Genomic DNA, 144,179 nt, shown 5'->3' with positions numbered 1-144,179 from the left:
CACGTTTATAACACTGCCTATGAGCCTTAAAGGGGTACTTCGCCCCTAGACATTTGGATAGGGGATAAGATGTATGATCTTATTTAGTTCAGAACATGGGCGGCCGTGGTATTGACATCATGCCACGCCCCCTGCATTCATGTTTATGGGAGGGGGCATATTGCTTGACCACTGCCGCTATGCCCCCTCGCATGGACATGAATGGAGGAGGCGTGGCGGCTGTTGTCGCCCTTAATCAATTCCCCCCCCGTGATCAAACATCTTGTCATTTGGAAAGGGGATAAGAAGTCTTAGGGGGTGAGTATAATTTTAAAGCCCTGTATAACGCTACCAGGAATGCATTCAAGTAGTTTTAAGTGGTTTTAACCCCTTAAGGACCGGGGGGGTTTCCGTTTTTGCATTTTCGTTTTTTGCTCCTTGCCTTTAAAAAAACACAACTCTTTCAATTTTGCACCTAAAAATCCATATGATGGCTTATTTTTTGCGCCACCAATTCTACTTTGTAATGACATCAGTCATTTTGCCCAAAAATCTACAGTGAAACGGAAAAAAAAATCATTGTGCGACAAAATAAAAAAAAAATGCTGTTTTGTAACTTTTGGGGGCTTCCGTTTCTACGTAGTACATTTTTCGGTAAAAATGACACCTTATCTTTATTCTGTAGGTCCATACGATTAAAATGATACCCTACTTATATAGGTTTGATTTTGTCGGACTTCTGGGAAAAATCATAACTACATGCAGGAAAATTAATATGTTTAAAATTGTCATCTTCTGACCCCTATAACTTTTTTATTTTTCCGTGTGTGGGGCGGTATGAGGGCTCATTTTTTGTGCCGTGATCTGAAGTTTTTAACGGTACCATTTTTGCATTGATAGGACTTATTGATCACTTTTTATTCATTTTTAAATTATATAAAAAGTGACCAAAAATGCACTATTTTGGACTTTGGAATTTTTTTGCGCGCACGCCATTGACCGAGCGGTTTAATTAATGATATATTTTTATAATTCGGACATTTCCGCATGCAGTGATACCATATATATTTATTTTTATTTTTATTTACACTGTGTTTTTTTTTTATTGGAAAATGGGGGTGATTCAAACTTTTAATAGGGGAGGAGTTAAATGATCTTTATTCACTTTTTTTTTTCACTTTTTTTTTGCAGTGTTATAGGTCCCATAGGAACCTATAACACTGCACACACTGATCTTCATCATTGATCACTGATTTCTCATAAGAAACCAGTGATCAACAATTCTGCCGCATGACTGCTCATGCCTGGATCTCAGGCACTGAGCAGTCATTCGGCAATCGGACAGCAAGGAGGCATGTCCTGTCAGCTGTTCGGGATGCCGCGATTAGCCGCAGCTATCCCGAACAGCCCGACTGAGCTAGCCGGCCACTTTCGGTTTCGCTTTTAGCCGCGCAGCTCAGCTCTGAGCATGCGGTTAAAGGGTTAATAGCGCGCGGCGCAGCGATCGGCGCTGCACGCTATTAGAGGCGGGTCCTGGCGTCACTATGACGCCGGGCCCGCCGTGATATGATGCGGGGTTACTGTGTAACCCCGCGTTATATCAGGAGAGCAGGACCAAGGGCGTACCTGTACGCCCTTGGTCCTTAAGGGGTTAAAGGGGTACTCCCGTGGCAAACTTTTTTTTTTTTTTTATCCACTGGCGTCAGAAAGTTGAACAGATTTGCAAATAACTTCTATTAAAAAATCTGAATATTTCCAGTACTTTTTAGGGTCTGTATACTACAGAGGAAATGGTTTTCTTTTTGGAACACAGTGCTCTCTACTGACATCTCTTTCCCTTTTAGGAACTGTCCAGAGCAGCATATGATTTCTATGGGGATTTTCTCCTACTCTGGACAGTTCTTAAAATGGACAGAGATGTCAGCAGAGAGCTCAGTGTTTCAAAAAGAAAATAATTTCCTCTGTAGTATTCATCAGCTAATAAGTACTGGAAGGATTAAGATTTTTTTAATAGAAGTCATTTACAAATCTGTTTAACTTTCTTGCACCAGTTGATTTAAAAAAAAAAGTTTTCCACAGGAGTACCCCTTTAAGGCTCAGTTATGGCAACATGCGGTAATCCACTTACAGATTTTTTTTTATCTTTTTCACACTAAAATAAAGCTGCATAAAGTATCCCTGGTTATTGGTAGAGGGCTGCTTGTATTAAAATGCACATGTCCTATGTTCACGAAATTTGCATATTCGCTATGGTCATTCCCTTTTTTTCCATGCCAAAATTCGTAGTGAAATTCGAATGAGCGATTATATCTTTCACCTAAAAGAAGGGAGGGATCAGTGTCCTCTGAAAGTTCCTATATTCATGAGTATTTGCATATTCGCATAAATGAAATATTTGCACTCCACACTGACTCCCACAGTAAATAATATTGGAGCCTTCTTTGAACCACAGCTTTTTTTTGTGATTGTACTGTGAAGTAAAAAAAAAAAAACAATATTCGTCATTACGAATATATATTGCTATATTCTAAATATTTGCAAAATAGCAAAGTGCCGATATTTGTGATAAAAATTTGCAGTTCAAATATTCGCGCTCAACACTAATCGGAAGACATAGTGGACTTTACCAAGGGTGCCAAAAATTATCCCTTTTTAGGAGTTGAAACAGGATTGGCGCCCCAATAGTGAAGAAGAATTAGCTTATTTATAGAAAGCTGGAAAAAAATATTTTTTTTTTGGGGGGATCATGGGTTGTGTATGTGTAGGCCTGGCTGGAAGTAGCAGCAGCAGCAATGGTGATGGGAGACTGGTGGGAGGGTAGTAGCCAGTGTACAGCAGGAGGTGGTGGACTGGTAGGAGTTGTAGTATGCAATGTACAGCAGAAGGTGGTAGACTCTTGGGGTGTAGTTTCCAGGGTACAGCAGGAGGTTTCGGACTGGTGGCAGTTATAGTACCAGTGTACAGCAGGAGGTAGCGGACTGGTGGGAGGCTAGTATCCAGCGTACAGTAGGATGTGGCGGACGTTGTTTCCTTATTTGCTTGCTGCACTGAATGCTCTCTCTAATGCTGTACTGAAAAAACAGAAATGTATTTAATACATTTTTAAAAATTGAGGTTTATCAAAATTTTCCAGGTCTAGATGGAAGTAGCAGCAGCAAGGGTGATGGCATACTAGAGGTGAAATTAATTGCCAGTATACAGCAGGAGGAGGCAATATAGTAGTAACCAGCATACAACAGGAGGTGGACTGGTAAGGCCAGTTTACAGCAGAAGGTTTAAAAAAAATTTGCTTTTTCCAATCTCTCAAAAATTAAGTTTCAAAATGATCAAGGCAAAGCTGAAGGTATCAGCAACAAGGCTGATGGTGGACTTGATGGTCTTGTAGTAGCCAGCATACAGCAGAGGGTAAAATGAAGTTTTTCAAAATTTGCATTGCATACACTGTACTGCACACTGATAACTACATGGAGTGGCCCACCCTCTATGCCACATTATTGTGCACAGCAGGGACTAGTGGTAGCTGTAGCCAGTGGATAGTAGGCAGTGGTGAAGTAGTGGTAGCTTTAGCCACTAGACAGCAGGCATTGGTGGAATAGGAATACTTGTAGCTACACCTTGTGATGCCTCTCCATGTGTTGACGTAGAGGTCTAATTTCTAAAGTCGGACCCTGGCTGTGCCTTACTTTTTCTCTGCAGATACGACACTTTGCTTGGTTTCCTGCCTTTGATAAGTAAAGAATTTCCACATGGCAGGGTACTGTAAAGAACTAGGTACATCACCACCCAATCGTGCCTCTCTTCTAGAAGATTTTATTCTCAAGCCTGCAAATCCAGCATCAACATCCCCATCACCTTCTCCTAAGCTGCTTAGACCAACGAGCCTGGCATCCTCCTCTTTAAACTCCTCTTCATCATCCCCACCACTCTTAGCAAGAACTTTGTATGTCTGATCGTGGCACATCCACTATGATGTCTTACAGCATCCCCACCATGCCTACAACCACCAGTCCCACTATTGCTATACTCGTCCACTGCATCCCCCTCCACCCCCTCAGCAACACGCACCAAAGGCTCACCATGACACAACTCCTCCTCCTGGCTAATACTATCCTTTTGCTTAGCAGTAAAGATTTTAAGGTCATTTTGATCTTTTTAGGATAATTTTTCACTCACTTACTAGTTAACTTTAATGTTTTCAATGTTTTTAACTACATTGTTATATTACAACCAGGTAGGTATACTTTGTGTTCGTTAAAACAAGAATATATATGTACATGCACTTTAGAAGGCTAATGCATGTTCAATGTACACACTTTTTATTGGGTTGTTATCTAATATCCAGGTAAATATAATGTATGTTTGATTAATCCAAGAATATATATGTACAGGCATTTTACATGGATAATGCATGTGTAATGTACATGCTTTTTATTGCCCTGGTAGTATACAACTGGTAGTATACTGTGCGCATGTTTAAACCATGAAAGTGTTGTTAAAGATGCTTTTGATAGCTAAAGCGTGTTCAATTGCGCAGATATCTTTCAACTGATAGGTATACTGTGTGCGCGAGTAAACCCTGTAAATGTTTACAGTGAATTAAATACAAACAGGTCAGCATAATACATGTCAGCCCACAGCTCAGTTGTACATATATTTGTATGTGCCTGGAACAATGCCTACTGGGATTTGTAGTGCTCAGTGAGGCTTTTGCAGGAATGGACAGGAGGTCCCCAAGAAAATCCCACAGACCAAGGCTGTGCTTACTGTGGAATTGTATAGATTACTAATATGTCTTACACAACCCTTAATATGGGCAGCTAACACATATGCGTATTCCTTATCGACAGTTTTTATACTTTCAATAAGTTCCATACTGCCCTATTCCATACCTTGCTGTTCCCTATTATTCAATGTCCTTAGCTTTGGGAGACTCTTAAGGTTCCTGAGGATATAATCTTTAAAGTCTGGTCACCTGAAAATGACAAGTTCCAGACGTGTGATGGTAAATGCAAAACAAAAATGTCACAAATATAGAATTTTGTGTTACTAAACCACTGAAATCCTGAAATATAAAGCTAAAGAAACAAAGAGATCCGGAGATGGTGAAGGTCCCTTGGCAGACACCTGAAGACTCCCCGACCCCATCAAACTGCAGAGTCTGTCTACAGCAACAGGGAAAAATCAAAACCGAATGACCAGGGAGTCAGGAGTTTGTCTGGCGCAGAGAGGAACCATCAGGCAGCCAAGTAAAATCAATGGATTTATTAGATGCAACGCGTTTCGCTGCGCATGCGCAGCTTCATCAGGCATGACAAGGGAAGGCTGGTAACAGATATATATACCTCCAGGGATTAACCATTAGAGTACTTTTTGAAAGAGTTGTTACATAGAATTACATATCCACATATAAATGTGACAATGTATGAAAAATATATAAATAGATATAAATAAATATAAATAGGCAAAAAAAATAATAACAAAACAACAGTATAAAAGCACAATGCAATCTTATAAACATATATATATATAATATAATTATCGCATGTGATGTAAATATAACACCACAAGCGACTCAAGGAATCACATCGCTTAGTCACCGGTGCGGCATTCAACAACGCAAGTTGGATATTATTTCAAAAAATGTATATAATATAAAATAAAGAGATATGGACCTATAAGGTGTCATGTATATTAATTGAAAGGATAAAAATTTTTTAATTATATATCGCTGTCTTATTAAATAAAAAATAAACAGTGCGGTAAACAAAATCGCAACTGACCAGAAGGGGATGTATGGACACTACTTGAAGAAAACTGAAAAAGATGAACTAGAATAACTAGTGCGGTATTGAATATAGCACCCAGCGGAAACGCAGGGTGTGAATATTCGTAAAGAGATCCAAAATTACAAACATTAAATAATTAAATAAAAAATACAGAGGTTTCTATATGCAGAAAGGAAGGGAAGAACAAAGAACGGAACTTGGATAATAAAACATAAGGCAATTATCCAAGTTCTGTTCTTTGTTCTTCCCTTCCTTTCTGCATATAGAAACCTCTGTATTTTTTATTTAATTATTTAATGTTTGTAATTTTGGATCTCTTTACGAATATTCACACCCTGCGTTTCCGCCGGGTGCTATATTCAATACCGCACTAGTTATTCTAGTTCCTCTTTTTCCGTTTTCTTCAAGTAGTGTCCATACATCCCCTTCTGGTCAGTTGCGATTTTGTTTACCGCACTGTTTCTTTTTTATTTAATAAGACAGCGATATATAATTAAAAATGTTTTATCCTTTCAATTAATATACATGACACCTTATAGGTCCATATCTCTTTATTTTATATTATATACATTTTTTGAAATAATATCCAACTTGCGTTGTTGAATGCCGCACCGGTGACTAAGCGATGTGATTCCTTGAGTCGCTTGTGGTGTTATATTTACACCACATGCAATAATTATATTATATATATATATGTTTATAAGATTGCATTGTGCTTTTATACTGTTGTTTTATTATAATTTTTTTGCCTATTTATATTTATTTATATCTACCGTATATACTCGAGTATAAGCCGACCCGAGTATAAGCCGAGACCCCTAATTTCAACCCAAAATCCCAGGAAAAGTTATTGACTCGAGTATAAGCCTAGGGTGGGAAATACCTCATCCCCCCCTGTCATCATCCAGACCCGTCATTAACATCCTCATCATCATCCCCTTGTCATCATCCCACACATCCCCCCTTCATCATCCCCTTATCATCCCACACATCCCCCTTCATCATCCCCTTGTCATCATCCCACACATCCCCCCCTTCATCATCCCCTTGTCATCATCCCACACATCCCCCTTCATCATCCCCTTATCATCCCGCACATCCCCCCTTCATCATCCCCTTATCATCCCACACATCCCCCCTTCATCATCCCCTTATCATCCCGCACATCCCCCCTTCATCATCCCCTTATCATCCCACACATCCCCCCTTCATCATCCCCCCCCCCCTTCATCATCCCCACCCCCCTTCATCATCCCCACACCCCCCCTTCATCATCCTCTTCTCATCATTCACCCTCAGTGGTCTTCAACCTGCGGACCTCCGGAGGTTTCAAAACTACAACTCCCAGCAAGCCCGGGCAGCCATCGGCTGTCCGGGCTTGCTGGGAGTTGTAGTTTTGAAACCTCCGGAGGTCCGCAGGTTGAAGACCACTGCGGCCTTCAACATCATCCAGCCCCCCTCTCACCCCCTTTAGTTCTGAGTACTCACCTCCGCTCGGCGCTGGTCCGGTCCTGCAGGGCTGTCCGGTGAGGAGGTGGTCCGGTGAGGAGGTGGTCCGGGCTGCTATCTTCACTGGGGGCGCCTCTTCTCCGCTTCCGGCCCGGAATAGATGCGTTGCCTTGACAATGACGCAAATGACGCACCTCTGCGTCGTTGTCACGGCAACGTGACTATTCTGAGGCCGGGCCCGAAGCGCTTAGAAGAGGCCTCCCCGGTGAAGATAGCAGCCCGGAACCACTATCCCACCGGACCACCTCCTCACCGGACAGTCCTGCAGGACCAGCACCGAGCGGAGGTGAGTAGTCAGAACTAAAGGGGGTGAGAGGGGGCTGGATGATGTTGAAGGCCGCAGTGGTCTTCAACCTGCGGACCTCCGGAGGTTTCAAAACTACAACTCCCAGCAAGCCCGGACAGCCGATGGCTGCCCGGGCTTGCTGGGAGTTGTAGTTTTGAAACCTCTGGAGGTCCGCAGGTTGAAGACCACTGCGGGTGGGGGAGTTCACTCGAGTATAAGCCGAGGGGGGTGTTTTCAGCACGAAAAATCGTGCTGAAAAACTCGGCTTATACTCGAGTATATACGGTATTTATATATTTTTCATACATTGTCACATTTATATGTGGATATGTAATTCTATGTAACAACTCTTTCAAAAAGTACTCTAATGGTTAATCCCTGGAGGTATATATATCTGTTACCAGCCTTCCCTTGTCATGCCTGATGAAGCTGCGCATGCGCAGCGAAACGCGTTGCATCTAATAAATCCATTGATTTTACTTGGCTGCCTGATGGTTCCTCTCTGCGCCAGACAAACTCCTGACTCCCTGGTCATTCGGTTTTGATTTTACTCTTACCCAGGAGGGCTGCAGTGGACCTTCTTCTATATCTCTTCTGCGCTTAACCTTGTTGCGTGTGGGCGCACAACCAACTTTGGTAAGCGGCTTGGGAATCATCGTCCCCTACCCCCACCTGCAAAATCTACTGATCCCGCACATGAGGCGCCTTCCTCCCTCTCTCTAGATTACAGCAACAGGGAGACATGGGAGAGAGGAGAGCTACTGAAAATGTTAGGTATATACTATAATATAGATAGATAGATAGATAGATAGATAGATATGAGATAGATAGATAGATATATAGCAACAGAAGAATACAGCAGCACACTGCTAGCACAAAGATATAGATAAAACATGAGTATATAGATACAACATGAAAAGCTATACAGCTATGGTGCAATAAATGGAAATATAAAATTATGAAGTTATGAAACAGTGAGGTACTTAGCTTGCAAATTGGCGGCCAAATAGCTTGGACCGTCCCACCACGTTAAGATGACCTCATTGGAACGGACCCTACACTATGAATATGCCTCTGTGTGATCAGTTCAGCAGGTATTGCAGGATCTGAAACATCCATGACACCTTATATACACCTGATAGAGGTTGGTGGGGTGCAAGAGCCAACATGGAGGTAGCCACTCCCCCATATGTGCAATACAGACAAAGGATAAGTTAGCCAGAACTATGAGGATAGCTATATAGCAAAGCAAATTTGTAGAGCAGCGCCCAATCAAGTTGCAGGTGGTGCAAGCAGCAGCAAAGTCCCCGGTCAAGGCAGGTTACACATCCAAGAAAGAGCTGCAGCACTCAGGATTCTGAACGTAACAAAAGGTGTTTATTCCATATTAATACAGCAAGCAACGTTTCTGCTGCCAATGCATTGCTTGAAAAAGGATGCATTGGCAGCAGAAACTTTGCTTGCTGTATTGATATGGAATAAACACCTTTTGTTACGTTCATGATCCTGAGTGCTGCAGCTCTTTCTTAGATAGCTATATAGATAGATATGAGATAGATAGATATTAGATAGATAGATACACAGAAAATCCGCAACACTCCAGGACCAGTTCAAAGGTGGTTTATTGTCCCATGCAAAAAAAATAGTGATAGATATAAGATAGATAGAGCTCGAGAATGGCGACGAGAACGTTGCTTCTGTAACACTGTAATGATGCAATACATTTTTACTTTTTTTTTTGCACCAAGTTCTGTGAGCTGCTGGTGTCTGGCATTGATATTACACTGTGGATCTCTCACCAAGGTCCCTAACCAGTGTGCACAACCTATGTTTGAACTATTTTAGTTGTGCAGCACTCCTGGTATATATATATATTTTTTTTTTAGATAGATAGATAGATGTAGAAAACTATTTAAGGGGAGCACTGTTGTGTTAAGACATCCTTTGAAGGATAGGATAGAATCCACAATCTATTCCCCATTAAGGGGTTTCAATACATGTAGTACTTAATCTTTCCCTGCAATGTCCAATCTACAGGGTGCAGACAATTTGAGGTGCACCCTATTCAGCTACTTGGATGATTAGGCTCTGCCTGTAGCCCTCAGGGCCCTAGATTAGCAATGTGGTTCCTGTACAACTTAAAGGGGTATTCCAGGCAAATACTTTTTTTTATATATATCAACTGGCTCCGGAAAGTTAAACAGATTTTTAAATTACTTCTATTAAAAAATCTTAATCCTTCCAATAGTTATTAGCTTCTGAAGTTTTCTGTCTAACTGCTCAATGATGATGTCACGTCCCGGGAGCTGTGCATGATGGGAGAATATCCCCATAGGAACTGCACAGCTCCCAGGACGTGAGTCATCAGAGAGCTGTTAGACAGAAAAAAACAACTCAACTTCAGAAGCTAATAACTATTGCAAGGATTAAGATTTTCTAATCAAAGTAATTTACAAATCTGTTTAACTTTCCGAAGCCAGTTGATATATAAAAAAAAGTTTTGGCCTGGAATACCCCTTTAACCCCATTGACTAGAAGACATTTCAGTCATCATCTCTTCCTTCTCAGTATTCCCTTAGTATTTGATGCTAACCAGAGTAATTCTTATGGCCTCATAGGGGCTTCAGGGGTCTTAAGAAAGGGAGAACAAGGCTGCACCACATACCCCCTTACTCTTTACAAGCTTGGCCTAAGCTTTTAGGATTTTTTCTCTCAGGGTTGAGAGAGAATGGGTTTGAGAAAATGACCTTTTGTAAGTGACTAGTCATGGAAAAGCGGGGACCCCAAGCTCTATTACAGGGGCGGACATATCGCCTGTGCAGCCGGTTCAGCTGCACAGGGGCCCAGCGTGGGAGGGGGCCCGCCCGGGAGGGGGCCCGCCCTCACACGCTGGGCCGGTCCTACCATCGGACCCAGTGCACAGGGCCGCCATCAGGGGGTAAACCCATACACTTGTATGGGGCCCGGAGCTTCAGGGAGGCCCTCAGTACTTTTTTTTTTCCGGCTAGTCAGTGAGCGACTGCGACTGTCACTCACTGACTCCTGGCTGGGTACCCGTCAGAACTATGACCGGGCCTCATAGTCTGGGGGGCCCGCAGGACTATGAGGCCCGCTCTTTCTAGGGCGCGGGCCCCTTAAGAAGTACGGCAGGGCCGGACAGGCCAGGGGCTGATGGGAGTCGACGTGCCCCGCGCAGGCACGCACGTCTACTCCAGTCACCTGACCTGTCCCGGCGCGATCTCCAGTCCATCATCTTCCCGACGGATCCTCCCCGTGCAGTGACACTCTGACAGGAGCAGCAGCTGCACCGAACCCCGGCAGGGTGAGTGAACGGGGGGGGGGGGGGGGGTTGGATGGGGGCTATGTTGTTTGCAGACTACAATGGTGATGAGAGGTGCAGGGGAACTGGTGCTTGGGGTGTTATAGGGGTGATGAGAGGGGTGGGGGGGGGGTTATGGGGGTAATGAGAGGTGCAGGGGGTGTTATGGGGGGATGAGAGGTGCAGGGGGGTGTTATGGGGGGATGAAAGGTGCATGGGGTAGTTATGGGGGTGATGAGAGGTGCAGGGGGTTATCGGGGTAATGAGAGGTGCAGGGGGTATTATGGGGGTAATGAGATGTGCAGGTGGGTGTTATGGGGGGATGAGAGGTGCAGGGGGGTGTTATGGGGGGGATGAGAGGTGCAGGGGGTGTTATGGGGGATGAAAGGTGCATGGGGAGGTTATGGGGGTGATGAGAGGTGCAGGGGGGTTATGGGGGTGATGAGAGATGCAGGGGGGGTTATGGGGGTGATGAGAGATGCAGGGGGTGTTATGGGGGTGATGAGAGATGCAGGGGGTGTTATGGGGGTGATGAGAAATGCAGGGGGTGTTATGGGAGTGATGAGAGATGCAGGGGGTGTTATGGGGGTGATGAGAGATGCAGGGGGTGTTATGGGAGTGATGAGAGATGCAGGGGGTGTTATGGGGGTGATGAGAGATGCAGGGGGTGTTATGGGAGTGATGAGAGATGCAGGGGGTGTTATGGGGGTGATGAGGGGGGGGGTGTTATGGGGTGATGAGAGGTGCAGGGGGGGTTATTGGGGTGATAAGAGGTGCAGGAGGGTGTTATGGGGGTGAAGAGAGGTGCAGGGGGGTGTTATGGGGGTGGTGAGAGATGCAGGGGGCATTATAATAGTGATGAGGAGAGGTGCGGGGGTTATAGTAGTGATGAGGAGAGGTGCGGGGGTTATAGTAGTGATAAGGAGAGGTGCGGGGGTTATAGTAGTGATGAGGAGAGGTGCGGGGGTTATAGTAGTGATGAGGAGAGGTGCGGGGGTTATAGTAGTGATGAGGAGAGGTGTGTGGGGGGGTTATAGTAGTGATGAGGAGAGGTGCGGGGGGGTTATAGCAGTGATGAGGAGAGGTGCAGGGGTTATAGTAGTGATGAGGAGAGGTGTGGGGGGGGGGTTAGAGTAGTGATGAGGAGAGGTGTGGGGGGGTTATAGTAGTGATGAGGAGAGGTGCGGGGGTGGTTATAGTAGTGTTGAGGAGAGGTTTGGCAGGGGTTATGGGGGTGATGAGGAATGATGAGGACACAGAGGATAAGAGGTATTATATTTAGTGGGTATAGTGTGTGGCAGGATTATATTTAGTGGGTACAGTGTATAGCAGTATTATATTCAGGGTAAAGTGTGTGGCAGAATTATATTTAGTGGGTACAGTGTATAGCAGTATTATACTCAGGTTACAGTGTATAGCATTATTATATTCAGGGTACGGTGTGTGGCAGGATTATATTTAGTGGGCACAGTGTGTAGCAGTATTATATTCAGGGTACAGTGTATAGTATTATTATATTCAGGGTACAGTGTATGAGCAGTATTATATTCAGGATACAGTGTGTGGCAGTATTATATTTAGTGGGTACAATGTGTGGCAGTATTATATTCGGAGTACAGTGTGTGGCAGTATTATATTCAGGTTACAGTGTGTAGCAGGATTATATTTAGTGGATACAGTGTATAGCAGTATTATATTTAGTGGGTACAGTGTACAGCAGTATTGTATTCAGGTTACAGTGTCTGGCAATATTATATTTAGGGTACAGTGTGGGGCAGTATTTTATTTAGGGTACAGTGTGTGACAGTATTTTATTTAGGGTACTGTGTGGGGCAGTATTATATTTAGTGGGTACAGTGAATAGCAGTATTATATTTAGTGGGTACAGTGTATGGCAGTATGCTATTCATGGTACAGTGTGTGGCAGTATTATATTCAGGGTACAGTGTGTGGCAGGATTATATTCAGGGTACAGTGTGTGGCAGTATTATATTTAGTGGGTACAGTGTATAGCAGTATTATATTCAGGGTACAGTGTGGGGCAGTATTTTATTTAGGTTACACTTTCTGGCAAGGTTATAATGATTACTGTCTTCATGCAGAGGATGAGGATCTGCTGACAGTGAGGAGCCAATGATGTCTGCATGTCAGACTCTGCAGAGAAGATGGAGCTGGGGGAAGACCTGGTCTCTGGACGAGATGAAGAAGAAAAGAAGACGTCACTCAGGTCACTGACATCATTGTGTGTTCTTATGACTGTCCCATCAGAGCTGTAGTCACTTGTAAGTTCTGCAGTGATGATGGGTAAAACTGTGTCCAATCTGTGTCTCTTCAGCTGTTACAAAACTACAACTCCCATTGCCTGAGGCTCTCCAGACATGATGGGAGTTTTAGCTTTCCAACAGCTGGAGAACCACTTCAACCGAGGTGATCGGTGGGGGTCTCAGGCCTTGAGTTGTGTAAGAGGCCCCGAAATTTCTGATGGCAGCCCTGCCAGTGCACATATGACAGGGAAACCAGTCTTGCCCAGTCACTAAACTGCTACTTACATCTGCCCATGGGGACTTCCTGGCTGAGGTGCGTGCAGTGAGTGACGTCATCGCAAGCACCTGGACGCTGACGTCCAGCGCAGAGCGTGTGATGATGTCACTTATAGCGCGCACCTCTGCCAGGAAGTCCCCATGGGCAAATGTAAGTAGTGCAGGCAAGGTAAGAGTGTGTGGGTGAGTGAGAGTGTGTGTGTGTTTGTTTGTTGGGGTTATGCTACGCTACCTTATGTGGGGAATCTATGCTACCTAATGTGGGGAATATATGCTATGCTACCTAATGTGGGGAATCTATGCTACCTAATGTGGGGAATATATGCTATGCTACCTAATGTGGGGAATCTTTGCTACACTACCTAATGTGGGGAATATATGCTACGCTACCTAATGTGGGGAATCTATGCCATGCTACCTAATGTGGGGAATATATGCTATGCTACGCTACCTAATGTAGGGAATCTATGCTACGCTACCTAATGTGGGGAATATATGCTGCGCTACCTAATGTGGGGAATATATGCTACGCTACCTAATGTGGGGAAATTATGCTACGTTACCTAATGTGGGGAAACTATACAATGCTACCTAATGTGGGGAATATATGCTACATAATGTGGGGAAACTATGCTACCTAATGTGGGGAATCTATGCTACCTAATGTGGGGGAACTGCTGCCTATCTAATGCAGATTAATGTGAGTTGCAGTGCAATTTTATGGCATATTACTTTTTTTTTTTTTGGGGGGGGGGGGGGGCCCAGGCACATTCTTTGCACACGGGCCCTCTGTTGTCTGTGTCCGCCCCTGCTCTATTATTATTATTATTATTATTTATTTATTTATTTACAAAAAAAAAAACACATACACACCAAGCAGCAGCAGCTTAGTATTACTAGGTGAGAAGGGCCATTTATTTAAAGAGGTACACCGCCCCTAGACATCTTATCCACTATCCAAAGGATAGTGGATAAGATGTCTGATCATGGGGGACCCGCCGATGCACCCGGCATTCACTTAGAGCGTCACGTGTATTGTCGGAGGCTTGTGATGTCATCACCGCGCCCCGCTCGTGACGTCCGTGACGTCACGAGCGGGGCGCGGTGATGACATCACAAGCCTCCGACGATACACGTCACTCTCTAAGTGAATGCCGGGTGCAGCAGGGAAATCGAGGGGGTCCCCAGCGGTGGGACCCCCATGATCGGACATCTTCTCCCCTATCCTTTGGATAGACGATAAAATGTCTAGGGGCAGAGTACCCCTTTAAGCCCTTCCTTGCCTATCAATAGCAGCCTGACACCACCCAGGCCCAGGACCTCATTAAGCACCTGATTGATACCTTGCTCTCCCTGGTACCATCTATGGGGACCCCAGTTCTGAAGGCAGGCGGGGGTCCCAGGGGTAGAGGTAGGATATGTGGTCCATCCAGTGAATGCACTATAGATATCTGATATGATAATACCCCTTTCATTTTTCATATGATGAACTTGAAAATGCCGCAGATTCAGCCGCTGTAAAATGACAGATAAACCATTGTAATGAGTTGCACCAAACAACACACTCAGCTAAACTACATCTGCACAGCAGCACCTCGCGCACACATCAGTCTGTATTGTAGAATATTGTCACCAGACCAGCATTATCCTGATAACCTGCTTAACTAGAAGATAATGATGTTTGCTTGGCACGCTCATCTAGTATCAGCGCCACGCTGCTTCCTCTCATGCACGCCATTCGTCTTCAGGTATTTACTGTAACAAGACGCTACTTACGGCTGCCGGATGAGCACAGTAGGATCACCGCCTGCAACCAGTGAGTAATGGAGGAAGCGGCGGTACTGCAGCGCCGCTGTGATCTATGAGGATTGTCACATACATCATCCCGTCTGCTGTTCCATGAGAACTTTCTCCATATATAGTTTCCCAACCGTGCATGCTGGGAGTTGTAGTTTGGCAACAGCTGGAGGGACCCTCTTTGGGAAGCACTGATCTAGTGAGACTCCTTGATGCCTTAACCACTATAATGTATCTGGTGTACCGTATATACCCAGTGGCGTTGCTAGGGTTGGTGTCACCCGGTGCGGTAGAAAATGGTGTCACCCCCATACCTCCCCCCCTCAGTAAGTTTTTAGCCTGTTGTGACAGACACCACTGTTGAAGCGCATTGTGAGAAATTCCAGTATAATAATCAGATATACCAGTTGCCACAGAATGGGAAAGTGTTAAAGAAGTTTTCACCATTTAAATATACAGCTCCCAGAATTACTTAAAGGGGTACTCCACTGGAAAACATTTACTTTTATATCAACTGGTGCCAGAAAGTTAAACAGATTTTTAAATTACTTCTATTATAAGCTGGTGTATGCTCCACAGGAAGTTGTGTAGTTCTTTCCAGTCTGACCACAGTGCTCTCTGCTGACACCTCTGTCCATGTCAGGAACTGTCCAGAGCAGGATAGGTTTGCTATGGGGATTTGCTCCTACTATGGACAGTTCTTGACATGGACAGAGGTGTCAGCACAGAGCACTGTGGTCAGACAGAAAATAAATTAAAAAAGAAAAGAACTTCCTGTGAATCACTTATACAGCAGCTAATAAGTACTGGAAGGATTAAGATGTTTAAATAGAAGTCATTTACAAATCTGTTTAACTTTGTAGCACCAGTTGATTAAAAAAAATGTTTTCCAGTAGAGTACCCCTTTAAGCAGTGGTGAGGTTATGCTGGGAGTTGTAGTTTCACTGACCTAACTGTAGAACTGACAAGCAACTACAGCTCTTATAGGACATAGAGAGGAGAATGTACAATGATATCAGTGACTACAGGTGACGTCTTCTCTATAGTGAGGAGAATACACAATGATATCAGTGACTACAGGTGACATCTTCCCTATAGAGAGGAGAATACACAATGATATTGGTGACTACAGGTGACGTCTTCTCTATAGTGAGGAGAATACACAATGATATCAGTGATTACAGGTGACGTCTTCTCTATAGTGTGGAGAATACACAATGATATCAGTGACTACAGGTGACTTCTTCCCTATAGAGAGGAGAATACACAATGATATCAGTGACTACAGGTGACGTCTTCTCTATAGTGAGGAGAATACACAATGATATCAGTGATTACAGATGACGTCTTCTCTATAGTGAGGAGAATACACAATGATATCAGTGACTACAGGTGACGTCTTCTCTATAGTGAGGAGAATACACAATGATCTCAGTGACTACAGGTGACGTCTTCTCTATAGTGAGGAGAATGTACAATGATATCAGTGATTACAGGTGACGTCTTCTCTATAGTGAGGAGAATACACAATGATATCAGTGACTACAAGTGACGTCTTCTCTATAGTGAGGAGAATACACAATGATATCAGTGATTACAGGTGACGTCTTCTCTATAGTGAGGAGAATACACAATGATATCAGTGACTACAGGTGACGTCTTCTCTATAGTGAGGAGAATACACAATGATATCAGTGACTACAGGTGACATCTTCTCTATAGTGAGGAGAATACACAATGATATCAGTGGCTACAGGTGAAGCCTTCTCTATAGTGAGGAGAATACACAATGATATCAGTGATTACAGGTGACGTCTTCTCTATAGTGAGGAGAATACACAATGATATCAGTGACTACAGGTGACGTCTTCTCTATAGTCTTCCCTTATCTAATTCAGATGGTACATACCGCCAGGACTTTTTCCAGCTAAAACTTCTGTCTTTAGAATGTGATGCCCAGACGTCTCCTCACTATGTCAGTGCATTCTCATCCTCTATATGAAAACAATTATTATTATAAACCTGACAGACACTGTATCCTCTAAATACAATACTACAATACACTATACTCTTTGATTATAAACCTTCCATACACCGTACCCACTGAATATAATACTACCACACACTGTACCCTCTGAATATAATACCAACATATACTGTACACTCTGAATATAAATCTGCCACATACTGTTCCCCTGAATATAAATCTGCCACATACTGTACCCCTGAATATAAATCTGCCACATACTGTACCCCTGAATATAATACCGCCACACACTGTACCCACTGAATATAATACTACCACATACTGTACCCTCTGAATATAATATTACCACCCACTGCACCCTCTGAATATAATACTACCACAAACTGCGCCCTCTGAATATAAATCTGCCACATACTGTACCCTCTGAATATAAATCTGCCACATACTGAACCCCTGAATATAATACCGCCACATACTGTACCCTCTGAATATAATACTACCACCCACTGCGCCCTCTGAATATAATACTTAGAGATGAGCAAACTACAGTAAATTCAACTCATCACAAACTTCTCGGCTGGGCAGTTGATTACTTTTCCTGCATAAATGAGTTCAGCTTTCAGGCGCTCCCGTGGGCTGGAAAAGGTGGATACATTCCTAGGAGACTCTTTCCTAGAACTGTATCCACCTTTTCCAGCCCACCGGAGCACCTGAAGGCTGAACTAATTTACGCAGGATAAGTCATCAACTGCCGAGCCGAGAAGCTTGTGACGAATCGAATTTACTGTAAGTTCGCTCATCTCTAATAATACTACCACAAACTGCGCCCTCTGAATATAATACTACCACAAACTGCGCCCTCTGAATATAATACTCCCACAAGCTGCGCCCTCTGAATATAACGTTGCCATACAGTGCACCCTCTGAATATAATACCAAAACCGCAGTAACACCCCTCAACATCCGTTAGCTGATGCTATTACCACGGGAGGGGGGTATTGGTGGTGTTGCTAGTGGATGATGGGGGTGCTACTACTGGGGGGGTGTTGCTGGAGGATGATGAGGGTGCTACTGGCCATCCCCCCTGGCAGTATAACCCCCATTATCCATCGGCAGGATCATCCTCCTGGCAGGAGCACCGCCATCATCCACCATCAGGATCTGCTGGTGGAGGTGCTGCTGGGGGGGGGGGGGTTGCTGGTGGATGATGAGGGTGCTACTGCCAGGGGGAGCATTAGGTAGGCAGCAGTTCCCCCACATTAGGTAGGCAGCAGTTTCCCCACATTCGGTAGCATCTTTTCCCCACATTAGGCAGCATAGATTCCCCACATTTGGTACCAATTACCCCACATTAGGTAGGTACCAGTTACCCCGCATTAGGTAGCAATTTCCCCACATTAGGTAGCAATTTCCCCACATTAGGTAGCACAGATTCCCCACATTAGGTAGCACAGATTCCCCACATAAGGTAGCATAGACTCCCCACATAAGGTAGCATAGACTCCCCACATTTGGTAGCACAGATTCCCCACATTAGGTAGCGTAGACTCCCCACATTAGGTAGCATAGACCGCACATATGGTAGCAGTTTCCCCACATTAGGCCACAGGTTCCCTTGCAGGTTCCCCGCAATGGGTCAAAGTCTGCCCACATTAGATCGCTGGTTCAAGACTAGACTAGACTATACTATAGTAGACTATACTAGACTAGACTGTGGTGTCCCAGCACCAAAGGCGGACCTGCGGCACAGGTGTCGGACTCACCGAGGGACTGATTACTGTGTCTATTGTCTTCCAGCGCTTTACTAAAAGTTTAATATATTTTCATAATTATCATGTCTTATGTTATTTTTATGTGTATTCATGTGTGTTTTGTACCTTTAAGAGAGGAGCTGTCTAAACCCATGTGACCCTGCCTGCCAATGGGAACACCTACTTTCTTGGCCAGTGTAGTGGGGGAGGAGTTCACTGCTGAGCAGCAGTGTGGTAAAGGTGTGAGGTGTGAGTATCCTCAAGGGAAGGCCCAGATCAAATCTACTTCATCCAGTCATTATTGCCCGTATGGTGGAAGTTCATGTCCTGGTGGAGGAAGCTACAAGACCTTGACAGAACCAGGATCAATCTTTAATCCTCTCTCAAGTCAATATCAATCTACTGGGTGAAAGCACCACAAGTCCCAGCAAGGCAATAGAGCTCCTAAGGGGTTACGCTGCATCCTCTCCACTCTGCACCAGACTGTCTGTATATCACAGTTATCCGTAACCTGATGTTACTGTGTTCATTTACTCCCTGTGTCTGGCCCAGGAGAAGCTGTCTCCAACCTTGGACCATGTATAGGATAACGGTTCCCTGGCGTTACAAAAGTGATATTTCTCCTAACACCCCGTGGAACCACAAGACTATACTAAAATAAACTATACTAAAATAAACTAAAAAGTAAACTATACTAAAATAAATTATACTAGACTATACTATAGTAGACTACACTTTTGTATGTCTTTTATATGTTTATATAGAAGCATATGTTGGAGCTTTACATTGAAATTATACGGTTTATACCAGGAAAGTCTCCCATTATCCTGTAAACCAAGTGTTATCATCCTGTACCCCCAAGTGATATCATACTGTACCCCAAGTGTTATCATCCTGTACCCCAAGTGTTATCATCCTGTACCCCAAGTGTTATCATCCTGTACCCCAAGTGTTTTCATCCTGTACCCCAAGTGATATCATACTGTACCCCAAGTGATATCATACTGTACCCCAAGTGTTATCATCCTGTACCCCAAGTGTTTTCATCCTGTACCCCAAGTGTTATCATCCTGTACCCCAAGTGTTTTCATCCTGTACCCCAAGTGATATCATACTGTACCCCAAGTGATATCATACTGTACCCCAAGTGTTGTCATCCTGTACCCCAAGTGTTTTCATCCTGTACCCCAAGTGTTATCATCATGTACCCCAAGTGTTATCATCCTGTACCCCAAGTGTTATCATCCTGTACCCCAAGTGTTCTCATCCTGTACCTCAAGTGTTATCATCCTGTACCCCAAGTGTTATCATCCTGTACCCCAAGTGTTATTATCCTGTACCTCAAGTGTTATCATCCTGTACCCCAAGTGTTTTCATCCTGTACCCCAAGTGTTATTATCCTGTACCCCAAAGTATTATCATCTTGTACCCCAAGTGTTATCATCATGTACCCCAATGTCATTATCCTGTACCCCAAGTGTTATCATCCTGCACCTCAAGTGTTATCATCCTGTACCCCTAGTGTTATTATCTTGTACCCCAAGTGTCATTATCCTGTACCCCAAGTGTCATTATCCTGTACCCCAAGTGTTATCATCCTGTACCCCAAGTGTCATTATCCTGTACCCAAGTGTTATCATCCTGTACCCCAAGTGTTATCATCCTGTACCCCAAGTGTTATTATACTGCACCTCAAGTGTTATCATCCTGTACCCCAAGTGTTATCATCCTTTACACCAAGTGTTATCATCCTGTACACCAAGTGTTATCATCCTGTACCCCAAGTGTTATTATCCTGTACCCCAAGTGTTATCATCCTTTACACCAAGTGTTATCATCCTGTACCCCAAGTGTTATCATCCTGTACTCCAAGTGTCATTATCCTGTACCCCAAGTGTTATTATCCTGTACCCCAAGTGTCATCATCCTGTACCCCAAGTGTTATCATCCTGTACCCCAAGTGTTATCATCCTGTACCCCAAGTGTCATCATCCTGTACCCCAAGTGTTCTTATCCTGTACCCCAAGTGTTATTATCCAGTACCCCAAGTGTCATTATCCTTTACCCCAAGTGTCATTATCCTGTACCCCAAGTGTTATTATCCTGTACCCCAAGTGTTATCATCCTGTACTCCAAGTGTTATTATCCTGTATCCCAAGTGTTATTATCCTGTACCCCAAGTGTTATCATCCTGTACCCCGTGTCATTATCCTGTACCACAAATGTTATCATCCTGTATCCCAAGTGTCATTTTCCTGTACCCCAAGTGTTATCATCCTGTACCCCAAGTGTTATCATCCTGTACCCCAAGTGTTATCATCCTGTAGCCCAAGTGTTATTATCCTGTACCCCAAGTGTTATCATCCTGTACCCCAAGTGTTATCATCCTGTACCCCAAGTGTCATTATCTGTACCCCAAGTGTTATCATCCTGTACCCCAAGTGTTATCATCCTGTACCCCAAGTGTTATCATCCTGTACCCCAAGTGTTATTATCCTGTACCCCAAGTGTTATCATCCTGTACCCCAAGTGTTATCATCCTGTACCCCAAGTGTTATCATCCTGTACCCCAAGTGTTATCATCCTGTACTGTACTGATGTTTCTTTATTCTGGACCCCAAGTGTTGTCATCCTGTACACCAAGTGTTATCATCCTGTACCCCAAGTGTTATTATCCTGTACCCCAAGTGTTATCATCCTGTACCCCAAGTGTTATCATCCTGTACTGTACTGATGTTTCTTTATTCTGGACCCCAAGTGTTATCATATTAGTGTCCTATAACATAGAGAATAAAATAAACCCTAATCTTCAATCCCTTTGTACACAACGTTTTCCATGTATCTCTATAACAGTAATAACTTCTTTCTCCTCCTTTTTGTTTTCCGTATCCAGATTCCCTGTAGGTTTTTTATTCGTTTTGCCATTTGCCGCGGAGCTGTCACCATCTTGTCTCCTTCTTCTAATCGAGAACAGTTCCCCCTCACAGGCAAACACTTACCGTAAATTCTTCTGTGTAAGAATCTATGTAAGTGCATTGGTACCGAGGATTTTAGGTTGCCAGGAAACCATATCTGTATATTTTCCACATCTCGCTGCCCAGAGATATATGCACAGCCCGGCGGTGTGAATAATAACCTCATTGCCTCCAGTGCAGAATATACGTTTATACTGAAGGCAATCTGAAGAATGTGTCTGACAAGTGTATTTCTTGGGAGATGAAATAGTAACAAGGATCTTCTGACATTTTCTGTAAGATACTTGAGAAGAGGGAAATCGCTCTCACAGAATCTATGTTTATTGCATGAAACTATTACGGTCTCTTTAAGAGTCTTAAAGGCCTATTATCATTCACGACAAGTGGGCCCCCGCTGGTATTTGTTCACTCAGATTCCGGTACAGAAATGCTACACTCCTTCTTAGTTATAGGAAAATCTACTTAGCATATTATTTGTTTTTCAATTTCAGAGGCCCGCAGCAATGTTTTTTTTTTTTTTTCCTCTCTGACTGTCTTTTCTATTAGAAACATAACCGTTTACATTGTTTAGTGCTTATGGAATGAATAAGAGGAGACAGTGTAGGGAGAGGGGAAAAAAACTGAGAACAGTTTTAGCAATCTCTATACTGGCTATACATTTCTCATTTAGAAGGAGAGACCAGGAGGCAGTACTGACTGTACCTACATAATTTACATGGAGAGACAGGGAGGCAGAACTATCTGTACCTACATATTTTACATGGAAAGACAGGGAGGAAGTACTATCTGTACCTACATCATATACATGGAGAGACAGGGAGGCAGTACTATCTATACCTACATAATTTACCTGGAGAGACAGAGAGGCAGTACTATCTGTACCTACATCATATACATGGAGAGACAGGGAGGCAGTACTATCTGTACCTACATAATTTACCTGGAGAGACAGGGAGTCAGTATTATCTGTACCTACATCATAGACATGGAGAGACAGGGAGGCAGTACTATCTGTACCTACATAATTTACCTGGAGAGACAGGGAGTCAGTATTATCTGTACCTGCATCATTTACATGGAGAGAAAGGGAGGCAGGACTATCTGTACCTACATCATTTACATGGAGAGACCAGGAGGCAGTACTATCTGTACTGTAAGGATTCCTCCTTGGGGATAGCTCTGGGATCGTCCTGGACACTGCCACGGGACATGTTTCCTCTCAATAAATCGGCAGGCAACTATTATTCATGCAAGTCTAGCACCTTGCCAGCTTTATTTAGACAGTTTGCAGGTAAAAACAAACATAACGCAGGAACAAAATAAAATTCTAGGCCGTCTGGTCACTGACTACACATATCAGCATGCCCTGACTACTAACTGGTGAGCTACCCTCGGCAAGTAAAATACGTGCCTCCTGCAACCTGCTACTAAGAGCTCCGGCTGTGTGTCTCCCCCTTACAGCCAGCCTGCAGTTTCCTAGGGAGAGCCCAGATTAGGCTGGGTCCACACTACGTTTTGTCCCATACGGGAGCGCATACGGCAGGAGGGAGCTAAAACCTCGCGTGACCGTATGTGACCGTATGCGCTCCCGTATGCCATTCACTTCAATGAGCCGACCGGAGTGAAACGTTCGGTCCGGTCGGCTCATTTTTGCGCCGTATGCGCTTTTACAACCGGACCTAAAACCGTGGTCCGCGAGGTTTTAGCTCCCTCCTGCCGTATGCGCTCCCGTATGGGACAAAACGTAGTGTGGACCCAGCCTTACACTGAGTCTCTTCCTTATAAAGATCTCCCCTCTCTGCTGACTCATTAATTAGGCCCCAGGTGAAGGTTTCTCCAAAGTGAGCCAAGGAAATACACCCTTTCCTTATCACTTTATCACAGTACCTACATAATTTACATGGTGAGACAGGGAGGCAGTACTTTCTATATCTACATCATTTACATGGTGAGACAGGGAGGCAGTATTATCTGTACCTACATCCTTTACAGTTGTGGCCGTAAATGTTTGCACCCCTGAAATTTTTCTAGAAAATGAAGTATTTCTCACAGAAAAGGATTGCAGTAACACATATTTTGCTATACACATGTTTATTCCCTTTGTGTGTATTGGAACTAAACCAAAAAAGGGAAGAAAAAAAGCTAATTGGACATAATGTCACCAAACTCCAAAAATGGTCTGGACAAAATTATTTTGCACCCTTAACTTAATATTTGGTTGCACACCCTTTGGAAAAAAAATACTGAAATCAGTCTCTTCCTATAACCATCAATAAGCTTCTTATGTTGGACCACTCTTCCTTTTCCCAACAGTAATTATAAGATCTCTCCACAGGTGATCAGTGGGATTTGGATCTGGATTCATTGCTGCCACTTCAGAACTCTCCAGCGCTTTGTTGTCATCCATTTCTGGGTGCTTTTTGACGTATGTTTGTGGTCATTGTCCTGCTGGAAGACCCAAGATCTCGGATGCAAACCCAGCTTTCTGACACTGGGCTGTACAGTGCGACCCAAAATCCATTGGTAATCCTCAGATTTCATGATGTCTTGTACACATTCAAGGCCCCCAGTGCCAGAGGAAGCAAAACAACCCAAAACATCATTGACCTCCACCATATGTCACTGTAGGTACTGTGTTCTTTTCTTTGTAGGCCTCATTCCATTTTCGGTAAACAGTAGAATGATGGGCTTTACCAAAAAGCTCTATCTTGGTCTCATCTGTCCACAAGACGTTTTCCCAGAAGGATTTTGGCTTACTCAAGTTCATTTTGGTAAAATTTAGTCTTGCTTTTTTATGTCTCTGTCTCAGCAGTGGGGTCCTCCTGGGTCTCCTGCCATAGAGTTCCATTTCATTTAAATGTCGACGGATAGTTCACGCTGGCAGTGATGCTCCCAGAGCCTGCAGGACAGCTTGAATATCTTTGGAACTTGTTTGGGGCTGCTTATCCACCATCTGGACTATCCTGCGTTGACACCTTTCATTAATTTTTCTCTTCTGTCCACGCCCAGGGAGATTAGCTACAGTGCCATGGGTTGTAAACTTCTTGATAATGTTGCACACTGTGGACCAAGGCAAATCTAGATCTCTGGAGATGGGTTTGTAACCTTGAGACTATTGATAGTTTTCCACAATTTGGGTTCTAAAGTCCTCAGACAGTTCTCTTCTCCTATTTCTGTTGTCCATGCTTACCGTAGCACACACAGACACACAATGCAAAGACCTAAGTGAACTTCTCTCCTTTTTATCTGTTTTCAGGTATGATATATTGTATTGCCCACACCTGTTACTTGTCCCAGGTGAGTTTAAAGGAGCATCACATGCTGGAAACAATCTTATTTTTCCACATTTTTGAAAGGGTGCCAATAAGCTCAGTTTTGGAGTTTGGTGACATTATGTCCAATTTGCTTTTTTTTTTCCTCCATTTTTTTGGTTTTGTTACAATACACACAAAGGGAATAAACATGTGTAACTGCAATCCTTTTCTGTGAGAAATACTTAATTTTCTAGAAAAATTTCAGGGGTTCCAACATTTACGGCCATGACTGTACATTGTGAGACACAGGAGGGAGTACTATCTGTACCTACATCATTCACATGGTGAGACAGGGAGGCAGTACTATCTGTACCTACATCATTTACATGTAGAATCTGATATGAGAAAAATAGAGCAGAGCTTCCTCTAAGGACAGTATGCCTGTATATTGTACACAGAAAAAGTGAATACACACCAAACGGATGTGTACTAACCTGAGGGGGTTGTGTGCCAGACACAACCACCACGAAGTGTAGTTCAGTAATTATGACGGAGCTGCCTTCCGGGAGTTCGGCTGGGATCACCCCCTGCCGACTTTTAGACGTCTCTGTAGTAATGAAAAAGGGTCCGGGATCTTCGGCGCGTAACGTGCAAGGATGACAGGAGCGTATTGCAAAGGTTTCTTTATTGCCCAATACACTTAAACGCGTTTCGAGGCTTCTTGCCTCTTTTTCAATAAGACATAGCCTATGTATTATTGAAAAAGAGGCAAGAAGCCTCGAAACGCGTTTAAGTGTATTGGGCAATAAAGAAACCTTTGCAATACGCTCCTGTCATCCTTGCACGGTACGCGCCGAAGATCCCGGACCCTTTTTTAATTACTCCAGATACATCATTTACATGGAGAGACAGGGAGGCAGGACTATCTGTACCAAAATCATTTACATGGTGAGACAGAGAGGGAGTACTATCTGTACCTACATAATTTACATGATGAGACAGGGAGGCATTACTATCTGTACCTACATCATTTACATGGTGAGACAGGGAGGCATTACTATCTGTACCTACATCATTTACATGGTGAGACAGAGAGGGAGTACTATCTGTACCTACATAATTTACATGATGAGACAGGGAGGCATTACTATCTGTACCTACATCATTTACATGGTGAGACAGGGAGGCATTACTATCTGTACCTACATCATTTACATGGTGAGACAGAGAGGGAGTACTATCTGTACCTACATAATTTACATGATGAGACAGGGAGGCATTACTATCTGTACCTACATCATTTACATGGTGAGACAGGGAGGCATTACTATCTGTACCTACATCATTTACATGGTGAGACAGAGAGGGAGTACTATCTGTACCTACATAATTTACATGATGAGACAGGGAGGCATTACTATCTGTACCTACATCATTTACATGGTGAGACACGGAGGCAGTACTATCTTTATTTACATGATTTGCATGGTGAGACAGGGAGGCAGTATTATCTGTAGTGTTGAGCGGCATAGGCCATATTCGAATTCGCGATATTTTGCGAATATATGGACGAATATTCGTCATATATTCGCTAAATTCGCATATTCGTAATATTCGTGTTTTATTTTTGTATATGTGAAAATTTGCGTATGTGAAAACTAGCATATGCGAAAATTAGCATATACAAAAATTTGCATAAGTGAAAATTCGCACACCTGTCTCACACAGTAGTATTAGAGCCTTCTTTACACCACACAAGCTGGAAGTAGAGAGGGATGATCACTGTGATGTGTATTGTGAAAAAAACAAAACAAAAAAAACCCGAATATTCGTAATTACGAATATTTAGTGCTATATTGGCGAATATTCGCGAGCAACACTAATTATCTGTACCTACATCATTTACATGGAGAGGCAGGGTGGCAGTATTATCTGTACCTACATAATTTAGAAGGAGAGACAGGGAGGCAGTATTATCTGTACCTCGGTCATTTAAATGGATAGACAGGGAGGCAGTATTATCTGTACCTACATCATTTACATAGTGAGACAGAGAGGGAGTACTATCTGTACCAGCATAAATTTACATGGTGAGACAGGGAGGCAGTGCTATCTGTACCTACATAATTTACATGGAGAGATAGGGAAGCAGTACTATCCGTACCTACATAATTCACAAGGAGAGACAGGGAGGCCTTATTATCTGTACCTCGGTCATTTACATGGAGAGACCGGGGGCCATATTATCTGTAACTACATCATTTACATGGTGAGACAGGGAGGCAGTAATATCTGTACCTACATCATTTACATGGAGAGACAGAGTACTATCTGTACCTTAATCATCTACATGGAGAGAGAGGGAGGCAGTACTATCTGTACCTTAAATATTTACAGGGAGAGACAGGGAGGCAGAACTATCTATACCTACATTATTTACAGGGCAAAGCAGGATAACAGTACTATCTGTACCTTTGTCATCTACAAAAAGAGACAGGAAGGCAGTAATATCTGTACCCCTACCTATATCATTCACAGGGAGACACATGAAGGCAGGAAGAGACAAAGAAGAATAAATCTGTACCTTAACCATTCATAGGGAGAGACAGGGAGGCAGTACTATCTCTACCTACATCATTTACAAAGTAAGACAGGGAGGCAGTACTATCTCTACCTACATCATTTACAAAGTAAGACAGGGAGGCAGTACTATCTGTACCCACTGTACATAATTTACAGGAAGCAACAGGGAGACAGAACCAAATATGCCTACAGTATTTATTGGGAGAGATAGAGAATAGAATAATGTTTGTGAATTCAGTCCATATAGAACAAAGTAGATTGACACTGCTGCAGTCTCCCGTCTGGATATAATTATGCACTGCTGCAATCCTCAACTCACTGCCCCTTTTTCAGGAATGTACAAGTCCAAATCCATTTGTAGAAATAAAGATGGCACTCACTTGTCTGCAGAATAATCAATTTATTAACCAAAATTATACCATTAATAATTTGATTATTCTGCGGACAAGTGAGTGCCATCTTTATTTCTACAAAAATTAACAATAATATCTGAGACACTGACGTAAAACTATCTGTACCATCCCCATTTACAGGCATCTAATAAATCCATTGATTTTACTTGGCTGCCTGATGGTTCCTCTCTGCGCCAGACAAACTCCTGACTCCCTGGTCATTCCGTTTTGATTTTACTCTCACCCAGGAGGGCTGCAGTGGACCTTCTTCTATATCTCTTCTGCTCTTAACCTTGTTGTGTGTGGGCGCACAACCAACTTTGGTAAGCGGCTTGGGAATCACCGTCCCCTACCCCCACCTGCAAGATCTACTGATCCCGCACATGAGGCGCCTTCCTTTCTTTCTCTACATTTACAGGGAGAGACAGAGAGATGGCACTATCCGTACCTAATTCATTTACAGAAAGAGACAAAAAGAGAATATTATTTGGACCTACCTCATTTACAGCGAGAGACAAGAGTGGGCATAAAGGCAGTACTATCTGTGCCTAATAATTCACAAAGAAAGAGGGTGAGCTGTACTATTGAAACCTGTCTGTGCAGTGGGATGTATCTGAATAATTTTTGACAGTATATCTATGTATGCCCACGTCTTACAGTAAAGCAGGATTGGAACCCCCCTTCTTAAATGGGTACTATGCCCCTAGACATCTTATCTCCTATCCTAAGGATAGGGGGATAAGATGTCTGATCACTGGGGTCACGCATCTGTGCAGCACCCGGCGGTCATTTAGAACACTGGGTGCAAGCGGCGAGGGTTGTGACATCACGGCCATGCCCCCTCATTGCAAGTCTAAGGGAGGGGGCGTGTGGCCATCACGCCACCTCCATTAGACTTGCATTGAGGGGGCATGACATCACGACCCCCACCGCTTGCTCCAAGTGTTCGGAACAAAATGTTCTGAACACTGGGGCAGTGGAGTACCCCTCTAAGTTGTGAGTGGTCATCTGGGCATGGAGAATGTGTTCAGTATCTTACATGCATTCTATCCTTTCACTAAATAATCCAGTGGAATCTGACATGAGACATCAGGTCTTTGTGGTGAGTGGCGGCATTGTATTTAAGTGCATGTTGTGTTCTCTTGGCATTGAGCATGGAAAACCTCTCAATGGATATTATATTACCATATATTGTGTCCCCAATAGTGATGAGCATCAGGGGCCATATTCAAATTCACGATATTTCATGAATATATGGACGAATATTCGTCCTATGTTCGCTAAATTCGCATATTCGCTATGTTCATTCTGGGTTTTTTTCATGCCAAAATTCATAATGAAATTTGCATAGTGCGCATGCCCAATTACATCTTTCACCTAAAAGAAGGGATGGATCAGTGTCCTCTGACTGGAAGTGCCGATATTCGGAAATATTTGCATATTCGCATATTAGCATTTACACATATTAGCATTTTCTCAAAAAAGAAAAAAATAATATTCGGCATTACAAATATATATCACTATTTTCCAAATATTCTCGGAATCGCACAGTGCCGATATTCGCGGTAAAAATTAGCATTTCGAATATTCGCACTCAACAATAGTCCCCAACACAAAACACCTGTTAGCCATTGCACATCTGGATAACACCATGAAACGCATTATAAACAAATGCCTTTCCTACACGTAACACTGTGACATGAAGATTCCACTTGCTTAACCTTAAAGGTACTCCGGCCCTGAGACATCTTATCCCCTATCCGCTGGGGACCCCCGCAATCTTGTATTTGCCACCCACCTGTTTGAGCTGCACGCCGCAGTGCCAGCTCACAAACAGCTGGGTGGCGACCACTGAGCCGGAGTATTGTATAATCACGACTCCACCCCTGTGTGAGGTCACCCCCACTATGCAAGTCTATGGGAGGGGGCGTGACGGCGTGATAAGATGTCTCAGGGCCGGAGTACCCCTTTAATGTGCTCTGAGGATTTTCCCTATTATGTATATCATCTTCTCATGTAAAAAGGAGCATTTAGAATGCCAGGCTGGAAAGCATCACATGGCATTGAGCTGATCACATGGCTTCTTCACAAACTGAAATATTGGTAAGAAAAATCATTGACACAAACTATAACATATAAGCCTTCCCAAAGGGCGTCCGTATTAGATCTCTTTGGCCTTGTTTTGTAAACAGGACAAGAGAGTAAGGAATTTCCCCAAGAGCTATAGAGAGAGAATGAGGGTATTGGGTCATCAGGCTTTTCTGCATTGAGTGAAAAGATGGCACCATAATGGGTACCCATGTGGTTCTTTGCCATGTGGTCCCATGTATACATGTGTGTTATTTCTCTTCTGACTGTAAAATATCTACTCACCTTGACTGATACAGTGCAAAAAATCTTACTTTAACCTTACTTTAAAAAGTACCTGTCATATCCCTAAAAAAAAAAAAAAAATGTTATATGTTACTAAGTACCTAATCCTGATCATGCATATATATATAAAATTATGTGTGTCTAGCACCTATATTTCTCTCACAAAAATCTTCTACCTGTTGCTCAATTGGTTTGTCATCCTGTGCTCTTGAGGGGGTGTGTCCTCACTCTGCATGACTCATTTTCTTCCATGAGTCTTCTGTGCTGTGTCTCCTTATCCAATCACTGCAGGCTGCTCTGCAAGCCCCTCCTCCCTGTTTTAATGCTGCAATCTGATAGGACAGGAGAAAGCACAGAGGAGTGCTAGTCCCACCCTAACTTCCTAGACTTTAGATGATGGTGCCCTAGTGGTCTTTTTATTTATTTTTTTATAATTCATGATTTCTATAAAAAAGAAAATACATTTTCATATGAAGTATATTAGGAGGTTAATTTTTGCAAACATGGAGCTAAGTTTGACTATGACAGTGCCCATTTAAACCATCCACATCAGTATTTAATGTATATCCTGGTTTATATATGAACATTGATAGGTTTAAAGATTTAGAGCCATTTAAGGTCTTCTTGACAACACCTGACAAAATAAGATACGATGCCTCAGTAGTGCAGCCTAAAAATTTGAGTCTGCAATTTTAAAACTTTAGGTCTCAGCATAGAATATATTTATAATTTTAGCAGAGACTAAACATTGTGTCTTAATGTGTTGTTGATTTTTTTTTATTTTTTTATTTTTTAAAGCAAATCGTGAATTAAATGTGTTCCTTAGTTTACAAAATATTCAGATTGGTCAATTTTTTTGTAATTTGTTTCTGGTTGGGCCACATGGGGTTCATTGGGTGCACCACCAGGCGGCAGGAGTCTGAGGAGTAGAGAGGTGCTAATGATGGTGGGTGCAACAAGAATACTCCAGACATAGTTGTAAGAACAGGGTTTAAAGGGGTATTCCGCCCACAGACATCTTATTCCCTATACAAAGGAATGTGGGGGTCCTGCCGCTTGGTCCCCCCGCCATTTCCGTGCAGAAAGTAATGTGATCCCTGTGGAGAAGCAATGTGGGTCTTCTGAGCCCTGTGGAGAAGCAATGTGGGTCTTCTGAGCTCTGTGGAGAAGGAATGTGGGTCTCCTGAGCTCTGTGGAGAAGCAATGTGGGTCTTCTGAGCCCTGCGGAGAAGCAATGTGGGTCTTCTGAGCTCTGTGGAGAAGCAATGTGGGTCTTCTGAGCTCTGCGGAGAAGCAATGTGGGTCTCCTGAGCCCTGTGGAGAAGCAATGTGGGTCTCCCGAGTTCTGTGGAGAAGCAATGTGGGTCTTCTGAGCTCTGTGGAGAAGCAATGTGGGTCTTCTGAGCCTTGTGGAGAAGCAATGTGGGTCTCCGGAGCTCTGTGGAGAAGCAATCTGGGTCTTCTGAGCTCAGTGGAGAAGCAATGTGTGTCTTCTGAGCTCTGTGGAGAAGCAATCTGGGTCTTCTGAGCTCAGTGGAGAAGCAATGTGTGTCTTCTGAGCCTTGTGGAGAAGCAATGTGGGTCTTCTGAGCCTTGTGGAGAAGCAATGTGGGTGTTCTGAGCTCTGTGGAGAAGCAATGTGGGTCTTCTGAGCCTTGTGGAGAAGCAATGTGGGTCTCCTGAGCTCTGTGGAGAAGCAATGTGGGTCTCCTGAGCTCTGTGGAGAAGCAATGTGGGTCTTCTGAGCTCTGTGGAGAAGCAATGTGGGTCTTCTGAGCTCTGTGGAGAAGCAATGTGGGTCTTCTGAGCCTTGTGGAGAAGCAATGTGGGTCTCCGGAGCTCTGTGGAGAAGCAATCTGAGTCTTCTGAGCTCTGTGGAGAAGCAATGTGTGTCTTCTGAGCTCTGTGAAGAAGCAATCTGGGTCTTCTGAGATCTGTGGAGAAGCAATGTATGTCTTCTGAGCCCTGTGGAGAAGGAATGTGGGTCTCCTGAGCTTTGTGGAGAAGCAATGTGGGTCTTCTGAGCTCTGTGGAGAAACAATGTGGGTCTTCTGAGCTCTGTGGAGAAGCAATGTGGGTCTTCTGAGCCCTGTGGAGAAGGAATGTGGGTCTCCTGAGCTCTGTGGAGAAGCAATGTGGGTCTTCTGAGCTATGTGGAGAAGCAATCTGGGTCTTCTGAGCTCTGTGGAGAAGCAATGTGGGTCTTCTGAGCCCTGTGGAGAAGCAATGTGGGTCTCCTGAGCGCTGTGGAGAAGCAATGTGGGTCTTCTGAGCTCTGTGAAGAAGCAATCTGGGTCTTCTGAGCTCTGTGGAGAAGCAATGTGTGTCTTCTGAGCCCTGTGGAGAAGGAATGTGGGTCTCCTGAGCTCTGTGGAGAAGCAATGGGGGTCTTCTGAGCTCTGTGGAGAAGCAATGTGGGTCTCCTGAGCCCTGTGGAGAAACAATGTGGGTCTTCTGAGCTCTGTGGAGAAGCAATGTGGGTCTTCTGAGCTCTGTGGAGAAGCAATGTGGGTCTCCTGAGCTCTGTGGAGAAGCAATGTGGGTCTTCTGAGCTCTGTGGAGAAGCAATGTGTGTCTTCTGAGCCCTGTGGAGAAGGAATGTGGGTCTCCTGAGCTCTGTGGAGAAGCAATGTGGGTCTTCTGAGCTATGTGGAGAAGCAATGTGGGTCTCCTGAGTTCTGTGGAGAAGCAATGTGGCTCTCCTGAGCTCTGTGGAGAAGCAATGTGGGTCTTCTGAGCTCTGTGAAGAAGCAATCTGGGTCTTCTGAGCTCTGTGGAGAAGCAATGTGTGTCTTCTGAGCCCTGTGGAGAAGGAATGTGGGTCTCCTGAGCTCTGTGGAGAAGCAATGGGGGTCTTCTGAGCTCTGTGAAGAAGCAATCTGGGTCTTCTGAGCTCTGTGGAGAAGCAATGTGGGTCTTCTGAGCCCTGTGGAGAAGCAATGTGGGTCTTCTGAGCCCTGTGGAGAAGCAATGTGGGTCTCCTGAGCGCTGTGGAGAAGCAATGTGGGTCTTCTGAGCTCTGTGAAGAAGCAATCTGGGTCTTCTGAGCTCTGTGGAGAAGCAATGTGGGTCTTCTGAGCCCTGTGGAGAAGCAATGTGGGTTTCCTGAGCGCTGTGGAGAAGCAATGTGGGTCTTCTGAGCTCTGTGAAGAAGCAATCTGGGTCTTCTGAGCTCTGTGGAGAAGCAATGTGTGTCTTCTGAGCCCTGTGGAGAAGGAATGTGGGTCTCCTGAGCTCTGTGGAGAAGCAATGGGGGTCTTCTGAGCTCTGTGAAGAAGCAATGTGGTTCCTCTGAGCTTTGTGGAGAAGCAATGTAGGTCTCCTGAGCTATGTGGAGAAGCAATGTGGGTCCTTTGAGCTCTGTGAAGAAGCAATGTGGGTCCTCTGAGCTCTGTGGAGAAGCAATGTGTGTCTCCTGAGGTCTGTGGAGAAGTAATGTGGGTCTTCTGAGGTCTGTGGTGAAGCAATGTGGGTCTTCTGAGGTCTGTGGTGAAGCAATGTGGGTCTTCTGCCTTGTTGTGAAGGACCCAGAGTCTTGATATGCACCTTGAAGATTGCTTATTGAATCCTGTGAAGTGTCACATGAGTAAAAGGAGACCTGAATTATAAAACAAGGTTGCTTTGACGTGCAGATTAGGATAGTCTTTGCCACAGAGGAGGAAGCAGCTTCTGGAGCTCGGTGAATGCTTTTCGTAATGTAATCCTTTGAGAAAAGTCAGTTCTGGAAATGTTGGCTGGGGACAGAGAGGTCTCAGCCTGAGGGGAATAAATCCAGTAATGGTAGGCCAAAGCCATCACCAGATTGTAGGCTGATGGGTACCTAGTTATAAAAGGGTGACATTCTGAGCATAACCTGGAGAGTTTGGGCTGTGGAAATGTTGCCAAACAAGACTGTAAGGAATAATGTGTGTGATAGTATTGGATAAAGCGCAGTCTGGAGTCCGATGGTAACATTTCTGTATGAATTGAGCCCAGTGTTATAGTTTTTAGTGTTGCCATTATCTTCAGGGTTTTGGTTGATAGAACATTGTTTATGGGGTCTCAACAGTGGCAAGAAAGTGCTGCTAAGTAGCATTAAATGGGCACTCTTATTAAAACAAATGTTTTGCTATTGCACTCCTTATGGTAAAAAAAAAAATTCTTATGTACTTTGTTTAAAAAAAAATGAAGTTTTCTATGTTTTATTTCTGTATAAAAATTCTGCCACTAGGTGTCTCCCTACTTGTAAAGACCACATTCTTTTTCACAGACTTTGGACTCCTGCTGGCCTGGCAGAAGTCCAAAAGCAGGAAATGCTGAGGGGGGTGCAGCCTCAGCCCATCATAGTTCTTCTCACACTGAACTTCTCTGGGCTGTGTGTAGCAGAGTGAGTGAGGAAGTTCTCCCCTGTATGGCTTCAGATGATGTCCCACCTGCTGGGGAACGCCCCTTCCCAGTCTGTGAATCTGACTGAGACTGAGCAGAAAATACAGAACAATATCAAGGTAAAAAAACAGAGGTTCTCTTTAAAGTTCATAAAGCTCTAGTAATGTTCTTGTCAGACGCCGGTGTCCTCAGCCTGCCTCCCAGTTGACCACCAAGCTGTTTATTTTCTCACCAACAAAAACATGTAGTGTGTAGCACTAAAGATTTGGTGGCAGAGAAAGGACCTAAAACCGAATGAGCCCTCATGTAGCGGTTCTAGTTGGGCAAGGTTTTGTTGGGTGTCAGTCCGACGTCTCACAGGGCTTTCGGTGGGCACATGACTGATTGTGAATATAAATATGGAGGATGCTCCTGGTATAGAATGTTCTATTCACATTATTATCCAAACATTTAGGAAGCTGAGTTTTTCTTTTTCGGGTCCCAAGACGTCATAGTCTTGTTTGAGACATTATGTGGTGCCAAAGTTTTGGACTTAAAGGGGTACTCCACCCCTAGACATCGTATACCCCTATCCAAAGGATAGGGGATAAGATGTCTGATCACGGGGGTCCCACAGCTGGAACCCTGCAATCTCTGTGCAGCACCCAGTGTTCATTTAGAACGCTGGGTGCTGGTGGCGGGGGTTGTGATGTCACGCCACGCTCCATGTAATATCACGCTATGCCCCCTCAATGCATGTCTATGGGAGGGGGCGTGGCGGCCGCCACACCCCCTCCCATAGACTTGCATTGAGGGGGCGTAGCATGACATCACGAGGGGCATGGCGTGACATCACGACCCCCCGCCTCCCACTCTAAGGGGGAGATTTATCAAAACATGTGCAGAGAATAACTTGTCCAGTTGCCGATAGCAACCAATCAGATCGCTTTTTTCATTTTTCACAGGTCTCCTTAAATGTTCTTGAATGCTGGGGCAGCGGAATATCCCTTTAAGCCCAAAGAGTTATTTATTTTCTTTTTTTGTTCTGTCTTAATCAAAAATATTTGGAAGGTGTCATGTGGTTTCCCAGCATCAGATATGCTGATGTCTGACGTGAGGAAAGCCAAGATTTTGTTTTTTAGTTTACCATGTTGTAGACGTGAAATGTCGATATGAAATGTGCAGGAAGTCAACAACTGAACAATTTACAAGCAGATTGAGACATTAATCTGGGGTCTTAACTCTGTAGCTGCAAAAAATATACAATTAGGGATTATCCATGCCAACCTATATACTGAGGAATCACTACTTGTGAGAGGGATCCCTTGATAACAAGATGATCATAGAGCATCCCCCGATGGGACCCCCAATGATCAGCTGTAATCTGTTGGGAAAACTGTCGTTAGGTGTTTAGATTTCCTTCAGCACCCCCAGTGGGAGAAAGAAGTATTACACAGCGTCTGTGTAATGCAAGACAGGACCTCCAGATTGAGAGACACTCTTTGTATTCTCTCTGACAAAAAGAAAATGATCAAGTACATTGCCCCCTCGATTAAAGGGGTACTCCGCCCCTAGACATCTTACCCCCTGGGACCCCCGCGATCTCCCTGCTGCACCCAGCGTTTGTTTAGAGTGTCGGGTGCAGCGCTGGAGGGTGCATTGAGGGTTTGTGGCTGTGACATCCCGAGCGGGGCGTGACCGTGACGTCATGAGCCTCCGCCCCACATAGCCAGTCATCTGGCACAGAGCGAAGTTCGCTCTGTGCACCGGATGTTTGGGATGCCACAGCCAAGACCTTTGGATCGGGGATAAGATGCCTAGGAGCGGAGTACCCCTTTAACTCAATATTCTTACAAGAAACAAGATTCTTAAGCCTCTTCTCTTTTATATTTGGATCTATTCCTTATAGGTGGACAGGAGATGATCTGGAGTATCTGACCGAAGCTTCTAGAAGTAATAAGTACTTCTGCACGCACAGCTGAGTAATAACCTGATACGATTACATTAGTCGGACATTATAGAAGTGTTGTTCATTTAGTTTAGTCATAAACCTGTGATAATTCAATTATGAGGAATTAGGAGACTATTCTAGTAAACATACATGACACCACAAGATAATTTCCCTCTCACTCGGTGACATCAAGAATCCTTCCTGGAGAACTCAACCCTCTCAACCCTCTTTGCTAGATACCGCAGCCAGCTCATTGTGAGACATCACCGGTCCATCTCTGATGACCCATCTCCACATCTAGAAAACTAGTAGAGATGCAGTAAGCAAACCAATTCTGAAAATATGAAAATTGTTCTGGATTTAAAAAAAAATTTGAGATTAAATTTGCACGATTTTCTCAAAACAGTGGCTGCTATAAATATGACTATGTCTGCCACATTATCCATCATGACCCATACTGTACTGCTGCTGCTGAGAACCCGTCCCTACCCAGGAGATAGACTTTTTAGGGCCATTGTGGCCCTTTTTTTAATTCAAGCTGAGTCCAATCTGAGACCATTTTAATGTTTTTTTTCCCCCTAGATAACACAGACTTTTTACTCAGTGACATCACCGGTACTATCTGGCTAACCCAGTCAGCAATTACCAATCTCTTCTGATAAGCCTACCATCTCACTTTGTGACATAACCCAACCCCCTGATCAGAGCCAGACTGGGACCAAAAATAGTCCTGGGCATTTTAGACTAAGCAGCCCATCTTTTATGTGAGGGTCCGATTGCTGGGACCCCTACCGATCACCTTGGTTCAAGTAGCTCTCCAGCTGTTGCAAAGATACAACTTCCATCATGTCTGGAGAGCCTCTGGTATTATGGGAGTTTTGTGACAGCTAGTTTTGTGACAGCTGGAGAGCCACAGATTGGGCACAGTTTTACCCATCATTCCTGCAGAACTTACAGGTGACTACAGCTCTGATTGGACAGTCAGGAGAAAACACAATATCAGCGACCTGAGTGACGTCTTCTCTGTTGTCTTCATCTTGTCCAGGCATCAGGAATTCTTTCAGAGCTACATCTTCCATCTGCAGAAATTGACACCCAGACATCATTGGTTCTATATGAAGACAATAATCATTAGAATCCTGCCACAAACTGTGCCCATGAGTATAACCCTGCTACACACTGTGTCCTGAAAATAATACTGCCACCCCTGTACTGTCCTTCTCCAGACCCCTTGTCATCATCCCCTCTTTCCCTCCCAGACACCTATATCCTTCTCCAGACCCCTATGCCCCCCTCAAACCCCTTTATGTCCTCCAGACCCCATGTCATTCTCCAGACCCCTATGTCCTTCCCCAGACCCCCCTGTCCTCCTTCTCCAGACCTCTATGCCCCTCAGATCCCTCTGTTCTCCTCCAGACCCCTCTGTCCTCCTCCTCTTCCCCCAGACCCCTATGACCTCCTCCAGACTCCCTGTCCTCCTTCTCCAGACCTCTATGCCCCCCTGACACCTCTGTTCTCCTCCCCCAGACCTCTCTGTTCTCCTCCAGACCATCTGTCCTCCTTCTCTTCCCTCAGACCCCTCTCTTCTTCTTCTCCAGAACCCTCTCTTTTCCTTCTACAGACTTCTATGCCCCCAGACCCCTCTGTCCTCCTCAAGGCCCCTCTGTCCTCCTCCTTCTCCCCCAGATCCCTCTGTCCTCCCCCAGACCCCTTTGTTAGAAACATAGAATGTGTCAGCAGATAAGAAAGAACCATTTGACCCATCTAGTCTGCCCAATAATCTGAATACTATCAATAGTCCCTGGCTCTATCTTATATGAAGGATAGCTTTATACATATCCCTATTTTACATGGAGGATAGCTTTATGCTTATCCCATTCCTGTTTAAACTCCTTCACTGTATTTGCAGCGACCACTTCTGCAGGAAGGCTATTCCATGCATTCACTACTTTCTCAGTAAAGTAATACTTCCTGATATTACTTTTAACCTCTTGGGGACTAAGGGAGTACCGGAGGCAATCCCATCGTCTAACGGTAGCCAGGCCCAGGGCTAATAGCGAGCTATTAACTCTTTAGAAGCGGCATTCAACGTTGATCGCCGTGTCTAAACTGTAAAAAAAAAAGCATTCCCGGCAGCTCAGTCGGGCTAATGGGGACCATCGCAGTGAAACCGCGATGTCCCGATCAGCTGGGATGCGAGCGGAGGGTCCATTACCTGCCTCTGGTGCATCCGATATGCGATTGATTGCTCCAAGCCTGAGATCCAGGCTTGAGCAGTCGACCACCAGCATCTTGCAAATCATGGGATTTTAGATGTTCCACAATCCTATCCTTTAGTAGGGTTTCCATTAATTTCCCCACTATTGATGTCAGACTTACTGGCCTATAGTTACTTGATTCCTCCCTACTACCTTTCTTGTGAATGGGCACGACATTTGCTATTTTCCAATCTACAGGGACGACTCCTGTTACCAGTAATAGGTTAAATAAATCTGTTAATGGTTTTGCGAGCTCAACACTAAGCTCTTTTAATAATTTTATTCCATCAAGCCCCTGTGACTTATCTGTCTTAACTTTAAACAGCAAACGTACAACCTCTTCCTCCTCCTCCCTCAGACCGGTCTGTTCTCCTCAAGACCACTCTGTCCTCCTCCTCCAGACTCCTCTGTCCTTCTGCAGACCCCTCTCTCCTCCCCCCATACCCCTGTCCTCCTCCTCAGAACTCCTCTGTCCTCCTTCTTCACACCCCTCTGTCATGCTCCTCCAGACCTCTCTGTCCTCCTAGACCCTTCTGCCCCATCCTACCCCCCCCCACTCCTCTGTCATCCCCCACCCAAAGCCCATCTTTCATCTTCCTCCAGACCCCTCAGAATCCCTATCCCCTCCACCCCGGACCTCTCATGTTCCCTATCCCCCTTGATCCCTCTGCCATCCTCCTCCAGACCCCTTAGGATTCCTGTTCCCTCCAGACCCCTCTGCCATCCTCTGCCAGATCCCTCAGGATCTCTATTCCCCCAGGTTCCTCTGGCATCCTCCTCCAGACCCCTCGGCATTTCTATGCCCCCGTACCTCACTTCCATCCTCCTACACACCCCTCAAGATCCCTTTTCCCCTCCCCCTGGATCCCTATCCCTCCCCCACCCAGACCCCTCTTCAATCCTCCTCTAGACCCCTCAAGATTCCCATCCCTCCCTCCCCGAGATCCCTCTGCCATCCTCCTCTAGACCCCTCAAGATCACATCCCTCCCCCAGGAATATCTACTATATATCCTGATTCCATAGAGATAGCAGCAGTAGTATACAGATAGAGCTGGGAGGGGAGGTATATAACTACTAGATATCCTGATCTCATAGAGATAGGAGCAGTACAATACAGATAGAGCTGGGAGGGGAGGTGTATAACTAATATTCAGCGGACTTAGGACTGACCGCTTCCTTTCTGTGGCTAAGACTAATGAGCACATGACCCAAGGATGTAGCAGTGCTGGGATAAAACAGATGGCGCTGTAGTACTATTGATGGTGAGTGTGTATGATATGGGCAAAAAACAAAAGAACTTGGAGTGCCCCTTTAATGATTTCAGATCTATTCATTTTCACTTTTTAATACATTGTTTAAAATTCCAAACCGGAGCTATGAACCCTATGGATTCGAGTAACATCCAAAAACATCTGACGCCGAGTCCTGGCCGGGGTCCTGTGCTGCTAGATTTTGGGTAGAGTTACACATGACGAATAATGATCTTGGTGTTCTTTACGTCAGAGTCAGGATAGATGGTTTTCATTAGTTCAGTCATTACTCGGAGCCTCCACTTGTTTAAGGAGGATTCGTTGCATAATATTCCTGAAATGGGAAATGGTGACACCAGAAAAGTTACAGCCGCAATAATTCCGGGCGAATATTCTGATCTCAGCAGCGCGCAGTCTTCAGCTCTGATAAAACCTTGTGCCGGAGCCTGATCTAATGCTGCTTTGTATCCTGTGTTCCCTGTTTGGAACGTTCACAGCGGATGGGACTGGAACAAATTACATTTCTACATCAATAGAAAGAAACCGACAGATTTATACAGCGGCGTGAGGTTACTGTAAACGTTACCGTGCACAAAAGAAAAAATGATGCTGGAAGAAAAGTTTTGGGAACAACATTTATGAGGTTGGGGGAGGAGATAGAACCTCAGAGATATTGTATCACCACGGACTATATGAGGGCTCGGAGATGACCCCAGAAGGTGCTATAAGAAGCCATTGGGTATGGCAGACCAACCCTTTGACGTTTTTTTTAAGTCCACCCCCAGGACATCAAGTATGTATATGACTGTCTAAAACAGTATATGGGTCTATTCACACTTTAGAATTTTCACTTGTGGAATTCCGCCTCAAATTAAAGCACATAGACTTCTATGGGATTCTGCACTCCCATTCACACTTCTGAATTTCCGCTTGCGTGTGAATGGGAGTGCGGATTCCCATAGAAGTCCATGGGCTTTAATTTGAGGTGGAAATTTTGCCGTGTGAATAGACTCTAAGGGCCCTTGGACAACCAAGGTCATGGGGGAGCCCCTTTGGTTTCCGTTTTACACTAGTATACCCATAATCCCTCTGCTGTATGGAGATACCATTGTGGTGCAGGAAGTACCTACAGCTCTCTGTTATATGTCATACGGACTACAAGGATATCTGTATAGCATTGAGCAAACATCAACCCTATCTTATATGAAGCATAGCCTTATGCCTATCTCCATCTTAAATGAAGGACAGCCTTACGTCTATCCCTATCTTATATGAAGGATAGCCTTATGCCTATCCCTATCTTATATGAAGGATAGCCTTATGTCTATCCCTATCTTATATGAAGGATAACCTTATGCCTATCTCTATCTTATATGAAGAATAGCCTTATGCCTAACCCATGTATACTTCCTGATATTACTGCAGAAACATTTCCCTTTAATGTAACACTATAGCATCTTGTAGTAGTTGTTTTTCTTTAAATTGTTTTACTGCTATCCCTCTCTACACACCCATGAACACTTCCCGCTCTACTACTAATTCTTCTTTCTATACAGCAATGACCACTTCCCTCTACTGCTAATACCTCTCCCTATACACCAATGATCACTTTCTTCTCTACTGCCAACACCTCTCCTAATACACACATGAACACTTCCCTCTACTGCTTATACCTCTCCCTATACACCCATGAGCACTTCCCTCTACTGCTTATACCTCTCCCTATACACCCATAAGCACTTCCCTCTCTACTGCCAATACCTTTCCTTATATACCCATGAACACTTCCCTCTACTGCCAACACCTCTCCCTATCCAACCATGAACACTTCCCTTTACTGCTAATGCTTCTCCCTATAGACCCATGGGCACTTTCTTCTTTCTACTGCTAATACCTCACCCTATGCACCAGGCATTCTGCTAGCATTTCCTGCTGCTCTATTACATTGTCTACCTACCTTTAAGTCTTCTGAAATGACCCTAATCCCTTTGCACAGATGCTGAAATTAAGACTGTATCACATATTCTATACTCTGCCGAGGGTTTTTTTATGCCCCAGGTGCATTATTTTACACTAATCCACATTCTGACCAATTTGAGAAAGTGGGTTACCACGAAACACGTCAAGCTACATTCCTGTACATAATACACGTATCTTCCATTTGTTTCCTGATTTTATGGTCTTTGGAATAAAGTTGAAGTTTTATCCACTACTCCTGTGGGCGTTGGACTATATTTCCTGTTTGGTTATCCACATGCACAGCGGCATCCCGTGCGCTCGGATCTTTTCCGCAACAGTTAGTGAGACCAAAAATGGTTGGGGGTCGTCCATATCTGCCCACAGGTGTTATGTCATATTGCAGCCCAGCCCTATTTACTTAACTGGAGATAAGCTACAACCCCCAGACAGGTCTTGTTGGACAACGCCTTCAGAGTGACCCCATAGATGCATCATCCATCATCTCTCACCATGGTTGTGGTTTTTGGGCCGGTGAAATGACCTTGTCTGAACAGGAGGCAGCCGCAGTAATCCACACGACGAGCCTTTTTATTATGCCACATCTCTGTCTCTTGGTGTCAGGCCTGTCATTTACACGTTCCAGCGTAGGATTTATTGTAATATAATCAATGGGATTGTGCTCCGCCGTCTCCTTGGTGACACAGAATTTCTTTGTAAATCAATTTTTCATTTTCTCGTCCCTGATCATCATAAAATTGATTAAGATATCGCAGTAAATGAGGGAAGGATGAACAGTAAGTTATTGGGAGCGGAGCAAGAGGGTAACAAGATCCTAATACCCAATCTTCTGCTGGAATTGGCTTCGAAAGCAGATCTGCAGCCGCCCCTCTCCCCTTATTCCTCCCACCTAATGTATAGAAACATCTGAAATACAAAGTAATAAAGAACCACATATATATTAGAAGAGAGGCAAATGATCCAATGCAGCTCATTGTCAACTAAATATATCATGTTCATAATGTCCAGGGAGATTTTCATTAAAGGGGTGAAATGGATCAGGACCGGACCTGGTATCAGATTAATATCTGCCCCCTTCCTAATTAGGTATCAGGATCAGTGCATGCACTGTCATAGAAAACCACTATGACACAACATTTAGCAAATGATACTTTCTGTATTTATGACAATTACAAGGATTTTTATGGACTGTAACACTGTGCAGTGTGCAAAGCTTTACGTCATGAATAACTGTCCTTGTGATTGGTTTCTTCCAACTGTAGGTGTTCCCCATCCAGCATGTGGGTCTCATCATCTTGGGTGCTTGGGTGTAGCTCTCTCTGGAGGCGCCAACTTATTCACATTGTTTCAAACACTATGGGAGGGGGAGCGAGCTAGTGAATGGCCATTTTACCAAGCATATTCTAAATAGCCATTTTAGCTTATCCATTACTAGTGTTGAGCGGCATAGGCCATATTCGAATTCGCGATATTTCGCGAATATATGGCCGAATATTCGTCATATATTCGCTGAATTTGCATATTCGTAATATTCGCGTTTTATTTGCGCGTATGCGAACATTAGCATATGTAAAAATTAACATAAGCGAAAATTAACATAAGCAAAAATTCACATATGCGAAAATTAGCACGCCAGTCTCACACAGTAGTATTAGAGCCTTCTTTACACCACACAAGCTGGAAGACGAGAGGGATGATCACTGTGATGTGTACTGTGAAAAAAATAAATAAATAAAAAAAATTTAAAAAAGGAATATTCGTAATTACGAATATATAGTGCTATATTCGCAAATAAAATTTGCATTGCGAATATTCGCGAGCAACACTATCCATTACAGGGGTACTCTGCCCCTAGACCCCTTATTCCATATTCAAAAGATAGGATGTCTGATTGCGGGGGTCCAACAGCTGGGACCCCTGGATCTTCATGCATTTTGTTCAGAACGGGTTTGGGAGGCTGTGGTCATGATGTCAGGCCACAACAACTCACACCACAACCGCCTATGTGTCGTGATGTTTAGTGTTGAGCGGCATAGGCCATATTCGAATTCGCGAATATATGGACGAATATTCGCATATTCGTTATATTCTCGTTTTATTTTCGCATATGCGAAAATTCGCGTATACGAAAATTAACATATGTAAATATTGGCATATACAAAATTAGCATACACGAAAATTCGTATATGCGAATTTTCGCACGCCAGTCTCACACAGTAGTATTACAGCCTTCTTTACACCACACAAGCTGGAAGCAGAGAGGGGTGATCACTGTGATGTGTACTGTGAAGAAAAAAATAAATAAATAAACGAATATTCGTAATTACGAATATATAGCGCTATATTCGCGAAATTTGCGAATTCGCGATATTCGCAAATAATATTCGAATTGCGAATATTCGCGAGCAACACTAATGATGTTGTCACTCTGAAAACGTGTCAGTAGCAACGACTAGGCAATTTATCCCTCTGCAGTCATGGCAGGTATGAGGGGTATACACCACCCAGGTGGCGTGATGCTACTGCTATGAATATGTGTCAGAAATGAACAAACATGTTGAGCGACCCCCTGCAGAAGTGGCAGGTATGATGGGGAAACAACCGTAATACTATGAGGGTATAAACTGTATAATGCCATGCGCAATATAAATGCCCTGAGTGCCTGCATCCAATGCACAAGCGTATGTGCAGCATAAAACACCACGAGTACACGTGAATGCTATGAGTGTATGAAGAACGGGAGCGTATGAATAGTGTGAATACCCTGATCCCAAGACCGTATGACCACCATGAATGTGAATAACACAAATGCCATGAGTACCCGACCAGTATAGATGCTACGAGCGTGTGAACAATATCGTATGACGAAATGAGTGCCGTGAGCGTATGATCTTTGCCAAAAGCACGTGTGGACAGTGAAACGCCATGAATGTATCAAAACAGTATAAATTACTACGAGGCTATGTAACGCATATCAGGAGCATAAGAATCGTGTAAACACCAAAATTGCATGAACAATATAAGGGTAGGTTCACACCACGTTTTTGCAATACAGTTTTTTATCAATTTTTGATTTAAAAAAAAAAAAACGGATTCCTCAAAACCTGACTAAACTGTATCAAAACGTGTGTACAAAGTTTTATCTGTATACGGTTTGAAAAATGATGTCCGGTTGCATCAGTTTTTTAAGAAAAAAAACGTATACGCTTTGAACTTTTCACTCCATTATGAATAAAATTTCACTTGTTTGATTGAAATTCCAAGAAAAAAAACTGCAAAGTCAAAAACCGTATGGTAAAAACTGGATGGTACCGTACGCACATACAGGTCTGTACGGTTCCCATTGACTCCCATGTTAAAAAAAAAAACATATACGGGTCAATACGGTTTTTCACCTGGACCAAAAACCGTGGTAGGCCACGGTTTTCTGTCCAGAAAAAAAAAAAGTAAAAACGTGTGGTGTGAAAAATGGATACACCCGTATACAATATGGTGCATACGGTTTTGAATGGAAAGAGTCTATGGCCACGGTTTTCCGTACGGTTGCATACGGTTTAAAAAAAGATTAAATAAAAACGTATACAAAAGCTGTATAGAAAATCGTGGTGTGAACCCACCCTAACTTTGTATGAAAAGTATACATGCCATGAACAGTATAAATATTAAGAGTGTATGGACAGTATGATTACCATAAGAGTATAAACCGTATACCTGCCCTGAGCGTGTGAACAGTATGAATGTCATGAGGGTATACACAAGCCCCTAGCGTATCAAATATAGACGCCATGGGGGAGATTTATCAAAACCTGTGCAGAGGAAGAGTTGTCCAGTTGCCCATAGCAACCAATCAGATCACTGCTTTCATTTTCCACAGGCCTTCATGAAAATGAAAGAAGCAAGCTGATTGGTTGCTATGGGCAACTGGGCAACTTTTCCTCTGGTTTTGATAAATCTTCCCCCATGAGAGTACCGACCGTATAATATCACAAGCGTCCATGAACAGTATAATGCCATAGGCGTATCAACCATCAAAGCTGCCACAAATGTGTATGCCGAATATAGAATGCCATAAGGCTTAATGTAACTATCTATGACATACCGTATTTTTCGCCCTATAGGACGCACCCAATTTATAGGTGCAAAATCTAAAAAAATTAAGATTCTGAACACAATAGTGGTCTTCAACCTGCGGACCTCCAGATGTTGCAAAACTACAACTCCCAGCATGCCCGGACAGCCGTTGGCTGTCCGGGCATGCTGGGAGTTGTAGTTTTGCAACAACTGGAGGTCCGCAGATTGAAGACCACTGCATAGGAGGTAATACTCACGTGTCCCCGCCGCTCCGGACCCCTCACCGCTGCCCTGGATGTCGCTCCATCGCTGTCGCCGTGTCCCCGTCGCTCCGGAACGTCTCTGCTGCCGGCCGGGTATCCTCGCTCTCTCTGTCGCCGTCATTACGTCATTGCGCACGCCGACGCACGTACGCGACGACGTGGTGATGAGGAAGGAGAGCGCCGGCCATACAGGGGATCCCTGAACGGAGAAGACACAGAGGAGGCAGGTAAGGTCCCTCCCGGTGTCCTGTAAGTACTAACCCGGCTGTTCAGTCGGGCTGGTCGGGAGCGCCGCGGTGAAATTTTCGGGTTAGGGTCACTTTCCCTTCAGACGTGGCAGTCAGCTTAAGGGTTAATACAGGACATCACCGTGATCGGTGATGTCCTGTATTAGCCGCGGGTCCCGGCCGTTGATAGCCGCAGGGACCGCCGCAATAGGGGTGTATTCGCCGTATAAGACGCACCGACTTTTCCCCCCCAGTTTTGGGGAAGAAAAAGTTCGTCTTATACGGCGAAAAATACGGTAATACCATAAAGCTGCTAAACAAAACACATTATCACCCATACATTTGACAGCTCTATTGTCGACATTTACCCACAGAAAACGCTGACAAGATTACACGCTACCAAAGCTATGCAAACGCATGCGTTGCGACCGTAACAGACGTATATTACTAATGTAAAGAACGTGTGTGCCCCAATGCTACAAACGGATGTGCACTGCAATACTGTCATTTATCTTCAAATGTAAAAACACTATAACGTGAAACCACATGGATGAAATTTACGCACTGTAAATGCTGCCATGAAAAAACACATCTTATGACTAGAGATGAGCGAACTTACAGTAAATTCGATTCGTCACAAACTTCTCGGCTCGGCAGTTGATGACTTTTCCTGCGTAAATTAGTTCAGCCTTCAGGTGCTCCGGTGGTCTGGAAAAGGTAGATACAGTCGTCGGAATGTATCCACCTTTTACAGCCCACCGAAGCACCGGAAAGCTGAACTAATTTATGAAGTAAAAGTCATCAACTGCCGAGCCGAGAAGTTCGTGACGAATCGAATTTACTGTAAGTTCGCTCATCTCTACTTATGACTATTATAATAGTTATGCCATATTATAGATAAACACCTAGAAAGAACCAAAAGTACTGCAATACACAAATACCATACCGTATTTGCCACATGTAATGTTACAACCGTAAGAACCGTGTGTGTGTTGCTATGAAACGTGTGTACTGAATACATACCTATACCCATACCCTGTGCGCCTGTACAGTGACCCCCCGACCTACGATGGCCCCGACATACGATCATTTCAGCATACGATCACTCTCAGAGGCAGCATCAACATACGATGCTTTTGTATGTCGGGGCCATCGCATAAACGGCTATCCGGCAGCGCAGACTGCTTCACCCGCCACCAGATAGCCGTTTACGGTGCCCCGTGTGGTCCGCTGACGATCACTTACCTGTCCTCGGGGCTCCGACGCGTCCTCTTCAGGATCCCCTGCATCGTCGGCGCTCTCGATCTTCGTCATCACGTCGCTGCGCACGCCGTCCCGTCATCCAATAGGAGCGGCATGCGTAGTGATGTGATGGCGGTGATGGAGAGCGAGGATGCCGGGGAAGCAGAGGCCTTGCCGGAGCGTCGGGGACAGCGATGTACGGCGACATCCAGGGCAGCGGTGACGGTCCGGAGCGGCGGGGACACGGCGGAGTACAACTTCCTCTAACAGTGGTCTTCAACCTGCGGACCTCCAGATGTTGCAAAACTACAACACCCAGCATGCCCGGACAGCCAACGGCTGTCCGGGCATGCTGGGTGTTGTAGTTTTGCAACATCTGGAGGTCCGCAGGTTGTGGAACACTGTCCTATACTTTACATTGCACGGATCCCTCAACATACGATGGTTTCAACAAATGATGGTCCGTTTGGAACAGATTACCATCATATGTTGAGAGACCACTGTACTGTATACAATACTGTACCCGCTGCACAAACCATTACGAGTATATGTACAGTACACAAGCCATGACTGTACATACTGCACATAACACGGAAAATAATGTACTGTAAAAACATCATAACTACCGTATTTATCGGGGTATACCACGCACCGGCCTATAACACGCACCCTCATTTTACCAATGATATTTGGGTAAAAAAAGTTTTTTACCCAAATATCCATGGTAAAATGAGGGTGCGTGTATACCCCGATATACCCCCAGGAAAGGCAGGGGGGAGAGAGGCCGTCGCTGCCCGCTTCTCTCCCCCTGCCTTTCCTGGGGTCTAGAGCCCTGCTGCCGGCCCTTCTCTCCCCCTAGCTATCGGCGCCGCTGCCCGTTCTGTCCCCCTGACTATCGGTGCCGGCGCCCCATTGCCAGCGCCGATAGCCAGGGGGAGAGAAGGGGCAGCGGCACCGATTGCCGGCGCCGCTGCCCTGTTGCCTCCCCCCATCCCCGGTGGCATAATTACCTGGTTTGGGTCCGCCCTGCTGCAGGCCTCCGGCGTGCGTCCCCGGCGTCGTTGCTATGCGCTGCACGACGAATGACGTCAGTGCGCCGCGCCGTGCATAGCAACGACGCAGGGGACGCACGCCGGAGGCCTGGAGCAGCGCGGACCCCAACCAGGTAATTATGCCACCGGGGATTGGGGGAGGCAACGGGGCAGCGGCGCCGGTAATGGGTACCGCTACCCCTGGCTGTCGGTGCCGATAGTCAGGGGGACAGAACGGGCAGCGGCGCCGATAGCCAGGGGGTGAGAAGGGCCGGCAGCAGCGCTCTAGACCCCAGGGAAGACAGGGGGAGAGAAGCGGGCAGCGACGGCCTCTCTCCCCGCCTTTCCTGGGGGTGTATCGGCGTATAACACGCACATAGACTTAAGGGTAAAAATTTTAGCCTAAAAAGTGCGTGTTATACGCCGATAAATACGGTATATGCACTGTATATGATTACGAGTTTATGAACCGTATAAGACACACACATATATATATATATATATATATATATATATATATATATATATACATACACACACACATATACATACACACATTAACACATCTCCCTATGACTTCTCGTCCCTTTTACATATTTTTATTTAATACACAATTGCTAAACATAACCAACCACTCCCACAATTTATTTATGTATTTTTTATGAAACTCCTATCTCTACCTGAACCGGGTTGATGTGTTTATTTATAGTGTTGCTCGCGAATATCGCCTATTCGCGAATATAGCGCTATATATTCGTAATTCCGAATATTCTTTTTTTTTTTTTTTTTTTTTTTTTCCACAGTACACATCACAGTGATCATCCCTCTCTGCTTCCAGCTTATGTGGTGTAAAGAAGGCTCTAATACTACTGTGTGAGACTGGCGTGCGAATTTTCGCATATGCTAATTTGTGTATATGCTAATTTCCGCACATGCTAATTTTCGCATAAGCGAATTTTCGCATATGCGAAGATAAAATGCGAATATTACGAATATGCGAATTTAGCGAATATTTGACGAATATTCGTCCATATATTCGCGAAATATCGCGGATTCAAATATGGCCTATGCCGCTCAACACTATTTATGCACCTATATGCCTAAGCATTCACCTACCAACATAACTTTACTACCTATATCCTCTTGTTATATTATATATATTTAATATATATATATATATCACATCAAAAATGGTACGGCACTCCAAATATCCAAAAAAAAAAGAACTATTTATTCCACATGTCAAACAGTGCGACGTTTCAGCCCCTCAATGGAGCTTTTTTCAAGCATAGCGATACCACACACAGGCTGGGGTTATATGCCCAGCCCAGCAATAAACAACAATTACATAATTAATCAATACAGTGTTAAAAATACATAAAAATACAGTGCAGTGTAAGAAATAAAGTGCTTAAGAGTACCATTAGTACATATATACTGTATAAAGTGTCTCAGTGAAAGTTTAAAAACATTATAGCTTGAATATACAAAACTCCATCATAATAGCAGTTAATATTACACCACTGATGCATATAAACATTAATTAAGTATAGATATGCAGAAAACGCCTACCCGCTCTGTTGCCATGCCATTCACCACGCTTGGCTTGTATACAAACATTATGCGCCTGCGCCAAAAACCTAATCGTCTGCTCACATCCTGTTTCTGGAACGCCTGGTCAGTCACGTGGAGTGCCGCGCGATCACATGACCACGGGCGCTAAAACGTGATCACCAGCCGACAGCCTCCATGGCAACGGCGGCGCATACAACACCGCCGCCTCCACGGAGACCGCCCGTCGGGACCACTCCCCACAGGGATGCACAGCACATAGGGTCCAGCCCACCGATGAAGATGCAGCCGCCGTGAATGAAAGGAACTGAATCAATTCCCCCATATACTATGTCAAACATCCATAGTGTGTGAAATAAATATATGAATATAGTGTGTGTGTGTGTGTTACTGAATGTGATATACCTAACAGTATGAGTGGTGACATAAAATTTTTTTAAAAATCATCAAAAAAAAAATCGAAAACAATTTTTAAAATAAAAATAAATGAAAAAATAAAATAAAAAATTTAAAAGGAAATGAAATGAAAATAATAATAATGGTAATGATAAACAAATAAATTGTTAAAGGAATATAACAAAAAGTAATGAAGAAAATTCACTAAATTATGAAAGCCAACTCCATTTGCAATAGTACCACTCCGGGTACAAGTATTTATTAACATATTAACATTTCAGGACTGAGAGCCACCCTGGTTTGCAGAACCACCACTCCTCATAGGTTCGGCAGTAACTGGGGGACCTGAGGCCATAAGGCCATGCAACCCCCTGGCCTCTGGTCTACCCCCTGCATCCAATTCAGGAGTGCGCCTGCCATCAAGCGGTGCCAATCCCACACCTAGAATAAAGCGATTTACCGTACCACATCTGGAGGGCTATCTAAGGGATAAAGCACATCCCAACAGAACCCTAAGATAATAAAATTATTAATAAAAAAAAAAAAAGAAAAAAATAGAAAAATTATCAAAAAAATAAATTAAGAAAATATAAACGATAAAACAAAAAATTTGTGAACATGTTATTACAATGTGATAAATACTAAGAAATAAAATGTGCAAGGCATGTAGAACAATGTCAATTATGTTAGGTCTCCCCTAAAACGGCTGCACTTCACCAATTATATGCGCCAGAACCCAAGTGCACTAACATCCATTTTACTGATCAGACTAGATTACTACAACAAAAAAAACATAAAAAGATATGGATAGGCACAGAACGGCACAAAAAACATAAGGTATAAATGGGCACAGAACGGGTGGCGTGTTTCTTCACAATCCATCGAATCCTCCCTATCTTCAATATCTGAAAGGTATAAAAACTAAATATCAATATACAATATGGGTATCACCATGTCTGAAGAAAAAAGTTAAGGACAGATCTCAATGTCAATCAGGGTCATATCTAAGTGGCGTTAAATTCGACGTTCAATCCATTGGGTTTCAAGCAGTTCAGTTATAGACTGGCCAGTCTATTTCCCCCTCTCACTGGGACTGGCACGTGGTCAATGGCCATAAATCTGACCTGTAAATCTGCACTGTATTTTTATGTATTTTTAACACTGCGGGGCTGAAACGTTGCACTGTTTGACATGTGGAATAAATCGTTCTTTTTTTGGATATTTGGAGTGCTGCACCATTTTTGATGTTATCTACATTTGGCTGTGATCGAGCCTGAGGGGCTGGCACCCGTCTACTGTGGTAAAGTAGTGCTGCAATTTTTTGGACAATATATTATATATATATATATATATATATATAAATAATCAAACTTTATGTAACAAACTAAGTGACCGACATTACAAGTGCGCACGCAGCGACTAGTGTTGGGCGCGAATATTCGCATTTCAAATTTTTATCGCGAATATCGCAAATTTGCGAATTCCCAAATATTGTGAATATATTCGAAATTGTGAATATTCGCTTTTTTTTCCTGCATATGTGAATATTTGCATATTCCTTCTTTCCACTTGTGGGCCAATTAGAATGATGCAAATACACTTGTCAGAGGTTATCAATACCAACATATAACAAAAAAGCGAAATTTGCGAATATAGGACGAATATTCGTCTATATATTCACAAAATTTCGCAAATTTGAATATGGGCAATGCTGCTCATCACTACTAGCGACGGCGTCCGTGCACTGCAGTCGGTTGTGCAGCAGCAAGAGAAACTTTGCTGAGACCCCCAGCCCCCGACCTCCGGGACCCCAAAGAAGCTGCTGTCCCCGGTAAGTTTCGGCAATCGTCTAACATGCCCACATGAAAGATACATGACCCAAATAAAAAACCCCGACACCCCAGTACCAGCGCTGTACTTGTCGTCAGCGGTGCAGACTCAGAACCCCCCCCCCCAGAGCCCACCATGACATAAAACTGCATATGTAAACGTATGAGAATGGAAGATACCGGCACTTACCGACCATAGACCAGATTATGACCCGAAAAACCTCTGCCACCGAACTCCACACATTCTTGAGGGGGAACATACGATCTGACAGCGGTGAAAACAACGCCAAATGGAACGCACGCATTAAATATTCAACGCCCTTCCCACAAATACAGCCTGATAGGATTATCGTCATTCCCAAGATGATGCAATCAGGAGATGTATGTCTGGAATTCCCATGCAAGTCTACAGGAATCTGAGACATACCTTTCCTGATATCAACACCTTGGGGCAAGTCTCCAGCTATGAGATGTTTTAAACATATTCTGCCACCGGACATAAGGTAATACCTTTTTAAAAGGGTATTTGTCATTAAGACACACAATATACAAATATAGAGTTGTCACTAATTATGCTGGCTTAGCATGTTATGCTGAAATTATTCTTGACAGGAAGTTGTGAAGTCTTCTATCAGTGTAGTGTTGTCTCAGCACTCCCCCTGCTCCTCCCTCTCTTCTGACAATCAGTTGTGTAATCCTTTCATTGTCAGTTTGGTGTTGTCTCAGCAACTCCTGGTTCCTCCCTATCTCCTAACATAAAGTTGTGTTGCTCTCTCAGTATTATAGTAGTTATATTCTTGAATATAGGAGCAGTATTATAGTAGTTATATTCTTGTATATAGGGGGCAGTATTATAGTAGTTATATTCTTGTATATAGGAGCAGTATTATAGTAGTTATATTCTCGTATATAGGAGCAGTATTATAGTAGTTATATACACACCGGAGCCATGAATAAATTGGGTCTAAATGACTGACAGGACTTAAGTGTATTCTTATAGTCTGTGCTCCATTTCAGTTTTTTGCCTTTTACTCCTCTGAAATTTTTTTGCTTTTGTCCTAATTCATTTTTTAAAATGTTTTCCCCTTTTTTGCCCGTTCCCTGTTCAATTTATTGTTTTTATCACTTTCATTTCTTTTTCTATAATCAGACACTTTTTGGACACTAACGTATATGTTTAGTCTTAGGTATCCACAATAGTTCTGGCAGTACCAGCTGACTGATTACATCATCTGACGCGCGGAGTTCAAATCCAACCCCTTTATCCCCAGCATCATTCTCAAACCAGAGGAAGCACCGTCAGGTGTGAAACTTGTCGTTTGTCTCGGAACCCTCCACACCTCATGCCTAGTTTTTCCAGTTATATACCTTGGAAATAAATCTTCACTTTTTGCAACTACAGAGGGAGAGTGTGATTCATCCACCAATCTTCTATCCTATATTATAGTAGTCATATTCTCGTATATAGGGGCAGTATTATAGTAGTTATATTCTTGTATATAGGAGGCAGTATTATAGTATTTATATTCTTGTATATAGGAGCAGTATTATAGTAGTTATATTCTTGTATATAGGAGCAGTATTATAGTAGTTAAATTCTTGTATATAGGGGCAGTATTATAGGGAAAATTTGTACTTACCATAATTTTGCTTTCCATGAGTCTGAAGGCAGCACAGAAGGGTTAATAGCTCCTTTCAATTTATCCCAGGACCGCCCACCTAGCAAACAATTAAGAGAATTAAACAAGCCTGGCTATAACCATCCATCAGAACCTCATCCACTTGTGTTATTGAATAGACTCAGTTCTGATGCAAAAAGATGACCTTTAGTAGGGAGGGTTTGTATGTGCTGCCTTCAGACTCATGGAAAGCAATATTACAGTAAGTAAAAATTTTCCCTTTCCATTTCGTCTTCCGGCAGCACAGAAGGGAGCTGTATAGCAACATAAGGGGGGGGGGGGATACCTAATTGAACCCGGCATAGAGCACCGACATGCCAGAGGCTGGACCCCAGCTTTGGTTGTCTAGAGTGTAGATTGAGCTATGATGGTATCTGGTGGCTCAACTCCTGTGATCTCACTGGCGTTCAGAATCGTAGACTTAAGCCATTCCACCAAGGTAGCTTTAGACACCTTTCTTCCCTTTACCACACCAGCAACTGTACGAACAGATTATCTTCCACCCTGAATGTCTTGGTTCTATTGTGGTAGCAGATCAGTGCTGTAGACCCATCCAGATGGTGAAGAACTCTTCCTCCTCAACAGTGGATCCAGTAAGAACTTCAGCAAGCGAATTCCCTGATGATGTCATCTCAGATGACACCTTCAGCAGGACTCCCTCTTGTACAAGTCTTAAAGGGATCTCATGAGGAGAGAGCTTGTATTTTATCCCAACCTGTGTGAGAATGTTATCGCAATCAGGAAAGAACTTGTAGGACAATCACTTCAGGTCGACTTTCGACTTACTCGGGAGAGGCTTAGACACCACCACCGGAGGAAGACATACGACTGGTCTGAGGAAGACCCATGACAGGTCTGAGGAAGACCCATGACAGGTCTGAGGAAGACCCATGACAGGTCTGACCTGCCTTAGTGCTGTGAAGAATCAAGTGATGACTGGATGACTGCCAATCTGCTAACTGTGAAGGAATTTATTGAGACATGGAGCCTCAATGTATTCGCTCACAGGCTTTTCTCAAATCCATTTTGAAGGAAATGCAAAACTGCAAATGGAACCTCTTTTCGATCCTCCTCCAGAATGTGAACTCTCTCTAGTCGAGTAGAGCGCCTTTAAGGATTCTCTTTCGACTGAAAAGACGAGTAGATATCCCCTCCTCCAATGAGCCCATCATATGGAATCTATCCTTCTCAAACTCCACACAGTCAAAGGCAACCGCTCCTGTTCTGTGTCAGAAAGTCCCTGTGGTGAGGAAAAACAAACCCCGCCTTGGCCAGTATGGGGCTATTAGGATCATGTCTGGCTTGTCCATCAGGATCTTCTTTATGACTGGAGGCTGAAATAGATAGATGTAGAGGCCTCTCTATGATACTGTCAGTGCATCCAAGATGTCTGGTTGGTTTCTGCAATTCAGAGAAGCAAATTTAGCAACCTTCCAGTTTTCTATGGTAGCCCTTATGTCGTAATCAGGTAGACCTCTCCTGCTGACTATTTGGCAGAGGTATACTTCAGTGAGGGACCTCTGCTTGAACATAGAATAGTTCTGCTCGGATGATCCGCCTGGATATTCAGAGTGCCTGCTGGGACCGCTGGGATACTGGGCACTGGGTCAAAATAGCCAAGTTCACTGGCCCCATCTTCGTCAGGTTGGCTGACATCTGATATTCTTCATGTGTCCAGCTCCTCTGGACTCAAAGATCCAACATGTAAGCTCCTTAATCTGATTCAGAGGCATCTGTTGTGAGCAGGACCACATCCATAGGTCAAAAGCTACAACCTATTGGGAGATTTTCTTTTGGAAAGCCACAATCTGAGACTCCTGCATGCGCGACTGACCGCCCAAGCGGGGAGGAAAAATATTGGAGATTCCTGTCCAGACGGACTGAACTTTCTCCTGGAAATCTCTCAGACTGTTTGTAGAATGTGACTTCTTCAGTGAAAAAAACAGCCGGAGTCAGGTGCCCGGGTACGGCACCACATGGATCCCCTGAAGATGAAGAACAGCCACTACCACAATGGCTCTACCACCCTGGGAGTATATACTAACGGCAGGGTCCAGAATAGTGAAGCACTCCTTTTCCTGACTATGACCACTCCGATATTCCGCTGAGGATGGATGTATGGGCACATGTAGATAGGTGTCCATAACACATGCCACCCTTCCTCAGGCTGACAGGAATCCAGAAAGTCTTGCACCAACCATGGTTGTCCTTCTGACATCAAACTGATTTGGTTTGGTAGTCTTCTCCCTGGTTCCTTTATCCTGAGCCCTTTTGCAGAACATTGGCTCTTGGAGAAGAAGTTTTGCCCTTTAGATCAGCAGGACTAAGATGGTTTCCATTTGGCAGCTTGTGGAAAGGCCAAGCTCTTCCTTTCCTTGGAGGAACTCTAGGATCCTCATATACTGCCGACCCATCAGACAACCGGGCTGATTCTCAGATGAGATTCTAAACACATCTAAGGGAAATCACATAGGATGTCCGATACAGACCTGAGTGATGACACTTGGGAGACAATTCTTCTCAGGTACCTTGTCCTTAATGTCTCTGCTCAGCCAGACTACTCACGGTGGCAGAGTTGGATATCTGAGGACACCAGTGATGACTTTACATAGTTAAGTAACCGCAGAGTCTGTCTTACCTGGATTCTCCCAATGTTTGGACTACTCTGACTTGAGCCTGGAGTCCATCTTATGTACCTGTCTGGCTTTGTCCACTCTTGTGTCTAAAAATGTCAGCAAAGCCTTGTACATGAAAAACATCAGTATATAGTGAGCAGGGCCTCACTACTGACAGGAATATATAGAAAACATCAGTATACAGTGAGCAGGGCCTCCCTACTGACAGGAATATATAGAAAACATCAGTATATAGTGAGCAGAGCCTCACTACTGACAGGAATATATAGAAAACATCAGTATACAGTGAGCAGAGCCTCACTACTGACAGGACTATATAGAAAACATCAATATATAGTGAGCAGGGCCTCACTACTGACAGGAATATATAGAAAACATCAGTATATAGTGAGCAGGACCTCACTACTGACAGGAATATATAGAAAACATCAGTATATAGTGAGCAGGACCTCACTACTGACAGGAATATATAGAAAACATCAGTATATAGTGAGCAGGGCCTCACTACTGACAGGAATATATAGAAAACATCAGTATATAGTGAGCAGGGCCTCACTACTGACAGGAATATATAGAAAACATCAGTATATAGTGAGCAGGGCCTCACTACTGACAGGAATATATAGAAATCATCAGTATATAGTGAGCAGGACCTCACTACTGACAGGAATATATAGAAAACATCAGTATATAGTGAGCAGGGCCTCACTACTGACAGGAATATATAGAAAACATCAGTATATAGTGAGCAGGGCCTCACTACTGACAGGAATATATAGAAAACATCAGTATACAGTGAGCAGAGCCTCACTACTGACAGGAATATATAGAAATCATCAGTATATAGTGAGCAGGGCCTCACTACTGACAGGAATATATAGAAATCATCAGTATATAGTGAGCAGGACCTCACTACTGACAGGACTATATAGAAATGTATATAAGACATCAGTATACAGTGAGCAGAGCCTCACTACTGAGAGGAATATATAGAAAACATCAGTATATAGTGAGCAGAGCCTCACTACTGACAGGAATATATAGAAAACATCAGTATACAGGGAGCAGGCCCTCACTACTGACAGGAATATATAGAAAACATCAGTATATAGTGAGCAGGGCCTCACTACTGACAGGAATATTATATATCAATCAGTATACAACATCACTTACTGACAGGATTATATATCAGTATACAGTACAATGTGAGCATACAGCATCACTTACTGACAGGATTGTATGTCAGTATACAGCATCACTTACTGACAGGATTATATATATATATATATCAGTATACAGCATCACTTACTGACAGGATTATATATCAGTATACAGTACAATGTGAGCATACAGCATCACTTACTGACAGGATTATATATATATCAGTACACAGTACAAGGTGATCATACAGCATCACTTACTGACAGGATTATATATCAGTATACAGTATAATGTGAGCATACAGCATCACTTACTGACAGGATTATATATCAGTATGCAGTATAATGTCAGCATACAGCATCACTTACTGACAGGATTATATATCAGTATACAGTATAATGTGAGCATACAGCATCACTTACTGACAGGATTATATATCAGTATACAGTATAATGTGAGCATACAGCATCACTTACTGACAGGATTGTATGTCAGTATACAGTATAATGTCAGCATACAGCATCACTACTGACAGGATTATATATCAGTATACAGTATAATGTGATCATACAGCATCACTTACTGACAGGATTATATATCAGTATACAGTATAACGTGAGCATACAGCATCACTTACTGACAGGATTATATATCAGTATACAGTATAACGTGATCATACAGCATCACTTACTGACAGGATTATATATCAGTATACAGTATAACGTGAGCATACAGCATCACTTACTGACAGGGTTATGTATACAGTATAAGGTGAGTATACAGCATCACCTAGTTACAGGCTCCTCCGGGGCCCCACTCGTACCCGGGAGCAGCTCATATACATCTATACACACACACAGCCGGCTCAACCAGGGAGTAGCTGGACATCTGTGATCCGTACAGACAGTATAAGCTGAAAGACATAACCCGCATAGTCACCAATACACATAATCTCATGTGAGGTAACCGGACAGAATACTGCATGATCGTGTATTAGTGCGCGCAGCATTACACACTATACCAGCGATAACATGGCAGGGATTTACAATATGAGTGATATGGGGAGTAATCATCACCACGTAGACTGTATAAATAGTGAGAACCATCACCACAATATACATAGTATATACTAAGTGTTACCGTGAGCGTACAGCGTCACACACTTATCCTGCCATAGAGTATTACAGTGAGAGACTCTGCACACTGCTGCTGGGGGAGGCTGAGCCTAATTACACAGCCCGCACAGCTGACAATCCCTCTGTCTGCCAGTAGCTATTACCTGGAGAGAAACAGCATAAGATAGGGAGACTAGCAATATACAACACTGCAATAGCCTAGTATATGCACATAGCAACAGACAAGCAATATACAACACTGCAATAGCCTAGTATATGCACATAGCAACAGACAAGCAATATACAACACTGCAATAGCCTAGTATATGCACATAGCAACAGACCAGCAATATACAACACTGCAATAGCCTAGTATATACACATAGCAACAGACCAGCAATATACAACACTGCAATAGCCTAGTATATGCACATAGCAACAGACCAGCAATATACAACACTGCAATAGCCTAGTATATGCACATAGCAACAGACCAGCAATATACAACACTGCAATAGCCTAGTATATGCACATAGCAACAGACCAGCAATATACAACACTGCAATAGCCTAGTATATGCACATAGCAACAGACCAGCAATATACAACACTGCAATAGCCTAGTATATGCACATAGCAACAGACCAGCAATATACAACACTGCAATAGCCTAGTATATGCACATAGCAACAGACCAGCAATATACAACACTGCAATAGCCTAGTATATGCACATAGCAACAGACCAGCAATATACAACACTGCAATAGCCTAGTATATGCAGAACACCAAACAAAGATTGACTATGAATATTATGGCCTCCATGTACATTAATACAGATACTAGCTGGCAGACAGCCCTCCAGAAGTAACCCCAGCATACGCTATGTGCCCCCACATACCTTATAGAACGCGCGATCCGGCTGCCCCGCACTGCAGGTGCGGGCGCCATGATCGGCGCTCTGATGTAGGGCTTCCCCTGGAACTCCCATCCTGCACCGGCGGCCGAATGACGCATCTCCACAACTGAATCTAATGGCCGCCTCCACCGGAGCTCCCCGCCGCAGCACTGCACTGCCACATAACGCATGGACGCGCTAGCAAGTGAAATCAATCACCGGGAGCCCCAGGACCGCAGGGGATCCTATGCTGCACTGTAAACAGGTCAGCTCTCCAGGGGGACGGCCTAGCCAGGCTCACCCAGCACCAGCAAACAGGGGGGTGGAGGGATGGATAGTAACCCTGCAGCGGCCGAATTTAACTGCATTTAAGGCCAGACTTGCTCAGCCATGCAGAGGGGTCCCACGAGCCAGTACCCCCAAGTCTGGCGACCCCGCAGGTTTACCGAGACTGCGCTCAGGGGCCAGGGCTTCCCAATGGCCCCATCTAAGAGAATAGGAAGGAAAAAGACAGATATTAGTTGGTGGGCTTGGAAGGTATATACACCTTACACCTGTCCAGTAATAGCAGGTATATACACCTTACACCTGTCCCAGAACTGAAGGACAGAAAAAAAAAAAAAAAAAACACAAGTGGATGAGGTTCTGATGGATATTTATAGCCAGGCTTGGCCTGAGGCTTGTTAATTCTCTTAATCGTTTGCTAGGTGGGCGGTCCTGGGATAAACTAAAAGGAGCTATTAACCCTTCTGTGCTGCCTGAAGACGAAATGGAAAGTAGTTATTTAGTCTTGTCAATAGGAGCAGTATTATAGTAGTTATATTCTTGTATATAGGAGCAGTACTATAGTAGTTATATTCTTGTATAAAGGAGCAGTATTATAGTAGTTATATTTTTGTATATAGGAGCAGTATTATAGTAGTTATATTCTTGTATATAGGAGCAGTATTATAGTAGTTATATTCTTGTATATAGGAGCAGTATTATAGTAGTTATATTCTTGTATATAGGAGCAGTATTATAGTAGTTATATTCTTGTATATAGGAGCAGTATTATAGTAGTTATATTCTTGTATATAGGAGCAGTATTATAGTAGTTATATTCTTGTATATAGGAGCAGTATTATAGTAGTTATATTCTTGTATATATGAGCAGTATTATAGTAGTTATATTCTTGTATATATGAGCAGTATTATAGTAGTCATTTTCTTGTATATAGGAGAAGTATTATAGTAGTTATATTCTTGCATATAGGAGGCAGTATTATAGTAGTTATATTCTTGTATATAGGAGCAGTATTATAGTAGTTATATTCTTGTATATAGGAGCAGTATTATAGTAGTTATATTTTTGTATATAGGATCAGTATTATAGTAGTTATATTCTTGTATATATGAGCAGTATTATAGTAGTTATATTCTTGTATATAGGAGCAGTATTATAGTAGTTATATTATTGTATATAGGAGCAGTATTATAGTAGTTATATTTTTGTATATAGGATCAGTATTATAGTAGTTATATTCTTGTATATAGGAGCAGTATTATAGTAGTTATATTCTTGTATATAGGAGCAGTATTATAGTAGTCATTTTCTTGTATATAGGAGCAGTATTATAGTAGTTATATTCTTGCATATAGGAGGCAGTATTATAGTAGTTATATTCTTGTATATAGGAGCAGTATTATAGTAGTTATATTCTTGTATATAGGAGCAGTATTATAGTAGTTATATTCTTGTATATAGGAGCAATATTATAGTAGTTATATTCTTGTATATAGGAGCAGTATTATAGTAGTTATATTCTTGTATATAGGAGCAGTATTATAGTAGTTATATTCTTGTATATAGGGGCAGTATTATAGTAGTTATATTCCTGTATATAGGAGCAGTATTATAGTAGTTATATTCTTGTATATAGGAGCAGTATTATAGTAGTTATATTCTTGTATATAGGAGCAGTATTATAGTAGTTATATTCTTGTATATAGGAGCAGTATTATAGTAGTTATATTCTTGTATATAGGAGCAGTATTATAGTAGTTATATTCTTGTATATAGGAGCAGTATTATAGTAGTTATATTCTTGTATATAGGAGCAGTATTATAGTAGTTATATTCTTGTATATAGGAGGCAGTATTATAGTAGTTATATTCTTGTATATAGGAGCAGTATTATAGTAGTTATATTCTTGTATATAGGAGCAGTATTATAGTAGTTATATTCTTCTATATAGGAACAGTATTATAGTAGTTATATTCTTGTATATAGGGGCAGTATTATAGTAGTTATATTCTTGTATATAGGGGCAGTATTACAGTAGTTATATTCTTGTATATAGGAGCAGTATTATAGTAGTTATATTCTTGTATATAGGAGCAGTATTATAGTAGTTATATTCTTGTATACAGGAGCAGTATTATAGTAGTTATATTCTTGTATATAGGAGAAGTATTACAGTAGTTATATTCTTGTATATAGGAGCAGTATTATAGTAGTTATATTCTTGTATATAGGAGCAGTATTATAGTAGTTATATTCTTGTATACAGGAGCAGTATTATAGTAGTTATATTCTTGTATATAGGAGCAGTATTATAGTAGTTATATTCTTGTATATAGGAGGCAGTATTATAGTAGTTATATTCTTGTATATAGGAGCAGTATTATAGTAGTTATATTATTGTATATAGGAGACAGTTTTATAGTAGTTATATTCTTGTATATAGGATCAGTATTATAGTTGTTATATTTTAGGATTGCTCATTTTTTGTCTATATTTTATTTTCTCTTTTCTATTTGTAAATGTTGCTTATTTTCCCGGGATTGTTAATTACATTTGCTTTTACAGTCTAAAACTATTTCAATATGTTTTGTGTGTTTTTTCTTTTTCGTATGTTTTATATTTGCACCTGTTTTCCTTGTGTTTTAATTTATCATGACAATATAAAGCTTTAAAAAGAAATAACACAAGTACTTTTCTATTCTTCCTGTACGACAAGATGTCCTGTTCTTTGCTTTTACCGCACAGAATAAAAAAACTCATGAACAAGCGCTACTTCATTTTTCGACCTTCCTGCCGAATTGCGGGTCAGACATAGATAAAGGAGATCAGAGATGTACACGTGAATTTCCCATTTGTCTGATGCAGGCCTGTTAAATAGAGGCACGTGCGTGATTAAATAATTTGTTTAACTTGGTGAAATTACATTGATTATTATATATTTTTTTTTAATCTTGAGGTTGATGATGATGCAAGATTTAAAAACATCTTCAGAAGACTGCTGAAGACTATGACATTTTTCATACCCTACGTGTCAACAGCTGGAGGCCCACAGTTTGGAGACCTCTGGTCTACAAGTTAATTTTAGCCTTCAGAACTCACCATAGTTATTTGTTTAGTTTTAAATTTATTTTATGAGTTGTAGAGAACTTTTATTTTAGTGATTTGGCTAGTTGGACAAGATTCACAACACCTTTATACACATTGTGCCAGTAAAAGCGCTGCAAAATTCGGTCCTGCATCTTCTGCTAGTCCAGGTGCCCCCCTAAAACATGCTGATGGGCTAACTCCAACATCAGCCTCCGATATGCTTTAGTCACCACCAATTGTTCCACATTCTCACCCCGAATTTGGTTTACCTGGTACAGCATCCCTTGGTGGACGGGGATATATAGTAACGGGGATATATAGTCTCAGCTCCCGGTTGTTGTGGTGCACCTTCGACAATTAATACATTTTCCCAGGCCCGAGATAGAGTCGGGTCCTGATGCTGTGCTTTACCAAAATTTTCTCCTGCAACCTTGACGTCTGCCAACTCTGGCCCTGATGGCAGATCCTCCACATATCCTACCATTACCCTCAGTGGAGACACCACCTCCTCTTTCACTGTAGTGGTAGTCACCCCAACTGCTGTTGCTTCTGACTCTGGTTCCCATGGTTCTGGGGTCACCCCTAAGTCGGGCCAGTCTATCGGGGACACCCTTGCCTCACAGGTCTTGGGAACTCTTGTCTGGGGCCACAGAGACACGAACCCTGGAAAGTCGAAAGTCTCTCTCAACTATTAGATCATATGGCAACTTTGTGGCAATGGCCACCTCATAAGTCCAGCAGCCAGTTGCCGTTGATAAAGTCACCAAAGTGGTTGTATAGTCTTTTAAGTCTCTGTGTATACACAGTACTCCAGCCTCCCATGTACTCCGTGGGTGGCACCAGGTTAGACCTCACTAAAGCCACCATGCTACCGGAATCAATCAGGGACACCACGACAGTATTTACCACCCTCACCTGGCAGAGATGATCAGAGTCTGCTGCCCTGGGTACACCTGTACCACACAGCCTCTGGGCATACAAGGGCGGGCAGAGTGCATAGTTGGTGTCCATAAGTTCTTCCCACTGGGGATAATTAGCCCTAACATGCCCCAGTTGTTGACACCCCCAAAACAGCAACGGGGTGGGGCCTTTGGGAAACTACTCCAGGGGACTTTTAGGGCTGGGGGACCTCCTTGGTTTCACCACCCCCTCCTGCAGTTTCATGGTGGCCTCGAACTTCTCCACCAGGTCCTCCATCCCAAGGGCATTGTCAGGGGTTACCTGGCCAATCCAGCTTTGGAGGGAATGTGGCAAAGCCCTCCAGAATACATCGGCCAGGAGATGGTCAGCATAGCTTGGGGACTTAGCACCTTTGGCTGCAGCCATTTTTGCAGGCGGTGCAACAGGTTGTAATACTGTGGCCTGGCAGGCTCAGCCGTCTTGTACTTCCACTGATGAACCCAGATCTCACCTTTGACAACCTGGTAGTCAACAGCCTGGTCGTCGGGTAAGTCAAATTAGGCCTGCTGTGGTCCCGATGACAGGAACGGAGCGATGACCTCTGCCCACTTTTCTCGGGGTGACTTCTCCCTCGTGGCCACCTTCTCGAAGACCACCAGATAGGTCTCAACGTCATCCGAGGGGGGCATCTTGGGGATCGCCAACCTACAGCTTTACAGGTTTCAGGGGTGTTCTGGGTCGTCACTGCCACTTGTAGCGCCATTACATGCTGCAGTAACAGCTGGTTTATTTCCTGCAGGTGCTTGTTGGCCTCCATGATTCATTTTATAACGGCCTCCATTTTGGCAACACTACGGTCAGTGGAACACTGCTTTGCCTTGTCTCACTGGAGAAAACACTCCCGCCGCACTGACAGTCACTTGTCGGCAGGTTCGTTGCCCCTAGCAACAACTCCAACAGGTTCTGCCAGGCCTGGTTCTTGGCAACAGAATACTGCAACACAATCGCTGACCTCACTGCGTTGCCCACATCCTCCACCAAATGTGATGACTCGCTCTTGCAAACAGGTGCGGTTGCAGTATAGAGGCAAGGAAACAGTACTTTTCAAATCAAAGTTCAATCAAATCAAAATTTTATTCACACTTGGCACACAGCAAACAGTCTTTAAATGCAGAACCAAAGAAAATGTAACAAAAGTCCACCTGTAATCCTTAGGTGTTTGTTCACACCTGAGTCCATGCTATGTGGCATCAAGCAAGTCTTTTCCAGGCCTCCAGGCAGGCTGTTCACCAGCTTCCAACCTTTGAGCAAACACAGGGAAGAACTCCACATACAGCTCTCTCTGGCAGTGTGAGCTGCAACTAGCAAATCCTCTCCCAGCTGGTGAAACAGGCTGCCTTTAAGGCCAATAAAAGGCGGCCTGGATTGTGGGGAATGACCCCCACCCTGCACTTGGTCATTTCCAGTAAGAGCCGTCCCGGATTGGCATTCCAGCCATGCATTGCAGCACAGACACTGAATAAATACCGACTCTTACTTTACCAGGAGCCTTGGTGACACATATCATCCATACACCATGATGCCTTTCACCTTCTTACACTTTTTATTTAACTTTTTTTTTTTGCACTTTTAGTCCCCTCAGGGGACTTTTAGAAGGAATCAGTAGATTCCTCATACAGATCAATGTGATTCCATAGAACCACATTGATCTGTGTGCTCTGCGCCTGATTGATAAAGCCTGGATCAGCCAGGCTCTATCAATCACAGAGCTGGGACAGCCATTGGAGGAAAGGTAAGCCCTCCGGCTGCATCCACAGTGGATGGGCCCCTTCACGATTGTGCTGCGGGGGTGGGGGTAATGGGGTATGGCGATCAACCCCACTGGACCACCAGGGATGGTTTACATTTCCAATTAGAAAGTCTTAATGGCCGGCTGTCTGCTATTAATGGTGGCCCCCAGCTACAGGAATCAGCTGGGGGCCGCGCGATATGTTGTGTGCTCGAGTCAGGAGCCCGCGTCATACACCGATTGCTGTGTCAGGACAAGCCGGCTCATACTTAGACAGATATAGGAAAAATTTTAATATCCTTTAAAAAAAAAAATAAAAAACTTCTGGCCATTGTGTTTAACAAAAAAATCCCACCATGCCTTATTTCCTACATTTTTTGCAGCGTTTTTACAAAGAATACCCAAGTGAAAATTTAGCCTAAGAGGGATAAATGCAAGGAACTGTCTTTTCAAAGATCATCTCAAGGATTCTCTGATTCCAGACATTGTGATTGACGGCCGCTATTGACCTCAATAACAGCATCCTGGATGTACAGGTCTGAAAGTTAAATGCTGGATGTACATTTACACAGCAGAGTGTGAAGGGGTTAAGGTTTTTGGCTTTGCTGAATGTGTTTGCGCCAATCGTTCTTCATATATCGGATCACATCGCCCACTTCATGTGATTACTCCAGATTAAGGTAATAGCTTTCGAAAGCTTTTTTTTATTGAGAAAAATGCCCCTTAAGAACATTCTCTGGTTGTTTGGGCCTTAACTCCAATTCGTTAAAGTCTGAAAACTCTGAGTGAAAGGAACCTACAGAGGTTTTTATAGTAAATGAGAACGTTCAAACAAGCGCCCCATTGTGAAGGTGGAACTGTCTAAAATATTATTCTAATAATATTATTATTATTATTATATTAGTCATTGCAGAAGACTGGAAAAATAATTTCCCCTTATACCGGTGATTTACAGTTGGGACATTAGATACTTTAAGGGGTGATCCTCAGGAGACCTCACTTTTGCTGCAAATGAGGACAGGACCACTTTTTACAGTTCCTATTTCACATTAGACATAGGTCCTGACAAGCTCTGAACAGCCTGTTGTATTTCATCCCAGGAACTGTCACGTTTCTGGACCCAATCCATGACTATCCGTTACTTGGGGATAGTTCATTGTCCTGTTGACAGTCTCTTTCTGCCATGGGAGAAACAGCTGTCAAGAGGTGGTGAACTTGGTTGGCCCAGTAGTCACATAAGCCCTACCCTTCAAACTTCCATCCACAGGTGTCCTCCACCATTACGTCTCCTCCACCAGCATGCACTGTTCACACATGATAGAAAGGGGTCATTTATTCATACTGCTTGTGTAAAAATCTGCCCCCCACCCCCATCAGCATGGTGTCGCAAAGACCTGGAACAATCTGACAAGGCCATGTTTCCCAACAGAGATCTGGATCCATCTGCCCAGGCCATGTTTCCTAACAGAGATCTGGATCCATCTGCCCAGGCCATGTTTCCTAACAGAGATCTGGATCCATCTGCCCAGGCCATGTTTCTCCATAGAGATCTAAATCCATCTGATTAGGCCATGTTTCTCCATAGAGATCTGAATCCATCTGACCAGGCCATGTTTCTCCATAGAAATCTGGATCCATCTGACCAGGCCATGTTTCTCCACAGAGATCTGGATCCATCTGACCAGGACATGTTTCTCTACAAGGATCTGGATCCATCTGACCAGGACATGTTTTTCCACAGAGATCTGGATCCATCTGACCAAGCCATGTTTCTCCTGAGATTTGGATCCATCTGACCAGGCCATTTTTCTCTATAGAGATCTGGATCCATCTGACCAGGCCATGTTTTTCCATAGAGATCTGGATCCATCTGACCAGGCCATGTTTCTCCACAGATCTGGATCCAACTGACCAGGCCATGTTTCTCCTCAGATTTGGATCCAACTGACCAGGCCATGTTTCTCTATAGAGATCTGGATCCATCTGACCAGGCCATGTTTCTCCACAGATATCTGGAGCATTTGACCAGGCCATGTTTCTACAGAGAGATCTGGATCCATCTGACCAGACTATGTATCTATCTGACCAGGCCATGATTCTCCATAGAGATCTGGATCCATCTGACCAGGCCATGTTTCTCTATAGAGATCTGGATCCATCTGACCAGGACATGTTTCTCCATAGAGATCTGGATCCATCTGACCAGGACATGTTTCTCTACAGAGATGTGGATCCATCTGACCAGGCCATGTTTCTCCACAGAGATCTGGATCCATCTGACCAGGCCATGTTTCTCCTCAGAGATCTGGATCCATCTGACCAGGACATGTTTCTCTACAGAGATCTGGATCTCTGGATCTATCTGACCAGTCCATGTTTCTCCACAGAGATCTGGATCCATCTGACCAGGACATGTTTCTCCACCGAGATCTGGAACCATCTGACCAGGCCATGTTTCTCCACAGAGATCTGAATCCATCTGACCAGGACATGTTTCTCTACAAAGATCTGGATCCATCTGCCCAGGCCCTGTTTCTCCATAGAGATCTAAATCCATCTGACCAGGCCATGTTTCTCCATAGAGATCTGAATCCATCTGACCAGGCCATGTTTCTCCATTGAAATCTGGATCCATCTGACCAGGCCATGTTTCTCCATAGAGATCTGGATCCATCTGACCAGGCAATGTTTCTCCACAGAGATCTGGATCCATCTGACCAGGACACGTTTCTCTACAAAGATCTGGATCCATCTGACCAGAACATGTTTTTCCACAGAGATCTGGATCCATCTGACCAAGCCATGTTTCTCCTGAAATTTGGATCCATCTGACCAGGCCATTTTTCTCTATAGAGATCTGGATCCATCTGACCAAGCCATGTTTTTCCACAGAGATCTGGATCCATCTGACCAGGCCATGTTTCTCCACAGATCTGGATCCAACTGACCAGGCCATGTTTCTCCTCAGATTTGGATCCAACTGACCAGGCCATATTTCTCTATAGAGATCTGGATCCATCAGACCAGGCCATGTTTCTCCACAGATATCTGGAGCATCTGACCAGGCCATGTTTCTACAGAGAGATCTGGATCCATCTGACCAGACTCTATATCTATCTGACCAGGCCATGATTCTTCATAGAGATCTGGATCCATCTGACCAGGCCATGTTTCTCTATAGAGATCTGGATCCATCTGACCAGGACATGTTTCTCCATAGAGATCTGGATCCATCTGACCAGGACATGTTTCTCTACAGAGATGTGGATCCATCTGACCAGGCCATGTTTCTCCACAGGGATCTGGATCCATCTGACCAGGCCATGTTTCTCCTCAGAGATCTGGATCCATCTGACCAGGACATGTTTCCTAACAGAGATCTGGATCTCTGGATCTATCTGACCAGTCCATGTTTCTTCACAGAGATCTGGATCCATCTGACCAGGACATGTTTCTCCACAGAGATCTGGAACCATCTGACCAGGCCATGTTTCTCCACAGAGATCTGAATCCATCTGACCAGGACATGTTTCTCTACAAAGATCTGGATCCATCTGACCAGGACATGTTTTTCCACAGAGATCTGGATCCATCTGACCAGGCCATGTTTCTCCTGAGATTTGGATCCACCTGACCAGGCCATTATTCTCTATAGAGATCTGGATCCATGTGACCAGGCCATGTTTTTCCACAGAGATCTGGATCAATCTGACCAGGCCATGTTTCTGCTCAGATTTGGATCCAACTGACCAGGCCATGTTTCTCTATAGAGATCTGGATCCATCTGACCAGGACATGTTTCTCCTCAGATCTGGAGCCATCTGACCAGGCCATGTTTCTCTATAGAGATCTGGATCCATCTGACAAGGCCATGTTTCTCTATAGAGATCTGGATCCATCTGACCAGGACATGTTTCTCCTCAGATCTGGAGCCATCTGACCAGGCCATGATTCTCCATAGAGATCTGGATCCATCTGACAAGGCCATGTTTCTCTATAGAGATCTGGATCCATCTGACCATGACATGTTTCTCCATAGAGATCTGGATCCATCTGACCAGGACATGTTTCTCTACAGAGATGTGGATCCATCTGACCATGACATGTTTCTCCATAGAGATCTGGATCCATCTGACCAGGACATGTTTCTCTACAGAGATGTGGATCCATCTGACCAGGCCATGTTTCTCTACAGAGATCTGGATCTCTGGATCTATCTGACCAGTCCATGTTTCTCCACAGAGATCTGGATCCATCTGATTAGGACATGTTTCTCCACAGAGATCTGGAACCATCTGACCAGGCCATGTTTCTCCACAGAGATCTGAATCCATCTGACCAGGGCATGTTTCTCTACAAAGATCTGGATCCATCTGACCAGGACATGTTTTTCCACAGAGATCTGGATCCATCTGACCAGGCCATGTGTCTCCTGAGATTTGGATCCACCTGACCAGGCCATTATTCTCTATAGAGATCTGGATCCATCTGACCAGGCCATGTTTTTCCACAGAGATCTGGATCCATCTGACCAGGCCATGTTTCTGCTCAGATTTGGATCCAACTGACCAGGCCATGTTTCTCTATAGAGATCTGGATCCATCTGACCAGGACATGTTTCTCCTCAGATCTGGAGCCATCTGACCAGGCCATGTTTCTCCACAGATATCTGGAGCCATCGTACCAGGCCATGTTTCTACACAGAGATCTGGATCCATCTGACCAGACCATATATCCATCTGACCAGGCCATGTTTCTCCATAGAGATCTGGATCTATCTGACCAAGCCATGTTTCTCTAAAGAGATCTGGATCCATCTGACCAGGACATGTTTCTCCACAGAGATTTGGATCCATCTGACCAGGACATGTTTCTCTATAGAGATCTGGATCCATCTGACCAGGACATGTTTCTCCATAGAGATCTGGATCCATCTGACCAGGACATGTTTCTCCATAGAGATCTGGATCCATCAGACCAGGACATGTTTCTCCATAGAGATCTGGATTCATCTCACCAGGACATGTTTCTCTATAGAGATCTGGATCCATCTGGCCAGACCATGTATCCATCTGACCAGGCCATGTTTCTCCATAGAGATCTGGATCCATCTGACCAGGCCATGTTTCTCTATAGAGATCTGGATCCATCTGACCAGGCCATGTTTCTCCATAGAGATCTGGATCCATCTGACCAGGCCATGTTTCTCTATAGAGATCTGGATCCATCTGACCAGGACATGTTTCTCCATAGAGATCTGGATCCATCTGACAGGACATGTTTCTCTATAGAGATCTGGATCCATCTGACCAGGACATGTTTCTCCATAGAGATCTGGATCCATCAGACCAGGAAACATTTCTTTACAGAGATCTGGGTCCATCTGACCAGGCCATGTTTCTCCATAGGGATCTGGATCCGTCTGACCAGGCCAGGTTTCTCTACAGAGATCTGGGTCCATCTGACTAGGTCATGTTTCTCCATAGAGATCTGGATCCGTCTGACCAGGCCATGTTTCTCCATAGAGATCTGGATCCATCTGACAGGTCATGTTTCTCCACAGAGATCTGGATCCATCTGACCAGGCCATGTTTCTCCACTGCTCTGTGAAACAATTTTTGCTCTTTTGTCCCATGGAGCCTTGCCTTTCTGTTTCCCTTAGACACAAAAGCGCTGGAGTGCATTCAAACATGTAAGTTGGACACTAGCATTGTATTTGGCTGCAGTTTACCGACAGTGCTCCTCCTGTTCATCTGAAAGATTCTTCACTTCCCTCTCTGACCTCTTTCATCAGCAAGTTGTTTCCATCCACAGGATCCCCTTTCACTTGATTTTTTTTTCACCTGGCACCATTCTCCATAAACTCTACACACTGTTACATGAGAACAAGGTTGAAGTAAAATCATGGCCCTGGATAGTCTAGCACCGATGGCTCTAGTTACCTGTTGGGCACTTAAGGCCTTGATACTAGGTGAGATTAGGTGGGATACATGGAGGCTCTAGTACCCTAATGGGGCCTCTATCCTGGATGCCAGATGATATAGGGTTGGGATACATTTAGGCTCTAGTCTAGTCTAAATACAACATAAGATACAGTTGGGGTACATGAAGGATCTTGCACCCTGTTGGGCACTCTAAGCCTGGATGCAAGATGAGATATTGTTGGGATATATGGAGACTCCAGTACCCTGTTGTGCACCTCTAGATTTGATATAACAAGAGATACAGTTGGGATACATGAAGACTGTTGAGCATCTTAAAAGGGTACTCCGCCCCTTGACATCTTAACCCCTATCCAAAGGATAGAGGATAAAATGTCTGATCGTGGGGGTCCCACCTCTGGAGACCCCTGCAATGTCCCTGCAGGACCCAGCATTCTTTTAGAGCATTTTAGAGGTTGGGGATGTCAAGGTCACGTCCCGCTCGTGACATCACGGCCATGCCCCCTCAATGCAAGTCTATGGGAGGGGGCGTGATGGCCTTCAGGCCCTCTTCCATTGACTTGTATTGAGGGGGCATGGCCGTGACGCCACAACCGGGGTATAACAGTGACGTCACAAGCCTCGACCTCGCATCGCCAGTCATCTGGCATGGATCGAAGTTCACTGCATGAATCAGATGTCTGGGGTGCTTCAGCCAGAGATTGCAGGGGTCCCCAGCGGCGGGACCCCTGCGATCAGACATCTTATCCCCTATCCTTTGTATAGGGGCTAAGATTTCTAGGGGCGGAGTACCCCTTTAAGCCTGGATGCAAGATGAGATATTGTTGGGATACACGGAGGCTCTAATACACTGTTGGGTGCCATATTCATATTGGCAAAATGGGAACCACAGGGATGTCATACCCATGGCTTTGATTTCGGCATGACACCTTTCTCCAATGTCAGAAGGGTGAGGAGCCCACCAGTGTTTCTCTAATTCCAATACTGCGATCAGCCGAGATCTTTGTCGTCAGCAATGGGTCCATTAGCCAATCCTTGTGATGTTTCCTACCAGCCAACGCAGTCTGCGTTGTTCATTAGACGCCTCTGAGCATTCACACAATGGAAACATTTCATCTTCTCCTTCCACTTAAATGTGCAATTACTTAATATTAATAAACGTAAATGAGGTCAGTGATGAAAAATCCCCTCAATAGGGACGGTGAGTTCAGTGCGTTACTGTAAAAGCTGACACATTCCCTTCATTCCATTTTTTTGTCTTTAGAATGTCTTTATTTGTGCCCTGACACAAAGCCCTTAAGTGATTGTGAATGGCTAAATTATTTGGTTATTATGGCTGATTTTTATTTCTCAATTGATGCAAGTTAATAAAATAATGCCGCCGCTGTTAAAACAGCAGTCAATTCTCTAAAAGTCACTTAAAAGCAGACAGGATGTGTGTTAAATTATAGCGGAAAATACATTAAATACCGGTTTTACTCAATCCAAAGTCCATTTTTGGCTTCCATAAAGCAGTTCTGGATGATGACTGTCAACCGCCATTCCAGAACCCTACAGCGACCGTGCTGGATTATACTACAGTGGTTCCTCAACATACGATGGAAATCCATTCCAAATGAACCATCGTTTGTTGAAACCATCGTATGTTGAGGGATCCGTGCAATGTAAAGTATAGGACAGTGGTCTACAACCTGCGGACTTCCAGATGTTGCAAAACCACAACACCCAGCATGCCCGGACAGCCAACGGCATTTTGGGAGTTGTAGTTTTGCAACATTTGGAGGGCCGCAGGTTAAAGACCACTGGTATTGGAGGTTATACTCACCTGTCCCCGCCGCTCTGGACCGTCACCACTGCCCTGGATGTCGCATTCCATCACTGTTGCCGCGTCCCCGGGGTGTCCCCGACGCTCCGGCAAGGCCTCTGCTTCCCCGGCATCCTCGCTCTCCGTCGCCGCCATCATGTCGCTATGCACGCCGCTCCTATTGGACGACAGGACGGCGTGCACTGAGACGTGATGACGATGATGGAGAGCACCGACGATGCAGGGGATCCCGAAGAGGACGCGCCGGAGCCCCGAGGACAGGTAAGTGATCATCAGCGGACCACACGGGGCACCGTAAACGGCTATCCTGTGGCAGCTGAAGCAGTCTGCGCTGCCGGATAGCCGTTTATGCGATGGCACCGACATACAAAAGCATCGTGTGTTGATGCGGCCTTCACCATGCGATGGCCTCTGAGAGTGATCGTATGCTGAAATGATCGTATGTCGGGGCCATCGTAGGTCGGGGGGTCACTGTGCAATGTATACTGCACAACTGTGACTCCCCTGTCCTTGTTCCTGCACAGGTTTGACCATCACAAGGAGACGTCCAATGAGGTCATCAAACAGGGGGGGGGGACTCATCTGCATTTAACTCTTGTTCACTAGGCTGTGCTGTTTGGTAACGGGCCAGGCTTGATGGATGACATCATCAAAAGATTATTTGACCCATTTTGGCATCACAACGGCAACCATGAAGGCCTGATGACATCAAAGGTTTTGTTATTTGAAGACACTTCTCTAGAGTATCCATTGCTATGGCAATAAGCATTGCCTGATGACATCACCAGAAGGTTTTGTTATTTGACCCACTTCTGGAAACTGTCCAGAGCAGGAGAGGTTTGCTATGGGGACAAGTTTTAGATCGCCGAAGGTCTGAGCGCTGGGGTCCCATTGCGATCTCCTATACAGAGCCCCGGCTCCACTTGAGCGGCACATCAGGTCCACCGCACGAATTGGGTCCCGCCACATTCCCTCCATATATCTCTATGGGAGAGTCAAAGATAGCCAAACCACTCTGCCATAGAGATATATGGAGGGGGTGTGGCAGACTCGGCTTTGGGCCGTGGGGTCATGGCACGCCGCTCCAGAGGAGAGCCGGGGTTTTGTACAGGAGATCAAAGAGGGCCGCAATCTAAAACTTATTATCCCCTAGTTTTGTTTTTGCATGAGACTACTCCCTTAAAGGTGAACTCCGGAATATAAAGACGTATCCCCTATCCTAAGGATAGAGTGCTACATGTCAGATGGTGGGGGATTAGACCGCTAGAACCTCCGCAATCTCCCGTATGGGGCCCCGGCTCTCCTTCTACATGAAGCATGCCGACCTCTGCACGAAGCGGTGGCCGAAACCCCCCCCCCCCTTCCCCCTCAAGCCGGAGTACTGCACTCCCTCCTCTCCCATAGAAATTGATTGAGGGGGCATTGCTTCATGCGGTGGTCGGCATGCTTCATTCCGAAGGAGAGAGAGAGCGCCATATAGGAAAAGTGGCAGATTGTGGGGGGTCAGACCGCTGGATAGGGGATACGTTTTTATATCCCGGAGTACTCCTTTAATATCATTGGGGGAGATTTATCAAAACTTGTGCTAAGGAAAAGTTGTCCAGTTTCCCATAGCAACCAATCAGATCACTTTCATTTCTAATAAGGCCTTCTGAGAAATGAAAGAAGCGATCTGATTGATTGCTATGGGCAACTGGACAACTTTTCCTCAGCACAAGTTTTGATAAATCTCCCCCATTGTTGTTATATGTGTTAGAGAAGAGACAAGAAGCATTAGGAAATAGTCATATGGAAGGACTCCGGATATGAGGGACGTCACGCTGGGGATCGCTGGCACTGTAAATTGGGACTGACTATACCCACTGTGTCAGTATTGCAGATGCTTAAAAAAGTGTATTATCTGCATTTAATGGTGGTTTTATGCTGCGTCGTATATTATTGCATTAAGTTATGGAAAACCCGGTATGAGAGAAATTAATTACGGCCTCCGGAGATTGATACGATGATTACTCTGCGCAAAAGTGAAGGAACACAAAGGAAACCAACTTCACATGAGAGGAAAGAGCCGGAACAGCTGTGACTACTCCACTAAGAGACGGTCACCCACAGAGTAGACCGCCACACTGTTGTGTCTGAGAAGGAAGAAAAAAAACAACCTCTATAAAGCAGCAACGGAAAGTGAAGTATATTATACGGGACATTGTCTATCTGTGGACTCATGTTATATTATCATCATGTCCAAATGGAGGAACTGTGTGATGTCATCATGTCCAAATGGAGGAACTGTGTGATGTCATCATGTCTATATGGAGGAACTGTGTGATGTCATCATGTCCATATGGAGGAACTGTGGGATGTCATCATGTCCATATGGAGGAACTGTGTGATGTCATCATGTCCATATAGAGGAACTGTGTGATGTCATCATGTCTATATGAAGGAACTGTGTGATGTCATCATGTCCATATGGAGGAACTGTGGGATGTCATCATGTCCATATGGAGGAACTGTGTGATGTCATCATGTCCAAATGGAGGAACTGTGTGATGTCATCATGTCTATATGGAGGAACTGTGTGATGTCATCATGTCCATATGGAGGAACTGTGGGATGTCATCATGTCCATATGGAGGAACTGTGTGATGTCATCATGTCCATATAGAGGAACTGTGTGATGTCATCATGTCTATATGAAGGAACTGTGTGATGTCATCATGTCCAAATGGAGGAACTGTGTGATGTCATCATGTCTATATGGAGGAACTGTGTGATGTCATCATGTCCATATGGAGGAACTGTGTGATGTCATCATGTCCATATGGAGGAACTGTGTGATGTCATCATGTCCATATAGAGGAACTGTGTGATGTCATCATGTCCATATGGAGGAACTGTGTGATATCATCATGTCTATATGGAGGAACTGTGTGATGTCATCATGTCTATATGGAGGAACTGTGTGATGTCATCATGTCCATATGGAAGAACTGTGTGATGTCATCATGTCCATATAGAGGAACTGTGTGATGTCATCATGTCTATATAGAGGAACTGTGTGATGTCATCATGTCTATATAGAGGAACTGTGTGATGTCATCATGTCCATATGGAGGAACTGTGTGATGTCATCATGTCTATATGGAGGAACTGTGTGATGTCATCATGTCCATATGGAAGAACTGTGTGATGTCATCATGTCCATATGGAGGAACTGTGTGATGTCATCATGTCCATATGGAGGAACTGTGTGATGTCATCATGCCCATATAGAGGAACTGTGTGATGTCATCATGTCCATATGGAGGAACTGTGTGATGTCATCATGTCCATATGGAGGAACTGTGTGATGTCATCATGTCCATATGGAGAAACTGTGTGATGTCATTATGTCTATATGGAGAAACTGTGTGATATCATCATGACTATATGGAGGAACTGTGTGATGTCATCATGTCTATATGGAGGAACTGTGTGATGTCATCATGACTATATGGAGGAACTGTGTGATGTCATCATTTCCATATGGAGGAACTGTGTGATGTCATCATGTCTATATGGAATAACTTTGTGATGTCATCATGTCTATATGGAGAACTGTGTGATGTCATCATGTCTATATGGAGGAACTGTGTGATGTCATCATGTCTATATGGTAGAACTGTGTGATGTCATCATTTTTACATGAATCAATATCTGTCATATGGAGGAACTGTGTGATGACATCATGTCCATATGAAGGAACTATGTGATGTTGTCATGTTTTTATGGAGGAACTGTGTGATGTCATCATGCCCATATAGAGGAACTGTGTGATGTCATCATGTCATAAGGAGGAACTGTGTGATGACATTATGTCTAAATGGAGGAACTGTGTGATGTCATCATGTCCATATGAAGTAACTATGTGATGTCATCATGTTTTTATGGAGGAACTGTGTGATGTCATCATGTCCTTATGGAGGAACTGTGTGATGTCATCATGTCTATATGGAATAACTTTGTGATGTCATCATGTCTATATGGAGAACTGTGTGATGTCATCATGTCTATATGGAGGAACTGTGTGATGTCATCATGTCTATATGGTAGAACTGTGTGATGTCATCATTTTTACATGAATCAATATCTGAAGATTGTTTCCTGTACCTTGTAAAAATAAAGAATGGGCAAACAGTGTTTTCAACCTTGGACTAGCGAGGTATACTTAATTAAGATGCCAATATATATCCCTCCTTCATATATCCCCGCCATACTCTGTAAGGTTCTGCTCATTACTGCTTCTTTTCCAATTGTCCCGTTTTCTGGTGGGAGATTTCAATCTTGTCCTGGTCCCTCATTTGGCAGATGTGGTCCTGATTCTCACACCTCGGTGTCCACAATTACTTCTTTTGATGTCATGTTGACTGAGGCGGGTCCTGTGCCGTACATTGTGTTGGCACCAATCACCTGACACCTGGCACAAGGTCTCCACCATTCCAAATGTCCATGAGATTGAATACCTGGTGCATTTCTGAACTTTCTCCTTTTTGTTTAAAGTGATCCCCGGCGGACATAAGGAGAGGAGTCACCCTATGGAACTTTAATCCGTTCCGGCTGCCCGTGATAGATGTGGATACTTATAGAGAACAGCAGCTGACTGATTATTTCTCCTTAGATCGCGGATTGGCCTCCCCTCGAGCTGTATGGGAAGTTATGGAGGCTCATGTGCCCGGAGTTCTTATTAAGCCTATCGTTCAGGTCAGGGCCAGAACTAAAGTTATTGACAACTCTATTCATGATGACACGAGGATGGCGGTAATGGCCTTGGTGCACAATCCTAATCCACAGCCCAAAGCAAGGTTACATAGTGAACATACAGCCCTGAACCAACATCATATTTCTCACAGGAAGCCTGTGTGTTTTCTTTCAATAAGACATTTTTGGAGGAAGGGAAATAAGTGAGATTTACATTATCTATGGTGTCTAAGGCCCAGGAGGGAGATCCACATATCATCTCTATGTTTATTGGATTGTTGATAGGAGGCAGTATTATAGTAGTTATATTCTTGTATATAGGATCAGTATTATAGTAGCTATATTCTTGTATATAGGAGCAGTATTATAGTAGTTATATTCTTGTATATAGGGGGCAGTATTATAGTAGTTATATTCTTGTATATAGGAGCAGTATTATAGTAGTTATTTTCTTGTATATAGGAGCAGTATTATAGTAGTTATATTCTTGTATATAGGAGCAGTATTATAGTAGTTATATTCTTGTATATAGGAGCAGTATTATAGTAGTTATATTCTTGTATATAGGAGCAGTATTATAGTAGTTATATTCTTGTATATAGGAGCAATATTATAGTAGTTATATTCTTGTATATAGGTGCAGTATTATAGTAGTTATATTCTTGTATATAGGGGGCAGTATTATAGTAGTTATATTCTTGTATATAGGGGCAGTATTATAGTAGTTATATTCTTGTATATAGGAGCAGTATTATAGTGGTTATATTCATGTATATAGGAGCAGTATTATAGTAGTTATATTCTTGTATATAGGAGCAGTATTATAGTAGTTATATTCTTGTATATAGGAGCAGTATTATAGTAGTTATATTCTTGTATATAGGAGCAGTATTATAGTAGTTATCAAAACATATGTAGAAAGCAGGGACGTCACTCACCGGGGTACTGTGCTGATAATTCTTTATTTCTTTAAGGTGCAAAAACAGACATGGTGCACGGACGTTTCCAAGGACTCAGCTAATCAGAGGAAAACTGGGTGACAGCTGTTGCGCGTGCGCATTCACGCTTCTTCAGACCCTGAAGAAGCGTGAATGCGCACGCGCAACAGCTGTCACCCAGTCTTCCTCTGATTAGCTGAGTCCTTGGAAACGTCCGTGCACCATGTCTGTTTTTGCACCTTAAAGAAATAAAGAATTATCAGCACAGTACCCCGGTGAGTGACGTCCCTGCTTTCTACATATGTTTTGATACGAAGATGTCTTTTCATTAGGGACTTGGAACCCGAAGGGTTACAGTGCCTGCCAGCACTGTTAAGGGAACTGTGGAGCCCGAGCTCAGGGCATCTTTTGCTTTCGCTTCATCAGCTGATGATTTTGTGATCTAAGGAATTTAGGGGTAGTTGTGCCGGCTGCTCGCTTCTATGTGCTGTTTGTGATTATAGTAGTTCTATTCTTGTATATAGGAGCAGTATTATAGTAGTTATATTCCTCTATATAGGAGGCAGTATTATAGTAGTTATATTCTTGTATATGGGAGCAGTATTATAGTAGTTATATTCCTGTATATAGGAGGCAGTATTATAATAGTTATATTCTTGTATATAGGGGGCAGTATTATAGTAGTTATATTCTTGTATATAGGAGCAGTATTATAGTAGTTATATTCTTGTATATAGGGGGCAGTATTATAGTAGTTATATTCTTGTATATAGGAGCAGTATTATAGTAGTTATATTCTTGTATATAGGGGGCAGTATTATAGTAGTTATATTCTTGTATATAGGAGCAGTATTATAGTAGTTATATTCCTCTATATAGGAGGCAGTATTATAGTAGTTATATTCTTGTATATGGGAGCAGTATTATAGTAGTTATATTCCTGTATATAGGAGGCAGTATTATAATAGTTATATTCTTGTATATAGGGGGCAGTATTATAGTAGTTATATTCTTGTATATAGGAGCAGTATTATAGTAGTTATATTCTTGTATATAGGGGGCAGTATTATAGTAGTTATATTCTTGTATATAGGAGCAGTATTATAGTAGTTATATTCTTGTATATAGGGGGCAGTATTATAGTAGTTATATTCTTGTATATAGGAGCAGTATTATAGTAGTTATATTCTTATATATATGAGCAGTATTATAGTAGTTATATTCTTGTATATAGGAGCAGTATTATAGTAGTTATAGTCTTGCATATAGGAGCAGTATTATAGTAGTTATATTCTTGTATATAGAAGGCAGTATTATAGTAGTTATATTCTTGTATATAGGGGCAGTATTATAGTAGTTATATTCTTGTATATAGGAGCAGTATTATAGTAGTTATATTCTTGTATATAGGAGCAGTATTATAGTAGTTATATTCTTGTATATAGGAGGCAGTATTATAGTAGTTATATTCTTGTATATAGGAGCAGTATTATAGTAGTTATATTCTTGTATATAGGAGCAGTATTATAGTAGTTATATTCTTGTATATAGGAGCAGTATTATAGTAGTTATATTCTTGTATATAGGAGGCAGTATTATAGTAGTTATATTCTTGTATATAGGAGCAGTATTATAGTAGTTATATTTTTCCTTTTTTTTTTTATATATCTGTATTAAACAGTAGACCCGTGGAAATTGTGAAATCCCTGTCAGTAGAATGCAGTTCTCTTTATTGGAACAGATTAAGTTGTCAGCCCCGGTGAAGAGATGTGTAATATCTTTTAAATACTTGACCACTGGTGACTGCTCTTTGAGTTTAAGTGCTTTCATTTGTTATAGTAACAGACAATAGTAATTACTGACATTCAGGGGGTGAAGAGGTTAAAACCCAAGGAGGTCATAGTTCATCCATCTCTAGAATTGTCTAAATGAATTACTGGAAATATAATGTTTGCTCTAGTAGGCAAAACATTGACATGGCGGCTCCTATATAATAATGATGTCACTATGGGAATAGTAAGTATGAGATGTGTGACCTCTTGGCCGCACTGATAACATACATTTTGCTGTCAGTGTTTGCAGAGGTTACATATGTATCTTTATACAACTAAATAGAATGAAACTTTCTGTTTATTCTTTTGTTTCATTAGGTCTCTTTGGGGCTGAATAAAAACTTTGTCATCAGAGATGGATCTGGGCTTCCTATAACCCGGGGCAATGAGCAAGGCCAGATTAAGGCTGCCTGGAAGACGGAGCACTAAATTATGATGACCCCTCCCCCCCCCCGACAGTTCCCCCACATTAGGTGCAGTATAGTTCCCACACAATAGGTTGTAGTTTCCCCAGATTAGGTGCAGTACAAGTCCCCGCACATTAGGTTGGCTATATAGTTCCCCCACATTAGGTTGGCAGTACAGTTCCCCCACGTTAGGTTGGCAGTACAGTTCCCCCACATTAGGTGCAGTACATTTCCCCCACATTAGGAGCAGTACAGTTCCCCCACATTAGATGCAGTATAGTTCCCACACATTAGGTGCAGTATAGTTCCCCACATTAGGTGCAGTATAGTTCCCCACATTAGGTGCAGTATAGTTCCCCACATTAGGTTGGCAGTATAGTTCCCCACATTAGGTTGGAAGTATAGTTCCCCACATTAGATTGGCAGTATAGTTCCCCACCTCAGGTTGGCTGTATAGCCCCCCACATTAGGTGCAGCATAGTTCCCCCAGATTAGGTGCAGTATAGCCCCCCACATTAGGTGCAGTATAATTCCCCCACATTAGGTGCAGCATAGTTCCCCCACATTAGGTGCAGTATAGTTCCCCCACATTAGGTGCAGTATAGTTCCCCATTAGGTTGGCAGTATAGTTCCCCCACATTAGGTTGGCAGTATAGTTCCCCCACATTAGGTGCAGTACAGTTCCCCACATTAAGTGCAGTATAGTTCCCCCTACATTAGGTGCAGTATAGTTCCCCCCACATTAGGTGCAGTATAGTTTCCCCACAATAGGTGCAGTATAGTTTCCCCACATTAGGTGCAATATAGTTCCCCACATTAGGTGCAGTATAGTTCCCACACATTAGGTTGTAGTTTCCCCACATTAGGTGCAGTATCGTTCCCACACATTAGGTTGTAGTTTCCCCAGATTAGGTGCAGTACAAGTCCCCGCACATTAGGTTGGCAATATAGTTCCCCCACATTAGGGTGGCAGTACAGTTCCCCCACATTAGGTTGGCAGTACAGTTCCCCCACATTAGGTTGGCAGTACAGTTCCCCCACATTAGGTGCAGTACAGTTCCCCCACATTAGGGGCAGTACAGTTCCCCCACATTAGGTGCAGTATAGTTCCCACACATTAGGTGCAGTATAGTTCCCCCACATTAGGTGCAGTATAGCTCACCCACATTAGGTGCAGTATAGTCCCCCACATTAGGTTGTCAGTATAGTTCCCCACATTAGGTGCAGTATAGTTCCCCACATTAGGTTGGCAGTATAGTTCCCCACATTAGGTTAGAAGTATAGTTCCCCACATTAGATTGGCAGTATAGTTCCCCACCTCAGGTTGGCTGTATAGCCCCCCACATTAGGTGCAGTATAGTTCCCCCAGATTAGGTGCAGTATAGTTCCCCCACATTAAGTGCAGTATAATTCCCACACATTAGGTGCAGTATAGTTCCTCCACATTAGGTGCAGCATAGTTCCCCCACATTAGGTGCAGTATAGTTCCCCATTAGGTTGGCAGTATAGTTCCCCCACATTAGGTTGGCAGTATAGTTCCCCCACATTAGGTGCAGTACTGTTCCCCACATTAAGTGCAGTATAGTTCCCCCTACATTAGGTGCAGTATAGTTCCCCCTGCAAAAATTATCTGCAAAAAATATGACTTAACTGGAGGTTGTGAATAAACTCAAAATATTACACAGCGTAAACAAAACAAATAAAAATGTACATAAAAGGAGAACTGCAGAGGAAGAAGGGGTCCGACTGCTGGGACCCCCTGCGATCGCCTGCTCTGCGTCCCGTTATGCACGGAGCAATCTCTGGTCAGAGCAAGGAGACCCCCGCACCAAGAGGTTGTCCACACTTCCCTTCCGTGTATATCTATAGGAGAGCCGGGGAAATAGAGGATTAGTTGTCTAAAATTGCAGTAATCATTTAATATCATTATCAGAGCTATTCTATCTATTAATATCTATTTATGCATCTATCTCATATCTATCTATCTATCTATCTCATATCTATCTATCTCATATCTATCTATCTCATATCTATCTATCTCATATCTATCTATCTCATATCTATCTATCTCATATCTATCTATCTATCTATCTATCTTATATCTATCTATCTCATATCTATCTATCTATCTATCTCATATCTATCTATCTATCTCATATCTATCTATCTCATATCTATCTATCTATCTCATATCTATCTATCTATCTATCTCATATCTATCTATCTATCTCATATCTATCTATTCATATCTATTTATGCATCTATCTCATATCTATCTATCTATCTAATTCAACAAAACAGCAGCACATCGAATAAGATGAAAGCATGTCAGGCTTTATTCATCAGATTCCACAACGTTTCAACCGCCTCTCACGGTCTTTGTCAAGCAATGATATGTGCAAGTGCTCACAATTTATAGGGGTGGTACATGGATAATAATTTGCATAAATAATTGAGTTTAAATACAATAACAATAGCAAAACTGCAGTGATCACAAAAAATTACAAATACATTATGTAAACATTCCACACTAAGACGCCTAAAGGGCGATAAAGTATACAGTGCTAGTGTCTCTATATAAAATGATTGTGCATTATAATATAAAATATTCAATAAAATATTACAGAGGGAGGAGTCGAGGGAGGTGTTATGGCTATTCACTCACCAGATCCCTATGCAAGTATAAACATGTTCCACGTGGGACGCCATGGTTGCTTCCGTTTCTCTGCTCAGGACTGAAAGCGGAACCAAAGTTCCGATCATGCGTTAGTCACGTGACATCACAATTCACGCAGGCGCACATCGCGCCAGGCAGGTATGCAGTGTAGATTGCCGTGCGCATATTACCTGCGCAGGCGCATTGTATGTTCAGATCTAGGTGGCTCGGCGCATGCGCACTTGAGTGATGCGGTACTAGGCGCCATCTTAGTGTAGGGAAACAGGGGTCAATCACAGAGACCCATTTATCTGACTGGGGAGGGGTAACCAAGTTCTGGAACCCTTCCACGGCCGGAATACACCTGGGAGCTCGGGAGATTGCTGTGCCCGCAAGAATGTATTTGCATGCATCTGGATTCATTGGTGGGAAAATAAAGCCGTTTCCCTACACTAAGATGGCGCCTAGTACCGCACCACTCGAGTGCGCATGCGCCGAGCCACCTAGATCTGAACATACAATGCGCCTCCGCAGGTAATATGCGCACGGCAATCTACACTGCATACCTGCCTGGCGCGATGTGCGCCTGCGTGAATTGTGATGTCCGTTTTCAGTCCTGAGCAGAGAGACGGAAGCAACCATGGAGTCCCACATGGAACATGTTTATACTTGCATAGGGATCTGGTGAGTGAATAGCCATAACACCTCCCTCGACTCCTCCCTCTGTAATATTTTATTGAATATTTTATATTATAATGCACAATAATTTTATATAGAGACACTAGCACTGTATACTTTATCGCCCTTTAAGCGTCTTAGTGTGGAATGTTTACACAATGTATTTGTAATTTTTTGTGATCACTGCAGTTTTGCTATTTTTATTGTATTTAAACTCAATTATTTATGCAAATTATTATCCATGTACGACTCCTATAAATTGTGAGCACTTGCACATATCATTGCTTGACAAAGACCACGAGAGGTGGTTGAAACGTCGTGGCATCTGATGAATAAAGCCTGACATGCTTTCATCTTATTCGATGTGCTGCTGTTTTGTTGAATTGGCTATCTGGGGGGGGGCCCTGACCCAGGCCCGAACAGCTGGCACCCGTGCACATTTTTCGGAGTGCGGTCCTTTTTTGGATATATTATCTATCTATCTATCTATCTATTTATACATCTATCTCATATGTATCTATCTATCTCATATCTTTCTATCCATCTCATGTCTATCTATCTATCTATCTCATATCTATCTAACCTCTGTGGTGTCCCGGTACCGTATCCTATCTGGTACCTTTTATTGTGGGTCCCCATAGCCAGAGTCCCTAGGACGTCGGGGTCCCAATTGTCTAGTTCACCCCTAGTCACCTCTCATCCAGTTGGTAATTGTCCAGTAACCACTTAGGATTTGGATGTATAAGATTGTATAAATGTAAATAAATAGTTAATTACCTGGCCATAGCGTAGCAGGACCTGCGGGTATTTCTGCTTGAGGACCTTTGGAAATCCCTGTGACGTAGTCAATCCCATCACACTGCGTAACAGTGAGTGACAGATGTTCGGACCAATCAGATTAGCCCCGCCCCCTGCCCATATAAGGGAGCGGCGGCCATGTTCTTGCTCTCCTGTTCCTGTGCAAACAAGCAAGAAGCATCTGCGCTGCTGAGATCAGTGAGTCTAGGCCTGAACCTTGCGGCGACGACCGATAACTTCTAATTTCTGAGTGTATCAACCCCCACGCACTCTGCAGGATCACCGGACCTTATATTTCCCCTAAATCCAGACGGATTTGCAATAACTACCCTAAATTCTGAGACTTTTAATATCATTCAAGGTCCGCAACAATTGTCAGTCATTGAGATATATAGAGACTGTTTGCCTGAGACTGTCGTTGTTCATTGGATGTACCGCAAGCACTTAAGAAAAGTTTGTTCAAGTTCAAGTACCTTGTGGACCTTCAGTCTTCTTATTACATGCACCTATCGTTTATGGGAAGGGCGGCGATAGGCCGGAGAATTACCTCAGCATACTAGCCCTCAGCCTGGCGTCACGAACTATAGGGTTAACATGAACCCCTTATCTACTACAACATCCCAACTACCTTACATCCCCCAAGGCATACCACATATCTATCTAGCAACAGGAGAATACAGCAGCACACTGCTAGCACAATGATACAGATAAAACATGAAATGCTATAGTGCAAAAATTGAAAAAAATGAAAAAGTGAGGTACTAAACTCACAATTTGGTGGCCAAATAGTTTGGACCATCCCACAACGGTAAGATGACCTCATTGGGATGGACCCTACACTGTGAATATGCCTCTGTGTAATCAGTTCAACAGGCATTGCAAGGTCCAAACTATTATGCCGCCAAATTGTGAGCTAAGTACCTCACTTTTTCTTTTTTCTTTTTGCACTATAGCTGTATAGCAGTTCATGTTTTATCTGTATCATTGTGCTAGCAGTGTGCTGCTGTATTCTCCTGTTGCTGTATATTTAGCCTAGCAGCGTGCACCTGTAGGCCAGGTCCATATAATAGTTTGGTGTCAGTAGTGCTGGCTAACTTCTCCTTGTTTGTATTTATCTATCTATATATCTATCTCATATCTTTCTGATTGTAATTTAAGAAGGAAATCAGAAGTGTCCTTGATATAGGAACGTGAATTAGTGGCATAAGGTCGTAACACATGATCCAAGAAGATTGAAATCTGACTTGAGATGGAACCCCGCCCGGAGACAATGGGTCTTCCGGGGGGGTTCCTTAAGTCTTTATGTATCTTTGGTAAAAAGTACATGGTAGGTATTACTGGATCAACAACCTACAGGTGTGGAAGACCACACAATAAATAGTGAATATACCCCAGTTAAAAATAATTTATGACAAGTATAATCATGTATAAAAGTAATTTTATTGAAATATATAGTTTAAAAAATACATATATGTATATCTGAAATCACAGAATCAATTCATAAACGGCAGTAAAAAAATATAGAATATATAAAAATATAAATATAAAAGTATAAGGTGGATGCTGGGGTGAGAGAGCCTGTATGCCAATAAAATAAATAAGGAGATACAGTAGTTCTTTGAGAAGTCACAATGCTAGTAATGAGCTGCAATTAATAGTTTATAAATCATAAATAAACTATAAATTAATATCTGCAGGGGTTGCATGCACAAGGTGAGGGGAAGGAGGGGGGAAGGGCGTCGTGCAAAATGTGCAAAAAAGATGTGCAATACTTATGGAATTAAATTACCACGCAATGGCCGGTGAGGGCAACCAATTATATGTGATAAAATTATTGATTAATAACCAAGACAAAAAGCAAATGAATAAAACATAACACTCAAGTGAGTTGCAACAAGTGCAAAGAATTAAAAATTAAAAATTAAAAAATTAATTAACCGTGCAACTGAAGTGGACAAGGACTTGAACACGCAGCCTAAAGAAGGGGAAATAATAATACCTGGGTCACACAGTATAGTGCTGATAATAAGCAATAACAACCAACAGGCAATGGGCAGCAATAGTACAGATAGCAGCAGATAGATAGCAGCAAGTTTAGGTGGTGACTAGAAACAAAGAATAATATACAGGAAAGAAACGGTTTAGTATAAAGCTGGCACAGGACTCACCCCAATCCACCTCCACAACTCCGACGCGTTTCGCCGGAAGCGGCTTTGTCAAGGAGTGAGGTGGACTGGGATAATCTCGCTATAAGTAGTATATGTATGCCAATGAGGAGTGAGGAACGCACCTGTTACGGGACACTGGGTGATGTAGACCGGAAATGGCGTCAGGTCACATGAGCGGATCGGCTCATGTGAAAGAGACCGGGATCTCGCGAGAGGAGGGCCGTGTAAGCCGTCCACGCCTGGGGTACACTACTGCGCATGTATGCTGGCTCGACTCCCATATAGGGAGCCAGAGACGCACAAAGATGGAACTAATGGCGCAGGCCACACAAACATGGCCGTATGCTATGATGTTGCGCATGTGCGCCGGGCCCGGTCCCTAGAGGCAGAAAATGTCTGTGGCCTCACTAAAATGGCTGACTGCCGATAATAAATTAAGGGAATGAGGAGATGTGTGAAGGGTAATAGTTAATGGGGGGAAAACAATAGGATCTAAATTAAATCAACCATATAGGATATATGTGATGCAGAAAATGTGTAAGGATCTGTGTGTGCACATAAGAATAAACAAATGTAGAAGAAGAACAAGTGGCACTGCCAGTAACCACAGGGTCTAAAAACAAAGGATACACTTTGGAGGTATACAACAGATAGGAACTTGCACATGGGGTCCCATCGGAGGTGCTAGGTGAAACAGAACGATATCAGTAAAAGAGCAAACATAGAAAAAAACCACACCTGCACTCACCGCAAGGGTACCGCAATTCCGGCCTCACTCAAACGGTGCCTACAATCCAAGATCGGGCATATCAGAAGTGGAGCGCTCAGAGAAGGCGACTGCCGGCGGTTTCACGCAATCACTATAGGCCGGATGAAGCGCATAGTGATTGCGTGAAACCGCCGGCAGTCGCCTTCTCTGAGCGCTCCACTTCTGATATGCCCGATCTTGGATTGTAGGCACCGTTTGAGTGAGGCCGGAATTGCCGGTACCCTTGCGGTGAGTGCAGGTGTGGTTTTTTTCTATGTTTGCTCTTTTAATAAGAATAAACAACATTTGTGCAAAAATAGTGAAAGGGCAGGGGAGAAAAAATAGAGGGGAAGGAGAAGGGGGGGGGGGGGAGTGAAGAAGGGTGTGAATGGGGGATAATGTTAATGTGATAGACCTGGGTGTGCAAATAGCCATGGGATTTGATGCTAGAAAGGTGAATGAGTGGAAGTGATGAAATAAATAAATAATTGTGACAAGTATGGAAAATAATTAATACATTAATGTTGCCAAGTGATAGGATATGGGGACAAATAGAGGAGGGCATGATCAATGAAATGTATGTAATAGATGAATTGTACATCAATAAAAGAGGATGGTAATAATAATAGCCAAATAATGATAATTATAAATAACATATGAATAAACATACATGATAAGGTGGGGGCCCCCCCATATAGCTTTTAAACATAATTAAGAAAAACAAATCAATATTGTATGAATATACATACATGAACCATCCACAGATAGTTAATTGGACAGCACTACTGATAATAGCAACAATAATAAATACATTAAAGATATGTCGAATAGTACATAAGGATGGGGAACATAGGAGAGGAGAGGGAGAAGGAAGGACAAGGGGGTCTCCCGCCATATTGATAGAGATGATGAACAAGATGTATTGTAGACCCTACATAAATAAAAGACAATTGGATGAAAAAAAGAGAAAAAAATTACAACAATGAAAAAAGAGAATATCATAATTACAAACAGCGAGAACAACATAGATGAGGATATTTAAGTAAAATGAATACACATAACATAGATAAAAACCACATAAGAGACAGAGAAAACAATAATAGGAATAGATGAACAAGTGCGGGAAGTATATGTATGTGCGAACCATGAGGGAAAAAGGGGAAGGGGGGGGGGAGGGGGGGGGGGGAAGGGGAAAAGGGGGGAAGGAAGAGGAAGGGAGGGGGGGGGGGGAGGGGGGGGGAGGAAAAAGGGGGGGAGGAAGAGGAAGGGAGGGGGGGGAAGGGGGGGTGGGGGGGAAGGGAAGAAGGAATGGGGGAGGGGGAAAAGGGGAAGGGGGAGGAAGGATACGGGAGAACTAAAGTTGTGAAGGAAGGGGCGAAGATAAATGACCATAATATGGGGAGAAGAAAAAATGAACACAAAAAGAGAGATAATGACGTATGGAGAAAATCGTGACATATAGTGATGTTGGAGGAAGAGTGATGGTGATGTAATGATAGCAATGGTAAAAGATAATAAAAATAAATACAGAAATATCTAATAAATAAATAGATTATACTTACAAATAGGAGGCAAAACTGTTGATCTCGTTCAATCCCAGCCGGAGTTTTTGTTCCCAAAATTCGATCCATTTACATTCTTTTTGAGCAAGAAGAGTTTTCCAATTGCCCGCCCACAAGGGCCAGCATAGACCCGATCAATGCCCCGAACCTGTAAAAGAGATGAATCACTGCCATGGTACTTCTTAAAATGTCTTGCCAAAGACTTCTGATAGAATGGATCTGGTCCATCCTTCCCTGCTTTTATGTCCAGAACATGTTTCCCTCACGCGTCTGCGGAGTTCGCGTGTTGTAATGCCGATATAAATTTTGTTGCATGGGCACTTAGCATAGTACACTACACCCTTGGTTGCACAGTTAATATGATGAGTAATTTTGTAAGATTTCATTCCAACTGGCATTTTCAAAGGTAGTATTCTTTCTATGTTTGCGCATGCAACACACTGCCCGCAATTGAAACTGCCCCATTTGGGACCCTTTGATCCAAAAAGATGAGATTTATTAGGTCCCTGATGGTAACTACGAACCAAAGAATCTTTAATATTTTTCGACCTTCTTAAAGTAACAGAAGGATTTTTGGGAAGGCATCCAAGAAGTACCTGGTCTGTCGTAAGTAAGGGCCAGTATTTTGCAATTGCTGTGTTCATATCTGGGTCCGTGAATGGTATGTTGTGATGAATCTAACGTATCGGAATCCTGTTTGATGGTAGGTCTTTTAACCTGTAAAAGAGTATTGCGATCACTCTTTTTTGGCTCTATGGTATGCTTTAGTCAAACAATTGTCATTATAGCCTCTCTCTTTAAAACGTACCTGAAGATCTTCAGCTTGTTTCTCGAAGTCCAAGGTATTGGAACAGATACGTCGTGCCCGAGAGATATTGTCCAGTTGGGATGTTATTCACTAGGTGTCGTGGGTGTCCGGATTTTGCATGAAGTATAGTGTTGGCAGAAGAACTTTTTAGAAAAAGCACTTCTGCCAACACTATACTTCATGCAAAATCCAGACACCCACGACACCTAGTGAATAACATCCCAACTGGACAATATCTTCGGGCACGAGGTATCTGTTCCAATACCTTGGACTTCGAGAAACAAGCTGAAGATCTTCAGGTACGTTTTAAAGAGAGGCTATAATGACAATTGTTTGACTAAAGCATACCATAGAGCCAAAAAGAGTGATCGCAATACTCTTTTACAGGTTAAAAGACCTACCATCAAACAGGATTCCGATACCGTTAGATTCATCACAACATACCATTCACGGACCCAAGATATGAACACAGCAATTGCAAAATACTGGCCCTTACTTACGACAGACCAGGTACTTCTTGGATGCCTTCCCAAAAATCCTTCTGTTACTTTTAGAAGGTCGAAAAATATTAAAGATTCTTTGGTTCGTAGTTACCATCAGGGACCTAATAAATCTCATCTTTTTGGATCAAAGGGTCCCAAATGGGGCAGTTTCAACTGCGGGCAGTGTGTTGCATGCGCAAACATAGAAAAGAATACTACCTTTGAAAATGCCAGTGGAATGAAATCTTACAAAATTACTCATCATATTAACTGTGCAACCAAGGGTGTAGTGTACTATGCTAAGTGCCCATGCAACAAAATTTATATTGGCATTACAACACGCGAACTCCGCAGACGCGTGAGGGAACATGTTCTGGACATAAAAGCAGGGAAGGATGGACCAGATCCATTCTATCAGAAGTCTTTGGCAAGACATTTTAAGAAGTACCATGGCAGTGATTCATCTCTTTTACAGGTTCGGGGCATTGATCGGGTCTATGCTGGCCCTCGTGGCGGCAATTGGAAAACTCTTCTTGCTCAAAAAGAATGTAAATGGATCGAAATTTTGGGAACAAAAACTCCGGCTGGATTGAACGAGATCAACAGTTTTGCCTCCTATTTGTAAGTATAATCTATTTATTTATTAGATATTTCTGTATTTATTTTTATTATCTTTTACATTGCTATCATTACATCACCATCACTCATCCTCCAACATCACTATATGTCACGATTTTCTCCATACGTCATTATCTCTCTTTTTGTGTTCATTTTTTCTTCTCCCATATTATGGTCATTTATCTTTCGCCCCTTCCCTTCACAACTTTAGTTCTCCCGTATCCTTCCTCCCCCTTCCCCTTTTCCCCTCCCCCATTCCTTCCTTCCCTTCCCCCCCCCCCTTCCCCCCCCCCCCCTCCCTTCCTCTTCCTCCCCCCTTTTCCCCTCCCCCCCCCCCCCTTCCCCCCCTTCCCCTTTTTCCCTCATGGTTCGCACATACATATACTTCCCGCACTTGTTCATCTATTCCTATTATTGTTTTCTCTGTCTCTTATGTGGTTTTTATCTATGTTATGTGTATTCATTTTACTTAAATATCCTCATCTATGTTGTTCTCGCTGTTTGTAATTATGATATTCTCTTTTTTCATTGTTGTAATTTTTTCTCTTTTTTTCCTCCAATTGTCTTTTATTTATGTAGGGTCTACAATACATCTTGTTCATCATCCTATCAATATGGCGGGAGACCCCCTTTTCCTTCCTTCTCCCTCTTCCTCTCCTATGTTCCCCATCCTTATGTACTATTCGACATATCTTTAATGTATTTATTATTGTTGCTATTATCAGTAGTGCTGTCCAATTAACTATCTGTGGATGGTTCATGTATGTATATTCATACAATATTGATTTGTTTTTCTTAATTATGTTTAAAGCTATATGGGGGGCCCCCACCTTATCATGTATGTTTATTCATATGTTATTTATAATTATCATTATTTGGCTATTATATTACCATCCTCTTTTATTGATGTACAATTCATCTATTACATACATTTCATTGATCATGCCCTCCTCTATTTGTCCCCATATCCTATCACTTGGCAACATTAATGTATTAATTATTTTCCATACTTGTCACAATTATTTATTTATTTCATCACTTCCACTCATTCACCTTTCTAGCATCAAATCCCATGGCATATTTGCACACCCAGGTCTATCACATTACATTATCCCCATTCACACCCTTCTTCACTCCCCCCCCCCCCTTCTCCTTCCCCTCTATTTTTCTCCCTGCCCTTTCACTATTTTTGCACAAATGTTGTTTATTCTTATGTGCACACACAGATCCTTACACATTTTCTGCATCACATATATCCTATATGGTTGATTTAATTTAGATCCTATTGTTTTCCCCCCATTAACTATTACCCTTCACACATCTCCTCATTCCCTTAATTTATTATCGGCAGTCAGCCATTTTAGTGAGGCCACAGGCATCTTCTGCCTCTAGGGACCGGGCCCGGCGCACATGCGCAACATCATAGCATACGGCCATGTTTGTGTGGCCTGCGCCATTAGTTCCATCTTTGTGCGTCTCTGGCTCCCTATATGGGAGTCGAGCCAGCATACATGCGCAGTAGTGTACCCCAGGCGTGGACGGCTTACACGGCCCTCCTCTCGCGAGATCCCGGTCTCTTTCACATGAGCCGATCCGCTCATGTGACCTGACGCCATTTCCGGTCTACATCACCCAGTGTCCCGTAACAGGTGCGTTCCTCACTCCTCATTGGCATACATATACTACTTATAGCGAGATTATCCCAGTCCACCTCACTCCTTGACAAAGCCGCTTCCGGCGAAACGCGTCGGAGTTGTGGAGGTGGATTGGGGTGAGTCCTGTGCCAGCTTTATACTAAACCATTTCTTTCCTGTATATTATTCTTTGTTTCTAGTCACCACCTAAACTTGCTGCTATCTATCTGGTGCTATCTGTACTATTGCTGCCCATTGCCTGTTGGTTGTTATTGCTTATTATCAGCACTATACTGTGTGACCCAGGTGATATTATTTCCCCTTCTTTAGGCTGCGTGTTCAAGTCCTTGTCCACTTCAGTTGCACGGTTAATAAATTTTTTAATTTTTAATTTTTAATTCTTTGCACTTGTTGCAACTCACTTGAGTGTTATGTTTTATTCATTTGCTTTTTGTCTTGGTTATTAATCAATAATTTTATCACATATAATTGGTTGCCCTCACCGGCCATTGCGTGGTAATTTAATTCCATAAGTATTGCACATCTTTTTTGCACATTTTGCACGACGCCCTTCCCCCCTCCTTCCCCTCACCTTGTGCATGCAACCCCTGCAGATATTAATTTATAGTTTATTTATGATTTATAAACTATTAATTGCAGCTCATTACTAGCATTGTGACTTCTCAAAGAACTACTTTATCTCCTTATTTATTTTATTGGCATACAGGCTCTCTCACCCCAGCATCCACCTTATACTTTTATATTTATATTTTTATATATTCTATATTTTTTTACTACTGTTTATGAATTGATTCTGTGATTTCAGATATACATATATGTATTTTTTAAACTATATATTTCAATAAAATTACTTTTATACATGATTATACTTGTCATAAATTATTTTTAACTGGGGTATATTCACTATTTATTGTGTGGTCTTCCACACCTGTAGGTTGTTGTTTTAGTTGCTCTTTTCAGTGAATAATAAATCCCCTATCCTATCTATACAATATTTGTAATTTTGAGCCCTTGAGGAAAGTTTCTTTCGGTCACACAGGTATTACTGGATGTAAAACTGTGAGAAACTCAAATAATTTATCATCAATGAGTTTACACTCATGAGCATGTTTAAGGTCTGAATTTATCCTGCTTGAGACTTCCACAGTAGGGTCCCCTTTTAGAATCTTGTAGGTAGAGGTATCTGAGAGTTGTCTATTAGCCTCTGTTAGATATTTTGACCGATCCATGACCAGCTCGTGGATCAGATCGTCAATTGCCATCAATTGTGTACGTGTCAAATTACAGGGTTTGCCATCAGTAGCATCATTTTTCAATTTTTCAATGTCCAATGTATCAAAAGCACATGAATTGATCTGGGGGTTAAAGCTGCTACTAACCCTAAGGTCATATTGGGTAGCTCTAAACCCCACATCATTGTTATCTTCAACAACAGTGTTAGATATAGGGTTAGAATCAATCCATATTTTTTATTTCAACCTGCGAAAAAATTGCTGACAATCGAGTTCAAGCTGAAACCAATCTATGTTATTAACTGGATTTTGTCCTTTACATTTTGTCCTTTAGAAAGCAGTTGTAATTGAGAGTCATTTAGTTCTATTGATGAAATATTTCCCATTTCTTTTTCTTCGCTTTAATGTTTTCGGTGCCTTCGCCCTTCTTGTTCTCATAGGGCCTCCGATGTCGCCGTCCTCCGTGTCGGGTGGGTCATTTTCGTGGTCCTGATGCTGCTGTAAAAAATCCTGTGAAGGTGTTAAAGATGTATTATTATTATTTTTTCCATTTTTCATGGTATTCATTGTGGCTGGTTTTTGTTCCCGGGGTATACAAGCTTTTCTGTAGTTGCTGTTGGTGACAGCACCCCAAGAATAAACACGGTTATTATTATAATCTTGTGTGTCAAGAAACCACTTGTGGCGCTTCAGGTTTTCTTGTTCACCTCTTAATTTAAGCAAAGAAGAGTTTTGTTTAGCAATAAGTTCATTAACTGTAATAGAGCAGCAGGAAATGCTAGCAGAATGCTTGGATGTATAGGGAGAGGTATAAGCAGTAGAAAGAGAGAAGTGCTCATGCCGCTGTACAGAACACTGGTGAGACCTCACTTGGAGTATTGTGCGCAGTACTGGAGGCCGTATCTCCAGAAGGATATAGATTCTCTAGAGAGAGTTCAGAGAAAATACTAAACTAGTACATGGATTGCAGGATAAAACTTACCTGGAAAGGTTAAAGGACCTTAACATGTATAGAAGAAAGAAGAGACCGAGGGAATATGATAGAGACTTTTAAATACATAAAGGGAATCAACACGGTAAAGGAGGAGAGCATATTTAAAAGAAGAAAAACTACCACAAGAGGACATAGTTTTAAATTAGAGGGGCAAAGGTTTAAAAGTAATATCAGGAAGTATTATTTTACTAAGAGAGTAGTGGATGCAGGGAATAGCCTTCCTGCAGAAGTGGTCGCTGCAAATATATATATCCTTCATATAAGATAGGGCCAGGGACTATTGATAGGATTCAGATTATTGGGCAGACTAGATGGGCCAAATGGTTCTTATCTGCCGACACATTCTATGTTTCTATGTTTCATCCTCAGGCATTAAGTTCTTAAAGGATAACTCCAATGCAGTCACTTTATCTTTAGTGATTATCATATTTCTTTGCAGAAATTCTATGTTCAATAGGATCAAGTCCAAAGAGTATCTATTTGCAATAGAGTTATAGCGGGATCTAAATTCCATATCTCCTGTGTATGCATTTTCCCGGGGCTGAGCCCTCATTCCACGTGGGATCATCTTGGATTTATAATATTCTCCCAGTGTCATGGAGTGTAATGTGAGGGAAATCAGTCTCTTTGTCTCAAATTCAAACTGACGTTGCAAGTCAAGTTGAGATGGCACATGTAGAAAATTGGCATCCCCTTCAATCCCATTCAAGATTCTACTCACATCATCAGCAGAGTAGACCGAGGCATGGGAAGTAGGTGAAGATTGTGTTACCAGTCCATTAGAAGCAGTAATGGATTCTTCTCTGGAGTCCATGGCAGGCTCAAAGAACCAAGGACATCCACACAGATTGTAGTAGGCAGCACAACCCAAGATAGCGAGATGCAAAAAGGGTGCCGGCGGAACAGACTCGGTCACAGTGTGCCCAGACAATGCATACACAGAGAATCCGCAGCACTCCAGGGATAGTTGAAAGGTGATTTATTATCCCATGCAACAAAAAATGATACAACATTCCACCGTTCTCTCACCGGCTTTCTCAAGCATGCTAACATTTGGAAGTGCCACATATTTATGTGAAAACAAATAATCAAATTGACAATCAAGTGATAAAATGATTACAGAAGAGAGAACAACAAATCGCACTCACCGCTCCGGTATGGAAAAATGCCAGTTTATTCACATATTCATGGACAAGGTGCGAGGTGCAGACGTGGACAAGACGTGGCTTCTTTCAAATGAATGGGTGACAGCTGTTGCGCGTGCGCACAAGCACGCTTCCTCAGACCCTATTCCTTGACACTCCGGCATCTCCTTAAGAAGCCAAGAGGGATGACGAGTGTCAGAGAAGGTGCAACACAAAGTAAGTGCAAACATTAAAAACATGCAAAAACTTTAAAAATTACCTACAAAACTTATGCAAAAACACTATAGTATAGCCTTTCATTTAATCCGAGGTTGCCGTAGGCATTCATTTTGATTATCCATTTTGCCTCGGCGCGGAGTAACGCTTTTCGCCTATCTACGCCCGCTTTTGCTTTAACTCTTTCGATTCCATGAAAGGCTAAATCATGCAGAGTGTTATGATGACATTCCTTAACGTGTTGAATAAATCTTGGAGACCCTTTTTCAGACCATGTTGAATAAAGATGTTCACGAAAGCGTATATTCATGCTTCTCTTTGTGCTGCCTATATTATATCTGCCACAGGTACTGGCATACACTACCCACTGGGTTCTACAAGTGATAAGGTCTTTAACGAAGACATCCGTACCACCTATTCGAAAATGTTTACCGCGTGAAAAATAGCTGCACCAGGAACATGAGCCACATTTGTGGTTACCGGTAGGGCTAAAATTAGCTAACCAGTCCGATTTATGTTTAGATACAAATGAGCTCTTAGTTATAATGTCCCTGAGATTTTTGCATCTTCTGAAAGCAAAAAGTGCATTATTATCGACTAAGGGACCTAATATAGGGTCATTTTTAATCAAAAACCATTTTTTTCTAACAGCTGATTTTATGATGTCAGCAACAGGATTATACTTAAAGGACAGTGACAACATAGTGGGATTACAAGTAGCAACAGGATATTCTTTTTTTTAAAAAGAAGATATTTTCTGTCTTGTAAAAAGGCTCTATTTAAGGCTTCCTTTAGGATCTTATCATGCCTCTCTTCTCCAGTTCGCAAGCTTGTTTAAGAAATCCTTCATCTGAGCTATTAATGCGGCGCAGACGTAAGAACTGCCCATACGGTATAGCTTTTTTAACATGCTCTGGATGATAACTATCGAAGTGGAGAAGAGAATTGCACACAGTAGGCTTTCTAAAACCTGACGTGAAAACCTGGCCATTGTCAAGATGAACAAGGACGTCCAGAAACTCAAGTTTGCTATCATCAATCTTATAGGTAAACCTGAGATTCATATTGTTAGAAGAATTTAGAAAAGAAACAAATTCCTAGAAGTCGGCCCGAGTGCCATCCAAGGTGATGAATACATCATCTACAAACCTGAGATAACATCGGACCGACTACAGGAATGGATTGGATTGAGAGAAAACAAAGTATTTTTCAAAAATGGCTAGATATAAATTAGCTAAAGTCCAGGCCACGGAGGTGCCCATGGCCACACCCCCGACCTGCATATACCATTGCTCATCAAGTTGAAAAGTATTATTACCGAGAACAAAAGAGAGTGATTCGCAAACAAAGCTAGTGAAACCGGCACTCTTGTCAGTAATACTTAGTAATTCACCAATAAACTCTACTGCTCATTTATGCGGAATACTAGTGTAAAGGCTTTCGATGTCAATCGAGGCTAGAAGACAAGATTCCGGCCAGGACACATCAGCGAGGCATGTGAGAAATTCATTGGTATCTTTGACTAGAGATGGTACTTCTCTCACCAAGGGATGCAAAAGCCAATCCAAAAATTTGGAGAGGGGTTCAGTGACCAATCCCACCCTGGAGACAATAGGTCTACTGGGGGGAGGTCAAAGTTTTGTGAACCTTGGGGAGGAAGTACCACTTAGCGGGAGCTGGACAAGAAGGAACTAGTTTTTCTGCTTTTTGCTAAGAGATGACCCCAGAATCAACACATTTTCTAAGTAAAGTGCAAAGTGTATTTTTAATTTTTTAATTTGGATTACCCTTTAAGGTTTCTCACATGCCTCGCCGATGTGTCCTGGCCGGAATCTTGTCTTCTAGCCTCGATTGACATCGAAAGCCTTTACACTAGTATTCCGCATAAATGAGCAGTAGAGTTTATTGGTGAATTACTAAGTACTACTGACAAGAGTGCCGGTTTCACTAGCTTTGTTTGCGAATCACTCTCTTTTTTTCTCAGTAATAATAATTTTCAATTTGATGAGCAATGGTATATGCAGGTCGGGGGTGTGGCCATGGGCACTATAGCTAATTTATATGTAGCCATTTTTGAAAAATACTTTGTTTTCTCTCAATCCAATCCATTCCTGAAGTCGGTCCGATGTTATCTCAGGTTTGCAGATGATGTTTTCATCACCTTGGATGGCACTCGGGCCGACTTCTAGGAATTTGTTTCTTTTCTAAATTCTAACAATATGAATCTCAGGTTTACCTATAAGATTGATGATAGCAAACTTGAGTTTCTGGACGTTTTTGTTCATCTTGACAATGGCCAGGTTTCCACGTCAGGTTTTAGAAAGCCTACTGTGTGCAATTCTCTTCTCCACTTCGACAGTTATCATCCAGAGCATGTTAAAAAAGCTATACCGTACGGGCAGTTCTTACGTCTGCGCCGCATTAATAGCTCAGATGAAGGATTTCTTAAACAAGCTGGCGAACTGGAGAAGAGATTGCACGACAGAGGATATCCTGATAAGATCCTAAAGGAAGCCTTAAATAGAGGCTTTCCTACAAGACAGAAAAAATCTTCTTTTTAAAAAAAGAATATCCTGTTGCTACTGTAATCCCATTAGGTTTTCACTGTCCTTTAAGTATAATCCTGTTGCTGCCATCATAAAATCTGCTGTAAGAAAAAACTGTTTTTTGATTAAAAATGACCCTATATTAGGTCCTTTAGTCGACAATAATGCACTTTTTGCTTTCAGAAGATGCAAAAATTTCAGGGACATTATAACTAAGAGCTCATTTGTATCTAAACATAAATCGGACTGGTTAGCTAATTTTAGCCCTACCGGTAACCACAAATGTGGCTCATGTTCCTGGTGCAGCTATTTTTCACGCGGTATACATTTTCGAATAGGTGGTACGGATGTCTTCGTTAAAGACCTTATCACTTGTAGAACCCAGTGGGTAGTGTATGCCAGTACCTGTGGCAGATATAATATAGGCAGCACAAAGAGAAGCATGAATATACGCTTTCGTGAACATCTTTATTCAACAAAGTCTGAAAAAGGGTCTCCAAGATTTATTCAACACGTTAAGGAATGTCATCATAACACTCTGCATGATCTAGCCTTTCATGGAATCAAAAGAGTTAATGCAAAAGCGGGCGTAGATAGGCGAAAAGCGGTACTCCGCGCCAAGGCAAAATGGATAATCAAAATGAATGCCTACGGCCACCTCGGATTAAATGAAAGGCTAGACTATAGTATTTTTGCATAAGGTTTGAAAGTAATTTTTTAAGTTTTTGCATGTTTTTAATGTTTTCACTTACTTTGTGTTGCACCTCCTCTGACAGTCGTCATCCCTCTTGGCTTCTTAAGGAGATGCCGGAGTGTCAAGGAATAGGGTCTGAGGAAGCGTGCTTGTGCGCATGCGCAACAACTGTCACCCATTCATTTGAAAGAAGCCACGTCTTGTCCACGTCTGCACCTCGCACCTTGTCCATGAATATGTGAATAAATCGGCATTTTTCCATACCGGAGCGGTGAGTGCGATTTATTGTTCTCTATTCTGGATTCATTTGAACTGTATCTCTTTAATACGCACCCCGCATGAAGGTTTGTCTGCTGCCGCTACTTCTACTGCATTCGAGTTTATAGTGTGCATTGGGTTATAGTGCTGACTCCTGTATCTGTGTGCAAGGGATAAAATGATTAAGTTACAAATATTACAAAAACAAGATGAAAAAGTGATACAGTATAAGCATTGTACAGTGCATTGTGCTGTGCATAGTATAAACTTTCATATTCAAGGTGCCGATCTTCACATAGAGGTTGAGTGAATATATAAAATGCATAGGACATTATAATTGTATAAACAGTGAAGCAGGTGCAGGATTAAAAAGGGGGGACGTGCAGGATTAAAAAGGGGGGACGTCACACTCACCACTATTACCGTTATCTGCCGCCATTACGGCGTCCTCATATTAGACAAACACTATGTGTTGGCATAGAGACCTGTATGGCCAATAGCGTATCTCCCCCCCCCCCCCACACCACATGACCGTCGCCAGTACGCATGCGCAAATCGACATAGTGCCAGCGGCGGCCATCTTGGTGAAAGGAAGAGAGGCCCAAAAGCATCCGCCCTTCGCGCCACGGGACCAGCGTGAGCGCGCATGTACAGAAGCAACACAGCGCCCGTGGCGGCCATGTTAGTGCAGGGAAGGGGCGCCCACTAACCATACTTAGATCACATGAATTTAAAAAGAAAAAATATGTACAAATCTAATACATTTATAGACAATATGATCTGAAGAATATAATAGAGGATAAATATTGTTTGTGGATGATCAGTTTTCACGGAATATGCGGTGAGTGTATGACGTTTTCCAACCTTTGCTTGATCTACAGAAAAATATATTTTTTTAAAAACAATAATTAGACACGTCATCGTGTTAAGAAATACTCCAATGAGATAAATGTAGAAACAAAGGGACGTTTGAAGGAAAACCTTGTATTATGATGACGTCCAATTGAGGTATATCAACAAAGATAATTAAAAAGAATTGAACACAATTATCTTAATCTACTGACACTTGGAGTGATAGTAAAGACTACGTTTTGACCTCTAGGTTTCAATGATCCCAATTCATACCCCAGGTAAAAATTTGTATTAATGTGCATAAAGAAGCCAAGGAAAGATGGAAAAAAAATCTCCAAAAGGCAACAAATTACAGATTAGACATTCTTATAGTATGTCAGCAAAAGTTAGATTTTATTTCTATCATTGATAGCATGCACTGCCCTCTTTGCAAAGCTGAGACCTGCCAGTGTCATGGATTGTTCTCAATCATCATCTGGGAAGACCAAGTGATGTCAATCTCAAAGGTTTTAAATGCCCAGACTCATCTGACCTTGCCCCAACAATCAGCACCATGGGTTCTTCTAAGCAGTTGTCTAGAAATCTGAAACTGAAAATAGTTGACGCTCACAAAGCTGGAGAAGGCTATAAGAAGATAGCAAAGGTTTTCAGATGTCAATATCCTCTGTTCGGAATGTAATTAAGAAATGGCAGTCATAAGGAACAGTGGAAGTTAAAGCAAGATCTGGAAGACCAAGAAAATATCAAACAGAACAGCTTGCAGGATTGGAAGAAAAACTATTCAAAACCCACGTTTGACTGCACAATCCCTCCAGAAAGATCTTGCAGACACTGGAGTTGTGGTACACTATTCCACTATGAAGAGATACTTGTACAAATATGGTCTTTATGGAAGAGTCATCAGAAGAGAACCTCTTCTACGTCCTCACCACAAAAAATCTGCATTTGAACTTTGCAAATGTACATATAGACAAGCCTGATGCATTTTGGAAACAAGTTCTGTGGACCGACGAGGTTAAAATTGAATTTTTTGGCCAGAATGAGCAAAGGTACAGTTGGAGAAGAAGGGGAACAGAATTTAATGAAAAGAATGAATCAGTAGACATGTTGACAGAATTAAGGACAAGACGAATACATTCAGTCTTAGAGAGATTGGTAAGACTGAGAGATTGCCTCTTGTGACGACTTATAATAATAATTCCAATAAAATAGCACAAGTAGTGCGTAAGTATTGGAATTTAATTAAAGACGGGTTTCCCCCCTTGATGACGGGTTTCCCCCCTTGATGTCATATAGAAGGGCACCAAACCTAAAGGACCGGATTGTTAAAACAGATATTGCAGATAAACCTATCACAATGCAAAAATATCTTACGGTTAAAGGGGTTCTCCGCTGCCCTGCTTCTGGAGCTCTGCTCCCCAGCGTCTGTTCCGAACGGCTGTGTGTGGGCTTCCGTGTTCAGGGCCGCCCCTCATGACGTCACGCCCGCCCCCTCTTGATGTCACACCCGCCCCCTCAACGAAAGTCTATGGGAAGGGGGGGCGACGTCACGAGGGGCGGCCCTGAACAAGGAAGCCCGCACACAGCCGTTCGGAACAATAAACTTCCAGATGCTGGGGAGCTGAGAACCCCTTAAAGACCAAGGGGTGTTTCTCGTGTTGCACCTGTGTAACTTGCAAATATATACAGAAGGGTACAGAATTTTTCCACCCTATTACAAAGACTGTTTACCCAATCACACATTATTTGACATGCAGTTCTGATCATATTGTGTATGTCCTGAGCTGCCCTTGCAAATTACTGTACGTGGGAGAAACAACGTACGATTTACAAACATGACTTAACTGGCACCGGTACAGTATTCATAAGGGCAGACAGGACCTACCCCTTTCAAAAAATTTTATAGAATGTGACCACAAATAAAAGGACCTTAAGGTAATGATTATAGACCAGGTACCCCCCCGCCCACTACTATGGGGTGGTGATAGAAATTTATGCCTTAAAAAGTTAGAACTCAAGTGGATCTACACCCTGCACATGCTCAGGCCTAAAGGCCTGAACGTGGAATTCAAGACCTTTCCTAAAATGTTCAGATAGGTGCGGTGTCCCGGTACCGTATGGTATACCGTACATTGTATGGTGGTCCCCAAAGTCAGAGTTACTTCGTTCCAGTAGGGTCCTCCTGGTGGGATAACCCCTAGCCTCTTCTTTCTTTAATTTTGTGATGATTACATGTATATTTAGTTGCATATTCAATTGTATATATAGTGTCGCAGGACCTTAGGTCATGTGACTAGTGTTAATTCTAGTAGAGTATGTCGAAGGACCTTCCTAGGTCACGTGTGTGGTCACATGTCTAGACCATAATTCTTTTTAAAGTGAATGACAGATGGCATGGACCAATGAGCTCGAGGCCAGCCCCTGCCCATATAAGGGAGCTGCCAGCCAATCCTCGCTCTCTTGGTCTCTTGTTCCTGTACTGCAAAGCAAGCAGCATCTCTTGATTCCAGATTACCAGACTGAGTAGATCCGTGCAACTTACAAAGACAAGACCAGGCCGAAGCCTGATAATACAAAATCATGAGTTACAATATCAATCCCCGCTAATGTCCGCGTGACTGCTGGACCTAACTCAATCCCCTAAATCCAGCAGAACAGCGCATATCAATCTCCTGAGCTTAAAACTCACAAGGTCCCAACCAACTGTCAGGATCCTCATAGACTGTTCCTGTTTAACGTTGCATAAAACCTACAGTAAAAGTTCTGACAGTTTTCTGAAACCTCCGGTTGTGGACAATCATTTATCATTCCTCCCTATCGCTCTTGGGACGGGTGGCGATAGGACAAGCATATACAGAGGAGCCCTCACCTTGGCATCACAACAGTTAAGGGTTAAACAAGCACCCTTTAGTTACCGCACAGCTACACCCCATATACCCTACAACCCCAGGCTGCCACATAGGCATCATTCCGACATGTTGTCTGCCATCCTGATGATGTTCAGCTGTCTATATGTGAAGTGACATATTGAGTGGGTTATATTTATATACCATGCTAATATATACTCCTTATTTTTATTTTTAGACACTGGACATCAAACTGGGGACCACTTCGACATTGACCCGCACATATTTTATCTTAAAGATATTATGCACGTTATTGGTTTGATCTGTGTGGATTATGTATAATGTTTGTATCATAGGATTTTTGTACTTAATTGATATAGTGATTGTATACTATTTTGGGGATATAAAAACCCCTCTTGTTAATTCACTCACTATGCTTGAGAGAGGAGGTGAGAAACCTCAGAAACGTTGCACTTCATGTTGTAAAGATCCAATAAAATACAGTGGTCCCTCAACATACGATGGTAATCCGTTCCAAATGAACCATCGTTTGTTGAAACCATCGTATGTTGAGGGATCCGAGCAATGTAAAATATAGGACAGTGGTCTACAACCTGCAGACCTCCAGATGTTGCAAAACTACAACCCCCAGCATGCCCGGACAGCCGTTGGCTGTCCGGGCATGCTGGGAGTTGTAGTTTTGCAACATCTGGAGGTCCGCAGGTTGTAGACCACTGTTAGAGGAAGTTGTACTCACCTGTCCCTGCCGCTCCGGACCGTCACCGCCCTTCACCGCTGCCCTGGATGTCGCCGTCCATCGCTGTCGCCGCGTCCCCGAGGTGTCCCCAATGCTCCGGTAAGGCCTCTGCTTCCCCGGCATCCTCGCTCTCACGTCGCCGCCATCACGTTGCTACGCACGCCGCTCCTATTGGATGACAGGACGGCGTGCACAGCGACGTGATGACGACGATGGAGAGCGCCGACGATGCAGGGGATCCCGATGAGGACGCGCCGGAGCCCCGAGGACAGGTAAGTGATCATCACTGGACCGCATGGGGCACCTTAAACGGCTATCCGGGGGCAGCTGAAGCAGTCTGCGCTGCCGGATAGATGTTTATGCGATGGCCCCGACATACAAAAGCATCGTATGTTGATACTGCCTTCACCATGTGATGGCCTCTGAGAGTGATCGTATGCTGAAATGATCGTATGTCGGGGGGTCACTGTACTGCACTTTATTTTGGAGATTACGTGTGCTGCGGTCCTTTCTATGGATTGATGTTGGATATCCTGACCAGAAACCCAATGACGGCGTGCACCATAGATACTTATTCTACCTGGGTGGATGTGCTGCTTGTTAGGATTTTTTTTTTTTTTTTTTTTTTTAGATAAATAGATAGATAGATAGATATGAGATAGATAGATATATAGATAGATATGAGATAGATAGATAGATAGATAGATATGAGATAGATAGATATGAGATAGATAGATAGATAGATATGAGAGAGATAGATAGATATGAGATAGATAGATATGAGATAGATAGATAGATAGATATGAAATAGATAGATAGATATGAGATAGATAGATAGATAGATAGATAGATATGAGATAGATAGATATGAGATAGATAGATAGATAGATATGAGAGAGATAGATAGATATGAGATAGATAGATAGATATGAGATAGATAGATATGAGATAGATAGATAGATAGATATGAGAGAGATAGATAGATATATAGATATGAGATAGATAAATAGATATTAGATAGATATTAGATAGATAGATAGATAGATATTTGGTGTCCCAGTACCGTATTACATACAGTACCTTGGTATGGGTCCCCAAAGTTAGAGTTCCTAGGAACCGTGGGGTCCTCAGGTTTAGTCTTCCCCTAGTCACTCCTTAGATAACTAATATATTGCACAATTAAATGTAAATAAACGTATATAGAAAGTGCACTTACCTTGCTCTAGAGTCGCAGGACCTGCAGGTCATGTGACAAGGTTTAGTCTCTATGGTTAATGCAAAGGACCTTTGGAGGTTCATAGGCCATGTGATACCCACAATGCTTTGTGAGACTGATTGACAGATGGCGTTGACCAATCCTATATAAGGGAGCTGCGGCCATTATTCTCTCTCTTGGGTTGCTGTCACTGAATTAGGTAGGACCTCCGCAACTTACAACGACAATTACTAGGCTAAAGCCTTGCGGCCTCGGCTGAATTACACAGTGAGCTCTTATAAATTCTCTGTAATTACTGGCAAGGACCCTGGATCTAAACTTAACCCCATATCCAGCGGATCTGCGCATACTAAATTCCTGCAAGCTAAAGAACTGACTCAAAGTCCTAACCAACGGTCAATCTCAGCCAAGCTATTCATAGACTCTGTACAAAGACTGTTTGTATGTTCGCATGTTACAGAAAATCTTCAGTAAAAGTTGATGCAAGTTTTCAGCGAAGCTCTGGTTGTGGACAATACTTTATTCTGCAAACACCTATCGTCCTTGGGAAGGGTGGCGATAGGCCAAGACACACAGCATTTAAAGGGGTATTCCAGGCCAAAACTTTTTTTTATATATCAACTGGCTCTGGAAAGTTAAACAGATTTGTAAATTACTTTGATTAAAAAATCTTAATCCTTGCAATAGTTATTAGCTTCTGAAGTTGAATTGTTGTTTTCTGTCTAACTGCTTTCTGATGACTCACGTCCTGGGAGCTGTGCAGTTCCTATGGGGATATTCTCCCATCATGCACAGCTCCCGGAATGTGACACTATCATTTCGCAGTTAGAGATAAAACTTCAGAAGCTAATAACTATTGAAAAGATTAAGATTAACTATAGCGGAAATTCTTTTCTTTTTGGAACACAGAGCTCTCTGCTGACATCACGCACACAGTGCTCTCAGCTGACATCTCTGTCCATTTTACGAACTATCCAGAACAGCATATGTTTGCTATGGGGATTTCCTTTTACTCTGGACAGTTCCTAAAATAGACAGAGATGTCAGCAGAGAGCACTGTGTTTCAAACGGAAAAGAATTTACACTGTAGTATTCAGCAGCTAATAAGTACAGGAAGGATTAAGATTTTTTAATAGAAGTAATTTACAAATCTGTTTAACTTTCCGGAGCCAGTTAATATATAGAAATTTTTTTTTGCCTGGAATACCCCTTTAACCCTCACCCTGGCATCACGTCTGACAAGGGTTAATAGCACCCTTTATAACCTGCACAGCAACATCCTGACCACCACATCCACATGCACAAGGCGACCACCACAGATAGATAGATATGTGATAGACTGCAGGATTATTGGGCAATACATATTTGTCTCAGATTTCCTGCTTATGTTCTTTTCTATACTGTACGTTCTTCCCACGCAGCGTTCCGTGCCTCCTACCTGCACTGACAGCCATTGTGCGCCACTTATATAAATCCCTCAGCCCTGCCGGCACTAGGAATAAGAAAGCATTAAAAGGACAAAACTAACCATCACTCGCTCAGTGGTAATCCTCTAAACTTGCTGAAAACAGCGACCGGATGACGCAAAAGGAAGTCCTAATAGTAAATGATTGTTATTAGACACAAAGAAGCAGAGCTGAATATTACTCCGTATCTTCAGGGGCATTATGGGAGATTTCCGGGCTGAGATTATAGGAAAACTTCATAAAGTCAACAACCTGATCCGACGTCTACCTGCAGTGTTCAATCTTCCCTCACACTTAATGCTCAGTGCCGTGTTACAGAACTATTCACATCTATATTATGTATTTGTCACCATTTAATACAGTGTTTCACAATCAGGGTGCCTCCAGCTGTTGCAAAACTACAACTCCCAGCATGCCTGGACAGCCTATGGCCTTTAGCCAACCAGGGCAAGACAGCCCTGACCCAGCCTAGTCCCCTGGGACAGGGAGTGGTTAAGCCAGTGGCGTAGCGGAGGCACCGCGGAGGCTGTGGGGGGCCCCATCTAGGTAGGCGCTGTGTGGCCCTCAGAGCGGCCCGGGCACGGGGCAATCTTCCGGGCACACCTCCCCGTGAGGCCGCTTTCACAAATGGCCCCAATGCAGGCCTCCCTCCGGCAGTCCCCGGCCCCAAATATAGTCAGCTGGGGCAGGGACACTTCCGCTTTAAGAGCAGCAGATGTCCGTGACGCCGGGGACGTGCCTGGGCATGGACGTATGCAGCTCTTAAAGCATGTCCCTGCCCGGCTGTGAAGGAGCGTGACTTCTAAATGGTCTGAGGGGAGAAGGGCACAGAGGGGTCGGGGGACAGAAAAGCATGAAGAATGGGTCCTTGGTGGGGGCAGAAGAAGATGACAGAGGGATCTGGGGGCAGAAAAAAGGTGAAGGAGGATGACGGAGGGGTCAGATTTGTCTTGGGGGGCAGAGGAGTCTGAGGGACTTAAAGGGTTTGAAGGAGGATGGGAAGATTAGTCTGGAAGCGGACTGAGCAGTCTGGGGTTTCTTTGGGTTAATCCACACTGAGGACTTTCGGCCAGTGTAAATCTGTTTGCAGCAGAGTCCCATTATTTTCAATGGATGTCTGTTGCCCTGTGCACGCTGCGGAATCGCCGCAGTGAAAGTCTACCAGCGGAACGGACGTCTGGCGAAAGAATGTTCATTCTATGCACCGAATTCACCCGGACTGCACTGCTATCTATGAGATGGCTCATGTGATAAAACTACAACTCCCATCATGCCTGAAGCTCTCAAGACATGATGGGAGTTATAGCTTTGCAACAAATGGAGAACCACAATGGTGATTTTAGACTATGCAGCCCAGTTTATTTTGGTGGTGGTCCGACTGCTGGGACATCCACCGAAAACTGGGCTGCATAGTCTAATATGCCGGGCCTATTTTTGGTCCCAGTCCAGCCCTGGTGATGTGTGTATGATGTGTGTGTATGATATGTGTGTGTATGGGTATGATGTGTGTGTATGATATGTGTGTGTATGGGTATGATGTGTGTATGATGTGTGTGTATGATATGTGTGTGTATGGGTATGATGTGTGTATGATGTGTGTGTATGATATGTGTGTGTATGGGTATGATGTGTGTATGATGTGTGTGTATGATATGTGTGTGTATGGGTATGATGTGTGTATGATGTGTGTGTATGATATGTGTGTGTATGGGTATGATGTGTGTATGATATGTGTGTGAATGGGTATGATGTGTGTCTATGATATGTGTGTGTATGGGTATGATGTGTGTATGATATGTGTGTATGGGTATGATGTGTGTGTATGATATGTGTGTGTATGGGTATGATGTGTGTATGATATGTGTGTATGATATGTGTGTATGGGTATGATGTGTGTGTGCATGGGTATGATGTGTGTGTATGATATGTGTGTGTATGGGTATGATGTGTGTATGATGTGTGTGTATGATATGTGAGTGTATGGGTATGATGTGTGTGTATGATATGTGTGTGTATGGGTATGATGTGTGTGTATGATATGTGTGTGTATGGGTATGATATGTGTGTGAATGGGTATGATGTGTGTGTGTATGATATGTGTGTGTATGGGTATGATGTGTGTATGATGTGTGTGTATGATATGTGTGTGCATGGGTAGGATGTGTGTGTATTTATGATGATAGTGTGTGTAATGTGTTATGCAATGATGCAGCGGAGGACACCGCAGCCCCCGCCATACAGGGGCCCTGTCTAGGTAGGGGCCCCTAGCAGTGGCGTTGCTAGGGGGGCCGCTGCTGCTTGAGACTCCCCCATAACAGCGGCGTGATCCTATAGGCAGCAACCAGATCAGTGTCTGCCTAGCAATATCTTGAGGGCCACAGTTTGGAGACCACTGTGCAGTGTTCTCTAAACTGTGGCCCTCCAGATCTTGCAAAACTATAACTTCCAGCATGCCTAGACAGCGGTTTGCTGTCTGGCCATGCTGGGATTTGTAGTTTTGCAAGATCTGTATGGAGGGCCACAACTCACAGCATACACAGACAGCAAACTTTGTTATTTTTATAAGTTTTTTTCAATGAGTCTTAATTGATTACTTCATTATTCACCTGTTATATACTCTGTATTGTGATCACTTTGCTATGCTTGAGAAAGATGGCGAGAGACCATTGAAACGTTGCACTGTTTTTGCACATGGGCTGAATAAAGACACAGATTATTTCATTGGTGTACTGCTGGACCACTTTTGTGGATTTATAGATAGATAGATAGATAAAAATGTTGCGGCACTCCAAAAAATACAGTGAAAAAATAATTTATTGACCTGACATCAGAAGCGACGTTTCAGCTTCCCAATTGCAGCTTTTCTCAAGCTTGAGAAAGGCTGCAATTGGGCAGCTGAAACGTCGCTTCTGATGTCAGGTCAATAAATTATTTTTTCACCGTATTTTTTGGAGTGCCGCAACATTTTTGCTTTGGTGTGGACTTTTGCACATCCCCTCACCTGGGGTGTTTTTTCTGCTGGCACCCACTGCTTTGCATTTCTGGTTGTGCTGCTCCATTGTTTCTATTTTTTGATAGATATGAGAGAGAGAGATAGATAGATAGATAGATAGATATGAGATAGATAGATAGATATGAGATAGGTAGATAGATAGATAGATAGATAGATATGAGATAGATAGATGATAGAAATGAATAGATAGATATGAGATAGATAGATGAGAGAGATGAATAGATACACTGTTTTGGCTGTGAGCGTTCAGCACCATGGACAGCTCTCCCCACGCTCTGATGTATTTACAGTATATACAGGGCAGTGATACGTGGGTGACAGTCATCACAGCCTTATAAAAGCATGGCAGCCATTCCTACTAGATCAGTTTTTCTCTAAAATATGTGTCTCCAGCTGTTGCAAAACTACAACTCCCAGAATAGTGAGTACAGCTATGGGGCATAATACAGGATATAACTCAGGATCAGTACAGGATAAGTAATGTAATGTATATACACAGTGACCTCACCAGCAGAATAGTGAATACAGCTCTGGAGTATAATACAGGATAAGTAATGTAATGTATGTACACAGTGACCTCACCAGCAGAATAGTGAGTACAGCTCTGGAGTATAATACAGGATATAACTCAGGATCAGTACAGGATAAGTAATGTAATGTATGTACACAGTGTCCTCACCAGCAGAATAGTGAGTACAGCTCTGGAGTATAATACAGGATATAACTCAGGATCAGTACAGGATAAGTAATGTAATGTATGTACACAGTGACCTCACCAGCAGAATAGTGAGTACAGCTCTGGGGTATAATACAGGATATAACTCAGGATCAGTACAGGATAAGTAATGTAATGTATGTACACAGTGACCTCACCAGCAGAATAATGAGTACAGGTCAGGGGTATAATACAGGATATAACTCAGGATCAGTACAGGATAAGTAATGTAATGTATGTACACAGTGACCTCACCAGCAGAATAGTGAGTACAGCTCTGGAGAGAGGGTGTGTTCTGCTGAGCTCCATAGTTTCCCAGAGAAGCAGTGATTTTCTTCCACCCCTCCCCAGGTGTGTGGCAGACACCTGGGTAGGTTTTCCTGCTATGGAGCCCCGGGAAGCTGGGGCTTCATCTTGCACCCCCCGTTCTAGGCTGGCGGGGTGTGCAAAGGAACATGCAACAGCCAGTAGTCAGGATGGGGTGAGGAGATCCACCAGGGTCCACAGCCATGTGGGGCCCCCTCCCCCGACCTCAGCTGGGAGCTGCAAAGCTTCCAGCACAAGCTCATCCAGGCAGCGGAGTGGAAAGTCTGCATCTGTTTCCTCAGAACCCCAGCAATGGGGGGTAAAGAGGCCCAGAGAATCCCTGGCCAGCTTTGGGTCCAGAATCCAGGCCAAGATGGCTCAGAATGAACAGCTCGGCAAACAACTAAGAGGCCTCAGAGAGGAGCTGAAGTTTGCAAGCTACCAAGCAAACAATGCAGCAAAGACCAAGAGGGCAGCATTTTCCACCAAGGTGAGAGCTCTGAAGAAACAGGTGGATGAGATTGTGAGGCTGAGATCGGACATTGTGGAGGGAGGTGGTATACTCAGCGAGAGACTTGTGAACAAGGATCGTTTCTCCAGCATGAAGGTCTCAGGACAAGTGAGTAACCAAGATGACTGCCAGAGTGAGGAGGAGGAGATGGAGGGAGGTGAGGAGGGGGATGTGAGTGAGGGGGATATGGATACTGGACCTGTGTGTACCACCACCACTGTTACCCCAGACCCCCCACTTACCCTCAGTGAGGACTATGTAAACCCGGCTCAGGTGGCCTTACCTCCCTCCAGTGAGGATGATGATGATGATGATGACGGCAGTGACTGCAGTGATGGCAGCGGCTTGGCAGATGGGGGTCTCCTGCGGGCGATTGTTATGCAGGAGTCCCCCACCCGTCTGGAAAACTTTTTCTTCGGGGATGATTTGGGCCCAGAGGAGAAGGGAAAGAAGAAGAAAGGAAAGGGCAAGAAGAGGAAGAAGACACAAGGAGTTAAGTTTGTCTTTTCTCCCTTCCAGCAGTCTGAGTCGGCTGAAAAGTCGGTTCAGGGTGCTGTGTCCCCCAATCTGCCAGACCCCGTTTCTGTAGTGGAGTGGGGCCAGCATGGGGGATACAGTAGTGCACCCAAAATCGCCGCGGGTGCTATAGAAAAAAAAGGGCACCCTCCTGTGAGGGGGGAGGGTGTCCAGGCAACGGAAAATGGCGGCAGATTCACCCGTTCGGGGGGCGGTCCCCTGGTTAAAGTGGGCGGTACAGGTCCTGGCGCTGCAGGGCACTCTCCTGTGAGGGGGGGGAGTGTCCGGGCGCCGGACCTTGTTGGTTCAGGGGGCGGTCCCCTAGGTGGCGTGGTTGGTATTGGTTCTGGCGCCAGGGGGCACTCCACTATAAAGGGGAGGTTCCCTGCACATCAGCTGTAGCGGGAGTTTGTCCGGAGGGACAGTCTTTTTGCGAGGGGGCGTGGCCACCCATGTCAGAGGCGGAGCCTGTGTCTGCACCCCAAGACACAGGAAGAAAGAACTATGCAGCACCAATCCTGAAACCGGCCACCCTTAAACATGAAGCAAAAGACCCAGCCAGCCCAGTCTGTAACACACCAAGGGAGAGTGAACGCAAGAGTGAAAGTGAAAGAAAAAATGTGAATAAAAATGGTAATGTGCAGAATGTGAGTTATGGTGGTGTGCATGGGAGGAGTTGTAGTAGCAGTGTGGATGAGGGGGGTGCAAGCGGAGTGCAAGAAAGGGGTGCAAGTAGTGTGCAAGAGAGGGGTGCAAGAGGAGTGCAAGAGAGGGGTGCAAATGGAGTTCAAGAGAGGGGTGCAAGTGAAATACAGGTGAGGAGCGGTAGTGGAATGGCAGAGAGAGGTGTTATGGCTGATGATTCTGTTAAGAGTAAGGGTCCAGGTTTGGCCTCTGGGTCAGTTCCTGGTTCGACTGCCCCCCCGGTAGTGGCTGCTTCTCCCAGAAGCTATGCCAGCGTCACTTCCGGGGGATCAGGGGGATCCCCATCTCCATCTGGCTCTGGGGGTCACTTGCAACAGCGCCTCCTGGAGGCTCTACGTAGGGGAGACAGGTCAATCCATGTAGAGGGGAGGGGTGAGGTTGACCTGTCTTTTTGGATAGAAAGACATGGCTTAGGCGCCTTCCGAGAACAAAACCGGGAGGTGGTCTGGTCCCTCCCGACATCCGGGCAGGAAAGTGGCCGTAGGAATGTGGTCCGTTTAGTGTGGAGGGGCGAAGATGCGTGTCCGCCTCGGGGTAAGGTGGTTGAGCTCCTCCTCCGGATGGAATTCAGGGCAAGTGACATCTTTGCCCTGATCCACCCCTATGGTACTTCCGAGTTTGACATCAGCTTTGTTCGGCCAGAGGGTTTGGAACTTTTCTGGTCGAATTATGAGGTGGTGAAAAAAGAGCCCGGCTGGCGGGATTTCGCCGTAAAGGCGATATCCCGTCAGAATCTGGCCAAGAAAGTGACCGTTTTGACACGTAACGAGTCACTATCTTGCTATGACATTATGACCTGGCTTAGCCGATATGGGGATGTGACGGACATGCCAAAAAAGAACTATGACGAACATGGGATCTGGTCTGGGGCCTGGACGTTTTCCGTCAAACTGAAGCGTTCGGGGAGCACTGTTGCCCACATCCCATCAGCTGCTTTCCTTGGGAGAGACAGAATCCAAGTTTTCTACCAGGGGCAGCCCAAGGTCTGTCACAGGTGCGGCAGCCCCACCCACTTTAGCGCAGCCTGTACCGTGCAGGTCTGTGCACTGTGCGGTGGGGTAGGTCATCTTGCCGCATCCTGTAGGCAGATCCGGTGTCATCTGTGTGGTGTCTTAGGACACCCTTTCAGCCGTTGTCCTAGCGCCTTTGCCCGTGCGACGGTCACTTTGGCTGGGGAGAGCAGTAATGTTGCCTCAGCTGGGGAGGGCACGAGTGCGGGTGAAGGTGCAACAGGGTCAGTGAAGAGGAAAAGTCCGGCCAAGCTGAGGCGGGAGGCTAATCGGAGAAGGAGCAGGGAACTGGAGAGTTCCCATGTGGCAGGGGTAGCTTCTGACCCTGCTCCAGAGGTTAGTCCTGAAACTGCTGAGACCCTGGGGGAGAATGTGCTGGATGGGGAAATGGGGAGAATCTGTAAAGAAGATGGCAGGAAGGCCAATCTTTCCGATTCCTCCCACTGTGAAAGTGTGGATGAGGAGGGTGAAGAGCGGCCAAAAAAGAAGGGCAGTAAAGGGAGAAAGAATAGGTCGGAGCCCTCTAGTCCCCCTGCTGCAAACCAGGTCCATAGCGGAAGCTTACCTGCCCCCCCTCTGATTGATCTGTCTAACCGGTACTCTGTCCTTGAAGACATCTCCTCCCCCTCCTTGGAGGGGGGGGTCAGGGATGGGGTGCCTGAAGTGGGGGAGCCTCCAGGGGGAACTGGGCCCTGTCCTGATGGGGCAATTTCCTCAGGGGATGGGGCCAAATCGGAGCCAGGCGGAGATGGGGATTCTAAAATGGACCAGTCAGAGTCTAAAAAACGGTCCAAAGAGAAGGAAGCCTCCTCATCTGGGGATGAGGGGGTAAAGAAGAAACAAAAATGAGGGGGTTAGGGCCGTCTATCTCAATCACCCATGATGGCGGCACTCACCCCATTGACGCTGGCATCTATTAACTGTGCCAGTATAAAGTCTGATACGGCTAGATTCGCAGCCTTTGATTTTCTCGGCCGTGTTGAAGCCGATATTTTGTATCTGCAGGAGACCAGGTTGTCAGATCTAGCCTCCCTGGTAAAAGCCAGGAGAGAGTGGAGGCGTGGCCCCTCCCACTGGTCTTTTGCGGCTGAGCCGTATAGTGGGGTGGCGGTCCTTTTTACCGCTCCTGTTGAATGCAGACGGGTTATTGAGTTAGAAATGGGGAGGTGCCTGATCTTAGATGTCCTCATGAAGGGGCAAGAGCTCCGGCTTATTAACATCTATGCCCCACAAACCAAGTGGGGACGAAAAGATCTCTTTATGAGGATTAAGCCCTTTCTTTTTACAAGCCGACAGGTGATCTTTGGAGGGGATTTCAATACTGTCACGAGATCCCAAGATAGGAGAGGTTCCAATGATCGGTTGGCTTATGATAGCATAGCTCTCAATAGTATAGTTAGGGAAGCTCGCCTAGAGGACGCCCACATCCGGAGCCCCTCAGGCCACGCGGGTTTCACCTATCATCGAGGTAGCTGCAGGTCTAGAATAGACAGGTTTTATTTGACGGAGGAAGCTGTCTCTTCTGCAGTGTCCGTGGTTGAGGTGGAGTTCTCCGATCACTGTATGATTTTGTTTTCCCTGAATGTTTCAGAGACCCCTCGGATGGGTAAAGGTTATTGGAAGCTGAATTCGTCCCTCCTGGAGGAAGCGGAGGTAAGACAGTCCTTTGAGGATTTTCTTCAGAGTCAGGTACATTTACTGGGCCTATGTAGTAGTAAGTCAGAGTGGTGGGAGATGTTCAAGAAGCGGGTTGCGGGGTTCTTCCGCCAGCTCTCGAGCCTCAGGTCCCTGAATAGGTATCGCCTGTATCAGGGACTGAGGAGGAAACTCGAGCTTCTCATCTCTACTGGAGGTAGCCGGGAGGATATCTCCAGAGTGAAGTCCTTGCTGATGAGATGTCAGTACGATAGGCACGCATCTTTGGTTTTTGAGAGGGATTTCGGGAAGTACCGCTCGCCCGACCCTTACAGAAACTGTAAGATGTCAGTGAGTAGTAAAGTCATTTCAGGACTGATTGATAGTACAGGATCTCTGAATCGGTCCAGATTAGGGATCTTGGAGGTCGTCAGATCCTTCTACTCGCATCTCTTGGTAAGGAAGGATCTAGATCGAGACGGGATGTCGGCTTTCCTGGCTGAAACCATTCCTGAGCCAGGGGTAGACCCCTCTCTTGATGTTTTGGCAGAAGAAATCAGGGAAGAGGAAGTGAGACTGGCGATTGAGGGGCTTGCCCCCAAGAAGTCACCAGGTCCGGATGGCTTAACATCCGAGTGGTACAAGACCTTTAAGGAGTCTTTAGCTCCCCTCTTGACTGAGGTATTCAATGAGTGTCTCTCCTCGGGCACTCTGCCGAAGTCAATGAGGAGGTCAGCCCTGATTCTTCTCTCAAAGGGTAAAGATCCCAGCCGTATTGAGAATTGGAGGCCCATAGCTCTTCTCAATACGGACAGGAAGCTTCTGGCCAAGATACTGTTTAATCGGCTGGTGAAGTTTGCACCCCGGCTCCTTTCGGGGGCCCAGCACTGCTCTGTTCCAGGCCGAAGCACCTTAAGTGCTGTTCTCGGTGTCCGGGAGGCAGTGGAGCGGAGTAGTGCAGGTCTCTGGAAGGGGTACTTGCTGTCCCTGGATCAGGCCAAAGCATTTGATCGGGTGAACCACGAGTACCTCTGGTCCGTCCTCCTGAGATATCGCTTACCGTGTGCTTTTATTAATTGGCTTAAGACCTTATATGCAGGGGCAGAGAGTTTCCCACTGGTGAACGGGTGGTCTGGCCGCTCTTTTGAGGTGGGGTCCGGAGTCCGTCAGGGTTGTCCTTTGAGCCCGCTTTTATACGTGTTCGCAATTGATCCTTTCGTCTGGAGGGTAGATTGGCGGGGCCGTTGGCGGGAGTCGGGATGAGTCTGGCGGAGCTGGATGTCGCCCAGAGAGTGGTGGCGTACGCTGATGATGTCACCATTTTCGTATCCTCGAGAGAGGAGGTCGATGTGGTGATGTCGGAGGTGGAATGCTACTCGGAGGCATCCGGGTCTAAGATCAACCGGGATAAGTGTGAAAGTCTCTGGCTGGGAGGGGGAGATCCCACTTTTGATCTCCCGGACACCCTCCCAGGGCCCCAAGACTCAGCAAAAATTCTGGGCATCACATTCGGCCAGGATGATTATCCCACCAAAAACTGGGACGGTAAGCTCCAGGATGCCACTCATAGGGTGGATCAGTGGAAGGGTTGGTCTATGACCCTCAGGGAAAGGGTACACCTGATCAAATCGTACCTGCTCCCCTTGTTTATCTATCTGGGCAGTGTATGTATCTTGCCAGATGCTTACTACACTAGGATCTACAGCCTGTTTTTCCAACTGTTATGGGGGAACAGGATGAACCTAGTCAAGAGAAAGGTTACGTACCGCACAAGGAGACTAGGGGGTTTATCTATGGTAAACCCTGTGGTTTTCTTAACAAACACCTTCTTGAAAGCCAACATCTCAAACCTCTGGTCAGAGAGGGCTCCTCCATGGGTACTCTCCTGCAGGGAATGGTTTCGGCCTTTCTTCCAGGAATGGGAGACAGGAGGGCAAGTGAAGGACCTCCGTACGCCCCATGGATATCTTCCGGCTTACGCTACCCCGACTCTGAAGGCGATACGTCGGTGGCGTCTGGGAGTGTGGGAGATCAGGACCCAGTCAAGGCAGTTCCTTGACAAACGGGTTCTGTTGACCCACTTCCAGAAGCCTCTGGCACTCAGGGACTGCCCAGGTCGGGATCTGAGGGTGGGGTTGTATCTTTTAAACATGAAAAGGATCCCCCAGAAGTTTTGGGACTTGGCCTGGCGCTGCTTTCAGGGGAAGCTATATGTGAGGGACAATTTGAAGTGTAGGAGATCTGATGACCGGGGGTGTCCCCGAGAAGAGTGCGGGGACATGCTGGAAAGCATGGACCATTTCCTGCTTCATTGTCCCTTTAATATAGGGGTCTACAACCGGGTGGGCGCTTCCATCGGCTGGAGTCAACTTGCCGGCCTTACCTATCCGGAGTGGGCTTATGGGGCATTCAGGACCCTGGGTGGCCGTGATCGGGGCACTTTATTCTTAGTCAGTTTAGTGGTTAGATACTACACGTGGAATGCACGGTGTTTAGTGTCTACACAGCGGAAAGTCCTCTCCGAGGTGGAGGTCTGTAGGAACATCACTGGTGACCTCGGGAAAATCAGGTCTTTGGAGTATGGCAGTCTTGGTACCAGTAGGGCTTCTCTCCTATGGAGAGGGTTTTCTTTTGATGTGCCCTAGGTACTAGACCTTTTGGGTAGAGTACCCTTGATTTGGTTAGGGACAGTGATGTAGGGACAGGGTTAGGGTGATAGTAGGGTCAGTTTATTTTTAGGGATAATGGTAGGGAGAGAGGTAGAGTGCAGTTAGGGAAAGAATATAAATTTTGTATGTATCAGGATTGCCATCCTTCTTCCTGGTGGTGGGCTAATGCATGTGCACCATAGCTTTTTGTTTTGTTTTCAGATGTTAAGGTTATGAAGGGCTTACAGGCACCGAACTTGGGCCTAAAGTGGGTTGTATTGTTTGTTTATGTATATTGTAATGCTGATAATGATAAAGTTGGTTGGGAGGAGTTCTAGGTTGGGAGGGTGTATTTATGGGTGTTGGTGGTTGTTTGTTTTGACGGACCTGGCATGGGTCAGTTATGGACTGGACATTGAGGACTATGAACTGTATGGACTCTGACCCCTGTACAGGAGGGCGGGTGGTGTGGGTGAAGGGACGGTTTAGTGTAGGTTGTTTTATTGTATTTGTAGGTGTATTTTCTGTATATTTAGGTGTATATAGTGTATATAGTCTATATGTATAATATGTTATAATTTTGTTTATCTTATATTCTGGCAGTCGAACCAGTTGTTATTTTTGTAGTAATTTTTCTTTGGTATTTTTGTATCCCGTAGTGGATTTCGTTTTTCTTTGGTCTAGGTCTTCTTTTCCCCAAGTTTGGGTGTTTTTGAGTTATAGATTTAATTTTCTTTCTTAACAATTAGGGAAAAAAAAAAAAGTATGTGTATATATACATATATATATTAAATTAATGGGGTGTAGTGGGAGTCCTTGTTGTGTGTGTTTTCCCAAGTTTGGGTGTTTTTGAGTTACAGCTAAATTGTGCTATTTTTATGTTTCTTTTTTGGTAACGCAAGTTGAGTATGTATGTGAGTGTTGTTAGATATTTGGTTATGTAAGGTGTGTCTCTAGTATTTTCTAGGGAAAACTGGGCTGGCCGGTTAGGCAGGATTTATGTTCTTTTTTTTTTTTTTTTTTTTTTTGAAATGTAAAGTTTATGTTATTTTATGTTGTTGTTTTCAGTTATGGCAAAGTTGTGCTGGTTTTGTGTTTGTTATGATTTACATTTTTCTAATAAAAAAGATTTACAGGATATAACTCAGGATCAGTACAGGATAAGTAATGTAATGTATGTACACAGTCACCTCACCAGTAGAATAGTGAGTACAGCTCTGGGGTATAATACAGGATATAACTCAGGATCAGTACAGGATAAGTAATGTAATGTATGTACACAGTGACCTCACCAGCAGAATAGTGAGTACAGCTCTGGAGTATAGTACAGGATATAACTCAGGATCAGTACAGGATAAGTAATGTAATGTATGTACACAGTGATCTCACCAGCAGAATAGTGAGTACAGCTCTGGAGTATAATACAGGATGTACCTCATGTAGTTTACAGTGGGGTAAAAAAAAAAAAAGTATTTAGTCAGCCACCAATTGTGTAAGTTCTCCCACTTATAAAGATGAGAGGCTGTAATTGTCATCATAGGTTATAACCTCAACTATGAGAGACATAATGAGAAAAAAAATCCATAAAATCACATTGTCTGATTTTTAAAAAATGTATTTGCAAATTATGGTGGAAAATAAGAACTTGGTCCTCTACAAACAAGCAAGATTTCTGGCTCTCACAGACCTGTAACTTATTTTTTTAGAGTCTCCTCTGTCCTCCACTCGTTACCTGTATTAATGGCTCCTGTTTGAACTTGTTATCAGTATAAAAGACACCTGTGCACAACCTCAAACAGTCACACTACAAACTCCACTATGGCCAAGACCAAAGAGCTGTCGAAGGACAATTATTAGAAAATGGAAGACATACAAGTCCACTGATAATCTCCCTCGTGGGGCTCCACGCAAGATCTCATCCCATGATGTCAAAATGATCACAAGAACTTTGACCAAAAACCCCAGAATCACACGGGGGGCCTATTGAATGACCTGCAGAGAGCTGGGACCAAAGTAACAAAGGCTACCATCAGTAACCCACTACGTCGCCAGGGACCCAAATCATGCAGTGCCAGACGTATCCCCCTGCTTAAGCCAGTACATGCCCGGTACCGTCTGAAGTTTGCTAGAGAGTATTTGGATGACCCAGAAGAGGATTGGGAGAATGTCATATGGTCAGATGAAACCAAAGTAGAACTTTTTGGTAAAAACTCAACTTGTCGTGTTTGGAGGAGAAAGAATGCTGAGTTGCATCCAAAGAATACCATAGCAACTGTGAAGCATGAGGGTGGAAACATCATTGCTTTGGGGCCGCTTTTCTGCTAAGGGACCAAGACAACTGATCTGTGTAAAGGAAAGAATGAATGGAGCCATGTATCATGAGATTTTGAGTGAAAACCTCCTTCCACCAGCGAGGGCATTGAAGATGAAACGTGGCTGGGTCTTTCAGCATGACAATGATCCCAAACACACCGTCCGGGCAATGAAGGAGTGGCTTCATAAGAAGCATTTCAAGGTCCTGGAGTGGCCTAGCCAGTCTCCAGATCTCAACCCCATAGAAAACCTTTGGAAGGAGTTGAAAGTCTGTGTTGCCCAGCGACAGCCCCAAAACATCACTGCTCTAGAGGAGATCTGCATGGAGGAATTGGCAAAAATACCAGCAACAGTGTGTGAAAACCTTGTGAAGACAGAAAACATGTGACCTCTGTCATTGCCAACAAAGGGATATAACAAAGTATTGAGATGAACTTTTGTTATTGACCAAATACTTATGTTTCACCATAATTTGCAAATAAATTCTTTAAAAATCAGACAATGTGATTTTATGGATTTTTCTCATTCTGTCTCTCATAGTTGAGGTTATAACCTATGATGGAAATTACAGCCTCATCTTTATAAGGGGGAGAACTTGTACAATTGGTGGCTGACTAAATACTTTTTTGCCCCACTGTATCTACTGTATATTCTATGTGTTGATGAGAGGTAGATATGATTTCACATTATGAAGGATCGTATTGAGTACCCGCTCTGAGTACATCTGTCAAGTCCTGATCTGATGCCACCCGCAAGGACAAAGATCTAATAAGCGGCATTATGCTTCCTCCTGGCAGGGGTGCATTTACACAATCAGTCAAGTCATAAATTATCCAGGCATGAGGCCTCAGAAATGCTTTTTAAGTCTCTTCAAACATGACAAGAGCATTTGGGAAATCATTGAGTTTAGACTAAAGGGGGTTTATCCTTCTGCATTTCTCACACTAATCTTTCTGCAGAAGTGAAAATAAGATTGTAATATAATAATTACATGATAACGGGAGCCAATCAATACTGTGCAAATACTCCGCTGATCCCTCACACCTGCTAATACCGCCGCAACGAGGCCGGCGTCCTTCAGAGGACGGAGAAGTAGACTGAGGATTACATGCGGAGAGCTGATAGTATAGCGCCATATGGTGCATGTATCATAAACTGCAGCATATGGGGGTTGTTGGGTTAAGAATTATAGAGAATTACGGATTGTTAGAAGGGGGCTTTTCTTTATTAGCCGGAGAAAAGACGGCTGACAAATAATCCAGCTTTGATCTAAAGAACCTTCCTTGGGCCCTCAAGAGCCAATGATCCTGATGCCCAAACCGCCATTGTTGATTTTTATATATTATTTAAAGGTTTATTCCGGCCAGATACATCTTATCCTCTATCCAATGGATAGGGGATGAGATGTCTAAATGCGGGGGTCCCACCCCCTCCATTCATGTCTATGGGAGGGGGCATGATGGACATCACGCCCCCTCTCATAGACATGAATGGAGGGGGCGTGGCGTGATGTCACATGTCCAGTCCATGAAACAAAGAGGTTTCCAAGACTGGAGGTGCACCCCACATAGAATGCAGCAGGGAGATTGCAGGGGTTCCCAGCGGCGGGCCCCCCGGCGATCAGACATCTTATCTCCTATTCTTTGGATAGGGGATAAGATGTATTTGGCCGGAATATCCTTTTAAATAATATATAAGGGGAGAATTGAAAACCTCCTGAAATTCGTTTTGAGAAGATTCACCCAAATCAGCCATCTAATTTGATTTAGAATTGATGGGCGATTCATTTTCATACAAGAGCAGGGACTCCTGTCAAAAGAGAAGCGAGGTGCACAGTGTGCTGAGTGTAAGTGGAAATGTATACAATATCTCTGACTGCCACATACAGTGCCCTAAGTGCAGATATTGGGTAAAACTCATGACAAACTGATTTATTATTAAAATATATATATATATATATATATATATATATATATATATATGTTTATGGTAATGTCATTGATGGCTTGGTGGTTTTGCTAACCCAGTGGATAGCATCGTAATCCTGTGGAACTTTTGTTACAGGATTCTTTTGCAATATAGAAAGTTTTTGAACCTGGGGTACACTTGGTGAGGTGAGTCATGTGACCAATCTTCCATGCATCCTTAGATGGGAGGAGGTACTGATGTGGTACCCACTAAGAGGAAAGGTGGAGTAGTCCAAGTCAGCTGAGGGTAGTAGTCCCTCTGGCAGATGTAGGGCAGTATCACAGGTAGCAGGGTGGTCCTGCTAACCTGGTGAATCCAACCTATATGTCTGTACAATCTCTGTAAACAAGAGGACATTTGTTATAGTGCCCGGGGCTATGGTTCAAATACTTGAGTAACTCGTAAACAACATAAAACTTTACCTTAAGTCTCTGTGCAGAATACAAGTACATAAAGTCACATGAGAGGTCTTAAAGCGATTAAATTTAAGAAGCAATCTGATTGGTTGCTATGGGCAACTGGCCAACTTTTCCTCTGCACAGACTTTGATAAATCGCCCTCACAGTCTTTAAGTAGATGTGTGGAAAGTTGGTCACAGTCCCCTATAAGAAAGCTTTGATGTACTGACTGATATTGTTCTTCTCGCACTTTGGTTGTTAGAAATGAGGCCCCATTGCAGGAAAATATGCAGATATAGGTGCAGTTCAGTTAGATCAGACTCTACTGTGTAGGCCTATACAGGTTGGCTTACTATGGTGGGCCTATATAGGTTGGCTTACTATGGTGGGTCTATACAGGTTGGCTTACCTTGGTGGGCCTATACAGGTTGGCTTACTATGGTGGGTCTATACAGGTTGGCCTACTATGGTGGGTCTATACAGGTTGGCTTACCTTGGTGGGCCAATACAGGTTGGTTTACTATGGCGGGCCTTTCTAGGTTGGCTTACCTTGGTGGGCCTATATAGGTTGGCTTACTATGGCGGGCCTTTATAGGTTGGCTTTCCTTGGTGGGCCTATACAGGTTGGCTTACTATGGCGGGCCTATACAGGTTGGCTTACTATGGCGGGCCTTTACAGATTGGCTTACTATGGCGGGCCTTTACAGATTGGCTTACTATGGTGGGCCTATACAGATTGGCTTACTATGGTGGGCCTATACAGATTGGCTTACTATGGTGGGTCCATACAGGTTGGCTTACTATGGTGGGCCTATACAGGTTGGCTTTCTATGGCGGGCCTATACAGGTTGGCTTACTATGGAGGGCCTTCACAGGTTGGCTTACCATGGTGGGCCTTTACAGGTTGCTTACTGTGGCAAGCCTATACAGGTTGGCTTACTATGGCAAGGGTATACAGGTTGGCTTACTATGGCGAGGCTATACAGGTTGGCTTACTATGGCGAGGCTGTACAGGTTGGCTTACTATGGTGGGCCTATAAAGGTTGGCTTACTATGGTGGGCCTATAAAGGTTGGCTTACTATGGTGGGCCTATAAAGGTTGGCTTACTATGGCGGGCCTGGTCATCAGGGACAGGGTCATGGGCATCCAAGGATTGCTGACACACAGGATATATCAGGTGCTGTATATGGGGCCCAATAGCATAGACAGAGTCCATGTGACCCCTGTCCATCTGTCTACTGTCCAAGTCACCTGTCCAAGTGTCTACACTGAGCATCAGAAATAAAGCATTGGAAGGCGGAGGCCTGGTCTGTTAGATGACTTTCTCCATCATGTGGACACCCAGGTGTGTGTGCCTCATTTATCTGGGGAGGAGATGGCAGCAGGATGCACTCTGGGAAAAAGACTAGCTGAGGGCCAGTGTAGGTAATGTTCTGCTGGAGACCTTGGATCCTGGCATCTTGTGGATGTTATTGTGACATGTACCATCTACCATACCATTGTATATACCAAGTCCCCTCCTTCATGGCAGTGGGACTTCCTGATAGCAGTGGCCTCCTTCAGCCTGATAATACACACTGCAGACATTGTCCATGAATAAGGAACATAAGAGGTCGAGATGGTGACACGGCCTCAATCCAATCAATCATCTGTGGGCTCTGCTGGAGAAACAAGTCCCATCCATGAAGGTCACCTCACACCTTACCGGATCTGATACCACAGGACACAGCACAGGACTATGGGGTCCATGAGGGGGACCTACACAATATTAGGCAGGGGATTATAATGTTATCGCCGATCGGTGTATACTGAGAGAGTGGAGCCTCAAGAATGAAGACTGTGGAAGGGGCAGAGCTGGTGTGAACAACCCCCCGACCCATGTCCAGCTGTTGTCCCCGAGTTCTCACTTCACCCCATAATATGTGCACCCTGACCCCATGCAGTGTGCTAAGTGAATTCCTTCTTTAAGCTTTTCCTAAAATAACTGCAGACCCATTTAACCTTCACAACAAATCAGATCACTTTAACACAACCATCCTGCTGCCGCCATGGAGATGGCAGAGCGACGGCGGTGGTGGAGCGAGCGGCAGAAGCGCTCTCTCCTCCCATGACTGGATATATCCGTGGTGACACAATGAGAGGGGCACAGGTTCTTTGCTTGGGGCGACCATCTGGCATGTAACAAGGGCTGAGGAGGGCGGGGTTGGCACAGAAACCACAGAAGGTTTGAATCTTTCTTCTTACATCACATTTTAGCGGTGGGGAATTCGATGGAAAATGACAGAAAATCCAGAGCGAGAGAGAATGTAAAACAGCTGCGGAAAGATCCCGATTGAGTGAAAGAAATTAAATCAAAGGACGACGTGTAGCAGCAGGAAGGGTTCAGAGGTGGAATGAAGCGAGCAGAGGAATGCAGCGTGCGACCATGACACACGGGAGTGCGGCCGGGGATACTACTACAGAGCGGTCTTGGAAGGACGAAGGGGAGAACATTACCTACTGGGCTAGAATACATCTCCTGTACATCAAGTCTTTGAGGAGCCTCCCAGTATAAGAGAAACATGGCTGCTTTCTTCCAAAAACTGTGCCAGGAAAGTCAGGGCCGGCTCTGCCTATAGGCAAAATTGGCAGGCGCCTAGAGCGCCCTCTTAATGGGGGACGCTGCTCTGCCTGCCGCAAGAAAGTTGGACAACCAGCATCCGAACCACTCGCTCAGTCAGCAGCATTAGGAGAAGGTTTGTTACAGTGTGTCACCCTAGTAGTAAGGAGATTACATGAGGAGGAGGTTTGTTACAGTGTGTCACCCTAGTAGTAAGGAGATTACATGAGGAGGAGGTTTGTTACAGTGTGTCACCCTAGTAGTAAGGAGATTACATGAGGAGGAGGTTTGTTACAGTGTGTCACCCCAGTAGTAAGGAGATTACATGAGGAGGAGGTTTGTTACAGTGTGTCACCCCAGTAGTAAGGAGATTACATGAGGCGGGGGTTTGTTACAGTGTGTCACCCCAGTAGTAAGGAGATTACATGAGGAGGAGGTTTGTTACAGTGTGTCACCCCAGTAGTAAGGAGATTACATGAGGAGGAGGTTTGTTACAGTGTGTCACCCCAGTAGTAAGGAGATTACATGAGGAGGAGGTTTGTTACAGTGTGTCACCCCAGTAGTAAGGAGATTACATGAGGCGGGGGTTTGTTACAGTGTGTCACCCCAGTAGTAAGGAGATTACATGAGGAGGAGGTTTGTTACAGTGTGTCACCCCAGTAGTAAGGAGATTACATGAGGAGGAGGTTTGTTACAGTGTGTCACCCCAGTAGTAAGGAGATTACATAAGGAGGAGGTTTGTTACAGTGTGTCACCCTAGTAGTAAGGAGATTACAGTAGGAGGAGGTTTGTTACAGTGTGTCACCCCAGTAGTAAGGAGATTACATGAGGAGGAGGTTTGTTACAGTGTGTCACCCCAGTAGTAAGGTGATTACATGAGGAGGAGGTTTGTTACAGTGTGTCACCCCAGTAGTAAGGAGATTACATGAGGAGGAGGTTTGTTACAGTGTGTCACCCTAGTAGTAAGGAGATTACATGAGGAGGAGGTTTGTTACAGTGTGTCACCCCAGTAGTAATGAGATTACATGAGGAGGAGGTTTGTTACAGTGTGTCACCCCAGTAGTGAGGAGATTACATGAGGAGGAGGTTTGTTACAGTGTCTCACCCAAGTAGTAAGGAGATAACATGAGGAGGGGGTTTGTTACAGTGTGTCACCCCAGTAGTAAGGAAATTACATGAGGAGGAGGTTTGTTACAGTTTGTCACCCCAGTAGTAAAGAGATTACATGAAGAGGAGGTTTGTTACAGTGTGTCACCCCAGTAGTAAGGAGATTACATGAGGAGTAGGTTTGTTACAGTGTGTCACCCCAGTAGTAAGGTGATTACATGAGTAGGAGGTTTGTTACAGTGTGTCACCCCAGTAGTAAGGAGATTACATGACGAGGGGGTTTGTTACAGTGTGTCACCCCAGTAGTAAGGTGATTACATGAGGAGGAGGTTTGTTACAGTGTGTCACCCCAGTAGTAAGGAGATTACATGAGAAGGAGGTTTGTTACAGTGTGTCACCCCAGTAGTAAGGAGATTACATGAGGAGGATGTTTGTTACAGTGTGTCACCCCAGTAGTAAGGAGATTACATGAGGAGGAGGTTTGTTACAATGTGTCACTCCAGTAGTAAGGTGATTACATGAGGAGAAGGTTTGTTACAGTGTGTCACTCCAGTAGTAAGGTGATTACATGAGGAGGAAGTTTGTTACAGTGTGTCACCCCAGTAGTAAGGAGATTACATGAGAAGGAGGTTTGTTACAGTGTGTCACCCCAGTAGTAAGGTGATTACATGAGGAGGAGGTTTGTTACAGTGTGTCACCCCAGTAGTAAGGAGATTACATGAGGAGGAGGTTTGTTACAGTGTGTCACCCCAGTAGTAAGGAGATTACATGACGAGGGGGTTTGTTACAGTGTCTCACCCAAGTAGTGAGGAGATTACATGAGGAGGAGGTTTGTTACAGTGTCTCACCCAAGTAGTAAGGAGATAATATGAGGAGGGGGTTTGTTACAGTGTGTCACCCCAGTAGTAAGGAAATTACATGAGGAGGAGGTTTGTTACAGTGTGTCACCCCAGTAGTAAAGAGATTACATGAGGAGGAGGTTTGTTACAGTGTGTCACCCCAGTAGTAAGGTGATTACATGAGGAGGAGGTTTGTTACAGTGTGTCACCCCAGTAGTAAGGAGATTACATGACGAGGGGGTTTGTTACAGTGTGTCACCCCAGTAGTAAGGTGATTACATGAGGAGGAGGTTTGTTACAGTGTGTCACCCCAGTAGTAAGGAGATTACATGAGAAGGAGGTTTGTTACAGTGTGTCACCCCAGTAGTAAGGTGATTACATGAGGAGGAGGTTTGTTACAGTGTGTCACCCCAGTAGTAAGGAGATTACATGAGGAGGAGGTTTGTTACAGTGTGTCACCCCAGTAGTAAGGAGATTACATGAGGAGGAGGTTTGTTACAATGTGTCACTCCAGTAGTAAGGTGATTACATGAGGAGGAGGTTTGTTACAGTGCGTCACTCCAGTAGTAAGGTGATTACATGAGGCGGAGGTTTGTTACAGTGTGTCACCCCAGTAGTAAGGAGATTACATGAGGAGGAGGTTTGTTACAGTGTGTCACCCCAGTAGTAAGGAAATTACATGAGGAGGAGGTTTGTTACTGTGGAGTCTGGGTGCAATGTAGGGTAGATGCTGGGCAGATGTTATGACCCAAGGGGCAGATGGTATTAACCCCTTCTTGTTGTGACACCAGGGTGTGGTTTAGCCTTAACCACCCGAAGCTAATACCCCTGATCCTAGGTTAGGCAGGGGCAAGGAAGACACCAATGCTAGATTAAGGATAACGGCAGCTTTACTGAGGCAAGAAAAGTGATCTAGTCTTTGCAGTACAGCCAAATATCCCAAGGAGGTGACCAGTGACACAGGGGACATCGCAGGCTTGCTGGGACTTGCAGTAGTTAGACTGACTTTAGTGCAGGCCATGGTGACTACAAATGGACTTGATTTGACAGAGACGGTGACTGACAATAAGATGACTTGACTTACTGATGACCGACTTGTGGCTGCAGGACTTTAGGCTTGAGGCCTCCAATGCTTTAACATTGGATACTGGAACAACTTGACTGCACTGGACCTCAGCAGAGGTAGCAATTAGTGTTGAGCGGCATAGGCCATATTCGAATTCGCAAATATTCGCGAATATATGGACGAATATTCGTCATATATTCGCGAATATTCGCATATTCGTTATATTCTCGTTTTATTTTATTTCGTTTTAAAATTAACATATGTGAAAATTAGCATATGCGAAATTAGCATACGCGAAAATTCGCATATGCGAAAATTAGCATATGCGAATTTTCGCGCGCCAGTCTCACACAGTAGTATTAGAGCCTTCTTTACACCACACAAGCTGGAAGCAGAGAGGGGTGATCACTGTGATATGTATTGTGAAGAAAAAAACAAAAAAAAAACGAATATTCGTAATTACGAATATATAGCGCTATATTCGCGAAATTCGCGAATTCGCGAATATGCGATATTCGCGAATAATATTCGAATTGCGAATATTCGCGAGCAACACTAGTAGCAATGTGCTAAGAGTGAGATTTCAGACCCTCCCCTGGTTATATAGGGGGCTGTGCAAGGCGCCCATAGGTCACTTGGGCGATACCACATATGTTTATTTTTATTATGTTTATATCTTTTTTATATGGAATTTGGGAAAAGAGGGGTGATTTGAACTTTTAATAAGGAAGGGGTTAATGTATGTGTGTTTTTAAACTTTTTTAAACTTTATTTTTTTTACGCTTTTAGTCCCCTTATCATTAGATTCCTCATAAAGATCAATGTGGTTCCATAGACAGGTTGGAACCTTTTTCATCAGGAGGTAGTCCAACAGATCCCCCATGACTCGAATTTCATCTTGTAGAGTCTTCCAGGTATATAGGTCTTGGGTGCATCGTTCTCTAAGGTGGTCACAACATTCTGACTCACAAACTTCTGGTAAAATGGGGGCATCTCCACGTCTTCCCACTCATCTTCGACAGGTGGTTCTTCACCGGGGGGTCATCCGAGACAGTACATCGGCATTGACATTTTACTTTCGCTTCTGTACTTGATGGTAAAGTTGTAGTTTGCCAATCTGGAGGCCCAACACGGCTCGATGGCACCCAATTTGGCAGTATTCAGACGGGCCAACGGGTTATTATCAGTGTAGACAGTGAATGGTGTGGCCTCCAAATAGTCCTTAGACTTTTCAGTCACGGCCCATACAAGGGCAAGGAGTTCCAGCTTGAAGGATCTGTAGTTTGCATTGTTCTTCTCTGCTTCTCGCATATTAAATCTGGCATAGGCTATCACTTGCTCTTGCCCTTCTTGGGCTTAGGACAGGACCGCTCCCAGACCTTCGAAACTGGCATCAGTATACAACCATAACGGCTGACAGTAATCTGGATATGCCAGGATGGGTGGTTCTTTCAACAGGTGTTTAAGAGCTCAGAACGCTGTCTCTTGCTCTTCGGCCCATTCAACAGGTAGTCTTCCCCTTTAGTTCTCCTTCGCTGCACCCCTGACGAGAGCTGTGGGGGGTTAGGCAATCTGAGCGAAGTGGGGAATGAAGTGGTGGTAGTAGCCGGCAAATCCCAGGAAGCTCCTGACATCTTTCACCGTGCATGGAGTAGGCCAGTTCCCGACAATTTCCACCTTCTCAGGATTAGGCTGGACTCCCAATGCGCTGACAACATAACTTAGGTAGTGTACCTGAGGTTTAAGCAGATGTCACTTTGACGGTTTGATCTTCAGCCCATGCTTAATAAAGATGTATGACAGATGACTGAGGTGCTCTGGTAGGACTTGGAATACACAATGACATCCTCCAGGTACAATAAGACATGTTTAAAATTCAGATGGCCTATGTACCGCTCCATCAGACCCTGGAATGTAGCAGGGGCATTACATAGCCCAAACAGCATACTCTTAAACTCAAACAGTCCCATGGGTGTCACAAAGGCGGTCTTCTATCGGTCCTCCACGGCCATAGGCACTTGCCAATATCCGCTGGTTAAGTCCAGAGTGGAGAAGTAAGCAGCCGACCCGATGGCTGTAAGTGACTCTTCAATTTTGGGTAGAGGATAAGCATCTTTGTGGGTGACATTGTTCAACTTCCTGTAGTCGACACAAAAGCGAATAGTTCCATCTTTTTTCGTAACCAACACGAGGGGCACCGCCCAGGGACTCTGACTCTCTTGAATGACATCTACCTCTTTCATGTCATCCAGCATCGTTTTGACAGTCTGATACATGCCTGGCGCGACCGGACCGTGTATTTCTTTAATAGGTGGGCTGTTGCCGGTAAGAATTCTGTGCTGGATCATGGACGTACGCCCAAAGTCCGTGGGATGTTTGCTGAAAGCCTTGTGGTACCTTTTAGCAATGTTGATGGGTAGTCTCATCTCCTTCTTGGAGTTGCGCCCACCAGGGCTCAAGAGTACTTGCACCAGATCTTTCAGCTACTTGGGCAGCACACTATTGGGCCACCTTGCATTCTGTTAGGATGTCTTTTGACTCTAGAAGATACAGCTGGGCAACTGGGGTGTACTTAGTAGTGACATCAGAGAGATTGACTAACTAGACGGGGACTCTCCCGTTGACAAGGCTTCTCGCAGCTCGTACAAGGGGATGATCTTCCAGCTGCATAGGCTCCAGCAGGGCTTGATAGTTCTTGTTCCTTATTCCAGGACATGCATGGCACCACATGATGGTCTCAGTTTTGGGTTGCAGGGTTACCGACCTGATGCCTTGGATTTGTACTCTGCAGATTTCACCTTGTTGGTTGGCAAACTTCTGCTCCGCCAGTAGAACTTTCAAGTTGTGCTGTGCAGCCCCAATATTGGCTCCCAATATCCATGTCTAGGTATTGGTTTCCCTTTACCTGCCACTATTCTAAAATCAACATCATCGGGTACACACAATAAACTGTCATTCCAGTGCGTATAGAAAACATTTTTAGGTATAGTAGACACCTGCAACCCTGTATCTATCAGTGCCTCCAATGGTACACCTTCTACAATAATCTTTACATAGGGGCAGGAGGTGACATAAAGTGAGAGTCCTGACCACGACCTCAGGGGAAACCCGTTTAAAACCCAACACTTCATTTTCCTGGTTTATTGCAATAGGTACAAAAGGGTCTTTGAGTCCCCAAGAGCCTATTAGGTGAAGGATTGTTGGAGTTAAAATTGCGGAAAACAGGAGCGGGTTTCCTAGGCATGGGTGGTTCATGGTCAGGCGCAGCGGCTGAGTAGCAAGCTCCTTCACCGCCTTAGTCAATTGTTCGATGTTCTGCTTCACACTCACATAATTCTGAAGTTGTAGTCACTGGCAAAGTAGGTGGCACTGGGACGGGAGCCGGTGATGGTGGTGGTATGGGCCTAGTTACCGCATGTAGTGGCTCTGGGACAGGTGCACAAACTTCCTCTGACTCAGTCCTGGACTCTATGACTTGAATAGCCAGTCTCTTAAAAGCGGTGAAGGACAGACTGGGGTTTTGCACTGCTAACATTCTCAACTGGGCTTTGTCCCACTTATTATGAGCCCCATCGATAAATCTGTCCATTAATACCTTGTTGCCCTGCTCGGGAGTTATGCCATCTAATTTTGGAACAGTCTCTAGGGCATTCTGTAGGGCTACAGCATAAGCTCTTAAAGTCTCACCTGGCTTTTGTCGCCTCACATACAACCGGAGACATATCTCTGATGGAGAATGTGACTCAAATACCTGGTAGAGTCCTTCAAAGATCTGCTCTACAGTCGCCTTCTCGGAGGCGGGCCAGGTGCGGACTTCCTCCAGTGCTGGTCCCTGTAGTTGTCCTGTGAGCAACTGAACCTGTTGATTAGGAGGGAGATAATAAAAGACAAACAAACTCTGGATCCTCTCCTTGAAATCCATCAGGGTGAAGGGGTCTCCATTATAGGTAGGGAGGACAGGGTTCACCATAAGTATCGGTGCTGATGCTGGAACACCCAGGTTGTTGATGTGGACAGCAGGCAGGACTGGTGGCATTCCAGCCACTGGAGCAACAGATGATGCTGCTGCTGGAGATGAGGGGGCACCGTCACCTGGTTGATCTGGAGAGCTGGGTGCCAACATCGTGTAGACTTTTTGAGTGTCCTGTCACTTTAAGAAGAATTGAGTGCACTGTCACTTTAAGATAATTTGAGTGCGCTTTCACTTTAAGATGCTTGGAGAGATGCTGCATCGATTTAATCTTGACTGGCTGGAACCCTCTGAGTGTCACTCCCCCACTATGTGGCAAGTAACACTACTGGGCACTAGGGGGGTCAATGTGACTCACCACCGGTACCGGAGACTTGCTGAGGGAGATCATTGTTTTATGCAGAGTCTGCGCTGCAGTGGATAAATGCTTTTTCTGGCGCAAATTCTGTCGCATCGGCATGCGACTATTACAGACAGTCTTGAACACAGTTCAGACTGGGGGGGGGACTTGTGGCTTGTGGTATATGGCGCACACCAGTATACTGTTTGTGTGCATTGGGATGCAATGCAAGGTAGATGCAGGGCAGATGTTATGGTCAAAGGGGCAGATGGTATTAACCCCTTCTTGTCACGACGCCAGGGCGTGGTTTAGCCTAAACCACCCGAAGGTTATACCGCTGATCCTGGGTTGGGCAGGGGCAATGAAAACACCAAAGCCAGAATATGGATAACGGCAGCTTTACTGAGGCAAGACAGGTGGGTATTGTATTTGCAGTACAGCCAAATATCCTAGGGAGGTGACCAGTGACACAGGGGGACCTCGCAGGCTTGCTTGGACTTGCAGTAGTTAGACTGACTTTAGCGCAGGCCACAGTGACTACAGATGGACTTGACATAGATGGTGACTGACAATAAGATGACTTGACTTACTGTTGACCGACTTGTGGCTGCAGGACTTTAGGCTTGAGGCCTCCAATGCGTTGGGCACAGACACTGGAACAACTTGACTGGACTGGACTGGACCTCAGCAGAAGTAGCAATGTGCTAAGAGGGAGATTGCAGCTCCTCCCCTTCTTATATCGGGGGCTGTGCAAGAAGCACATAGGTGACTTGTGGGGTAACAATCATGTGGTACAAACATTAAAGGAGTACTCCGGTGGAAAACCTTTTTTTTTTTTTAAATCAACTGGTGCCAGAAAGTTAAGTACTGGAAGGATTAAGAAGGATTAAGATGTTAGCTGCTGAATACTACAGAGGAAATTATTTTACTTTTGGAACACAGTGCTCTCTGCTGACATCATGACCACAGTGCTCTCTGCTGACATCTCTGTCGATTTTTAAAACTGTCCAGAGTAGGAGAAAATCCCCATAGCAAACATATGCTGCTCTGGACAGTTCCTAAAATGGACAGAGATGTCAGCAGAGAGCACTGTGCTCATGATGTCAGCAGAGAGCACTGTGTTCCAAAAAGAAAAGAATTTCCTCTGTAGTATTCAGCAGCTAATAAGTACAGGAAGGGTAAAGATTTTTTAATAGAAGTCATTTACAAATCTGTTTAACTTTCTGGCACCAGTTGATTAGAAAAAAAAAATTTCCCCCAGAGTACCCCTTTAACCTCTTAAGGACGTAGGGCGTACCTGAACGCCCTACGCCCGGTCCCAGTGTTTAAAACGTCGTGACCCCGCATCACACCGGGTCGGTCCTGGCTGCTAGTCATAGCCGGGACCCTGGGCTAACAGCACGCGGCATCAATCGTTGTGCCGTGCGCTGTTAACCCTTCAGACGCGGCGATCAAAGCTGACTGCCGTGTCTGAAAGTGAAAGTAAACGCTTCCTGGCAGCTCAGTCGGGCTGATTGGGACATCGCAATAAAATCGCAATGTACCGATCAGCTAGGACGCAAGCAGAGGTCCCCTTACCTGTCTCCACGGCGTCCGATCGGGGATTGATTGCTCCAAGCCTGAGCCCCTATCTCACTGATCCGTGTAAAGCTTTGGCTTTGCAAGGATCACCATAAGAGATCAAAATAAGCCATCATATGGAATTTTATGTGCAAAATTGAAAGTGTTATGATTTTTAGAAGGTGATGAGGAAAAAATGAAAATGCAAAAACGGAAAAACCCTGCGTCCTTAAGGGGTTAAAGGCATATTACACACATAATACACAACCTATATACATGGGGGGATACCTCTGCAGGGGACCCTGAGGACATGCAGGGACTCTGCCTGACAGGGCAGAAGGACAGTCCGGGGCCACATCCCAAGGGGGGGCAGCAAAGTTAGCTTTTGCCTAGGGTGGCAAAAAACCTTACACCGGCCCTGACGATAGTCCACATGTATTGCAGTCCAGTCGCATTCAACTACAGTACCAGACACAACCCATAGACAGATGTGGCGCTGTTTCTACAAGAACCTATGTAAGGCTGGGTTCACACCACGTTTTGTTAAATACGGTTTCCGTATACGGCTGGGCGGAGGGGGCGGGGCTTAACCACGGCTTCGTTTTTCGGCCGTATGCGGTTTCCCGACCGCAGGCAAAAACATGGTCGACCGCTCATAGACATACATTAAACACGGTTCCCGAGTACGGGCGCCGCAATTAAGCTCCGCCCCCCCCTCCTCCCAGCCGTATACGGGAACCGTATTTAACAAAACGTGGTGTGAACCCAGCCTAACCCTGTTAATTATTTTCTTCCGTGTCTTGTTGCATTTGATCCTGGGAAAGTTACGGTGATGGCTAAGAAGTTGTACCATATGGCTAATCCTTTGTTCTGCAGTTAGGCTACATTTCCACACAACTAATTATTGGCAATTTTTTTGTGCCTTAAAAAAAAGTAAAAAAAATAAAAATAAGGAAAACTGCCTACATCTTTTCCTTCGTTTTGTCATTTTTATTGTAATTTTTTCATTATTTTAGTGGAAAATGCTTTTTAAGTCTTTGAAAGTTCTTTACTGCTTTTAGGCTAAGTTTTCACTAGTTTTTTCCCCACAAAAGCCCTATTTGCCATACGCCCTTGTTTTGCACAAAAAGCTCCAAGGCCAGGAAAACATGAAACACCAAGTCCACTTGGAGTTTTTTTTGTTAATTTTTTGGCTTTTTTCACTCTTCATTGGGGTTTAGTGGCAGTTTTCAAAAATCACAGAATACTGAGACTACGGCGTTCTTTCATGGAATCTTGGCAGCTTTGTTTATTTTATAGACTTTTACGAGAAGAATAAAAAACACAATGTCTTTTTAACATCGAAAACTTTGTGGCTCATAATGAATAAACCATGACGTTTAACCCCTTAACGATCACAGATGTGTATACTCGTCTATGTGCCATTAAACAGGTATGGTGCTGGCTCCTGACTCGAGCTCATGCCATACCGGCCGGCCCCAAGCTGATTCTTGTAGCTGAGTGTCGCCGCATCCAACTAATAACCCTTTAGATCGCCGCTGTCAAAGCTGACAGTGGCATTTAAGGGCACCTTTAACTGCTTCGTAGTGGTCCAGTGGGGTGGATCCCCCCTCACAGCATGATCGTGTGGGGGGGGGGGGGCGATCCACTGTTGAGGTAGTCGGTTGACTTACCTCCCATCCTGTGCTGGCTGCGGCTCTGACAATGATAAAGCCTGGCAGGATCAGGCTTTATCAATCAAGTGAAGATCACACAGATCAATGTGGTTCTATGGAACCACATTGATCTGAATGAGGAATCTAATGATTCTTCCTAAAAGTCCCCTAAGGGGATTAAAAGTGTAAAAAAAAAAACTACGTGTAAAAAAAAAAAATAAGTTTAAAAAGTTTAAAAACACACAGGTTAACCCCTTCCATAATAAAAGTTCAAATCACCCTCCTTTTCCCAAATTCCATATAAAAAATATATAAACATAATTAAACATATGTGGTATTGCCGCATGCGCAAATGTCCATACTATAAAAATATAGGTCCTTATTTACTAAGAGTGTTGTGTAGGTTTCTTTGTGGGTTTTAATTCCCTGCAATTTATTTTCCACAGTATTTACTAAGGTTTCCCTACAGTTTCCACTTTCCCTACATTTTGCTTATTTTACACATGTTCTGATCTGTCAGGTTTTCCTCAGCTCAAATCCACCACATTTTCTGTGGAAACTTTAGTAAATATGTTGTGATTTTGTGAAAAATGTCGGGAACACGCCCCTTTTCTGTGACCACACCCCCTTTCCCGACGACCACGCCCCTTTTTGGGTTTTCTTAGCAAAATGGAGAGTTAGTTGGGGTTTTTTCAATTCAGGTGCAAATTCAGGCGCAGATAGAATTTCAGGCGCAATGGGCCTGAAACTGGCGCACAACCCGACAAAACATGTCGGGTTTGCAATAGTAAATGAGGGCCATAATGATAAATAAACTGTATGGTCAATGGCATACACGTAAAAAAATGGTCACTTTGTATACCCTAGAATAATGTATAAGAAGTGAACAAAAACTCAGATCAAAACAATCATGGTACCATTAAAAACTTCAGATCACAGCACAAACATTGAGCCCTCATACTACCCCAAATACTGAAAAATTAAAAAAGTTATAGGGGTCAGAAGAGGCCAATTTTAAACATACTAATTTTGGTGCATGTAGTTATAATTTTTTTTTAAGAAGTAAAGGAAACCTATATAAATTGGGTGTCATTGTAAGCACATGGACCTACAGAATAACTATATGGTGTCATTTTACTGAAAAGTGCACTGCGTGGAATCGGAAGCCCCCAAAAATTACAAAAAAGTTTTTTTTTCCAATTTTGCCACCCAAATATTTTTTCTGGGTTTACCGTAAATTTTTTTGTGAAATGATTGATGTCGTTACAAAGTACAATTGGTGGCGCAAAAAATAAGCCCTCATATGAGTCTGTAGGTGCAAAATCTAAAGTGTTATGATTTTTGGAAGGTGATGAGGAAAAAAATGAAAGGGCAAAAACAAAAAAAAAACATGGTCCTTAAGGTTGTGTGGAAAAGTAGATTAAAGGGGTACTCCACCCCTAAACATCTTATCCCCTATCCTAAGATGACTGATCACTTGGGTCCTGTCTCTTGGACCCCACAATCTCCGTGCAGCACTCAGTGTTCATTTAGAATGCTGGGTGCGGGCTGCGGGGGTCGTGATGTCAAAGCCACGCCCCCTTCCATAGGCTTGCATTGAGGAGGATTGGCGTGATGTCACAAGAGGCGTGACCAAGATGTCAGGTCCCCCGCCGCCCGCTCCAAGAGATCAGAACAAAATGTCCCGAAGACTGGGGCAGCAAAGTACCCCTTTAATGCAAAGTCTCAGCCCTTCCATAAAATGCCCCAAAAATTGTATAATATTAAAATTTTAAACTCATGTTTTATTTTTTTGTTTTTATCCTCTCATAGAAGTCTCAAAATAAAACACCATAGTCTCAGCACACTGCGATTTTTTTTTAAAAACTGAGCAAAAAACACCAAAGAAAAAAAACACCAAGTGGGTTGGGCATTTGACTTTCCCTATTGATTTCCAGCCAACCCCTGACTGCTGCATTTTTTTTAAATAAAAAAAATTCTTGTTTTTTGTTTTGTTTTTCTTTTTGCAGGGGGGAAGGGGGGTCCCAGCGGCCGGACCCCTGCAATCAGATATCTTATCCTCTATCCTTTGGATAGTGTATAAGATGTCTACTGGTGGAGTACCCCTTAGTGGAAAATATCATATTACAAGTATTTCTTGCCCCCTGCCCAATAGAGGTTTACACATATCTTTCCCAGAGTTCTAAATGGCAAATTTACCTGGCTGTGAAGCGTTACACAAATACCGTATTTTTCGTCCAATAGGACGCACCGGCGTATAAGACGCACCCAATTTTTAGGGGCAAAATCTAAAAAAATTAAGATTTTTAACCCAATAGTGGTCTTCAACCTGCGGACCTCCAGATGTTGTAAAACTACAACTCCCAGCATGCCCGGACAGCCGTTGGCTGTCCGGGCATGCTGGGAGATGTAGTTTTGCGACATCTGGAGGTCCGCAGATTGAAGACCACTGCAGGAGGAGGTAATACTCACGTGTCCCCGCCGCTCCGGACCCGTCACCGCTGCCCTGGATGTCGCTCCATCGCTGTCGCCGCGTCCCCGCCGCTCTGGAACGTCTCTGCTGCCGGCCGGGTATCCTCGCTCTCCGTCGCCGCCATCACGTCGTTACGCACGCCGACGCACGTACGCGACGACGTGATGACGAGGAAGGAGAGCGCTGGCCATACAGGGGATCCCTGAACGGAGAAGACACCGAGGAGGCAGGTAAGGTCCCCCCCGGTGTCCTGTAAGCACTAACCCGGTTATTCAGTCGGGCTGTTCAGGACCGCCGCGGTGAAATCGCTGAACGATCGACTGAGCAGCCGGGTTAGTGTCACTTTCCCTTCAGATGTGGCGGTCAGCTTTGATCGCCGCGTCTGAAGGGTTAATACAGGGCATCACCGCGATCGGTGATGTCCTGTATTAGCCACGGGTTCTCGGCCGTTGATGGCCGCAGGGACCACCGCGATAGGGGTGTATTCGCCGTATAAGACGCACCAACTTTTTCCCCCCAGTTTTGGGGAAGAAAAAGTGCGTCTTATATGGCGAAAAATACGGTAAGCGCACAATTATACAGGGTTGAGAGGTAAAATATAAGCTTGAGGGGGATCAAGGACCCTCTGCCACATAAAAAGACCCCTGCAACTCTCCAGCTGTTGCAAAACTACAACTCCCAGCATTCCCACAAATATATGAATGACATATGGTGGTTGGGGCAGATCTGCATTGGGGCCCATTGGCTTCAGGCTCCCCCTCTTCATACCCAATACAACATAATATAGAAAGTCCGTATGAACCTCATTGTAACCTCATTGTAATACATGTACCTCTATCCGTCTTTTAGAATCTCCTTGCAGCTTCTTCTGCACGCTGTAATATCATCCGCGAGCACGCTTCACGTCCTGAGCAGAATTATTTCTGGAGTGAGCTGGAGGGTGAAACCACTTTGATGCTTCATAAAATCAACAAAGTCCCAATGAAAAAACAAAACCAATTCTCTGCACGCATTATAATATCCGCCCGCGCTCTTTACTGCCTCTACAAATATTAGTGGAGTCTACACAACTGTGCAGTAAATAAAGCTCAATAATCTGAGACCAGAAATCATAAATTATATATTACCGCCATAAAGGGGTTTTAAGGACCTATCCATTTTAACCCTTTCAGGATATGGACAGTATTTTAATATTCCCTCTGTCAGGTCCGGGGTAAGGAACAGCACAGTGCAAAACCAATGTCTCAAACCTTCTTGGACGATCATCCCGGTGTGGCGGCCTCCAACTTACTGACACTCCCTAAACTGAACTACATGCAGGGGTGTCATAATAGTCAGACATACCAGGTTGTCAACACATGGGCAGTCAAGACAGGCAACGGGTTGCACCTAGAGTGCAGCGTGGTACACAATCAGCAGACAATGGCAACGTCAGGGAACAGGCAAAGGTCATTTGATTGGAGGTCAGTAAGGATATACAAGCACAGAGAACAAGGAACGAGAGTCATGGGAAGAACCTCTATCACGGGTACAGGAGAAAACACAGGGTAGGGTTAAATGTCCTGCTGTCGGGGGTATGAGAACCAGAGCCTCTGCTGATTGGCCCAGAGCTCCAACCTCCTGAATGGCCATTACACACTTAACTTACTTACAAGCGGCCCTTCAAAGTGCAGGGCCATTGTCAGGATGACCAAGGAAGCTGCTGGGCATGCTGTGAGAAAGATGGACGCGGCACTGGAGGTGGGAAAGGTACGTATGTTATACCCTCATGCCTCTAGCATTTATACCTGGTGTTTATACCTTTTTTTGTACACCTAGTTGTATGAGGCGTTGATTCCCACAGGCTGACTTCACCAGTTCTGTCCCAGAAGCTCTGGGATCTCTGTGTTAGTATGCATTCTCTATGGAACAAATGAAAATCTCCTCTCAACCTTTCCTCTTGGCAGTCTCTTTGAGGGAACACACTATGACCCTAGTTCCACATTAAAAGCCACTAAGTAGCCAGCCAATCCCCCCCCCCCCCCAATAAGCTGCTTTGCATATTCTTGTTTCCCATGGTGCATTGCATGGCTTACAAGACTCCATATGCCAGTTTGGCGGTTCTCAATGTAATTCTCCCCCCTTATTAAAAATACTTTACAAGTCATTAATAGTGTAATATACACTCAGAAACAGTGCATATTGATAATGCCGCAGCTGTCCAGATATGGGCCACGCGATGTTCAGGATTTTATACAATGTCTAGATAAATTGAACCAGAACATTCAATACTCAGATAAATACTGCCAGAATCTCAAACATTATATAAAGAATTGTATACAATGACCAGATAAATAGTGACAGAATTTTACGCAATGCTCAGATAAAATGTCCACATAAAGAGCACCATAAAGTGCCCAGATAATGCCATACAGTACCTGAAAACGTTGTGAACTCATTTGCCAAATTTTGATAAACAGCGAATATACGATATAAATATCTCTCCATCCTAACTAAAAGACAGTGATCACAAGTGGTAAACATAAGCTGCTTCCATGATAATCGTGTCCCCCTGTTGGAAATTAAAGGCACTTTCCGTCCTCCTCAGCATCTGCCTCCACCACCAGACGGTATTTAAGTATTGACTGTACATGTTTGGGATTCACTTCATCATATTACATATATATATATATATATATATATATATATATATATATATATATACTTCAATTATTCGGAGTGCGGTCAACCTACAATACAAACTTAAAAAGGTGGATAGGGCATGATATGTCTGATCGTGGGGGTCCCACCGTTAGTTTCCCCGGTGATCTCCCTGCTGCACCCGGCGTTCGTTTAGAGCATCAGGTGCAGCGCCGGAGGCTCGTCGCGTCACGGCCCCTCCCATAGACTTGCATTGAGGGGGTGTGGTCATGATGTCATGTGTGGGGCGTGTCCGTGACGTCACAAGCTTTCACCCCGCATCGCCAGTCATCTGGCATGGAGAAAAGTTTGCTCCATGCACCGGATGTCTGGGGTGCCACAGCCTAGATTGTGGGGGTCCCCAGCGGCGGGACCCCCATGATCAGACATCTTATCCCCTATCCTTTGGATAGGGGATAAGAATCCTAGGGGCGGAATACCCCTTTAATGTCCCCTTTAATCAAGCCCCCCATCTGTCTCTATGATGACCTTTGGCCTGCAGCATGCACCCCATGACACAGATTCCACTAGATGATGAAATTATCTGCACAGCCCATTCTACCATGTCCCAGAAATGTCTTTAGGCAAAGGATCTGGGGACTGTGAAGGCCGAGGAAGCAAGAAAAACTCGCTGTCGTGTTCCTGGAGCCGATCTATGACTGTACACCCCTTGTGGATGGTGCATTGTCCTGCCTACAGTCTACTTCTGCCATAGGGAAAAGCTGCTTTGGAGGGATGCACTTGGTCACCACAATGCTTACATAAGCAAGCTATACAGTCTACATATCCTTTCACAGGTATCAAAGGAGCATGGGTATGCAAAAAAAATAAAAAAATAAAAATAAACATTTTCCACACCATCACAACTTCTCCACCAGCCAGGACTGTTTATACCTGACTGGAAGGGTTCATCCATTCATGCTGCTTATGCCTAAATCTAACGCTCCCATCAGGGTGGTGCCACAGAGATCTAGATCCATCTGACCAGGCCATGTTTCTCTATAGAGATCTGGATCCATCTGACCAGGTCATGTTTCTCTATAGAGATCTGGATCCATCTGACCAGGCCATGTTTCTCTATAGAGATCTGGATCCATCTGACCAGGACATGTTTCTCTATAGAGATCTGGATCCATCTGACCAGGTCATGTTTCTCTATAGAGATCTGGATCCATCTGACCAGGACATGTTTCTCTATAGAGATCTGGATCCATCTGACCAGGACATGTTTCTCTATAGAGATCTGGATCCTTCTGACCAGGTCATGTTTCTCTACAGAGATCTGGATCCATCTGACCAGGACATGTGTCTCTATAGAGATCTGGATCCATCTGACCAGGTCATGTTTCTCCACAGAGATCTGGATCCATCTGACCAGGACATGTTTCTCTATAGAGATCTGGATCCATCTGACCAGGCCATGTTTCATTATAGAGATCTGGATCCATCTGACCAGGTCATGTTTCTCTACAGAGATCTGGATCCATCTGACCAGGACATGTGTCTCTATAGAGATCTGGATCCATCTGACCAGGTCATGTTTCTCCACAGAGATCTGGATCCATCTGACCAGGTCATGTTTCTCC

The sequence above is a fragment of the Hyla sarda genome, chromosome 5 (assembly GCF_029499605.1).
Source record: "Hyla sarda isolate aHylSar1 chromosome 5, aHylSar1.hap1, whole genome shotgun sequence".
NCBI classification, from domain to species: domain Eukaryota; kingdom Metazoa; phylum Chordata; class Amphibia; order Anura; family Hylidae; genus Hyla; species Hyla sarda.
This window is presented reverse-complemented; position numbering follows the sequence as displayed.